Below are 123,509 nucleotides of genomic sequence, written 5' to 3' on the forward strand. Positions count from 1 at the left end.
TAGTCATCTCAAGGTCTAGTAGGGGAGGATCTATTTCCCAGCTCACTCATGTGGTTGTTAGCCTCACGTCTTCCTGGTTGTTGGCCAGAGACATCAACTCATTGCAACGTGGGCCTTTCCATTGAGCCAGAGGTCAAGCAAGAAGCAGGATGGCAGTTTGTCTTTTGTAACCTAATTTTAGCAGTGATGTCCAATCACTTTTTCCATATTCTATTTGTTGTGAAATAAGTCTAGGTTCAGCTCACACTCAAGCGGAGGGGATTATATAAGGGCATGAATACTGGAAAGTGAGGATCATGGGAAACCACTTAGAGGTTTCTACCACAGAGCTACATTCTAGTCAGTGGAGATAGACAATGAACAATAAATAGACACATCATATGTAGGTGACAATAAGTGCTCTGAAGAAAAATAAAGCAGAGTAAGGGAAGGCCTCTTTCATGGAATGACATTTGAGTAGAGTCTGAAGCAGATGAGGTCACAAGGGAGCTGCGGAGGAGGTTTCCAGGTAGAGGGAAGAACCGGTGTGAACTCTCTGAGGCAGGAGCATGCTTGGTTCTCTTGAATGAATCACACAACCGACTTGACTGGAGCAGAGTAAGCAAGGGAGAAGACAGTCAAAAAGGTGGGGTGGGAGACAATAGGTACAGACTTATAGGACATGGTAAAGACTTTATGGAAGGGTGACATGATTTACCTTACTTTTAAAAGGCTTTAGTATGGGGAAGAGATGATACAAGGGCCAAGTGTTAGAGCAGGAAGACCAGGCGGGATTCTACCAGAGCAGCCCAGGTGAGAGATAATGGAGTCTTGGATTGGCAGAAGTGAGAAGTGACTGGATTCCAGATATATTTGATACGATTTGCTGACAGACTGGATTTAGGGTATGACAGAGTGGAATCAGAGATGACTCCAAAGCTTTTAATGTGAGCCTCTGTAAGGCTGAGGTTGCCATTTGCGAGGATAGGGAGGACAAGTCTGAGAGAGTAAATCAAAGATTTGACTTTGGCCTTGTGGTCATGTTAAGTTTGCGATGCCTATTAAATGTCCAAGTGGAGATGTTGCAGAGGAAGTTGGAGTATGGAGTTCAAGGGTGAGGTTCAGGTTGGCAATAGAAATTTGGGAGTCACCAGTATGGAGTTGGCATTTATAGCTACAGGACTAAATCAGATTAATCACCTAAAGAATAAGACTTAATGAACAAGAGAAGATATCTCTCAGAACCTTTGGAAATGGGAGGAGTACGAGGGGGACTGAGAAGGAGCAGTCAGTGAGAAAGGGCAGGTGGTACTGGGGAGGCAATCAACAGGGTCCACCTTGCAGGCCAAGAGGAGAGGCGCTCTCCACCTTCCAGATGCCTCTAGGGGGTCAGGTGGGGCCACAAGATTTAAAAGGTGGTAGAAGGTCATTGGAGACTTTATAGAGAGCAGCTTGTAAGAAGTCCTAGATTCAACAGCTGGATGATGGTGGATTTTGAAGACAGTGGAATTTAGAAAAGCAACCTAGTGGGTACGGGCCTCTCTTTCAAGAATGTCAGTGTTAGAAACAATAGAAGTACAGGAGAAAGTTATAAAAAAGTTATAAAAGATAAGTTATAAAAAAAACTGGAAAATATCTATATCAATAAAGAAACACTATAGCATTAAAACTCAGGCCACAGAAAGAGGGAAATTGTTTTCAGCAAATATGACAAGGTTTAGAATCTTTAAAACGGAAAAAAACTCATGCAAATCAGTAAGAGGAACATGAAGACCCTACTAGGTAAATGGACAAAGGACGCTAACAGACAATTCACAAAGGAGGAAATACAGTTAGTAAACAAAGATAAAGAAAAATGTTTGGCACCATTAGCAAGGAAAGAAATACAGATTAAAACCACAAGATGACGTGTTTTAAACTATCAAATTAGCAAAAGCTGTTTATTCCCTTTAACCCGGCAATTCCAGTTCAGGGAATCCTAAGAAACCAAGCCAAAAATGCAGATGAAAGAGCTGGCCACAGTTTTATTTACAACAGTTAATAAGAGGAAATAATCTAAAGGCTGAACACCAAAAAAAAAAAAAAAAAAAGGCTTAGAAAATTTTGGTACATTCACACAAATATTAATATCACTCACATGCACACAGGGAAAAAATGGGGAAGAATTTGTGGAATACAGTATCTTAGGCTGCTATAAAAAACACCAGAGACTAGGTCTCTTATAAACAACGGAAATTTATTTATCTTGCTAACCCAAGATCAGGGTGCTAGCATGGTCTGTAAGGGTCCTCTTGAGGTCACAGACTTCTCATAGCATCCTCACATGGTGGAAGAGGCAAGCGAGCTCTCCGGGGTTTCTTCTATACAAGCACTAATCCCGTTTTATGAGGGCTCCACCCTCACGGCCTACCGACCTCCTAAAGGCTCTACCTCCTAACATCGTCTCCTTGGGCATTAAGTTTTCAACATATAAATTTGGGGTTGGGGGGCACAATTATTCAGACTATAGCACACAGGAAAATGCCTGTATCATGTTCATTGGAAACAAAAAGTAGGATTGCAAATTGTGTATACCTTATATTCTCACCCATGGGAAAAATATTTATAGAAAAAGGAAACCTATCCAAATGTCCCCTCCAGGTCACACAGGAAGACTGGCTACCTTTCTTCCAAGCAGCATACCTTTGTGGAGTTCCGTACTGGCCTCTCTCTGTCAAGACCTGGGATGACAAAGATAATTCAGATATTTCTGTCCTTCAGGAGTTTGCATCTAATTAAAGCTTTAAAAAACTGTTCTGTGGGAGAGGTGCCTGGGTGGCTTGGTGGCTTAAGCGTCCAGGGTCGGGTTCCCTGCCTCTCCCGCTCCCCCTGCTTGTGCTTTCTCTCTCTCTCTCTCGCTCTCTGTCAAATAAATAAATAAAATCTTAAACAAAACAAAACTGTTCTGTGGGAGTAAATAATGGAAATAAATAATAAAGTCTCAAAAGATACAAACACAGTTGGGATTCCAAAATATCCCAGCAAAGATGAGCCACAAACTGAACATCGGCGACACAGTTGGGCCCTTTGGTGGCCAAAGTGATCGGGTGTTGGGGCAGGAGTGGGGCGGGGGGCAGGCTTAGCTGTCAGTTGAGTTCTTTTTGGAAACACCAGTGCTGGGGTCGAGGCGGTCTTGACCGCGAAGGAATGAAAGTCAAGCAACAGTTACTGGAACTATAGGATAAAGCTGAAGCTTCCGAATAACGTGTGTCACCTACCTTCCTGCTCTAAGAGGTTCGGTGCAGCCTCGGAAGCACTGGGACAATAACATCGGGTCACTGCTCGCCTTTCCTCCCTTCTGGGGCTGCTTCTCCAGCTCATGTGGCAGAGACGGGCTTGGGAGGTTCTTGCGGTGGTGTCAGGCTCAGGCTGGTGGGAATGCTTCTGTGCTCGGGTTTCTCGTGGATGGAGATTACAGACGACCATACCTTCTGTTTCTAGAGTCCTTTATGTATATTTCACACGTGTTTTAAAAAATTCTGACTCACCTGCAAAGGGAGGCATGGTGATGTCAGCTGTAAAACCAACCAGCTATTACTTATTTCCTGGCAGTGTCACCTCAACCTTGCTTCCCCACTTATCAAATTGCAGCTACTTGACAAATGCTACATAAGAAAAATAATGGCTCTGATAGCATCAGGCAGAAAGCTCTCCTGGAAAGCTGTTCTCTGAAAAGATGAAAGAGCTTATTTTTCAAAATGATGAGGTGTTTTAGTCAATGGCACGCAAGACCGATTTAGAGGGCAAAGACATGATCTTTAAATAGCACTGGGTGTTATCCGCAACTGATAAACTGTTGAACTCTACATCTGAACTTAATAATGTACTATATGTTGGCTCATTGAATGTAAATTAAAAAAACAGATCATCAAGGTCAAGCTAAAGGCAAATGAACTCATTACGAAGATGAGTACATTTAAAAAATTCAGTTCTCAAGAGGAACTCTCAGTAATTACCATGGAATTAGGACTGCAAGCTCTAAAGGCAAACTGGGTTCAAATCCTGGCTTTGCCACTATCAGCTGTGCGACCCGAAGGGAGCAATTTCTCTGTGTCGCAGTTTTTTCCTCATCTGTGAAATGGGGACAACGATAGGACCTACTTACCCGATAAAGTTGTTATGAGAACGAAACGAGTTAGTGTTGGTAAACAGCTCTGAGCAGCACCTGGTATGTGACCCTTGCTATGGAAGCGCTTGTTAAGTAAAAATATTAATAAAAGCAACCACTGATTTTTTCTTGCTATCTTATTAATAACACAATTGTCACAAGTAAAAACTAGCACATAAAATAGTTCTGTCACAATATATTTCAGTCTTCATTTATGTTTCTCCCTTCTCTGGGTGTCCTTCTCGCCTCCTTTCAAGCAGGGAGCCATGCTCTCGTGCCTGTGGCTGGAGGGATTCTTGTACCGGGGGAAGCCCAGAGGCGCCTGAAGCCAGCGGCTCTTCCAGTCTCCCAGGAAAGCTGAACCCCGGGACAGGTGATGCTGGGTGTCCCTGGAGAGAGGTGGAGGTGGGTGAGGCCTGCGGGTCCGAGACGGGGGAGGGACAGGAGGAAATTAGTGCCTAGGGGCTAGCGAGCCCGTGCAGGGTTACAACGGTGGCATCCCGTCAGTGGGGGAGCGGCGGTGCTCTAAGGAAGGCGGCGCCCATCAATTCCGTGCCTTGCAGCCCAGATAACCTTTTCAACAAATGGTGCTAGAACAATGAGACGTCATGGGCCAAAAACGAACAAAAAGAAACCCCCAAATCTTGTCCTATGTCTCAGAGCTTATAGAAAAATTAACTCATGGGGCGCCTGGGTAGCGCAGTCGTTAAAGCGTCTGCCTTCGGCTCAGGGTGTGATCCCGGCGTTGCGGGATCGAGTCCCACATCGGGCTCCTCTGCTGGGAGCCTGCTTCTTCCTCTCTCACTCGCCTGCTGTGTTCCCTCTCTCACTGGCTGTCTCTCTGTCACCTAAATAAATAAAAAAAACTTTAAAAAAAAAAAAAGAAAGAAAAATTAACTCATGGACTTCAATGTGAAACTACAAAACTTTCAGAATAGAACATAGGAGAAAAATCTCAGAATCTAGGATTCTCAGACTCAATGCTGAAAGTAAGATCTATAAAGGGAAAAATGGTTAAATCGAACTTCATTAAAATTGCAAACTTGCTCTGAGAAAGGCCCTGTTAAAAGAATAAAAACAGAAGCTACAAAACAGGAGCAAATATTTGCAAACCACACATTCCACAAAGAACCAGTATCTAGAATCTATAAAGAATTCTCAGAACTCAACAATAAAAAAAAAAATCTAATCACAAAACAGGTACAACCCACGAAGAGACATTTCACCAAAGAGGAATACAGATGGCAAATAAGCACACGAAAAGATGTTCCACTTCATTAGCCATTACAGAAATACAGATTAAAATCACAGTGAAATATTGCTAGACACCGATCAGAATGGCTAAACCAAACAACAGTGACAATACCAAAGTCTGGCGAGAACACAGAGCAACTGGCTCACTCAGACATTGTTAGTAGGAACGTAAAATGGCACAACCACCCTGGAAGACAGTTTGGCCATTTCTTTTAAAACTAAACATGTAACTATCCCACGACTCAGCAATTGCACTCCCAAGCATTTATCCCAGAGAAATGAAGACTCATGTTCACGCAAAAATCCATACATGAATGTTTACAGGAGCTTTCTTCGTAACAGCCCAGGCATGTTTCAATGTGTGAATGCTCAAACAAACTGTGGTACAGTCATACCGTGGAATAGTACTCTGCAGTACAAGGGAACAAACTTTTCATATCTATATATTGTATTTATTTATTTTTAAGTAGGCTCCACGCCCAGTGTGGAGCCCAATTCGGGGCTTGAACTCATGACCCTGAGATCAAGACCTGAGCCGATATTAAGAGTCAGATGCTTAACCCCCTGAGCCACCCAGGTGCCCCAGGGAACAAACTATTGATATAAGCAATGACCTGATGCATCTCCAGAGAATTATGCTGAGTGAAAAAAAGTCAACCCCCAAAGTTACATACTGTATCACTCCATTTATACAACATTCTTGAAATGACAAGAATGAAATTATGGATAAGAACACATTAGTGGTGGCCAGGGGTTGAGGAGGGGACAAATGTGGCTGTGGCTATAAAAGGGCAGCAGGAAGGATCCTTGTGGCGATGGAAATGTTCTGTATCCTGACTCTTTCAAAGTCAGTCTCCTGATGCTGATCTTGCACCACAGCTACCATTGGGGGAAACTAGCAAAAGCTACTTGAGATCTCTCTGTAGTATTTCTTACAACTGCATTGGAATCGACAGTTATCTCAAAGTAAAAAGTAAAAAGTAAAAAGACGTTGCAAGGAACGTCTGGCGTACTTCCAAATAGAAGCCTCACCCACATGAATTTGCTATCAGCAAGATCCCAGCCCAAGATCCCTCAGATGCAAGTTTATTGGTGGACAGATCTATTTTTTTTGAGGGTCTTTGTAGACTGAAAGTGCTAATGGTCCCTCCCAAACGAAATTCACTCCCTTTATTGTGGGTAACATTAAATCCAATGTCTAGAAACACATCTGGAGGAAGTTGTATAAATGCAGATGTTTTTACACCCCTAAAAATAGATATCCATGGGGTGTTGTAAATATGTGAAACATATGTGCACAGCAAGAGCACATGCTTATAAAATAGTCTGGAGAATGTTACAGATCTCACCTGTGTGTTTCAGCTCCTAGTTCCTAGAGAGAGAGCAGCTTCCGGTTAGCAACTGAGACTTGGTAGTAGGGGTTCTTTCAGAAGGGTGGACTGACTGACCATCTGTTGAGTACCTGGCCTGTGCGAGGGGAGCTACAGAATCCAGTTTCATCTTTAGCCCTATGCCAGGAGGTGGGCGATATTACCCCCAGAACAGGTACTGAATCTCCGAATGTCTCAGTGAAGACATGTGCCTCAAGCCTTGACCTGAAATTCACACCCAAGGCATTCTAGGTCCCAAGCGAGTAAGTGCAGCCAGGAAGTCAAACCCAGCTTTGTTTCCAAAACGCCAGCTCTTCACTGCTGTCTTTCCACGTGGGGCGTTTGCCGGCCCCACCTGCGTCATCCAAATGCTGGGTTGCCCCTAGGATAAGAGCAAGCCTTTCTCTGCCCTCCCTGAAGCTGCTGGGGCCAGGCAGAGACGGAGGGGGGGGTGCAGGGGATGGAGGGTCCCCTTTCATTCACACTCTGCAGCTGGCTTTCTTGAGTCTATTTTCCCCTTTCAAGCTATGTTAATTGATCATTTTAGCCAGATTTTATCTTCTTAGGAGGGAGGTGTGGGAGGAGAAAAGAGCAGATGAAGGCACAGTGAGATGTCTACTGAACTACTCCTTCCTCCAAGGCTTCCGCTGAAAATTCCAGGTGTGCCTCCCAGGCCCTGAGCTCGAGTCCCACCAAGGCTCAGGCAGAGGGGAGCCAAGGCAGTTAGAGAGAGGACACGCTCATAGAACTCCGGTGACCCGCAGCTGCTGCTCTCCGGGAAGCTCTCTCTATTGCTCTTGTGTGCTAGACTTTTGTACGGTTTTTTGGATATGTTTGCTAGACTTTTGACTGTATTTACAGGGTGTAGGATTGGGGATAGAGAAAGAGAGGGAGGGAGGGCAGGGGGGAGAAAAGGCCTGAATGAGCGCTGGGAAATGGCTCATCTGAAGAGACTGCCTCCAAGGTCATTTCCAGTCAGATATTCAGGTCATTATTAATTTTTTTTCCTGTCAACAATGCTTTGTATTTTATTTTCAGCCTCATTAGCGGACTCTTTCTTAGGATCATATGTTGTTGTTTTATAACCTGTTTTCATTTTCCGAACGGGATTCCCTCCTGAATAGCTGGAATCAACCTTGGCCGCACACTGGCATCACTTGGGAACTTTAAAAATACTGATGCTTGGGGCGCCTGGGTGGCACAGCGGTTAAGCGTCTGCCTTCGGCTCAGGGCGTGATCCCGGCGTTCTGGGATCGAGCCCCACATCAGGCTCCTCCGCTGGGAGCCTGCTTCTTCCTCTCCCACTCCCCTGCTTGTGTTCCCTCTCTCTCTGGCTGTCTCTATCTCTGTCGAATAAATAAATTAAAAAATCTTAAAAAAAAAATACTGATGCTTGTGTCCCAAGAAAGTCTGACCCAACTGGGGGGTCGTGAAGTCCGGGGAGCAGTTAAATGTGGTCTGGGGAGCAGTGGGTACCTGACTCGTAAAAGCTCCCAGGCAACACGGAGGCATGTGTCTCAGCGGATCTGAAATCCCAAATTTTCACGTCCTCATTGTTCTGGTAACTCTGTTTTCTCAGGGGGGCAAGTTCCTCCTTTTGTTGAGATTTTTGTCTCATTTGGATGGTGTTGGCCTTTTTCAGAGGCTGGGTGAGCTCACCTTCTGCTACCTTCTTTTTTAAACAATGGTGGGGAAATGGAGCCACTCATGTTAAAGTTGAGTCCACTGCAGAAGCGCCCGTGGTCAGAAACGGTTTGGAGGAGACACCCAAGCTCAAAGAAGCTGACTGCGGTGTATCCTGAGGAAGGTGTGCCTGGACGGTGGTTACTGTCCGAAGAAAACTAACATTGTCAACTAATACCTTAACTGTATTGGGCGTGGAGTCAGAGGTTAGTAGATTTTTGTCTATTTACAGCTAGTCCCCATTTTTTCAGCAAGCGTGCCTTTGTCTATTTGGGCATCCACCCCTCCATAAGCCAGGAAGCGTCTGGGGCTCCACCTTTGCCTCAGGAGGACGGGACATGACGTAGGCCCATGCCAATCAGCATTTCACATTCCTCTTGCCTCATGATTGGTTCAAAGGTGAGCAACTGATTTAAGCCAGTTAAATTGAAGCCACTAAATTGAAGAGGCTCTTTTTTGTTGTTGTTGTACTTGAACTTGAACCTCGTGGCTGCAGCAGCTGTAGCCATCTTGCTTCCATGAGGAGCCTGAGAATTACACGATATATGGAGAGGAGCAAATGATGTGAACCCTCGTCTGGCCATGGTGAGGTCAGGTCTTCTGCCCTTAGATTTTCAGTTATGTGAGCAAGTACATTTCCTAAGCCAGGCTGAGCTGGGCTTTTAGATATTTATAACCCAAATACTTCTACAAACTGTGCTTATGGAGATTTGCTTTAAAAGGAAAACTAGAGAGTGAGAATTGTTGCCTTTCATTCAGTGCTTTCTTAAGACAGCTGATGAGAACTCCATTTCTTGACCCCCCCACCCCGATTTGCGGGACCGATGCATCCCTCCCCTGCAGAAACAGTCATCTGTTTGGTTAGCCTAGCCTAATGGAAAGGTCTCCCCACGGCATCCAACTCCTATTTCTGCTTCCAGATTTTCCAAACTATCTTCTGACCTGTGATTTGGTCCCTTGACTGGGTTGATGATCAGGGAGGTACCCTCCCACTGCTCATGAACGTACTGGCATTACACGTGCCCAGTCAGCCTCCTGGGGGTTTGGTTATGCGATTAGTTGCTAGAGTTTGCATGAACTGGAAACCTTGAGGTTCTGGCTGCAAAGCTGAGAACTGTCCCAACTCCATGCTGACCCACCCTAATACAGAGGAGCCAACCAACTTAGCTCTTTATGTCTCTAACGGTAACAAGCTCATTCACATAGAGAGAGGAGGAATAAAGGCAGAGTGTGCACAGTCAGCATGTGGCTCTGACCACACCAGTCGGCTCTGGGCCACGGCAGGCCCGGGTTTACTGCCCCTGCTTTCAGTAGAGTCTTGGGCCGGCCAGCATCTCCCTCAGCCTCTGTTTTGATTCTTCTACTCTAAAGTGGAGACAATAATAATTTTCTCAGAGGGTTATTGCAAAAACCAAAGAGAACAATATACACGAAGTCCGAGCACGATAAAAGCTACATAGCAGCGGATTTTACAGAAAGCCAATGAACCTTCAGTGTCCGCAGGCCAGGCAGTCTGCATCCAAGGGGTGTCCGGGGCCCGTGGTTTCTCCATTCCACATGCTTTCCCAAACTCAGTTGGCCAAACAATCACCAGAAGGCCCTTTGTAAAGTGCAAACTCCCTGGCTCAGCTCAGAGCTCCCAAATTAGGATCTCTAGGGGAGGGACTTGGGACTCTATTTTTAATATTCTTCCCAAATGAATTTGATGAGTAGGCGGATAACTGCTCTTCAACCTGTTGCCTCTGGTATAATAAGAGTTCAATATAAGTTGGCTAAGATTATAATAAAAATTGTTTTTATTATAATAGAGACCTCAATCTTGGGTTTCACAGAGGAGGCAGCATTTAAACTAAGCTGTGGAGAACAGACAGAACTTTGCAAAGCGGAAACAAGGGAGGAAGTCTATACGCTGTGTATATCTAGTACAAAAAAAATGTGATAAAATGCAACCTCTGTAGTTCCTTTTATCTGAACTGAAATAGACATTTACTGAGATCACTTGAACAGTCAAGTTGTTATCTCACCTAAAAGAATTTTGGTTACTTTTACCTCTGGTTAATTATTGTTGCCAAAATTTGGTGTTGGTGGAGTCAAAAGTTTTTCTTTTTCTTTTTTTTTTAATGAAAGTTCTCTAGCTTACTTAAGTAAATGTGAAGCCATCACATTTGGAACACACCTGACAAAGACCCAGCAGGGCCACAGAAGTATCTAATCAAAAGGAAATCAGGACATTTCAACAATGAAGCACTTTAACATCACTGAGGAGCTGGTATAGGCCCAATACAGCGTTGGCGCTCTTTTGCCAAAAGTAAATGGAAGGATATTTATTTCTTGTGTATTGAGTTTGAAAAGTTCTTTGTAGATCTGGATACCAGTCTTTTATCTGTAGTGTCATTTGCATATATTCTCCCATTCCGTGGGCTGCCTCTTAGTTTTTCTGACTGTTTCCTTGGCTGTGCGAAGCTTTTTGTCTTGATGAAGTCCCACAAGTTCATTTTTTCTTTTCTTTCTCTTGCCTTTGGAGATGTGTCATGAAAAAGGTTGCTGTGGCCGATGTCAAAGAGGTTGCTGCCTATGTTCTCCTCTAGGATTTTGATGGATTCCTGTCTCACGTCGAGGTCTTTCATCCATTTGGAATTTATCTTTGTGAAGGATAAAGCTTTGTGACTCATTCAGTCTGGGGAAGGAAAGAAGAAAACCCTACCAAAGGGCCTGCAGATTTTGTGTCCGAATTGAGTGAAAACTAATTTCCCATGTGTAATATTTGTCTACTATACTTTCTACTAAATACATAGCCATAGGCTTCAAAGGTTCTGAAAGATGGAGAACCAGTGAATTTTTAATTTACTTATGCAAATTCTAAACATACACACAAGTGGGGCGCTATAAGGAATTCCCACACACCTATCATCTAGCTCCAACAACTCTTAACATGCTGCTAATTTTGAGAAGCAGTTGAAAAATCAATAAAGACCAGTGCTTAGAAGTTACAGAATTTGGAAGGGTTAAAACAGCCATTCCAATAATTTGGGAGAGGAAAACAGCTGCTTTTAGGTAAACTTCCTAAATAATTCGGGCAAGAAATATTCTTATAGTTAAAACACAGTGGAAAAGAGAAAAAGACAATGTTAAACTTTTGGGGTAGCTCTTTTGTACCATATTGCTTCACTCAAATCCCCCCAAATACTATACTATGAAGATAAACTTGTTTTCTGTTACACTTCCTTCTGCAGCTCAGAGGGCGAAACAGTTCAATTCAATTCACCAGACTTGTCAAGACTTTGCAGACCCTGTGCTAGACCTCGTGTGGGGAGTCTCCTAGTGCTATGGGAGACCAGAGGGAAGAGTTGCAAAGTATGATCAATTATTTGCATGGTGTCTGAGTGGCAATTTCAGGAGTGGACTCTATGTTTAAAAGCAGACGTGGAAGGAGACAGAATCCCAGGCTGAGGGAACTGCATGTGCGAAGATGGGAGGCAGAAAGAAAGGTAGGGTGAATTTGAGGGTGGGGTACATTGTAGACTTTGTGATGAAAAGGCCATTTAAGACCTGTAAGAATCTTAAAGGTGACGTCATGGAGCAAAGCATACGTTCTGTCTGCAGACAGACCTGTCTGGTTACCTACTGCCTTGGCTGACAGTGCTGTTGCCAATCCAAGAGACATTCCCATTGTGTTTTCCTTGCTGGTAGAGCTGCCTCCCTCTTAAAGGCTGAAAATACCAGGTACTCATTAACCAGCCTCTCTTGCAGCTGGGGTGTGGCCATGTGACCCAACTTTGGTCAAAGAAACCTGAAAGGAAATTTGCAGGTGGGCTTCTGGAAAGAGTTTTCTCCCTTAAAAAAAAAAAAAAAAAATGATTCTAAAGCAAAAACGTCTTTTTGCCTTTGAACACAATTGTATGACGCTGAGCTTTAAAGCTGTGGCCGCCATCTTGTGACCGGAAGGCACAAGCTGAGGATGAATGCAAGGTGGTAAGGATGGCGAAGGAGGAAGATGAAAAGTGACTCGGTCCTCAAAGACATCATTATGCCACTCTACCTCTGTCACCCTACGTCTGGAGCTTTGTGTTGTATGAAATAATACATTTTCCTTATTGTTCAAGTCATTTTGAGTTGCCTAACCCCTGGGTTGACATCCGCCCAGAAAACAGAAGTTACTCTCCTACTTAAGATTATTTCTCCTTTACAGCCTCTTACTTTTAAAAATTATTTAGAACATACAAGTATATGTAGACAGCAAAAACGATTCTTCTGTATTTTTGAAAAACCTCATATCTAGCCAAATCGTGCACTAAAAATAAAAAAGCAAGAGCTTATGGGAAAAACAGAGTTAAGAACAGGCCACTCAAAAATCTTAAGAAGTTTGTAAGCAGAGTCCTGATAAAACTGATAACCATCCTCATGGCACCCCGGCTGCCTCACTCCTCATTGGCATTTGCAGCCAAACTCATAGGCTTTTTTTTTTTTTTTAAGATTTATTTATTTATTTAAGAGAGAGAATGCGAGAGTGAGCACACGTGCGGCATGGAGGTGGGGGGTAGCAGAGGGAAAGGGAGAGAGACACCCAAGCACACTCCACGCTGAGCACGAACCCAATGTGGGGCTCGATCTCACTACCCTGAGATTGTGACCTGAGCCAAAACAAAGAGCTGGACACTTACCCGACTGAACCATGTAGGCACCCCAACACATGGCCTTTTTTTGGAGTCTAATCTTCCAAAAGAGATGATCAATCTAGCTTTCTTGAATCACTTTATTTAAACATAGGAGGGGGTCTTCATAATTTCTCACCTGCTTCAGGTAGAGGAAATGCAGAAGTTCTTGAAGCCACAAAACCAGCCACTATATTCACTCAAGGAAGGCACTGATGTGGGATTTTCAGCTTTTTTCTTAGGGTCCTCAAAATATGATGAACACTTCCCCTTTGTGAGAAGGTTTGCCCTGATCATGTCAAAATATTAACAGACTGGAAAAACTGCATATGAACCAACTGGGTTTCTGTCTTATGTTGCTACCATTCCCTCTCCACCTGACACATGGGGGCCAGTAGCATGAAAAGAACACCAGTGTGGTTAAAATGGTAAATTTTGTTATGTATATTTTACCAAAATTAAAAAAAAAAAGACTACTCGGGCATATGAAACAGACGAATTGAGGACTGGAAGGAGCTCTCATTTATGTAGTGGTGTCCATCAGTGTTTATTTTTTTAGTCATTAAGACTGAGAAATTTAAAGAAAATGAACTCCATTGTGAACAGATGGTGCTCTGAACGCTCACTAACCCACCACTCAGCTTCAGCAATGAAACTCCTAATATCATGGAGTTCCTTTGTCTTTCCCTGAAAGCACTGCTTCTCTGTCCCTCAAGGGGAACAACTATCCAGGACTTGGTCTTTTGTCATTCCCATGTCTTTCTTTGTGGTTTTTCCAAATTTGGATATATCCCTGGGGACACAGAGTTTTGAAATTTTAAGTCAACATAATCACACTATGTGTAGTATTCTTCAACTTTTATGGTTCTTCTTGGTTCATTCACCTTTACAGATGAAAGGCCCTCCCAGATCAGGGGTGCGCTCTCCCTAATACTGTATTAGTTTGCTTTGATGTTTTGCTTCCAGTCTCTCTCAGAAGTTATGGTGGGACACTGTGAGATAACAACAAGTATATATTTTTCTCTGCTCTTGGTTCCTGACACAGTGCTCTTGAAATCCCTATAATTTCCGGGGTGATTGGAGTGTCTTTTGTTCTAAGAAGGCAACCCTGGGTGGCTCCAGGTTGAGGGCTGGGCACCAAAACACCAAGCCATGATTAGAAGTTTGGAATTTTCCACTCTGCTCCCCTCCCCCATTCTTTTGAGAAGGGAGAAGGGCTGAAAATGGAGTTAATGACCCATTCTGCCTACATAATGAAGCCTCTGTAAAATCCCAATAGTACTGGGGGTGGTGGGCTCAGAGAGGTTCCGGATTGGTGAACACGTCCTACTGGGAGGATGAGGATGCACCCCAACTCCATGGGGACAAAAGCTCCTGTGCTCACAGCCCCCCCCCCCCACCAGATCTTGCCTCTATGTATCTCTGCATCCAGCTGTTCACCTGTATCCTTTACCATATCCCTTAATAAACTGGTAGTTGTGTTTCTCTGAGTTCTGTGAGCTGCTCTAGCAAATTAACCAAACCCAAGGAGCAGGCTGTTGGAGCCTCCCCTCTACAGTTGGTAGGTCAGAAGCACAGGTAATAACCTGGGCTTGCAACTGGACTCTGAAATGAGTTCGTGTATCTCTGGGTAGAGAGTGTCAGACCTGAGTCAAATTGTAAGACACCCAGCTGGTATTGAAGACTTGCTTGCTGTTGTAGGGAAACCACCCCCACTCATACATTTGGTGACCAGAAGTGTCAGAAGTGAAGTGTTTTGTAAAATCTTTTTTAAAAGATTTTCTTTATTTGAGAGAGAGAGAGAGCACGAGCGGGAAAAGGAGCAGAGGAAGAGGGAGAAGCAGACTCCTGGCTGAGCATAGAGCCAGACATATGGCTCAATCTCAGGACCTGGGAGCATGACCTGAGCCAAATGCAGACGCTTAACCGAATGAGCCACCCAGGAGCCCCAGAAGTGAAGTGTTTTATGTGGATAGTAAAAGAAACACTCAGGAGATAGACTGAACTGAGGTTTTTTTCTAAATCCCACAACAGGAGGGAAAGACCAGGTTTTTCATTTTATTTATTTATCTGAGTGAGGGAAAGGAAGTACAGGCAGGTGGAGGGGCAGGGGGAGAGGGAGAAACAGACTTCCTAGCACACAAATATTCAGAAGAGGAGCAGAGGCCAGTACTGACTAGAACAGTCCTACCTGGCAGATCCACCCAGATTTAAGCTGGTTGGTTCACTGAGATCCTAGAATAGGAATCTAGGAAGAGAGGAAAGCTCTCTTCTTGGGAGACAAAGTGGAAGTGAGAAATGAACTGTAAAAAACTCACTGAGGTTGAAACATCAACCTGGTATTGTACATAGTAAGTTCTGACGAGGTTCTCTTGTTTCTATCAGCTTCCTTCTCTTAGTCTAGTTAACTAGGCTGGTATTTAACTTTGATGCTTCTGAGTTCATTTATTCAACTTTATTATCCTTGCTATATGCTATAGACTTGATATTTGTGTCCCCCCAAAATTCATAGGTTGAAATCCAAATTCCTATGTGCTGGTTTTTGGAGGTGGGGCCTTTGGAATGTGATTAGGTCATGAGGGTGAAATCCTCATGAATGGGATCAGTGCTTTTATAAGAGACCCCAGAGAGCTCTCTTGCTCTCTTCTGCCATCTGAGGACACAGTGAGAAGATGGCCATCTATGAACAGAGAGTGAGTCCTCACCAGAAACCGAATCTGTCAGCACCTTGATCTTGGACTCCCCAGACTCCAGAACTGCGAGAAATAAGTTTCTGTTGTTTATAAGCAATCCAGTCTATGGTATTCTCTTATAGCAGCCTGAACCTATCTTCAGTGTGATTAATGCATCCAGACTGTTTTCTAGTATATCCAGGTTTGAACCTGTGGGTTGTGGGGCACCTGGGTAGCTCAGTTGGTCAAGCATCTGAGTTTAGATCTCAGCTCAGGTCTTGATTTCAGGGTCGTGAGTTCAAGCCCTATATGTTGGGCTCCATGCTGGGGATGGACCCTACTGAAAATGAAACAAAACCAAAAAAATACCTGTGGGTTGTTTCATTTGCATATAGATTGGTTTTTATACCATAGAGCATTGCTTGACTGTTTATAGAAGACTCACTACCAGGATGAACATTACTGTATGTTGCACTGAAGCTATCCGGAGAGAATACAAAAATGATGGTTTTGGCATACCATCAGAGAAACTGTAAAACTCAAATGACCATGTATAGTTTGTCAAGAGTCTAGATTAGTTTTGTTTTACACCATATGGGATGAAGAAACGTCCATGGGGCTCATTAAGCGTGCTCTTGCTAGCTGCTGAAAAATAGAAGTTGGCTACTCTTGGAATTTGATTTAAAGCTGGACATATTTGCTTTGTTAGGGTCAAAGTTTTGTCTAAAGTTGTTTTCTTTTTTAAGATTTATTTATTTATTTTAGAGAGAGAGCGTGGGAAATCAAGGGGGAGGGGGAAGGTGGGAAGGGGCAGAGGGAGAGAGAAAATCCCAAGCAGACTCCCCTCCCTTCCCTGCTGAGCGTGGAGCCTGACATGGGCTCCATCTCACAACCCTGAGATCATGACCTGAGCCGAAATCAAGAGTCAGATGCTCAACCGACTGAGCCACCCAGGCGCCCCCAAAGTTGTTTTCTTTTAAAACTGAATAAAATCTCTGTATACAGAAATTATTATATTATAGTAGCCTCCACTATGGTATCTCCCGACCGGGGACTCGTCTAAGTGTATAAAACTAGTGGGTAGACAAGAGTCAGTGGGATGAATTTCGTAACATTTGCATATGTAGCTGTGGATTGTGGAGACAGCCTTGGCACCTGAAGTTGAATGGTGATGGCTGTCGACCTCTGATGTACTTCTTTTTAATCAGAAACTTTTTTTCTCTCTCTCAGCTCTCACAGGCCCGTTCTAATGACCTATGACTTGCTCACAGACAGCAACAGAGAAGAGAGACGTAGAATCGGAGAAAGAGACAGGGGCAACAGAGAGAACTGTGTTCTACAGAGACCCATTTTTTTATTGACTTCTTTTTATTTTTTTCCCTGGAAATAGGGAAAAACCCTTAAATGGCAATAGCAAATAGTGAGGAGGGTGCCTGGACCACTGAGGTGACAGTCCTAGAAGCTACGCTGCATTTCTTAGCTTCATTCCCTATTGCAGAATGTTGTAGATACATGTGTTTTAGAAGTAGAAATGAACATGTACTTTTAAGTTATGGGACCTAGTGGATTTTATGGAATGAGCACTGGTTTGGGAGCCAGGAGACCTGGCTTTGAATGGCCCATTTATTTGCATTAGTTTCTTCACATATAAAATGAAATATACCAAAAAATAAAATAAAATAAAATAGGATACATCATCTACTAATGAATGGATAAATAAATGAAACATCCACATAATGGAATATCATTCAGCCATAAAAGAGAATGAAGTACCGAAACATGCTACGACATGGATGAGCCATAGAAACATTATGCAAGGTGGAGGAAGCCAGTCACAACACATTATGCATTATAGGGTTCCACTTAGGTGACACGTGCAGAATAATTAAATCTATAAGGATAGAAACTATATATAAGATAGCAGTTATGGGGTTTTTTTCTGGAGTGATGAAAATGTTCCTAAAATTGATTATGGTGATAGCTTATTCACAATTTTATGAATGTAGTAAAAGCTACTGAACTGCACACTTTAAATGGTAAGTTGTGTGGTATGAGAATTATATCTCAATGAAGCTGTTATTTATAAAAGGAAGAGAGGCGCCTGGATGGCTCAGTCGGTTAAGCATCTGCCTTTGGCTCAGGTCATGAGCCCAGGGTCCTGGGATCGAGCCCCATGTTGGGCTCCCTGCTCAGCAGGGAGCCTGCTTCTCCCTCTCCCTCTGGTTGGGCTCTCTCTTGCTATCTCTCTCTCAAATAAATAAATAAATAAAATCTTTTAAAAAATAATAAAGGGAAAAAAGAAAGAAAAGAGAATAATTTCTGCCCACTTCAGCTACGTTGTGAAGCTCAAAAGAGTTGTTTTCCAAATAAGAAAGGTATTTCGAACTATATAATGATGATGATTTTTAGACCTCACTACTTCCTTCAGTTGGAAGCTGATATGCTAAGAGTTCTCCGGTGATAACTGGCACTCCTGTAGGTCAGAGAGACAGGGCCGTGGCTCTGAAGCATGGAGACCTGAGAAGAGGGAGCAGTTTGAAGCTGGTGAGTGATGAGGGAGAGAACCACAGCTGCACTGTAAGCTCCTCGAGGGCAGGGATTGCAACTCTGTCGTGCTCTGTTGCAAGCCCGGTGCCTAATACGCCATCTGGCTCAGCAAGTACAAATGAATGAGTAACTGCATAATGAATGAACGTGTGGTGAAGTGAACGAATGGAGGGTCCCCGAGGAAACCATGAGACACCATCCAGCCAATACACCATTTCACCAGATTCTCGCTTTGATGCTGACCGGTGACTGGGGATCTGGGTGTTATATGTATTCCATGACCAAGGGAGTGCTCCTTCTCTTTCAAGCATTGCAGATCACAGGGGTTCTTATTTCTCCTTAAGACTGCAGAGAAGGAAAGTTTTACTCTATATTGACTTTAGCAGTGTCATGGCTAAGATTGCTTCATCTTCTCTTAGTTGTGAAGCCAAGGAGAGGGCTGGTCTCCAGAACAAAAGCACCACAAGGTCTGGTCTGGTCATGCTGGGAGGACCGAGGGCCTGTGGGTCAAGCCCGAGGTCAGCTTTGCTGCAAGACAAAGGCAAAGCGTTCATAAGGTGGTTTGGAACTAGGGCAACCATTTTGTGTGGTCCTTGCATTGTAAGTTCCTGTGATGGGGACAGGAGTCACCTCAGGAAGAAGCAACTGCTCTATTATTCCATCTTTACCAGAGAATGGAAAAGTGGAGAACCCTCCACTTTCTGCTATGGGTTCTGGAGATTCCCCTCTTTTTCACTAAACTTAAAAAAAAAAAAAAATCCTTGCCATCCAAAGAGTCCTAATTAGAACCCCTCCGAAGGACATACATCGCCAGGTCTTACACTTAAGTAACAACCATGAACATGTGACTAACGGACTTTAGGATGAGAACTGCTCAGACCAAGAGCTGCTTGATTCAAGGCCTGGATATTTCCATTTAGAAACTGATTCTGGCTTAAGAGAAATTTCCTCATGACATGGAAAAAAGGACACGATTAGTTAAGAAAAGATCTAGAACACACAGTATAACTTAACTGGGAGCCAAAACTTTCCTGCTGATGGATGAACTCCAGACTTTTCCATTTATGCTCAGATAGTAAGTCCTCCCTACCGAGGAGACTTGCAGCAGTGATGGTAGAAGTCTTAACCAGGAATGGACTTCTCTTCACCTTTTTTTTTTTTTTTAAGATTGATTTATTTATTTGGGAGAGAGAGAACAGATGGGAGGGGCAGGGGGAGAGAATCTTCAAGCAGACTCCCCACCAAGTGCAGAGCCTGAGGAGGGGCTCGATCCCACGACCCATGAGATCATGACCTGAGCCGAAACCAAGAATAGGACGCTCAACCAACTGAGCCACCCAGGCGCCCCTTTTCTTCACCTTTTATTTCCCTTCCTATATTTCCAGTCTTTCTTGGACCACATATCCTGGACCTAAACAGCATAAATGCTAAACTTCAAAAGCCTCAACAAAAAATTACTTGCCTAAGGGAACTGTACGTACCACATAAAGTAGATCATCTTTCCATCCCCTCCTCCACTTACTGCTTCCAAAGCAGACATCTAAAAAGCCAGGAAGTCAACAAAGGAACAAATAAACAAAAGAAACCACCAGTAAAACCAGCCCACCCCACCCCACCAATAAAAAAACATCTCCCAATCTCTAGCCCCTTGTATTTGCATAAACACCTTAAAATATGTTTGGCTATTACTTTTGATTATTCAGCCTTCAATATGATTTATTTTAGATCATAAATCTGAAGACCAGGGGCACATGCTTATTCAGGGAACAGTTTGCATCATGTTAAAGCAAGGACTTTGGAGTTAGGCTGGAATTAGGCTCCATGTTTACCAGCTGTGTAAACTGGTAAACTGGGCAAGTGACTTGGTCTTTCTAATCTCCATCTGTAAAATGGGGGTAACAATACTTGTCGCAGATTTGTTATAAGGCTCTAATGACATTTTATATAAATGGGAAAACAATCTAGAATGACCCTTTGTTCCTATCTACACCCTTCTCTCCAGATAACCAATTCTATTTGCTTCTTATCCCTCCAGAGTTTCTTTATGCAACTATAAGCAAATTAAAAATATATGTTATATGTATACTTATAAATGTATTCTTCTCTTGCCTTCTTGCTTACATAAAAGGAGCATACAGCTGTTCTGTACTCTGTTTTTTTCTTCATCTAATCTATCTTGGAAATCTTTCCATATCAGTACAAGAAGGGCTTCCTCATTCTTTTTTTTTTTTTTTTTTAAATAACAGCATGAGATTCCATTGTGTGTCTGTAGCACAGTTTATTTAACTGTCCCTTCTTGGAAGACACTTGGATTATTTCCAGATTTTTCCTATAACAAACAAAGCTACTCTGAATATCCTTGTACATAGTATCATTTTGCATGTGTGAGTACATCTAAAGGGTTTATGCATTTGTAATATATTTTTTTTTTTTAAAGATTTTATTTATTCGACAGAGAAAGACAGCCAGCGAGAGAGGGAACACAAGCAGGGGGAGTGGGAGAGGAAGAAGCAGGCTCATAGCGGAAGAGCCTGATGTGGGACTCGATCCCGTAATGCCGGGATCACGCCCTGAGCCGAAGGCAGACGATTAACCGCTGTGCCACCCAGGCGCCCCTTGTAATATTTTTTAAACGACTTGATTAAGGTATAATTAACTGCATTTGTAATTTTGATGTTTTTTTTCCCCCAAATTGCCGTCCAAAGGGGTTCTGCATTTTGCTCTCCCCAGCAATGTAGGAGAATGTGCACCAAATTCCTAGAAGCACATATTTTGAAAATATGGAAATACACTAGGGGTAGAGGGCCCAAGAGGATTTGACTTTCTTTCTTTAAAAATGATTATATGTTAAGAAAATTTTTACATGTAGATATATTCTTATGGTAAAATGTAGCAAGCAGTAGAAATATGGTAAAAATGTAAAGTTCTGGCGATCACTCTTTTCTTCCCTGCCACCAACCCCAGCCGCTCTCATGCTGTGAACTGTTTGAATTACCAACTGTCAAATCTGATGGCCATTTCTCAGTCCTCATCCTTCTTGAGATTTCCAGAGAGCTCTTACCAAGATTCTCTTTTCCTTTGGCTTCCATGACACAACCATTCGTCTGGTTCTCTCATATTTCTCTGATCCTTTACCATTTTCTCCGGAATCTCTTTCTTCTCTTGCCTTGAAAAACAGGCCCGATAACAGGCAATATTTATTTAATGCTGATGATGCATAAGAACAATGGAATTCTGGGGCGCCTGGGTGGCACAGCGGTTAAGCGTCTGCCTTCGGCTCAGGGCGTGATCCTGGCGTTATGGGATCGAGCCCCACATCAGGCTCCTCTGCTATGAGCCTGCTTCTTCCTCTCTCACTCCCCCTGCTTGTGTTCCCTCTCTCGCTGGCTGTCTCTATCTCTGTCAAATAAATAAATAAAATCTTTAAAAAAAAAAAAAAGAACAATGGAATTCCAAACTACAAGGAGCTTCTGGTCTTGGGGTGGGGGGGGGGGGTGCGGCAGAATGTCAGAAAAGGTATAGCTGCAACAATTCCTCCTGTCCTTCTAAGTCTACTAGTCTGCTGGGGCTACCATAACAGAATACCACAGACTGGGTAGCTTAAACAGAAATTTATTTTATCACAATTCTGGAGGCCAGAAGTCCAAGATCAAGGTGTCAGCAAGGCTGGCTGGATTTCTTTCTTTTTCTTTTTCTTTCTTTCTTTCTTTCAGAGGGAGGGGGGAGGGGCAGAGTGAGGGAGAGAGACTTTTTTTTTTTTAAGATTTTATTTATTTATTTGACAGAGAGAGACAGCCAGCGAGAGAGGGAACACAAGCAGGGGGAGCAGGAGAGGAAGAAGCAGGCTCCTAGTAGAGAAGCCTGATATGGGGCTCGATCCCAGAACTCCGGGATCATGCCCTGAGCTGAAGGCAGACGCTTAATGACTGCGCCACCCAGGCGCCCCGGGACAGAGACTCTTAAGCAGGCTCCACACCCAGCACAGAGCCCAACACAGGGCTCAATCATATGACCTTGAGATCATGACCTGAGCCAAAATCAAGAGCCTCACTGAGCCACCCAGATGCCCCAGGGTTGGTTTCTTCTGAGGCCCCTCTCCTTGGCTTGTAGATGGCTGTCTTCTTGTTCACATGGTGTTTTCCCTCTCTGTGTGTCTGTGTCCTAAACCCCTCCTCTTACAAGGACAACAGTTATATTGGGTGTTTCTCCCCTCAATGGAAAGGACAGCAAAATCACATTGTAAAGAAGCATGCTTGTTGGTATGAACTGAATTCTGCTCTGCTCTCCCAAATTCATATGTTGAAGTCCTAACCCCCAGTAACCTCGGAATGTAATTGTATTTGGAGACAGGGCCTTTAAAAGGGTAATTAAGCTAAAATGAGGTCTTTAGAGTGGGCCCTGATCTAATATGATTGGAGACTAGAACAGTGGCACCCACAGAGGGAACACAATGTGGAAACACAGGTAGGAGAAGATGGCCACCTTCTAGCCAAAGAGAGTGGCTTCCAAAGAAATCAACCCTGCCGACACCTTGAGCTTGGCCTTCTGGGCTGCAGAACTGTGAGAAAATAAATTTCTGTTGTCTCAGCCACCTAGTCCGGGTACTACGCTACAGCAGCCCTAGCAAACCAATACAAAGGATTATGCCATCTGTTTCGCAATAAGTCAAGAAAGTAACTTATTTCAGAGAAGAATGTGTGTTTGAAAACATGAATCCGAAAGGGCCCATCTCAGGGCCCCCTATTTGGAGTTCATCCTCCATTCTGAGGAGAGGAACGTGGAGATGCAGCAGAAGGGAGCACGTTCCCTGGAGCCTTCACACGTGGCCACAGGGCAGGCCCCAACCCGAGGCCAGGGTCACCCCTGCCAGGATTTCAGCAGGCACTTAAGCAAAACAGAAAGAAGGGGGATGGAGGAGAGGGGGGGTGCGGATTGTAAGAGACAGATATGTAATGTAATGTGATATAAAGGGGAAAATGATCTTTTCTTCCACAACACATCTGCTTGGAACACCTCAATGATACCCCTAAAGGAGACATGAATATATTTTTAACTCCGAATCCTTTCCGTGACTTTACCAGAGAATGTTTTGCTGGGTTTTAAGAAGTCTGCAGAACTCCACAGTTGGTCTTGTTGTGACACGCAGAGTAGCTGGCTCTCAATTAGTTGTCTTATTAAAAGGATTCACAGGGCTACCTATTATTAGTGTATATTATTTTTCTCGATGCTTCAGACACTTTGGCATTTATTTTACTGTTGCCATAGAAACCCAGGTCTGTAATAAGCAGTTCTTTTAATTCTGATAATTAGGCTTATATAAAGGAATATTTTAATGAGGTGAAGAATTTGGAGAGCTCCATCAGAGGACTGCTGGAAGAAGAACCCTATTCTCCAAATGGTTACAAAATTAGCTTAGATTATCCTTTGTTACCACTGCTCTCTTTGACAACTGCTGAGTGTTCATTAGCCAGGCCTTCCTAAGGACCTGTGGTTTCCCATAAAGACGGGAGGTTTGCTTATTTCTGGGAAACTGCAATTCCAACCACCCCAGTCTCCCTCTTACACCCAGGCTGCTCTCCTGGCTAGAAGCAGATGCAACTTCTCCCTTTTTATGGTAAATCAGAAAAAGTCTAGGTTTATCTTTAAGCTTCACAGACCATAAAGGCTTTTTTTTCCCTTTTAAACCAGCTGATAAAAAATAATTATGCCTTTCTACATGTAGGATATTTGGAAGCCAGAAATCTTGTTTTTTTAAAATCTTGTCTTTCTTATATTCACTGCCTATAAAGTCATTTTGGAGGAATATTTATTAATGGATTTTAGTGACAGGCAACCCACGTACACAGCACAAAAATCAAGAGGCAGATAGTGAAATAGTCTCCTTTCTATGCCTGTCCCCAGGTGGCAACCGTTGTTACTAGTTTCCTTTGTATTCTTCCAAACTATTCTCTGCCACCAAATACACACACACATACACACACACACACCGGTAGCATATTATCCATACTGTATGGCATCTTGCTTTTTTCACTTACTGCTGAAAAATGTGGATGCCATTCTATTTCACTACATAAAGAACTGTTCTGTTCTTCATAAAGGCTTTTCCCTGTAATTACTTGACAGTCATGTACCAAGTGCTACAGGCATTGTGTGGGGCCCTGGCATACGAGGGAGGGACCACGAAGTCCCCAATCTCGGAAACCCACCCTAGTGGAAGAGGTGACGGGCTATCTGGTGCCCGGCACTGTGATGAATTGGGGGGAAGGGGAGGTGGAAGCACCCAGAAGGGAGTCTGGCTCTGCTCAGAAGGGTCACAGAGGGTTCACGGGCAAGATACTTGAGCAGGATCTCGAAGGGTAAGCCAGGGGCCCTCAGGCAGTCAAGGAGGCAAGTACATTTCAGACAAAGGGAGCAAGAAGTCCCAGGTCCTCTAGAGTAGAAAGCAGCATGATGTTTTGGTGTGCTGAAAGTGGTTTGTTATGGCTGGGGAGCAGGGTGTGTGTGTAACTTAGACTAGACTAGTGGCTCTCAAACTTTCTGACTGCAGCCCAGAGTGAAGAAATACATTTTACATCACCACACAGTATGTGCAAAACGGAAACAAAATTTCACAAAACAATACCCTCATTAAATGTACTGTTTTTTTTTCTCTACTGAATTCTATTCTATTCTTTTTAAATGCCAGTCCTGACTCGCTACACTGATTTCACAAACCACTAAGAGGCACTATCTGAAAGTTGGGAAACAGGACTATAGTGTCTACAGGCTCTGATCGTCTATTAACTAATCAGCCTTTCCCTGATTTACATGACTGTGACCACTTTTTTATTTATTTTATTTATTTATTTATTTATTTATTTATTTAATTTGTTTATTTTAAGATTTTATTTATTTATTTGACAGAGAGAGAGACAGCCAGCGAGAGAGGGAACACAGGCAGTGGGAGTGGGAGAGGAAGAAGCAGGCTCCCAGCGGAGAAGCCTGATGTGGGGCTCGATCCCAGGACTCTAGGATCACGCCCTGAGCCGAAGGCAGATGCTTAATGACTGAGCCACCCAGGCGCCCCTGTGACTACTTTTTAAATCAGAATAGATTGACAGGCGTCAAGAGGCTTATTTGGATATTCATTCAGCACGCGCAGTGTCTTAGACATGGTGCTATATGCTAAAGGTACAGGGCTGTGGCAAAATGAAACATGGTTTCTACCCTCATAGAACCAAAATTTGGTCTCACAGATGAATTATTTGCTGCCATAATTTAAAAATGTGCATTTTAGTATAAAAGTAAAACTGCCTATTGCAAAAAATATTCAAACTATGTCATAGAGCATAACGTACCAATCCCCTCTTCTTTTTTGAAAAAAGATTTATTTATTTGGTGGGGGGTGGGAGCAGAGGGAGAGGGAGAGAGAGAATCTCAAGCAGACGTGTTGCTGAGAGTAGAGCCTGATGTGTGGCTTGATCTCACGACCCCAAGGTCATGACCTGAGTCAAAATCAAGAGTCAGACACTTAATCGACTGAGGCACCCAGGTGCCCCACCAATCGCCTCTTCTTATAAGAAAAAAAAATCTCGGGTGCCTGGGTGGCTCAGTTGGTTAAGCATCTGCCCTTGGCTCAGGTCATGATCCCGGGGTCCTGGGACCAAGCCCTGCGTCGGGCTCCCTGCTGAGCAGTGAGCCTGCTTCTCTCTCTCCCTCTGTGCTCTCTCTCTCACTCTCAGATAAAGAAATAAGATCTTAAAAAAAGAGAAAAAGAAAAAAAATCCCCTGACCTTTTTGTGCATAAAGTTTCTGTATTTACTTCATTAGGGTTGAAGACTCAATTTCAGGGTGGTTGAATCTCTGACCCATTGGGAAGTGTTTTGGGGGAGTGCAACTCAGTTTCCTAGACTTCAATCACCCTTTTAAGACGGTTAATTTTATCAACTTGATTTGGCTAAGGGGGGCCCAGATAGCTGGTAGAATGTTATTTCTGAGTGTGTCTGTGAGGGTGTCTCTGGAAGAGAGAAGCATTTGAATCAGTAGACTGAGTAAAGAAGGTCACTCTCACCAATGAGGTGGGCATCATTCAATCCACTGAGGGACTGAATAGAATAAAAAGGCAGAGAAAGAATTTGCTCGCTCAACCTGAGCTGAGACATTTATCTTTTCCTGCTCTCAGATAGTGGCGTTCCTGGTTGTTGAGCTTTCTGACACACCCGGGACTTACACCACCATTCTCATCCCTCCACCCCCCTGCAACCCCCTTTCACAGGCCTGTCTGTACCCAGACAGAAGTACATCACGAGCTTCCCTGGTTCTCCAGCTCACAGATCAGCCTCCATAACCACATGAGCCAATTCCTAGAATAAATCTCCTATACATCCTATTATACAAGCCATTCATGGTCTGTTTCTCTGGAGAATGCCGGACTAACACACCTATCTTGAATAGTAGGTCTAGTCAAATTGCTAATCAAATGCAGAAGAACTGAGGCCCTGAGCCTCGATGCTTCACCCTGGTAATGCCACTCTGTGGTGACACCCGACTTCGCAGCCAGCCACCTGGTCGCTCCAGATCTTAACTGCAGCCAGGAAAGCTTTCAGGGGACTGAGGACACTGAGCAATGTTATTACTGCTGAGATGACATAATCACTTCGGGCATATTTACCCAGATGCCTTTTGCCTGATTCCCCTAAGGCTGTCCAGAGATTAGACTAAGATTCCTGGATTCTTGCATAAACTGTTGCTTCCATTTGGCTGTCCAGGGCTGGACTCAGACCTCTGAAGCAGCTGAAGAGGAAACAATGTGAGGAAGCTGGGGAGGAGCACACCCGAGGGAGAAGATTGGATTTGAGTTGCTCACCATTCCTTCAACAGACATTCCCTTCCCAGAGCATGTGCAGACTGAAAGTTTCAGGGGTGGTGGGGCACCGACGATGCAGAGTTGAATGAAATTCTGCCACCATATTTAACATAGAGCTGGAATTCAAACAATTAGGCGTCATCAGTGTTCTCTGGAGAAGCAGGGCATTTTGCAGCCATTGAGTTTACCGAGGGTTAGACGCATACAGAGGATCAGATTAACCTACCCTTATGTAGTTGGAAAGAAATCTGGAGACAATGAAAAGAGGATTTACTGACTCCTACAGTTGCTAATTTATGTGTGTGGAAATGCTGTGTTTGACTTTATTTATGAGTGGTTTTGTATTTCCAGGATATTTGGTTCCTGATCTATTTATGTTTCCAAACTTGTTCTGCATTCTTCTAACACTTCCTGATAAAAATATCTTCTGCTCTCAGTCTAGAGCTTTGTTTCTCCGTAAGGATCTATGCTACTTACTTTCCTCTCTATTCATTTTCTATTCAGGCCAAGGCAATTCACATTATTTGCTGAATGCGTGCCTCCAGAGCCTCAGAGCAGAGACTGTGCTCCGGCCTTCTTGCTCTTCTCCTCTGCACAGCTGGCACACGGGAGTGCAATTAAGAACAGCTACCTTTTACTGAGCACCTACCACAGACTTAAGCCCTGCATCAAAGGTACTTATTATCTGGTAGGGAGACATGGCCAAGAACACAACCAAAATAAGAAGCAAAATCTATAACGTGCCATTGGGAGTCACAGGCAATTGCTTTAGGGTTCTGAGAAGGATCCTACTTGGTCTGGGGGGTCAAAATTTTTTTATAGATGGAAATGAGGTTTGAATTGGACCCGGAATGATTGTTAGGATTTCAACATGTATTTCATACTATTGAGCGCCCTTCATGCTAGATGCTGTGATTCAAGGTCGGTGTCTAGCTGAGCACGTAGAGTCTAGCCCAGGAGACAACAGGTATATTCACTGAGACTGTTTTGGGGGGCAAGTAAACAAAACCGGCTCCTGCTGGCTTAAGCAAAAAAGGCACTTGAATGGCTTGTACAATTGTGAGTTCCAGGAAGGGAGGTGGCATCAGGTGGCACCAGCCAAAGAATATGATCCTGGCTTGGGTTTCCTCTTTTTTCCCCCCTCTATGTGGTAGTGGTTAGAAGTCACGGTGTGGAAATTGGCCACAGACAACTTCTGGATTACATCATCTCAGCTGGTAGATCTAAACAAAGAGAGACCGTTTCACTCTCCACATATATGATCCTGAGAAAAGATGCTGATTGGCCTAGTTTGGGTCACGTGCTCCTAATTATAGCCAGATGGTCCTGGAGCCACATTTGGGAGCCGTGTCAGATCCACATGAGAGAAGGAATGGCAAGTCTCTAACTGCAGGCCGGACCTGTTATCAAAACAAGGGGATGAGCCATGAAGAAGGGATCTTGGGCAGATGAACACAACAGATATCGTCTACAAATGGAAACAAAAAATTAGAATAAAATGTGACAAGGGCTGTAACAGAGATGTGCATTAAATTCTACAGGAACAATGAGAAAGGACTGATTTATGTCATGCAGAGGGCATTCCTAAGGGAGCAAAGTACACAAGCAATGGCACAGAGGTGAGAAAGCAGTGGAGAACTTCTGGTCCAATCTGGTTCACCACTGGGTGGGTATTCCAAGAGGAACAGAAGGGACAGATGATAGAGAAGGTTTTGGAGATATGACTCCAGCGGGGGTCTCTGGGCCCTACTGCGGAAGGCTTTTAACACAAGCTCAGTTTTTACTTAGGTTGGTGGACTCCATCGGAGGGACGTGATTGAAATCGTACTTTAAAAACGCTCCGGTGGTAAGTGTGTGGCGTAGAGCAATGCTCTCTACTTCCTAGCCCCTCACCTCACAGCCACCCCCCTCCACCTCCAGAGCCCTAGGCCCTCTGGAACCTCCCCGTGGCTTTTGCCTCTTCAGCCTTCAACTCTCCTGCACTCTCAGTTTTGTACCATCGGGGAAAAGCCTAACCCGAGGCAGGCCCCTCTTTCTGTGCTCTCTCTATACCTGACTCCACAGCTGAGTGGTGCTGGAGAAAGTCACACTCCAGGGCAAAATGGGGCGAGAGAAATCCCAGACGGCCGACTTACAACCAGCTCTAAGCACTGCCAGACAACCACCCCTGCTCCTGAGAACCTGCTCACATGAACACTTCAGACCTTCTCCACTGTTTTAAGCTTCTACCTTCCCATCTCATACCCCCAGTGGGTGGATCTCCCGCTTCACAAGAGAACTGAATCCCTTGACTTCCCATCGCCCTCCTCTCTCCTTCTCTGCCTCTTGCTTTAGGGGCAATTCCTCTCCGTGACTCAGCCGTGCCACCGCACCCATGCTTTGCACTCTGCGGCTCTGCCTCGAGCACCTCACCCTTACGCGATCCTTCACTCTTCTGTAACCAGTCTTCTTAATCGGTATCTTTCCCATCCACATCAAACATATTCAGTTCTCTCATCCTACCAAACTTTTTGAGGGACTTAGCTACCGCCAGCCGCATTTTCTCCTCTTTCGCTAACTCCTCCACCCACCGGGTCTGACTTCACCACTATTTTTCCATTGATCAGCTCTTGCTAAGTGGATCATTTCAGTTATTCACCCTTCCTAACATTCTTAACTACGTTCTCCTTTAGTAAACTTTCTTTTCCTTGGCTCCATGATGCCACACTCTCTTGCTTTCTTCCAAATTCTCTATTATTTTTTTGTGTGGTAAAACATAAATAATATAAAATTTGTGTTTTTCACCATTTTAAAACACACAATTCAGTGTCATTAACAACAATCATGATGTTGTGCAACCATCCAAAACTTTATCACCTTTAACAGAAACTCTGTACCCATTAATAAATAACTCCCCATCTCTCCCTCATCCAGACCCTGGTAGCTCCTAGTCTACCTTCTGTCTCTACGAGCTTGCCTATTCTAGATACGTCATTTAAGTAGAATCATATAATATTTGTCCTTTTCTGCGTGGCTTATTTCACTTAAAATGTCTTCAAGAATCACCCATATTTTAGCATGTAGGAGAACTTCGTTTCCTTTTATGGCTGAGTAACATTCCACTGTATGGATATACTATATCTGTTGACACACCTTTTGGCTCTTATGAATAATGCAACAATAAACACTGGCATACAAGTATCTGTTTGAGTCCTTGTTTTCAATTAATTTGGATATATACCTAGGACTGAGATTGCTGGGTCCTATGGTAAGTATATGTTTAGCTTTTTGAGGAACCCCCACACTGTATTCCACAGTGCCTGCACCATTTTATCGTCCCACCAGTAATATACGAGGATTCCAATTTCTCTACGTTGTCACCAACACATTATTTTCCATTCCATAGATTACGGTCATTGTATTAGTTTGGTCAGTCTGTCATAACGGAATGCCACAGATGTAGCTTAAACAACGTAAATTTATTTTCTCGCAGTTCTGAAGGCTAGAAGTCCAAGATCAAGATGCCAGTAGGGTTGGTTCCTGGTTAGGCCACTCTCCCTGGCTTGTAGACAGCAACTTTTCACTTGTCTTCACAATCCCTTTTTTCTGTGCATGCAAGGAGAGAGAGAGGGAGCACTCTGGTGTCTCTTCCTTTTCTTATAAGGACATCAGTGCTATTAGATTAGGGTGCTACCCTTATTACTTCATTTAACTTTATTGATCTCACTGGGGGCCAGGGCTCCAACATATGAATTTGGGAGGGGGAACACACAGATTGGTTCCTAACAGCCATCCTAATAGGTATGAGATGGTACTTCATTGAGGTTTTCCATCTCCTTTGATGATTCAACCTACTCTTCCTAGCCATAAATGTTGGAGGTGTCCAGACTTGTCCAGCAGCCCGCTCCTCTTCGCATCCCACACACACTGTCTAGGTACATTGTGTTCTTCCCTATGGTTTCAGTTACATGCCAGTGAATCCCACTTTTAAAATGGAGAACTCCCTTCTGAGTTCTAAATAAACTCTTCTACAGTGCTTACTACGTGCCAGGCACTACTTTAAGTGCTTTACGGTCAGCTCATTTTCTCCTCATGACAACTCTAGGAGAAAGGTAGTGTTATTCCTAGTTACAGACGACGATGGGGCTGTGTCTAACAAATTTACATTAAGCTGAGTGTGCCCCCACAGTTGGTAAACAGCAGACAGAGCCTGGGTCCAAACCCAGGCAGAGGGCTCCAGAGCCCATGCTTTTAGCTACCTTGTTGTTTCTCAAATAGCCCCTTAAACTCAGTTTGTCCAGAGTCAGATTTCTGATTTTCTTTCCTATGTTAGTTTCCTAGGGCTCCTATCACAAAGTACCCCAAGCTGGGTGGCTTACAAAACAGAGATGTGTTGTCTGTTATCTATTCTGGAGGCTAGAAGTCTGGGATCTAGATGCTGGCAGGGTGGGTCCTGCTGAGGGCAATGGGCAATACTCTGTTCCATGCCTCTCTCGCAGCCTCTGGTAGCCTCAGGCATGCCTTTACCTGCAGATGGTGCTCTCCCTGTGTCTCACATGGTCTTCTCTGCGCAGGTCTCTGGGTCCAAATTTCCCTTTTTTACAAAGACACCTGTCATTTTGGAGTAGGACCCACCCTAATGACTTCATTTTAACTTGATTACCTCTATAAAGAAACTATTTCCACATAAGGTCATATTGTGAAGTACTTGGGGTTAGGATTTTAACATACCTTTTTTGAGGGGGCACAATTCAACGCGTAACCATCCCCAAACGTGGCCTACCATGTTTTCCTAGCTCAGTGAATACCTTAATCATTTGTTCAAGTTAGAAACCTAGGAGTCATGCTGGCACTTCATTCTCCCCTGCTCCCATGTCCAGTGCACTGCCAAGTCCTGTTATGGCTCCTGAATCACTCTTCCTATCTTCACTGCCCTCTGTCTCCATGGCCGTCATCACAGGTCATGCTCTCATTCTCTGTCACCTGCAATTCCACAGTAGCCGAGAGGTGGTCTCTACTCACTCTCCAATTCAGTGTCTATGCTGCCGCCAGAGTGATCTTCCAAACCAATTCTGACATCTGACCGTAGCCACCCCGTCCTCATTTCCTTCCTGAATTAAAATTCTCTGCTACTGAGAATCCCACTTGCTGTTAGGATATAAACCAAAATCCTTACCCTGGCCCACAGATCCTCCCATGATCTGCCCTGGCCCCCTCCCAGCTTCACTGAGGCCACCTCCCTTCCTCACTCTTCGTTTTTCTTTGTTTCTTGATGAGCCTTGTTCCCTCCCACCACTGGCACAGCACCCATCTCCTCTGCTTAATGCTCTCTCCAGTCCTTTCTCTCCTCTCTAATCTCCTTCTTGATCTCTCAGCTCCTGTCCTTTTCTCTGGGAAACCTTCCTTTGGCTCTCAAAGTTGGTTCAGTTTCCTTCCGTATACTCTTATTGACCTGCGTTCCTTTTCTTCACAGCTCTTCCTTCTGTTTGATTTAGGCTCATTCTTAGTGGCCTTCAGCAAACTGTGAGCTCTAAGATCTGTTCTGTTCACCACTGTAGGCACTCACCTGTCATGGACCATACATTCAGTCCATGTTTGTTGAGTGAGTGAATAGAGAGAGAGTTGCTTCTTTTCTATTTGCCGGATCCATTCCCCACTTCTCTGTACGGGGCGGATGACCCATGATTGCAAACCTGGTTCCATTGGTGGTCCGGCTTCTGAGTTGGAGCAGGGGGTGGCTCCAATAGATCCGAGGAGAGAGAGGTTTCCTCCTTCCTCCTCCCATGGCTGTAGTTCCTAAGCAGCGGCAGCTCTGCAGTATTTTGGCCCTAGGCACGGTTGTAGTTTCTCACTGTTGCTAGTTTCTGGATGTCTCCCTATTATTTAAAAAAATTCTTTGCCCTGGGGCGCCTGGGTGTCTCAGTAGGTGAAGCGTCTGACTCTTTATTTCAGCTCAGGTCGTGATCTTGGGGTCATGGGATCGAGCCCCACAACAGGCTCCGTCTGCGCTCAGCAGTCAATTGGCCCCCTCTCTCTGCTCCCCCCACCCAAATAAATAAATAAATAAATTCTTTACGCTGCCCACAACTCTGAGTAGATCTCCCATGACCTGGCTAAAAACACAGAAAGTCCACTTTTTTTTTCTTTAAAGATTTTATTTCTTAGAGAGAGAGAGTGAGAACGAGGAGGAGGGAGAAAGAATCCGAAGCAGATTCCACACTGAGCACAGAGCCTAATGTGGGGCTTGATGCCAGGAGAGCTGTGAGATCATGAGCTGAGCTGAAACCAAGAACTGGAGCTTAACCGACTGAGCCATCCAGCCGTCCCCAGAAAGACCACTTGTAAGACTACTGTCCAGGCAGTGAGGGCCTATACCAGAGACTCAGAAGAGGAATATGGGGAGAGATATATGAGAAGTGAATCCTATATGGTTTAGTAACTGATTCCATGTACAAACTGTATTCTCTTTGGGAGTGGGAATTGTATTTCATTCATTCTTTAACCCCAATGCCTAGCTCTTATTAGATGATCTATAAAGAGTGGTGTAATGATTGATTGGAAGGATCAATAAAGACTCCAAGGTTCAAGCCTGTGTACATTCCCTTAAAGAAAGGGGAAATCAAGTCAATTTACAAGCAGTAGTTAAAGTAACAGAATGACACAAAGATACTGTAGAAATAGCATCATTTTTAGAGTGAGATGGATCTAAAGCCCACCTTTCCCACCCAACCTTGGGCAAATGACTTGATAACTCTCTTTGAGGTCAGTTTCCTTCCCTGGACAATAGGAGTAAAAATCTCCAACTCACAGAGATGCTATGAGGAATACCTGAGATTATATATGCGGAGCACATCGGGACCATTCACGAGGTTTCTCTGGAAGTATATTTTAGGTCGCCATGAAACAAACCATGAGTCGTGACTGTTCTGCTCCTTCCTGGAGGACCACTGCAGATTTTAAAATCTTCCTCGACCTGCCCTCGGTAGCATCCTAGAAAGTTTCAGCTTGGGCCAATGTTGCTCATTAGCTTGTATTTTAGCTCTTAGAACTCTGGGCTCTTCGGAGTGGGGCTGACGACATGAGCCTCCCTCCTTCTATTGTGCTTTTCCCTTCGGCACTCGCATTCGGACCAGCAGGAACACATTAACTCCGCAGCAGAGATGGAATTCAGACTCAAACCTTCCTCTCACCTTTGTGCCCTTTGTCTCTTTGTCTCCCCTATTCTTCTCTAAATGCCCTTGGCCAGGCCAATGCCTATTGGTCTCAAAGATAGAATTTCCCAACTCCAACTGGACAGATGCCTTCTTATTTCAGTCTGTTAAATAATGGTTTGTTATGTCTGTTAAAAAATGGTTGTCTCTATGCTCTGTACTGAATTTGCTGAAATAACCATAAATGCTTCCCCAGGAGACAATGCAGTTGTGAGAACTGGGCAAACAAGAGGAAGAAGTTCTTTTTCAGGATATTTATAATTCAGATAATGACCTCTGTTGACCTGTTACCCAGGATTAACCTTCCCTTCTAACTCATGACAGTTGACTTTCTTATTGTTTTAGTTGTCACTCCTTTCTCCTTTAAGACATTGCTGTAAGACTTGTCTTTCAAAGACCCTCTATCCGTCAGGTTTTATTTTAGCATTAGCCTCGGGTGTCCAAGAACACTCGTTCATCATACCATTTACTCTGGTTGAATATTCACAGCTTCACACACGTGCAAGTTCTAGAAGTTTACCAAAGCCAGTTAGTGGACACTGAGAAAGTATGCTTTAAAGGTGCAGACAGTATATATCTTAAATTTGTATTAATATGTTGGAATAGTAAGACTGAAATACTCGCAGTCCATAAAATCCAATATAAAGGTAAAAAAAAAAAAGAGTATGCAATGGGTACTTTCTTATTTGAAACACACAATTTATTCTTTCCTATCATTTCCTATTTTCTGGATTGCTTAGTCTAGTTTCTTAGGCTTATATGAAAACGCTCCTGCTACTTCATGGAAATATTTGCATTCTAACCAAATAATTGCAGAACTTCTCAAAGGCTGAGAGAGATCCAGGCTGCCTCCATTATTTTTGAGGTTCCCAGTGTATTAATTTTTTTTAAATCGCTAAAAGAATTAAAAACTGTGGTGTTAAGGGTGCCTGGGTGGTTTAGTTGGTTGGGCACTGCCTTCGGCTCAGGTTGTGATCCCAGGGTCCTGGGACTGAGTGTCGCATTGGGCTCCCTGCTCAGTGGGGAGTCTGCTTCTTCCTCTGCCCCTCCCCCCAGCTCGTTCTCTCTGTCTCTCTCAAAAATAAATAAAATCTTTTAAAAAATAAACAAAAATTGTAGTGTTTTGAATGTTCACATTTTTAACAATTGACGACTATAACACAAAAAAATTACAACACAAAACAGTTGTGCTAGTCAGAAGATAATTTAAAGATTTAATTTTGGGGGGCGCCTGTGTGGCTCAGTTGGTTAAGCAACTGCCTACAGCTCAGGTCATGATCCCGGAGTCCTGGGATCGAGTCCCGCATTGGTTTGCTCTGTGGGGAGCCTGCTTCTCCCTCTCCCTCTGCCACTCCCCCTGCTTGTGCTCTCCTGCTCTCTCTCTGTCAACTAAAAAGAATCTTTTATAAAGAAAGAAGGCAGGAAGGCAGGAAGGCAGGAAGGCAGGAAGGCAGGAAGGCAGGAAGGCAGGAAGGCAGGAAGGAAAGAAAGAAAGAAAGAAAGAAAGAAAGAAAGAAAGAAAGGGAAGAAAGGAAGATTGATTTAATTTTTTAAATTTATAGTACACTAAAGGTGATACACTTTAGACAGGGATCTCAATTTTAAATTTGGATGAGGGTGTCTCTTTCAATTCCATCAGCATATGTTTGTGTAATCTCCTTTGGAGGTAAAGTCAAAAGCCTAAATTCAAGGCCCTTTATAATGTCAGGACTGGGCCAGATAGCCTTTCAGCTCTGTGCCTGCCCCTCTTCCTCTTCCTCTCCCTTACCATAAGCCAAGAATATTTAATTAATAAGTGAGAAACTACATTATTATTTAGTAATACATAATGCATTAAAGATGATGTTCATCAGGTCTTATCCATTTCTAATTGTGTAAAGAAAAACTTCGAATAATCCTAGCTTGGAGAAGTATAACAAAGGGCAAATTCTAAGACCAGTTTTCCCCCCCAATGCTGAAGCCTAGGCTTTTCTTAGCCAATTTTTATAGGTATTGGTTTGATAAGTCTTGTTTAGATCACAAGCTCCTTACAAAGGAACTGTATTTATCCTGAGCTGTTACTAAAAACAGTAATTAATCTTACTGGGCAGTTTCCATTTATTTTTAAGATTTTTTTTTTTTTTTTTTTTTTATTCAACAGAGACAGAGACAGCCAGCGAGAGAGGGAACACAAGCAGGGGGAGTGGGAGAGGAAGAAGCAGGCTCACAGCAGAGGAGCCCGATGTGGGGCTCGATCCCGCAACGCCGGGATTACGCCCTGAGCCGAAGGCAGACGCTTAACCGCTGTGCCACCCAGGCGCCCCAGGGCAGTTTCCATTTAAACTATTGAAGATTAAAACAGGAAAACAATTTTCCATTTATGATATGGGCTACACTAATACTTACACATACATATTATAGATGTGGACATATCCTGAACTCTGTGCTTAGGAACACACACGTCATCACTGTTAGCCAACATATAATACATAAACATACAAGGACACATAAGTAAATACCGTTCACTCAGATGATTGCCTCTGATTTGGAAACAACCTGTCTCAATTTTAGTGCCACAGAAAAGATACTCAACCAACCGTGTGTAATTTGTAGCTGAAACTACCCTTCCGTCTAGACAAGTTGGTTGTTCCATAGTGTCAACAGAAACCAGGTATAGCTGGACTTAGATCATCAGCCACCTTGCCCTGGGGACTACTGGGTCAGTGGGTCACAGGAGAGAGCTCCTCAAAGCAGCAGCAGAGAAAGGTCTAGGGACCAGGGTCTTCCTAAGAGGCTGAGAAATCTCACTGTAACCTCATCTGCTCCAGGCCAGGGGGTGGAAAGTGGATAACTGAAGGTCAAGCAACCTGGGTCTGAAGTTGAGCTTCTCCTTTTTGTAAAGGAGAAAGAGCCAAGCGCAGATGTAATTTCAGCAGAGATCACAAAAGAGGCCAGAGAACCGAGCATTTAGAGAATGAAAGGAATTGACAAATATATTCCCCTATTAAACACACAGAAAAATAATTTTGAATGTCAGTTTCTCCCTTAACGTATTTAAAAGCTTATTAAACAAGTAATAAGTATTTATTAATGTTATTTTTAAAGTAATTTTAAAGTAACGCATTTTTAAAGTAATTTTTTTCTTCCTCACAAAACAAAGAATGCCCCTCCCCACAAAAATACACTGTATTGAATGAATGATTGTAAATTCCCCAGCACATAGAATAGATCAGAAAGGCCAAGTAGCCTTATGTGTTGCTTTTCTGAAAAAGAAAACGGAGTTGTCTTTCTAAGAAATACAATTGGTAAATTGAAAACAATGAAAAGGAAAATGTAGCCAATAGAAAAAAAAATCCTAAAGATTGAACCTTTTGTTCTTCTTGAATAATTTAAGCGCTAGTTTCTCTAGGTGGATGTTACCACCAAGTATGACCGTAATCCTGAATAATGCAAACATAGTTATAACCATTTGGAATGTTAACTGTTTACTAAGATGGCTGCAAAGTTGTGTTGTTTGTGGTCTGCTTCTGTAACTGGAGATCTAGATGACAGTTTTCAAAGGCTCTGTGGACGAATGCTCCCGCGCAAAGTCAGGGACTTTAGTTGGAAGAAACTTCAAGATCTTTTCTTATTCTAAAACTAGAAGTCCATTGTTCATAAAAGTTAGAAAGTTTTGTCACAATATTTGTTAGGTCTTTCGCCTCCAAAATTTCTTTCATTACTTTTTAACAACAAAAAAATGAAAAGGAATATGTTCCGGAGGGAGTTTGTGATTGTTTGCTCAGACAAAATCGGTCATCAGTCAAGGTCAAACAGTGACTGTGTGGCAGAGAACAGACTGGCAATTATTCGGTTTTAAATTCTGAACTTGAAATTAAAATAAGACAAAGTTCCTTTTGGTATCTTAAAGATCCCCACGGGTGTGAAACAGTTGCAGTTGCAAAGAGGGGTCTTTAGCTGTGCCAGGTGGGCTCTCCGGGGAGCAGGTGCAGAGACAGGGAAGGAGTGGGAAGGGAGTAAAAGCTGTGAAGACAAAGGGGAGGCAAGCCCGCTTGGGCAGCGGCGGGGATGGTGGGGGGGGGGGGGGAAGCCCTCTGACCCAGGCCCTCTTGACAAAGGCTTGGCCGGAATCAGGGACGCTCAAAGAACAGCTTGCACGGTAAAGGAGCCTTCTATCTGGCAGCAATGTTTAGGCCTTGTCCATGGCCTGCCTCAGTCATTGCTGGGGGCTACCCTGAAAAGAGCGGACTCCTCCCCAGCTCCTGGAAGAAAAAAACAAAAAATCCTGGAGCGGCTCCTGACGGAGGTATCAGCTGGAGGCAGTCCGCCAACCCCACGCGCTGGGGCTCCCGGATGCGAACTGGGGAGGGAGTGTCAGAGATGCTCCCAGGCCTTGGTGCCCTGTGCCGGCTGAGCCTCCCCTTCCCTCTCAAACCCCCTCAAACCTCACCCATTTCCTGACCTGCTCTCCTCCCCCACTCTAGGAGAAGTCCAGGTTCTTCTCACTTTGTTACGCAGAGCAGTTAACAGGATAAAAATAACCTTTCTTAGTGAGAGGAGTCTTGTCTTTTCTATTCAAAGAGGCCTCTCACCTGGTCTTTTCCCTGGCTGTACACAGGAAACATAAAGCCGCACTCCCTTAATATGAGAAAATGATCGTGGCAAATTCTCGCTCTAAGTCACACTTGCCCCTTCTCATTACAAACAGAAACAACCAGGGATGGCAAGAGCAGAGAGTAACGTTTGGGAACCAAGGCTGTGAGGTTTACTGCCCTGGGCACACGCCCTGCCCTTCCTTCACCTAAGTTCACCTTTGGGTGAGAGACGGGGTTAGTGAAGGAGTGGTAGGAGCTGAAGAGTTATTTTCTTAAATAGTCACAACGAAATCCCTAGAACAGCATTTCAAGGAATTGGACTACATGCCTTGCCTCTACTTGCCATTTAATAAATGTTGATTGTGCTATTTAATTAATAATTAATTCTGTAGAGAGCAGGAATTTTACTCCATAAATTCAAAAGCACAAGAAATATCATATTCTTGATTTGTTTAGAACCAAATGGGCACCCCTAGGTCTCTCCTATATTGAAATTCTGGAGTCTTATTGATATGTATCATTTTGAGGGCTGACTCTTTTGTAGGACAGATTCCTAAACATGGGATTTTTGGGTCAGAAGGTCAATGTATTTCAAATCTGAACATACAGTTTCACATACTGTCCCACACCCGAAAGTTTCAAAGTGTCTGATTATCCACACCCTCACCAGCCTGGAAGTTATCAATCTTTTCAACTTTTGTCAAGCAGATGGGCAAAAATTTAATTTTGTTATTATTTTAATTTGCATTTCCCTGGCTACTGGCAAGATTGAGCAACTTTTAATGTTTATATGGCACCTGCACTTTCTTTGATCCACGGGGTCATTTGTCTTCTCACTGATCTATAAAAGCCTTACGTAAGTAAGGGCTCTTAACTCTTTTTTGTGTGTGTATGCTGCAAATATTTTCTTCTAATTTACCACTTGTCCTTTGACTGCCTATGGGCTAGCAAAGACAAAGCCTCCTGCCCCTCAGCTCATAGTCCAATAGGGGCATCAGATGAAAGATAATAATAAGACAACTTGATAAAATTATCTACAGATAATACATCCTAATAAATGCCACAGGGGCCACTTCGAATATTTGCAGCAGGCAAAATTTGTTTTCATATTAAAAATGCTTTTTAAAAATATTTATTTAGTTAGTTTTTAAAGATATTATTTATTTATTTTAGAGAGAAAGAGCAAGAGCACGCACACAAGTCGGGGGAGGAGCAGAGGGAGAGGGACAAGCAGCCTCCGCGCTGAGTGCAGAGCCCCACGTGGGGCTCAGTCCCATGACCCTGAGATCAGGACCTGAGCCAAAACCAAGAGTCGGATGCTTAACTGCCTGCACCACCCAGGTGCCCCTAAAAATGCTTTTTAATGTGTAATAAACACAATGTAGCTCCACTGAAGGCCACTGGCATACTTTTATCATGAAGTCAGGCATAAAGACCACTACTTTTCGATTTTGTCATACTTGACCACTTTTAACCTCATTCAACTTCTACCACTGCTCACATGTCCTCCCTCAACCTACCACTCCCAAATTCCATTCTTCCCCAGAGTGTTTCTATTCAGTCTTCTATTTTCAAAGTAATGGTATTTGTTAGTTTGTGATAGAGATTTTGGATAGATGTCTGGTGAGTCTTAGACTCCAAATATGTACATTAAAGAAACTGGAGAAGTCTTAGCTTCTTCAAAGTCTTTTTTTTTTTTTAAGATTTATTGATTTATTTTAGAGAGACAGAGAGAGAAAGTGCGGGGGGAGGGGCAGAGAGAGAGAGTCTTAAGCTGACTCCACACTGAGTGCAGACCCTGAAATCATGACCTGAACCAAAACCAAGGGTCAGACGCCTAACCAACTACACCACCCAGGCACCCCAGTTTCTTCAAATTCTTGACTATGCAAACAGAAGTTTCAGACTTTAATATTTTAAAACTGGAGAATCTATTTTCCTGTTTAGTATTCACTCATTTACCAAATATTTGATTGCATACCTTCGATATACTTAGGCACTGTTTTATTTATTTATTTATTTTTTTAAAAAGATTTTATTTATTTATTTGACAGAGAGAGCACAAACAGAATAAGGGACAGAGGGAGAGGGAGAAGCAGACTACCCACTGAGCAAGGAGCCTGATGTGGGGCTTGATCCCAGGACTCTGGAATCATGACCTGAGCCGAAGGCAGATGCTTAACCAACTGAGCCACCCAGGCGCCCCATAGACACTGTTTTAAATAACATTATATCCACATGTTCATGGAACTTACATCCTAGTTGGGAGAGAGAGAGACATTAAAGGTTATAATATGTCAGACAGTGATATATACTATAAAAGAAAATAAGGCAAGATAAGAAGGGTATTATGGGTTGAACTGTGCCCCCTCCAAAACTGAAGTCCCAGTACTTGTGAATGTGTGACCTCATTTGGAAATAGGATCTTTGCAGATGATCAAGTCATGATGAAGCCATTAGAGTGGGCCCTAATCCAATGACTAGTGTCCTTATAAAAAGGGGAAATTTGACACAGAGACATGCACACAGGAAGAACACCATGTGAAGATGAAGGCAGAGATCTGGCTGATGCTTCTAGAAGCCAAGGAACATTAAAGTTTGCCAGCAAACCGCCAGAAGCTAAGAGTGAAACATGGAATAGATTCTTTCTCATGGCCTCAGAACAAACCAACTCTGTCAACACCTTGACCTCAGACTTCTAGCTTTTAGGACTGTGAGACAATAAATTTCTGTTGTGCAAGCCTCCCACATTGTAATACTTTGTTAGGACTGCCCTAGGAAACTAATAAGGAAGAGGGAAAGTCAGATTTTAGATAGGGTGATGAGGGAAGTTTGCGTATGAAAAGAGAACAGAATATGGTCAGGAAGGTAACTGGGATAAGACCAGGCAGAGGGAAGAGCAAGTACAAATACCTTCTGGTGGGAGCACATGACTGGCAAGGGTAAGGATTGCTAAGGTCAGGGTTCCTGAAGCATAGTGAGCAAAGTGAAGGAAAGTGGGTGGAGATAAGGTCAGACCACAGAGGGACCAACTGGTCACGTGTGGATAGTTGCCTTCTTCCCTGGGTAAGATGAGAAGCCAATGGAGGGCAGAGAAATGACATCATTGTCAAAAGTAGCATATTTAGTTTTCTGTTGAGCAGAAAACAAGTTCCAAGTTCTTGATTTATGGTTTTGCTTATGCCTCTGTTTTAGCCAGGACTCTTGGGGTTGTAAGTGACAGAGATTCAGCTCAAACTCTCCTAAGCAAGGGAGGGAACTTATTAGCTCCCATAACCAAAAAGCCCATGAGTAATTTAGGCAGAGCTGGGGATCAACACACATCATCAATAATCTGTCTCCTTTTCTCCTTTCCGTTCTCCTTTCCTCTGTGTTGACTTTACTTGCAGGTAAGCTTTTATTATGTGGCAAAAGAACCACTCCGTGCTTAGTATTGGATATCCCAGGAGACTTTTTCTCTCCTACCATTTACATAATCCCCCAAAGAATGCTGGTTGGCCGCCTTGGTCATGAGCCTAGTCCTACAATAATCAATGGTGGTTTCTAGAGATAATTCTCTGACTAACTGGCCTAGATCTCGTGTCTACTTCTGTGGCAAGGAAGCAGACCCACAGGCTGGACTATCTAGGTGGGAGAGGAACATTTACCAAAAGAAAAGAGTTATGCCAGGGCCACAAAGCTGTACAGCTTCAGAACTCAGATTCATGTTAACGTCTGCATGAATGGGACCCATTGCAGTGCACAATCCTTAAGAAACCATACATGGTGGTCTGTGGTTTTCTAACCTAGGAAGGGGGAAAAGAAGCTGTGCAGACAAAAACAGCAGGCATCCCCGAGTCCATCTAATAACAAAGCTAGTCATTTATAACTCTAAGAAAGAACTTATTTTTTTAAGACTATTTATGCAAAGTCGGCTGGACTTCTGGGTTCCTAGAACAAAAGATGACTCATAAAATGCAAATCTACAGCAGATATATAAATACATTTATTTATCTAAAGAATGATATCCAGTAGTCCTAATTATGGCACACCCTTGAGCTTAAGGCAAGCAAATAATTCACCTTTGATAAAGGTAGTATAAACGGAGTTATGATTCACAGATGCATGGTTCTTCCTAAGAACTTTGTGCGTTCATTTATTTCACAGCTATAGATTGGCCCCTAATACTGACAGGTACTATGTTAGGAATTACAAATATAGTGGGGGAACCAAACAAACCTGGTTCCTGTCCTCATGGGTGAGATGGACATTGGACAATGAACACACAAATAAATATATACTTATACTGTGATAGTATGTAGACGGAAAAGAACTGGGTTCTATCAGAGAAAATTAACAGGAGGTTGGAGGTTAATTTAGATTGGGATCAGGGATTTATCTGAGGTTGTGCCATTTAGGCAGAATGCTGAGGGAGAAATAGGAATTAGCCAGATGAAGAGTGGGAGAGGAAGGGAGAGTATTCAAGACAGAGGGAATAGAATGTGCAAAGGCCTTAAAGAGTTTCAGATATCACCAGACATCCCTGCCCAGGCCCTGGGACGTTATCCCAGATGCTTACCATTTCTATTGTTCATTGCTTTCTTTTTGTTGTTGTTGTTGTTTAAATATTTTATTTATTTATTTGACAGACAGACAGCGAGAGAGGGAACACAGGCAGGGGGAGTGGGAGAGGAAGAAGCAGGCTCCCAGCAAAGGAGTCTGATGTGGGGCTAGATCCCAGGACTCTGGGATCACGCCCTGAGCCGAAGGCAGACACTTAACGACTGAGCCATCCAGGCACCCCTGTTTGTTGCTTTCCATGATATTTCTAATTAACTAAATAACACACATTCCCTTTCATCATTACATAGTAGATGAAATGTTTAGATTTCCCCCCACTGATTATAATTTTTATGTATTAATGTATTAGTATACAAAGATGGCACAGTGACCAAAACTGATCAAAAATGGAACTGATGAAAGGATGATTGTAATTATTTCATGCTGGCAATATACTTTCAAATGTTTTGTAGTCATTTACCACTTCTGTTTCCATAACTTCATGGTAGGAAAGAAGAGGCAAAACGACTTAGAAAGAGCTGAGGACACCAGCTATGGAGAGGAGGTTAGTATTCACAGGTAATTCTCTAAAGTTCTCGTATGGCATCTACTAAGTGAAGAACAGAAGCATGGGTGCTAACTACTGGGGAGGATGTAAAACTTGGATGTCATAGTCCAGGCCCTTGAAAAATCAGGGTCCAAACAGAAAATAAATGGCACATGCAGAAGGGGCTAATTTGGGGTGTCTTGAATATGAAGGGACTGTTTTCAAAGGTGTGTGTATATGAGCTCTTACTATATAAGTCCACAGGTATGAGAAAAGATGGTTACTGGACCTAAGAGATCTATCTATCTATCTAATCATCTATCTATCTACAGAGAGTCATAGAGTCATGTAGAGTTGCCACTCTGTATCAGAGAGGAGTAATTCCCTTCAGTCAAGAGACACAGCCAGCTGGAGGCAACTCTATAGAAAGGGAACAAGGGGGGGGTGCCCAGATGGCTCAGTTGGCTAAGTGTCTGACTCTTGGTTTCGGCTCAGGTCTCCTTTCGGCTCAGGATCTCAGGGTTGTGAGATCCAGCCCTGTGTCAAGCTCCGTGCGCAGTGAGGAGTCTACTTGAAGATTTTCTCTTTCTGCCCCTCCCCCCCACTCACATGCATGCTCTCTCTCAAATAATCTTAAAAAAAAGAGAACAAAGGGATCAAGCAACCTGACCTCCTTCTCCTTCTTCCTTCTCTTTGACTTCTAACTGAACCCAACTAGAAGGCAGAAATCATGAGCATCCACCAATGTGGTCCATACAGGTCAACCTTCCAGGAAGAGAGTAGGATGGAGAAGAGGAAGAATAGATCAGACCTGAAGGATCAAAAGATATTTTGCCAGAATTTTTTACAGGTAGAAACCAATCCCCAGGTATCTAGCTAGCTAATGTTGCCTAGATGGATCTAGTTCTTCTCGACAATATTTCATAATTCATAGAGGCTGGATATATATTAAAATAGACCAAAGGGCTTATCTGCTGATTCCTAGGTTGCCCTGACAACTGGACAAGTAGTGTCAATTCCTGCTTTTCTAGTTTCAGAGTTATTTGCTGCTTTTTTTTTTCCTGCCCAGTCAACTCCTAAAAATGTACAGCCCAATAGACTTCTGCAATCATGTGTACTTGGAACAATTCCCTAATTAAGTGATGAGATACCTGAAGAAAGGCACTTTTGTCATACTGCTATCACCCTATCACTCATCTTGGTTTTTCAAAATATGATAGGAATTTTTAAATATGAAAAACAGCACAGAGAGTAAGATAACGTGTACTCATATATCCGCCACCCTGATTTAGAAAATGTTAATATTTTGACATTTGTTTCCGAATTTTTAAACAAAATATCACAGATATTACACAGAGTGTAAGGCTTCTTGTTACTTGTCACTACCTCCTATTTATTCGTTCATTAATGCCTTCATTACCTTCATTTTAAAAAGATTTATTGAACAACTACTTAGTATGCTACAAAAGCCACAGGATAAACACAAATAAGATTGAGACTTACTTCCTTTCCTCAAGGTATTCCCAATCTAGTAACGATATCGCCAAAATGTTTGTCTGTTTTCAGAAGGTGGGTGTGAATATACAAAAATGGGGAGAAAAACTAAAGAAATGACAGCTTCTGCATTGAAAAATTGGCAATTTAAGTGGAAACCAAAGAGCGAGATGGATAAAACTCCAATTGCACTAACATAGTGACCACTTTGCCTCTTCTTGTTTCTGATAGAAGGGTACGGTAGATGTCCTTTTAGCAAATGAAAACCTGCCACTAAATAGGTATTTGACATCGGTCAATTTTTATGACAGCTTCTAGTGCTTGGTCCGTACTGAACATATAGACAGTATTAACTGCTCAAACAAACAAACAAAAAATAGATAGGTAGCTTTCAGGTCTAAAACCGTGTAACTGTATACATTTTTTTAAACTGTAATTGAGGATTAACACACTACACTGAAAAGTGTAATGCATTCAAATTCCTCTTATTCATAATTGACGGTAAGTTCTCTAAAATCAGGTAACTGTGAGGCTTGCCTATTAGATGAGTAGTGGAAACTTTTCACAAGGGAAGCTATTCCTTTCAAGCTTGAATTTCTTCACGTTCTGCCATGCTGCTGGGTCTGGTTTGTCTGGGTCTGCAGTCGGGAAGACTGCGAGTCTATGTAGTATCTAGGTACAATTTAGGAGGTACCCCCTCTGGGCTCCTACAGGCCTGCCAGCTTGTGCCTTGTGCCCTCTCCTCAGAGACAGCCCCAGAGCAGCCCACCCCAGCCCCACCCGCCCCCTTGGCCCAGCATGCTTGTGCACTGCACACACCGTACAACCAGGGGCCTTGTTTCCAGTGCCAGAAAACACGGCTTTCAGCAGGCTACACCGAACACCTCCCAGTGCCGGGCACTTGGCCAGGCACTGGAAATAAAAAGAGGAATAAGACGGAGTCTACCTTTGGTGTCTGGGAAGAGGGCCATATAAACAGATTACCACAATAAGACCTAGTAAAGGGATCAAAGAGAAATACAAACAGGATCACTAATGAAGGAACCACTCGTTTTTCTTGGATGGGGCTGTGGTCGAGGAAAATTCAGAAAGGAAGAGGCTTCTGAATTGGGGTTCATAGAATGAGTAGAAGTTCATGAGGCGGGAAAAGGGCATCCGGGCTTTTGATGACAAGGATCGGCTTGGGAGTCTCTTCTTGCGGCCTCGGCCTCGGGAAAGCCGGGGCTGCAGCTTCATCATTTTGATCTAGGTTTTGGGTCCCACCATTTTGGTCGGGTTCGTCTATGTCTCTTTTTGTCTTTGAAGTGATCCAGACAAGCTCAGCAGCGGGGCTCGTATAAACAGTGTAAAAAAACAGTGTTCCCTTGCCAGCGCTGTCCCCCCACATAGCTCTCTTGGGAGTCTACAGAGGCAGGAGGTGGCTGGTCAAAGGCCAGGGAGTTGGGAACGTGGCCAAATGGCCTCCTTGAAGATACAGCACACAAGGACATTCCAGGAAGAGGGAGCAGTATAATACCACACACAGTATTTTGTTTGCCAGATGGAAATATCCTTAGTGACAAACATATTTAATTTGGCTGCAGGTGTGACCTTTGATTATGCAATAGAATCGTGGATCAGCTAGAATGTAATTTTTGAAAGAGACCTAGACTGCTTATTTCCCTGGAAGGATCAGTTAGTTTTGCCCAGAAAAGCTATTCAAAGACTGTGGACTACATTTCTAACTCTAATGAACCTTTCCCTCTGTTGGCATGTTCTACTCGTTGCTAGAAGAATCAGGAGGAAGCATGTGCCCAGAATAGTTCCACAGAAGCCACTGTCACTCTCAGAAAAACAGCTAGGTGTGTGTCCTTCCGGCAGGGAGTTAGAGAGCACTTCTCTGGGTCATTAAGGGAGAGTGGTCAGAGGCATCGGACTGACTGTAGAGGGTAGGGGACCAGCGGCAAGGACCTTTATTTCTGCCCTTACCGTAGGGACTCTGACGTTGCAGTGATGTACTGAAATGACGGTGTCCTCTGAACCTGTTTGTGGAGTTCAAGGAGGACTAGAAGCACTGTTCAGCACAATAAGGACAACAACAACAAACCTGCTGACTGTGTTTTTACGGATTAGTTCCAAACTAGCTATTCCAGGCCACACACTCACAAACTAGGTTCTCCTTTGATGACCCCTATGTTGAAATAAAAGGAGGTGGTGAGTTATGCAGCCCCGGCCCTCAGGAACTGCCTGAGGGCCCTCGTTGCAACAATCTGATAACAGCGGAAAGCACTGAGGAGTACCTCCCCGCCCATGTTTGTGATCCTCCACTGCCCAAAACACTCCTTTCCAGGCTCCCACAGACTAGGCAATGGAAAACCTTGGCCCATATTAGTACCCAGGTAGGAGTCATCAATGAGAACACAAGACAAACTCAAGCACACTTTGTAAACACAAAAGAACATTCCTACAAAGTAGGCAGGCCCATTAAAACATAGGAGGTAAAAAAGAATAATAATAAAAGATAAAATAAAATAAAATAAAATAAAATAAAATAAAATAAAATAAAAAAGACCAAGGGCAGCCACAGAGAGTTGAGGGATACGTCAGCTTGTATTTAAGGACCTGCAAAAGGGGATCACATGTCAATGAATAGCATTGGGAAAGTACCATGCACCAAAATGTCCTCAATCACCCTATAAAGACTTCATATTCTTCAGCTTAGGAATGAAAAAGATACCCCATTCCATCAGGTGCATATGCCAAAAATCCAGGAACCATCATTTATTTCTCTCTTTTCTCCACTGCTTTCCTCCCACCAGTCTGTCAGCAAGCCTACTCTAAATTATCCCAGTCCAAGACACAATAATCTCTTTGCCCAGACAACCTCAATATCCCACCTACTGGTTTCTCTATACTCACTTTGGCTCCCCACCATCTCTGATTTCAGTATGGGAAGGTCTTTCTAAGCATAAACTGATGGAAGAAATTAACATAGGAAGAGTTACATATTTGACAACAAAGAAAGCTTAACATTTTGAATGTCAAAAAAAAATCACCAAACATATCCCTTAGCAGAAGTGAGAGGATTGGGGCAAAGAGAAATTTCACTTTCTACTATACATGTTTCTGTATTATTTAATTTATTCAGTGCATAGATATGTCTTTTAAAATAAAGAAAATTGCATACAACAAAACATGCTACAAACAACTAAAAATAAACAACAAACTGGAAAAGTATTTGACACAAATATGATAAGACTTAATAAATTTGATGGTCTTAATATATAAAAATTCATACAAATCAAAAAGAAAAACATTAAGACCATCAGCATTAAAATGGATAAGGAAAGGGGTACCTGGGTGGCTTAGTGGGTTGAGCAACTGACTCTGGGTTTCAGCTCAGGTCATGATCTCACGGGTCGTGGGATAGGGCACTCAGTGGAGAATCTGCTTGAAGATTCTCTCCCCGCTTGCGCACGTATGTGCATGTGCACGTGTGCTCTCTCTCTCTCAAATGAATAAATAAAGCTTTACAAAAATGGGTAAGAAAAAAATTATACTTTGAAATAAACTGCCAGGTTTTTGACAAAAAAATGAGGAAGGATATTGACAATAAATCACTGAAAATCCAATACAAATATGTAGTAAAGAGAAAATGTCCTACTCACTAGTAATCAAATAAAAGAAAATTAAAAGTGAGATAACACTTTTTACATTTTAGGGTACCAAGACTTTTTAAAAATTTAATAAATCTATCACTTTCACCCACATTTTGTGGGAGTACCTAACGCCTTTGGTAAGAATTTTGGCAATGTCAGATATCTCAAAAGTCACAGCCTTTTTTTTTTTTTTTAAGATTTTATTTATATGAGTGAGCGAAAGAGAGAGAGAAAGAGAGCACGCGGGAGCACGTGCGTGCAAGAGCATGGGAGGAGGGGCAGAGGGACAGGGAGAAGCAGACTCCAGACTGAGCAGGGGCCGGACATGGGGCTAGATCCCAGGGCCCTGAGATATGACCTGAACCAAAGGAAAATGCTTAACCAACTGAGCCACCCAGATGCCCCAAAAGTTCACAGCCTTTGACTAGTGATTTTATTTCTAGGAATTTATCACGAGGTAATAAAATCACAGATATGGACAAAGATTAAACTATAGTGGTTCATCTAAGAATTATTTATAAAATAAAAAATTGGGGAAAACATAAGGATCAAATAACAAGAACACAGTTAAATCAATGGTGTTACATCTAACAGTAAGGTAAGTTATAATAGTGCCATTAAAAATGTTTATGGGGGTACCTGGGTGGCTCAGTTAGTTAAGCGTCTGCCTTCAGCTCAGGTCATGATCTAAGAGTCCTGGGATTGAGCCCCCTGTCGGGCTCTCTGCGCAGCAGGGAGTCTGCTTCTCTCTCTCTCTCTCTCTCCCTCCCTCTCAAATAAATAAATAAAATCGTTAAAAAATGTTTATGAAGGCTCAATATAATAAAAATACCTATTTTCCATAATTTAGCTATAAATTTAATATAATTCCAATAAAAATACCTTCAGAATTTTTTCAATAGAAAAACTGATCCTAAAAGTCAAATGGAAAAATAAACAAGACTGGCCAGGAAAACACTGGTAAGGGAAAAGAGCAATGAGAAAGGACCAATATTACCAGACATATATGATAACATACTTTATGCAATAGTTAAGAGAGTACAGTATTAGAATATTAATAGACAAATGGAACAGTATAGATACAAAAACATACATTAGTCCATTCCTTGGAAAAGTAAGCATCTTAAGTCAAAGGGGAAAGGTGGACCCATGAGTATATGATGTCAAGACAACTAGAAAGATACAAAGAAAACAGCTGGATCCATGCCTTTGCAATATTTATCCCCTCCAAAAAACAAACAAACCCAAGAAAGACAAATATAAAAATTAGAAGTATAGAAGTACTAGAAGAAAACAAAGATTAAAAAATTTTTTTAATTGGGAAGGTCTTTATAATGATGATTCAAAATCCAGAAACCATAAAAGTAAATATTAAGTCTGACTACATAAAAACATATGCAAAAATTTCTACATGGGAAGATTCTACAAGAAAAGTCAAAGCCAAAACAAACTGAGAAAAAAGTTGTGATTTATGTCCCAGACATAGGACTAATCTCCCTCATGTACACAGAGCTCCTATAAATCAATATGGAAGGACTGTAACCTGTAGAAAAGTGGGCAAAGTTTATGAAAAGACAGTTTAGTTCCATACAAATTTTAGGATTGTTTGTTCCAGCTCTGTGAAAAATGCTGATGGTATTTTGATAAGGATTGCACTGAATGTGTAGATTGTTTTGGGTTGCATAGACATTTTAACAATATTTGTTCTTCCAATCCATGAGCATGGAATGTTTTTCCATTTCTTTGTGTCTTCCTCAATGTCTTTCATAAGTGTTTTATAGTTTTCAGAGTACAAACAAAGAGTACCTCTTTGGTTAAGTTTATTCCTAGGTATCTTAATAGCCAATCTGTTGAAAAAGACAACCAAAGCTGGAGGCATCACAATTCCAGATTTCAAGCTCTATTACAAAGCTATAATCATCAAGACAGTATGGTATGGCACAAAAACAGACACATAGATCTATGGTCCAGAACCCAGAACCCAGAACCCAGAAATGGACCCTCAACTCCATAGTCGACTGATCTTCAGCAAAGCAGGAAAGGATATCCAATGGAAAAGACAGTCTCTTTAACAAATGGTGTTGGGAAAATTGGACAGCAACATGCAGAAGAATGAAACTGGACCACTTTCTTACACCATACACAAAAATAAATTCAAAATTGATGAAAGACCTAAACATGAGACAGGAATCTATAAAATCCTGGAAGAGAACACAGGCAGCAACCTCTTTGACCTTGGCTTCAGCAACTTCTTGCTCTACACATCTCCAAAGGCAAGAGAAACAAAAGCAAAAATGAACTGCTGGGACTTCATCAAGATAAAAAGTTTGCACAGCAAAGGAAATAGTCAACAAAACTAAAAGGCAACCTATGGAATGGGAGAAGATATTTGCACATGACTTATCAGGTAAAGGGCTAATACTCAAAATCTATAAAGAACTTATCAAACTCAACACCCAAAACCAAAAAATCCAGTCATGAAATGGGCAGAAGACATGAACAGATATTTCTCCAAATAAGACATCCAAATGGCCAACAGACACATGGAAAAATTCTCAACATCACTGAGCATCAGGGAAATACAAATCAAGACCACAATGAGATACCACCTCACACCAGTCAGAATGGCAAAAATTAAACACTCAGGAAACAACAGACGTTGGTGAGGATGCAGAGAAAGGGGAACCCTCTTACACTGTTGGTGGGAATACAAGCTGGTGCGGACACTGGAAAACAGTATGGAGGTTCCTCAAAATGTTAAAAATAGAATTACCCTACAACCCAGTAATTGCACTACTAGGTATTTATCCAAAGAATACAAATACAGTGATTTGAAGGGGTTCATGCACTGCCCCAATGTTTATAGCAGCAGTGTCCACAATAGCCAAAATATGGAAGGAGCCCAGATGTCCGTCGACAGATGAATGGGTAAAGAAGATGTGGTATACATATACAACAGAATATTACTCAGCCATCTAAAAAAAAAAAAAAGAAATCTTGCCATTTGTAATGATGTGGATGGAACTAGAAGGTATTATGCTAAGCAAAATAAGTCAGAAACAAAACAGATGGACACAGGGGAAGGGAAGGAAAAATAAAATAAGATAAAAACAGAGAGGGAGGCAAACCATAAGAGACTTAACTATAGGAAACAAACTGAGGTTGCTTCGGGGGTGGCTGAGAGATGGGATAACTGGGTGATGGGCATTAAGGAGGGCATATGATGTAATGAGTACTGGTGTTATATGGAACTGATGAATCACTAAATTCTACTCTGAAATTTAAAAAAAAGAAAAGCATATGGAAGAATTCTGTACCGGATGTCCTTTTCAAGACTCTTTAAGATTTCATGCCACTTTAAAGAAGTTGAAATTTGGAATTGTGGATTACACATTATAGATGTGATTTATGCAAAAAAGAGATAGCAAGGATCCCCTGTGAGGGCACCAGGCTCAAAGAAAAGGCTTTGGCCCTATGTTAAAATATTGGCAAATAGGGGTGCCTGGCTGGCTCAGTTGGTAGAGTGTGGGACTCTCGATATTGGGGTTGAGTTCAAGCCCCATGCTGGACATAGCGTTTACTTAAAAAAAAAAATATATATATATATATAATATATATATATATATATTTATATATATACATATATAAAAAATACGTGTATATATATATACACACACACACATATATATATATACACATATATATATACACACACATATATATTCTTTTTAAAATATTGACAAATAAATGACACAGTGTTTTAAGTTAAAATGTTTAAAGTACAAAAAAATGACAGTTTATAGGAAAGGATATAAGAATAATTCTAAAACTATGAAAAGATTCTCATCTTCACTTTTTTTTGGAGAGGGAGAGAGGGAGGGAGGAGAGGGGCAGAGAGTGATAGAGAATTTTTTTAAAAGATTTATTTATTTATTTATTTGAGAGGGAGGGAGGGAGAGTAAGTGGAGGGGGGCTGGAGAGGGAGAGAGAATCCTCAAGCAAACTCCTTGCTGAGCCTGGAGCCCAATGCTGGGGGTGGGAAGGGGGTGATCCCAGGACCCTGAAGTCATGACTTGAGCCAAAATCAAGAGTCAGATGCTTAATTGACTGAGCCACCCAGGTGCCCCTCATCTTCACTCTTAATAAGAGAAATACAAATTAAAACTAATCTGAAATACTACTTTTTTACTTATCCAATTGGTAAAAATGTCCAAACTTTTGGCAAGGCTGCACAGAACTGTGTTCTCTCACAGCTAGTAGGAGTCCAAAATGCCGTAAGTTCAATAAAGGGAACTTAGCAGCATCTATCAAAAACATAATTTTGACCCAGAAATTCTACTTTTGGGAATTTATTTATGCATTTGCATGCAAAAATAATGTACAAAGCTAATAATTTAAGCACTGGTTGTCATAGGAAATGAATAGAGAAAAACAAGTGTCTACCATTAGAAGACTAGTTAAATTAACCAGTATGTACCTATTAAAAAATGGTAAAACTCACTATGAACTTCTATGGAAATATCGGTAAGAGAAATTATGATAATGTGAACAATATACTATCTTTTATGTAAAAAGGAGGGGGAGAGAATAAAATCTATATTCATATCTGCATATATATGCATAAATAAAGGGTACTGTATTAGTTATTTATGGCCATATAACGAATCACCCTAAACCTTAATGGATTAAAACAACCAATATTTAATACCTCATATGGCTTTTGAAGGGCCAGGGATCAGGAAGTAGCTTTGCTGGGTGGCTCTGGGTGGCTGTGGCACAGGGTCTCTCATGACGCTGCAGGGAAGTTGTCAGCTGGGGCTGCAGTCATCTGAAGGGGCTGGAACATCCACTTCTCAGCTCACTCGTGACTGCTGGCAGGAGGCTTCAGTTCTTTGCCATACGGGCCTCTCCATAGGGCTGCTCACATGTGCGGCAGTTTTCTTCCCACAGTGCAAGTGACGGGTGGGGTGGGGGTGGGGATCCCAAGATGGCAAGTGCAGACCTTTTAGCTCCTCATCTCAGAAGTGGAATATCATTTTCCTTGTTAGAAGCAAATATGATAGAATTTGTGGACATGGTTTTTAAATTACCACAGACACATTCTAACTAATGATAGTGGTTACCTAGGGGTTATGGGGGAGTGAGGAGATGGGCAGGTATGGAATGGGTCAGAGAAAAACTTTCACTGGTATCTTCAATTGTGGTAAAATATATATAACAAAATTTATCATCTTAACCGTTTTTAAGTGTACAGCTCTGCATCATTAAGTCCATTCACATTGTTGTGCAACCATCACCACCATCCAGCCCCAGAATTATCACCATTTTGCAAAACTCAAACCCTGTACGAATTAGACAATGACTGCCCCCTCCTTCCCTACAGCTCTGGCAACCACCATTCTTTCAATCTCTGTGAATTTGACTCCTCCGGGTACCTTATATAAGAGGAATCATATAGTGTGTGTCCTTTTGTGACTGACTTACTTCGCTCAGCATAATGTCCTCAAGTTTCATTCACAGTATAGCATGTGTCAGAATTTCCTTCCTTTTTAAGGCTGAATAATATTCCACTGCATGTATAGACCATATTTTTTATCCATTCATCAATCAGTGAACATGCGGTTTGCTTCTACCCCTTGGCTATCATGAATGATGCTATGAATATCTGTGTACAAATATCTCTTTGAGTCCTCACTTGTGTATTTTTATATTTAAAAATTTTTATACCATGGAAATTGTATTAATAACCAGTTGCTACATAAGAACAATGACTTATTATTGCTTCTGGTTCTGTGGGTTGGCTGGGTGGTTCTTCTGCTTGTTTATCTGGCCTCAGTCACGTGGTAGCATTGAGCTGGGAGATGTGGTGGGCCCGAAGGCCCAAGTTGGCCTTGTTCACATGGCTGCCAGTTGGTCTTGGCTCTTGTTTTCCTCCCTAATCCTCTAGTGGGTTAGACCAACTTCCTTACAGGGAGGACTCAGAGAAGTGTTCAAGACAGGAAAAGCAGGGGTGCCTGGGTGGCGCAGTCATTAAGCGGCTGCCTTCGGCTCAGGGTGTGATCCCAGCATTCTGGGATCGAGTCCCACATCAGGCTCCTCCGCTAAGAGCCTGCTTCTTCCTCTCCCACTCCCCCTGCTTGTGTTCCCTCTCTCGCTGGCTGTCTCTCTCTCTCTGTCAAATAAATAAATAAAATCTTAAAAAAAAAAAAAAGACAGGAAAAGCAGAAGCTGCAAGGTTTCTGAGGCATACGCTCTGGGACTTGCACAATGTCACTTCTGTTATCTTCTATTGGTCGAAGCAAATGTCAAAGACAGCTCAGATTTCAGATACAGAAAGACAAATGCCACATGATTTCACTCATATGTGAAATCAAAAGAGCAAAACAAACAAGCAAACAACAACAAAAAACCAAAGAGACTTTTAAATACAGAGAACAAACTGGTGGTTACCAGAGGAGAGGTCGATGGAGGGGGGGATGGGTGAAACAGATGAAGGGGATTAAGAGGTACAAACTTCCGGGTATAAAATAAATGAATCATAGAGATGAAAAGTACAGCACAGGAAATAAAATCAATAATATTGTAATTGTGTAGTATGGTGACAGATGGTGACCACACATACCATGGTGAGAACCAAGTAATGTATAGAATCGTTGAATTATGTTGTTATACAACTGAAACTAATGTAATGCTGGCTATTAATTGTGCTTCAAAAAACCCCAGCTCCACTTCAAGGGATGGGGAACACTCTACCTCTTGATGAGAGTAGCTGCAAGATATCTGTGGCCATATTCAGGGGCACCTGGGTGGCGAAGTCAGTTAAGTGTCCTGCTCTTGGTTTCAAATCAGGTCATGATCTTGGGGTCCTGGGATTGAGCCCCAAGTTGGGCTCTGCGCTCAGTGTGGAGTCTGCCTAAGATTCTCTACCTCTCTCTCCCTCTGCCCCTCCTGCTCGTGCTGTCTCTCTCTCTCTAAAAAAATAAAAAAATAAAAAAAATGTTAAAAAAAAAATCTGGGGCCATTATTTAACCCACCACAAGAACATATTACTTATTCCAAAACATTAAATAAAAATGTCTATAAGTAAATCTTAATGATACGGGAAAATTCATGTTATATTTTAATAAGCAGAGAGCAAAACTGTATACAAAAGATGATTTATACCTCTACCACCATTGTCGCCTGGCTTCCCTGCTGCCTCCCTGACTACTCTGTGTTTAGTCCTTTTCTCTGTCTCCACGAGAGGGAATGGCTCAAGCCAAAATGCTTAAATAGTAAGGGCTATGGATTATTTCACATAACAGAGAGTTGGGAGGAAGGCAGCTCCAGCGGTTGGAAATGCATCTGCTTGCTCATGTCAGCAAGCCCCACAGCCAGGTCAGCCGTTCAGCCAGATGCTCACGCTAGTCTCCCTCATGGCCACACCACCTCCGTGTCAGTTACAGGCGTCGCATTCAGAACTGACAGCCTCCAGCGGGAGAAGAGTATGTGTCTTCCTGGTGTCTTTCTGCCCCCTCATCTCTTCACTTTGAAAAATTTTAAACATACAGAAAAGTTGAGAATAGTAACCACGACCCATATACCCTCCACCTAGATTCAACAATTGATAACATTTTGCCACATGCTACAATTGCTTAATCTCTCTCCTTCACTCTTTTTCCTGGACCATTTGAAAGTAATTTGCAGACATCATACAGTACCCCTACACAATTCAGCCTATATTTCCTTTTTTATAAAGATTTTATTTATTTATTTGAGAGAGAGAGTGAGCACAAGTGGGGGAGGGGGCAGAGGGAGAGGGACAAGAAGACTCTCCACTGAGAGCGATGCCCGACATCAAGCTTGATCAAAGGACCCCCGAGATCATGACCTGAGCTGAAGTCAGACGCTTAACCGACTGAGCCACCCAGATGCCCCATCTGCCTATATTTCCTAAGAATACAATGTCTCGGGGGGACTGGGTGGCTCAGTCAGTTAAGCGTCTGCCTTTGGCTCAGGTCATGATCCCAGGGTCTTGGCATCCCTGTGTCGGGCTCCCTGTTCCACAGGTAGTCTGTTTCTCCCTCTTGCTCTGCCTCTTCCCCTGCTCGTGCTCTCTCTCTCTCTCCCCCCCTCACTCTCTCACTCAAATACATAAAATCTTTTAAAAAAGAATAAATATGTCTACTACAGATCCACAATAACAGCACACTTAAGAAAAATTAACAGTAATTCCCTAGAATCACTTAATATTCAGTCCAAGTTCAAATCTCCTCAGTAGTCCCTAAAATGTATTTTATAGCTTATCTTTTTTTGTACCAGAATCCAATCAAGTTTCATACACTGCATTTGGTTTTATGTTTTTTGGTCCCCTTTCATTTAGAACATTCCCTCAATTTGATTCTCATTGCATTGTGTTTTTCTTTTGAATCATTCTGATATATTTCCTCATGATGCCATTTATTTTGTTCCTCTTGTCTTTGTATTTCTTGTGAACTTCAAAATTAGATTTAGACGCTTAACTAGATTTATGTTAAACCTTTGGCAAGAATATTTCATAAGTGGTTTATTGTATCTTTATCAGTGAGGCGAATTTCTCAGAAGCCCCATAGTAGACTTTTTCATAAGTGCCACTGGCCACAGCAGGGACACATGCACTGGCCTGGACCAATCACTGGTGACAGAAGTGGAAATACCATGCTTAGGTTGAGCCCACGGAGGTCTCGGGGTGGTGCCTGGCTCCCCGAAGGGAGGAAGGTGGATACACGTAGAAAAAGGGTTCTGCCAGGTGGAGGAAGCTAGGACACACCCTTTCCTTGACCCCTCCCATGCATCAGCAAGTTCTGCTGGTGCGACCTTCACCCACATGATATCTACCCACTTTTCTCCATCTCCACTACTCCACTTGTCCAAGTCACCAACAATGTTGGCCCGGGCTCCAGCCACAAGCTCCTAACCAGTGTCCCTGCTTCCAGTCTATTCTCCAGACAGACACCAGAGCTGTCTTTTAAAATCTAAGTTGGATTATCCCAAACCCCTGCTTTAATCCCTCCACGGGCTTCCTTGTGCACTTAAGCTAAAATCCTCAAATCTCAACTTGGCCTACAACACACCACATCCCTGGTTCCTGCTTACCTCTCCACTTTCCCTTGGCCCACCCTCCTGCACATTCAATAAATGCCAGCTACGCAGGTTTTCGCTCTTTGAATGCACTACTGGAATCAGTAGTGACTGATTCAGGGTTTGTGCACACGCCGTTCCCTCTCGTGGAACACTACCCCCCATCCCCACACACAGTCTTAGCCTGGTAGCAGAATGTACTAGTTGTTATGGGCTCGAACTGTGTTCCCCCCAAATTCATATCTTGAGGCCAACTTCCAGGACCTCAGATTGTAACTATTATTTAGAGATAGCATTTTCAAAGATGTAATTAAGGTAAAATGAGGTCATTAGGGTGGGTCCTAATCCAATGACTGATGTCCTTATAAAAGATAATATTAGGCTGCAGACACAGAGGACAGAGCATGTAAAGACACAGGGAGAATGGCGCCGTTTACCAGTCAAGAGAAGCCTCTGAATAAATCAACCCTGCTGACACTTTGATCTTGGACATCGAGCTTCTAGAAGTGCAAGAAAATAAATTTCTGTTGTTGAAGCCACCCAGTCCGTGGCACTTTATTATGGCTGCCCCGCCAGTAGTGAAGCAGGCAGGTTCCGGAGCGGCCTTCCTGGACGCAAACTCTGCCAGTTACTAGCTGAGTAATTTGGGGCAACTTTCTTAACCTTTTCATGCCTTGGTTTCCTTTTCTGTAAAATGGGGATGGTGACAACAGTACCGCCACAGTGACAACCATCCAGTTTGCCCCAGACTGAGGGGTGTCCCAGGGTGCAGGACTTTCAGCCCTAAAACCTCAACAGTCACCCTAAGTGAGAGACTGAATTAATACTGGGAGCAAACTCGAAGAAGGCCCGGCACTTGGGAAGCACTCAATAAGTAACGAGCGTCGTCACTACTATTATTACTAATTACATTTCAGATCTCAGTTTAACTGTCACTTTCTCAGAGATATTTTCCTGACTCCATAATCTGAATTAGGACTCCCTGTTAAATCCTTTCATAGTGTAAGGTTCTTTTTTTGTTAGTGGTACCCCAATATCCGTTCTCCTCATTTTCAATAATAATAGGACCCCTGATTTCTAACTGGGTACATGGCTGACTAGAATAAAAACAATCTCCCAGCTTCCCTTGTAGAAAACTAAATTCTGACCAATGGGATATGGGCAGATGTGATATGTGGGAATTCTGGGGTGTTCCCTTAAAGCAGAAGGTTTTCTGTGTTTTTTTTTTTTTTAAGATTTATTTATTTATTTGAGAGACAGAGAGAGAGTGCACAGTGCAGAGGGGCAGAGGGAGAGGGAGAGAGAAACTCTAAGTAGACTCTACACTTGGTGTGAAGCCCCACACAGGGCTTGATCTCATGACCCTGAGATCATGACCTGAGCCAAGACCACAGGTCAAAAGCTCAACCAACTGCACCACCCAGGCACCCCAAGCAGGAGGTTCTTAACCTAAAAAAGTTGTGGATAGAATTCTCGGAGCCTGTGAACTAGAATGGGGGAAAAAAATTACATCTGTAGTTTTGTGAACTGCTAACTGAAATTCAGCATTTGCTTCAATTATGAATACAGGCAACGAAGCACAAAAATATTGGCACTAACTGTGATCCTGTCACCGAACGAAATCACAGACTTTTTCATATCACATAATTGTTTTGCATATATCTAATATATTGTTTATGTTCATCGCCACTATGAAATTTGAAATTAGACTCACTGCAAGTTTATTAGTTAATGCTTAAAGGAGCACATACTTGGTTATATGCCATGGCACAAAAATGACTTCATTCTTAAAGAGAAGGGCGTCTTGCCCCTATCCTTTCACTCATGCTACTGGCTGCCATATGGAACTGCTAGAGAGCCATGCTAGACATACCGGAGAGGGCTACACTCCTCAGATGGTAGAATGACCAGACTGAAAGAGCCTAAGTCTCTGGGATCTCCGTACAATCTGAGACTGCATTCACCCAAACTGCCACGTGACCGAGGGATAAATGTTTACCTTGTTGATAGCACTGTTATTTTGTGACTTTATTTGAGTGGCTGAATTTATATCCTTAATAACACACTAGCAGTTATCACATTTTATGATTCTATATTTATTTGTGATGATTTTTGGATAAATGTCTTTATCTACTACTAAAGAATAAACTCTTTGAGGACATGGAGCATGTCTATTGGCTTGCTCTGGAATCTGGGCAACTAGTATCGTGTAGGAACAGAGTACACGTCCAATAAATGTTTTAGAATGAATGAAATAATAGCATAATAAAAGTTTATAACCATGTTTAGCTATTCAAATAATATCGTACAGGCAATATTTAAAAACAAGCAAAAAGCCTATGCATAGAAAAAAGGTTAGAGCTAATACCAAAATGTAAACAGTAACTGTTTGAATTATTGGTTTTAGCATGATTTTTCCCCTACATATATATCTATATCTATATCTATACTTTATATACTTCAATTGTATATATATATATATTTATGCTTTAATGATTATATATATATACACACACACACACACACACACATATATCATTGAAGGAAATCTGGAAACTATAGGCAACTCTGTGTGTGTGTGTGTGTGTGTGTGTGTGTGTGTGTGTAAAATGAAAAACATGTAACAAAACAAAATGGACTAAGAAGTCAGTTGATCCCTGAGGGCCTTGGAGAAGGAGGAGAAAGTATGTGGAGTAGTCTTATCCTGGGACATTTAACCAGCTGTGATCTGGTGTAGACCCTCTCAGACCGTTTAGATGCTCAAGATGTCATGTAAAAGCCAAAATGCCAGACTGACTCTTAACATAAGGAACAAAACTCACTTCTTGACAGAGGGCCTGGAAAAAATAAGAGGGGGAGCAATATTATGGAACAAGAAGGCATAACTCTATAAAATATAGCAATCAGGGGTGCCTGGGTAGCTCAGTCGGTTAAGCGGCTGCCTTCGGCTCAGGTCATGATCCCAGGGTCCTGCGATCGAGCCCCGCATAGAGCTCCTTCCTCAGCGGGGAGCCTGCTTCTCCCTCTCCCTCTGCCTGCCGCTCCACCTGCTTGTGCTCTCTATGTCAAATAAATAAATAAATAAATAATCTTAAAAAAATACTAACTCCTCTAGTCCTTATAGCAAAAAATACTATTAAAAATAAAATAAAATATACCAACCAACCATAGGACAATCCTTATTGGGCTAAAGCTTGGAAAGAAATGTTATTATATTTCATCCATTATTACACAGATGGAACAGTTATAATCACCATCGACTCAGAAAGGATATAGTGAGCAAATGCCATAGCTAAAGGCCACGTTAATGAATTGTTCTCTGTGGTCATTTATTTGTAAATGTTAGTCCTGGTGTTAAGCACTGAGTTTCTGCCTTGATTGTAACCTGGACTGAATAAAAGTTGATGCATATTTCAAATATATTGGTTTTGATACCAAGTAATTAATTAGACTAAGGAAATCTTTTATGTGCTCATAATTCTAAAAAAATTAATTCCAAGATTAGCAAATAATAGACGTTCTTATAAATGTTAGTTGGTGGCAGTGTGTTATCCATAGCATAATTTTAAAAGTCCTTAATTTTTCCTCCATTGCCATTAATTGGAATTCGGCCTTAGGGTTTATAGATCTATGGACTCATACTGTGCGTTTCTTAGATTTGCATTAATCTGTGATTACTAGAAATGATATTCTTCAATACAGACTGATTGACCTGGAGATAAGGAAACAAATGAAATATGTCCATCAGAAAGATGTGAAACTAGGTACTGGAAGTAAAAGGGAAGAGAAGTTAATAATACCTAATGGTAGTTGTTAAAGAATAATTTTTAACAAGATTGTATAACCACGACTCTCATACAGATATAAAATGAACACATGTCAAAAATTTCATTTAAAGGGCACCTGGCTGGCTCAGTCAGTAAAGCATGAGACTCTTGATCTTGGGGTTGTGAGTTCAAGCTCCATGTTGGGAGCAGAGATTACTTAAAAATCTTTTTTAAAAAGATTTATTTATTTATTTATTTATTTGAGAGCGGGAGAGAGGGAGAGAGAGAGATAGCCCGAGTGGGAGGGGCAGGGGGAGAGGGAGAGAGAATCTCAAGCAGATGCCATGCTCAGGGTGGAGCCTGATGCCCAGCTCGATCTCACCACCCTGAGATCACGACCTGAGCCGAAACCAAAAGTTGGATGCTTAATCGACTGTGCCATCCAGGAGCCCCAAAATAAAATCTTAAAAAAAATTTTTTTTTCATTTAACTCATTAATTAATGTGGGAACCAGTAAGATGTTGCAACCAATTCAAAGAAGTAATCGAAGTACCAGACTATATACGCAGTTAGGAACACTTAAGTAAATCTGCTTAACAGACACAAAGCTGGCAAAACTGGTCAATATCCATAGAACAGTAATCAACAGAATCTCCTACAAACATAATTTGCATATTTATGGACAAGAATTATTTGCATTGTTGTCAATATCCTGCAACTTGCGGAATTGTAAAATAGCTCAAAGATGATGAAAGGCACAAAGACCCCATCAAATCAAATAACCTGAACAATGTCTAGCATCCCACTGGGATACCCAGCAATCTTTTTGCTTCTTTTATTTATTTAAAGAGAGGGAGAAAGAGTGCATGGGGGGGCCAAGAGTTAGAAGGAGAGGGAGAGAGAGACTCTGAAGCAGGCTCCACACTCAGCACAGAGCCCATGCAGGGCTCTATCTCACAAGATCATGTGAGCTGAGATCATGACCTGAGCTGAAATCAAGAGTTGGACACCTAATGGATTGAGCCACCCAAGCACCCCTTTTTGCTCCTTTTAAACAGTCTTTCTTAATTTTTCCCCTACATAGCTGACTTGTGTTAAGTGCTGTTTATGGGCCAGACACTGCCTAGGTGCCTTTAATGTATTATCTTATTTAATTCTCATTAGAACCTTATGAGGTAGGTTTTATTATTATTTCCATTTTGTAGGGGAGGAATCTGAGGCACAAGAAAAGGTAAATCTGTCACCCAAGGTCACAGAGATAGGAAGTGGAGCCAGGATCGGAGTCCAGGTTTCTCATCAGCTATGAAGCCATGGATGAGAGTATGTGAAGGAAAAAAAACTGATGGACCTGACCAACTATATTACATTATATAGAGAAGAGGGAAAAGGGAAGGATGACTCCAAAGTGTTTCCTCTGGTTGTGAGAGGGGGAATACTGTCCAGAGAAATAAAGAGACTGAGAAGGGCAGTTAGTTTGATTTGGTTTTTAGACAGATGGACTTTGAAGTAATGGCAAGATGTCTAGATGGAAAAGTCCTGCTGGGCAGGAGATCAGAATTGGAGATGTGGATGAGTGATTTTTCTTTTATGGATCAGGTTTAAACTGTGGTATTGAAAACACTAGTGTGTGTCTGTTTGAGCTAAAGGACAAAAGGCCACCGGGAAAAGAGAGCATTAGGCAGGAGGGACTGAGGTCCTGCACGGGCTGCAGGGAGGCGGTCTCAGGGAGTAAAACTAAAGCAGGGTGAATCCGCTAGATTTCGTAGGTCCAGGCAACAGGGTACACACTCCTTTGGGTTTAAGGAGAGGGAGTCACAAATGCAAATAGTTAGGGTTGAGGCTGAAAAGTAAACAGAGGCCATATCATGGAGGGGCGTTATCCAATGCACAGTAAAGACTGTCAAGCAAGCAAGGATCATGATCAGATATACACATTAGAAAGAACCAGTTTGGCTACCGCATGAACAGTCCGGGCAAATCTGCAGGCAGGTGTCACTGGGATCCAGATGTAGGCAGGGATGGCCTGGACCAGGGCAGGTCTTGGCAACTAGACCCAGCTCTAACATTTGAAAGGCCACGGGTAAGAGTACCAAAGAAGGCTCACATACCATGTGATAAGTACTTAAAAGTTGTAAGTTAAGCTAGTAAACTATCAAATAACATATTCTCTATCCTCCTACCTCGATAAATATTTTCAGAAGGACCTGGAAGGAAGGAGGAGAGCCGAGGCGAGGTCCCACGGATTTAGGCGGGGTTTTTCTGGAACCCACAAGGCAGAAGAGCGCGGCGACCCACATGCAGAGGACCACAGCGACACCTGGCTCCCCTCCGAGCTGCGTCCTCGGGCCGCCTGCCCGCCACTGAGAGGTGGGCGGGTGAACCTGCGGAGGCGTGGCGGGGTCGGAGGGCACGTGGCGTCGGTGTCATGGCGGCCTCTGTGCTGGGCTCCGCCTGCGGCCCGCTGCGGCTCGCTGTTGCCGGCATGGGCCGCCGCCGGCCGCCCCGGGGACTGTGGGCGCGCGCGCGGCGGCTCCCGGGGCTCGCGGGATCCGGGCGGAGCGTGGCCGCGGCCAGCGGATCGGGCGCCTGGGGCACCGACCGCTACTGCTTGGAGCTGCTGCGGTGAGCGAGCCCGGCCTGCCCCGGCAGGCGGTCGGGGAGCGGCCCGAGGGGACCGGGTGGGCGCGGCGGGACTCGGGGCCGACCCGGGCGAGCGGACGACTGCCTTCCTGCGCTCGTGTTGGCGGGGAGTGAGGCCGTGGGAACTTTCACGCGGGTCACAGAATGGTGGCAAAACTCCGTCTGTCACCTTGACTGAAACTTTATTTTTACCTAGTTAAACGTACTGTCCGTACACCTTTTAAAAAATGGACAGACGACTAGTAATTTTTAGCCCAGTTCATATGTGTCAGGCACTACGCAAAGTACAAGTATTTTACTTAATCTTCGTTACAAATTGTGATACACGCGTGTAGACCTACCATTTAGGGTTAGGAGGGTTAAAGCGTTTAGAACAATGTCGGGCACAAAGCAAGGGCACAGTGAGTACAATAAAAGCCGTTATTATCATATTTAAATGGATGAGGATACGAAGGTTTTGAGAGATTAGGGAATTTACCTGAGATTCAGTAGAATAGTCTCATGAAGTCAGGGCCTGATGACAATAACACCGGAAAGGCTTGGCACATGGCAGTCGCTGTTAATCACGTGTGGTCGAGTTAGATGAATCAGGTCAACCAGGTGACCCAGTTCATTAGGCCTGACTGCAAAGACCAGTGGCTGAGGCCCTACTGCCCTTCTGCTGCCTTTGATTTATAACAGTGGTGAAATGCTCAAAGTACCTGGTGTTAAGAACTTCTGAGAAGTGCTAGAATAATTAAGCTACCTTGGATTTGATTGGGCGAATACATCCAATTTTTTTGAATTTTATTTTAGCAAAATGTAGCATAACACAACAGAATTCCCATGCATTTCAGAATTTTGTTTTTAATCACTTTTAAAAATAATGTTCCTGCCCCACTCTATTCGTTGATTACTTGTAACTGAAACAAGATAACAATAGTGGAAATCAGAGCGATAAGAACTTGTAAAAGCCAAAACTGCTAAAAGTTATATTCATTTTTATATATTTTAAAGTTACCATTTTTTGATAATAAAAAGACACAAGTTACCAAAATGTATACCACCCATATCCACTGGTCCAGTACAATTTTTGACACTGGTAGTGTCCTAACTTCCCTGTCCAGAGGTGAATAATCACTCTTCCTTTTTTTTTTTTTTTAAGATTTTATTTATTTTATTTGAGAGAGTGAGTGAGAGAGAGCATGAGGGGGTAAGGAGCAGAGGGAGAGGGAGAAGCAGACTCCCTGCTGAGCTGGGAGCCTGATGGGGGGCTCCATCCCGGGACTCCGGAATCATGACCTGAGCCGAAGGCAGACGTTTAACCGACTGAGCCACCCAGGTACCCTCACTCTTCCTAATTTCTTATGTACTACTATGTATAAGTAATAGTATGATCACTATATAACCTATATAATATATATATTACTACATGTATATAGTGTATATGGTACATATAGTGTATATGGTACATATATAGTGTGTGTGTGTATATTTATATAGTGATCATACTATACTTCCAGTAATAGTCTGTGGGTGTCACATGACAGTTTTCTCAAATATATATTTACAAATGGGCAGATACTTAATCTGTCCATATAGGTATTTGAGTGGAATGGATGCTTTTGACTGTAGTGATTTATTAAAACCCTGGATTTTGCAGACAGACATGATCTGAGTTTATTAATCCTAGGTCCATCACTTGGGAAAGTTACTCATATTAAGATATTTCCTCATTTGTGGGGCGCATGGGTGGCACAGAGGTTGGGCGTCTGCCTTCGGCTCAGGGCGTGATCCCGGCGTTCTGGGATCGAGCCACACATCAGGCTCCTCTGCTATGAGCCTGCTTCTTCCTCTCCCACTGCCCCTGCTTGTGTTCCCTCTCTCGCTGGCTGTCTCTATCTCTGTCGAATAAATAAATAAAAATCTTTAAAAAAAAAAAGATATTTCCTCATTTGTAAATTTCTACTCCTACTTTATAGCCTGGTTATGAGGGTTAAATGCAATGATGTATATAAAAATGCTGGCGTATAACATGCACCACAGTAGTTCTTAAATAAAAACAAAAACTTGAAAGAAAGATTGCAATGTCTGTCTTCTGATTGTCCATTAATCTTTTTGGCCTCTGAAATTATCTGGGCAGAGTTGTTTTGGACATGTATCTTTTGTAAGGCTTCCAAATATTGAAAAAGATACCAGGCCAGAAGTGCAGGTTAGCCAACCAGAGCTCTGCTAGGAGTCTAGGTTCCTGGGAGTATCTCAAACCTAATTTACATAGGTTTCTTGGGGTATGGTTTTGAGGAACCCCCAGGCTGCCTAAGGCCTTGGGATTAGCACTATAAGGAGGTAAGGAGGTGCTAGTGGTGATGTGTGAAAGTGTACCTGTTCTCCATTCTCCCCCAGCCACACTGGGGAACCGCTTTTTGTACCTTGATGGCACAGGTCCATGAACTAGAACTAGCACAGTGGTCCTAACATCAGATACGCTTATTTTTCATGTCTGCCTCTCCCTGCCAGACTGAAGTCTGAAACTATCTTCAGTGTCTAGCACAGTGCTGGTGCATAGTGGGCACTGGATAAATGTTACAATGAATGAATGAATGAAAGGTTCTTGGCCCTGTTGCTGTATAAAACCATCATAGTATGGAATGTCTCACTATCTGGAACAGTTCTCCAATAACTGGACCTTGTTCGGCTACTTAAGATACCCTGTCTACCAATGGTCGGTATTTATAACAATGATCCTAAGTGATGAAGAAATGGTTAAATATTCAGTATATCTTACTCAGTGTAAAGAAGTTGGTAATATTGTTTAGAAAAATTTCCAACCAAAATTTAATTTAATTTAATTTAATTAAAAAATTTTAAAAATTTTAAATTAAAAAAATTAAAAAAAAAAAACTTTACAGGGAAACCCTTCTCTGCAGAATATCTTATTTCCCAAAGCTTGTTACCATACTAGTATGTCTTCATTTTTCATTTCCCTGTAAGAAACCTGAAGTACTTCACATATTGATTATTTTTAGGAGATATGAGACAGGTTATCAAGCCTCATTTTGCAAATTAGGAAATAGATGTGGCAGGTATCATTTCTGCTAGCCACTTGAATGGAAGTTAAGATTGTAATTTTGATTCCTACCCACTATTTTCTCACTGTTTCATAATAACATCCTAATGTTTTTAAGCAGTTTTGATGTTCAGAGACTTATACTAAAATTAAATTTTAAAATTTGTCTGTATTTATTATAGATATATATTTATATTATTAAATTTATTAAATATCTATATATTATAGATATATTAAAATATATCTATATGTATTTGAAAGTAGAAATTATAGAGCTGTTTTGCCCACACTGTGCATTTTGTAGCTGTAACCACTTACAGTGAAATTTTTTCATAGAGCTGTTTTGTGTTAGCAGGATTACTTGTCATTATTGCTTCCCTTTGTTTATGTGGAAGTTGGAGGAAATTGTGAAGGGTGTGGCTAGAAGAAGTTTAAGTTCTCTGTTAGGCAGACAACAAAATGTAACCAATTGAGGGGCGCCTGGGTGGCTCAGTCAGTTGAGCATCCAAGTCTTGATTTTGGCTCAGGTGGTGATCTCAGGGTGGTGAGATCAAGTCCCGAGTCAGGCTCTGCACTGAGCATGGAGCCTGCTTGGGATTCTCTCTCTCTCCCCCTGCCCCTCCCTCCTGCTCACATTCTTTCTCTCTCTCTCTCTCTCTCTCTCTCTCTCAAGAAAGAAAATTAAATTAAATTGAAAAAAAAGTGAACCAATTGAAATGTGGGAGTAGTCTGAATTTCAGTACCTAAACTCCATGGAAGGATGTTGGACCCCCTTTATTTAGGTTACTGTTTTAAAGGAAATAATGTTACAATAAAGTTCCAATATATTGTAGTGAAAGCCTTGTTGATAGGCAGTCATCCTGTGCTGTATATAATAAGGATTATATTGTTTTAAACTTTTTATTTTGAAGTAATTTCAAATTGATATAGAAATTATAGAAATAATACACAGAGCTCCAGTATACTCTTCATCCAGATTCCCTCATTGTTAACATTTTGAGCCACTTGAGAATAAGATGTAGACATGATGCCCCTTTACCTCCCCTTAATATGTTGGTGTGTATTTTTTAAAGATTGATTGATTTTAGAGCGCGCGCGCGCGAGAGAGAGCATGGGTGCGTGTGAGTGGGGGAGAGGGAGAGAGAGATAATCTCAAGCAGACTTCCTGCCAAGCGTAGAGCCTGATGTCAGGCTTGATTCCACAACCCCAAGATCAAGACCTGAGCCAAAAGCAAGAGTTGGTCACTCAACTGATTGAGCCACCAGGTGTCCCTTGGTTTGTATTTTTTAATGCACACGGGGTCCTCTTCCATATAACTATGGTAAAACCATCAAAATCAGGATATTAAAATCAATCCAATATTACGATTGAATGCACAGACTCCATTCAAATTTTGCTGATTATTTGATTATGACTTTCATACATCCAGGATCATATGCTACATTTTTTTGTGAAATCTCTAGTCTTTTCCAGCCTTGAACAACTTCTCAGTCTTTCCTTATCTTTCATGAGTTTGACAGTTTTTGAAGAGAACAGGCCAGTTACTATGTAGAATTTTTCTCAGTTGGGTTTATTTAATGTTTCCTTGTGATTTATACATTTTTGGCAGGAATATTACAGAAGCGATGCTGTGTTTTTCTCAGTATGGTTTCAGGAAGCACATGATGTTGATTTTCCTATTTCTGTGGTGTGAACCTTTTATTGCTTTGTTGAAAAGGTAGTTTTGGGGTTTCTCCCCTGTAAATTTAGTTAATAAGAATATTAATTAGTAACATGTATTTTGTGAAGAGATACTTCACAGGTATGTCAACATTCTGTTTCTATCACACTTTCATCCATTTAACATTTTAAGATATTTATTGAAGATTTTTGACTGAATTGTCACTTTGATAGTTATCAAATAATTATTTAAAAATTTTTCAGCATGTCTTCTAGATTTATCAGTTGGCATTGTACTGTTGTCAGATTTTTCCTTCTCTTCCTATTCATCCATTCTTTTATATTGGTATGGACTTACGGCATTCTGTTACAGTCTGTTAGTATCATTATTTTTTTTTTATGCTCAGATTGTCCCAGACTTAGTGAGAACTTCGTCAGGCCAGTTTCTTTGTCATTTTGACAAGTCCCTCAAACATTTCATTACTTTCTGTCCAAGAAGATGTTTCTGGCTTATCTTGTATTTTCCCTGCCCCAGCCCTGGACTTAGTCCCTCCTCCAATGAGCCCTAGTTTCTTCCAGTGGAGAATGGTATTTAGAAACCAAGGATCTAGGTGTTAGGTGTGTTCACTGATACTGGGGGCTTGGGGGATATCATTGCTTCTAGGCTTTCTTAGCACATGCTGCTAGGAAACTAAGTGTGCACCCAGGTACACACACCCACACGCTCCATATTATTTTCTGTTTCTATGTCTTATCTGTGTCTATCTGTGCACTGAAGACTGTGAGTTCGTACCAGTACTTGCTGGTATTACTTTCTTGATTTCTACCTTAGTAGGTTATTTGAATTCTTATTAAAATGAAAGTGATTCTGAAACAATAAAAACTGTAAGTACTATATAAGTCCAAATAAATTAATAGAGATTATTTCTTTTTAACTGGTCTGGGATTGGGGGCAGATACATTTTTTGTAATTTTAAAGAAATAAGTATAAAATATAAGAAATTTCAGGCCTATTTTGAATTGAAGTCTTGTTTTTTCCAGTTAATTCTAGTCAGCATTTTTGTGTGTGTACAGTTTAGAAAGTGAAAAGTGACTGTCTTTTATTGCCTATTTGTTATAGGAAACGAGATTATGAAGGCTATTTATGCTCCCTACTGCTCCCTGCCGAATCCAGAAGCTCTGCTTTTGCACTGAGGGCCTTCAATGTGGAGCTGGCTCAGGCTGGTATTAAAATACCTTAAAAAATTACTTGCAAAAATGGTGATATAATGTGTTTAATGCTGAACCATAAAGAAATACAGTTATAACTTATGTTAGATGTGCATAAGGTCTCTGCTGGTGATTTGTTTGTCCTGCTATTTAGGCTTATCAATTCAATTCCAGAAATAAACTAGCTAACAAACTTCATGTTTGTCATGATATCAGGGCTGTGGGATCGAGCCCCTGGGTAGGGCTTTTCGCTGAGTGCGGAACCTGCTTAAGATTCTCTCTCTCCCTGTGGATTTGTGGTGAGGGCTGTGATCAGATAATCCCTGGGACGGAACCTAGCAAAGGGCCTGACACTCCTGGTCATTTGATACATGTTACTTCCTTCCCTGCTTCCTCTGGAAAGCCCCTGGTTCTGTTTCCTAGGTTTATCTCCACACTTAAACATAATTTTACCATCACTAATCCAATGAGGATTGTTTTTCTTCTCTTCTACTTATTTTTAAAAACCTTTTTATTATGGAAAACTTGGAACATACATAGAATTAGAGAGCGTAGTATAATAAATTCCCATAAACCCATCACCCAGCTCCATCAGTTACTAATTTATGGCCAATCTGGATTTTTCATCTCTATCCCCACCTACCCTATCCTCACCTCTGTTATTTTGAAAGAAGTCTCAGATAAATTTTTTCATCTGTAAATATTTAGGTATGTATCTCTAAAAGATAACTCATTAAAAAATAACTATAATACCATTGTCATACATTAAAAATGTAATACCTCTTTAATATCTTAAACATCCAGTGTTCAGATTTTTCCCAGTTGTCTCTCTTCAAATCAGGATACAGATAAACTCCACATAGTGCAGTTGGTTCCTCTATCAAATTTCTTTTAATCTAAATGTTCCCACCCCACTATTTTTTTCCTTGCAATTTATAACTAGAAGAATATCTCCTATTTTGGAATGCAAATCTTGAAAATATTGGAAGTAATTTGTAGGTTACTTAGGAAACTCTTAATGACAACAATTTAATTGACATCTAGCTTCAAGGAAAAATTAAAACAAATGTAAAGAATTAAATAGTTTTGGGCTGAATTATGTGATTATGCAGTCAACAGATTCTGATTTTGAGACTGTGAAGAGTGCATTTATTAAGGTTTTTGAACGCTGTTTATAGGTAAAGGACTCCGTCTCTGAGAAAACAATTGGACTGATGAGAATGGAGTTTTGGAAAAAAACAGTGGACGACATATACTGTGACAGCCCACCCCAGCAGCCTGTGGCCCTCGAGCTATGGAAGGTAAAAACAAAAGGCTACTTTCAATTTTTAAGTGTTATTTGAGCATACTTTTTGATGCATATAATTTGGCTAGTGGTGATAGGGAGTCTATCCTGAAAATAATGTTAGGCTCATGTAATGTTCAGAGCTCTGTTTTGACAGGAATTTAAAATCATCTGCTAATAATTTGCACAGATCTTTAGTGAATTTCTTTATGAAAGGAAAAAAAGAGGAATCTGGTCTCTTTGTGTTATAAATTATGTATTTATTTTCCACATGTTTGCTGTAGAAATTAAACCCCACAAATTTTGAAGCAGTGGCAGGTTAATTGTCTGTTTTGTCTGCCCAGCAGCTCCTTATTCCAGTGCTCTGATCCGTACTGTGGGCTGTAGAAAAACACAGACTGATCTTTTGTGAAGGGAGACTTGCCCTCACCATTGTCCAGACACAAATATAAAACTGTCTTGTTGAGTTTGATAGAGTTGCATATTCATTGATGAATTTGAAGTATTAGAGAATGGAAACCTGTGCGCTAGAGAATTCTTTGGATAGCTAGATGTATCTAGTGAATGGTTTCACAGTAGAGCAGTTATATGGATCCTTCGTTCATGAACAGCTCTGCGGAGTTTGGAAATGTGCTACACCATGATTGGAGGAAGGGAATTAGGTGCCTTTTGTCACTGATCTGTGTCCCCACTATAGCGTCAGGAGTGCCAAAAGACAGGTTCTGTGACGGAGCCACTGAACGGACCTGACAGGGGTGCACCTCTCCTCAGGTCTGCGTACCAGCAGAGGCAGGCCCCATTCCTGGGCCCCCGATTGACTTCACAGAGCCCCAGTAAGGATGGAAAGCCAGGCAACCCCCCAACTGGGGACTAAGAAGAAAAAGTGGATGGGAAGCTGTGAGTATTAGATTAGTTGTTTACCTCTGTTCATCTCCCTTTAAGAACCTCAACCTTGCTGACTGCGTTTAAAGAAGAGTTTCTCTAAAGCCCAGAAAAACGGTGATTTTACACGCAAACATCACTGCAGTGGGACTTTATGCTAAGACTTGCATTGAAGGTCCTGGCCTTTGCCAGGAAACATCATGGAAGATTAGAGATTCCTTCATCACAAATTTATCTTGTTCTTGGCCCCTCTTAAAAAAAAAAAAACAGAGGAGGTATCTGAATTGTAGAATGTTTACACGTGTGCCAATTTGTCCAGTTTTCATAGGTGGTTAAATTTAGATGATTGCTGTTGGCCAGCTTTCTGATATGACCAGTGTTGAGTTTAATATGAATATTTGAAATAAGCGGGTGGTGTGCAGAGCAGTTGTCCCCATTGCATGTTCTCTTCCCTTCCCCATCCTGCTGGACCATATGCTTACTGGACTGCTGTCCAGTAAAACGTTCCATTGGTTCTTTGGAGAGGGTCAGGTTCTTTTAGAAGATTAAATAGGGAAGGAGTGACAGGGTATTGTTCAGAGGACACTTTTCTGCCACAGTGATTCATTAGTGCTTTTAGGGTACAAAATCATTGCATTTCTATAATTACATATGTGTTTCATATGGGCTTCTTCATTTCTCTGTATATTAATGTTAGTTGCAGTTTGAATTTATGTTTATAGCCAAGGTTTTTATTTTATTTGTCTTTGTTTCCGAAATTGATACTATTCAGCAGATTTTCAGCTTCTTATTAACTACTTGTTTTTTACCTTGATCTCTGATTTCCTCCAGAATCAGACAGAAGAATTGTATTTTGTGGTCAAGGAACTGCAGCTGGTATGGGTTCAGCCTTGAGTAAACAGGAATCTGACTTTCAGGGGTTAAATATTTCTTGAGTACTTTACGTACCAGGAATGGTGCTTGATGGTGTTGCAAAGATCAAACATGCCTCACTCCACTTAGACACGTACAAAATAAAGCAATATCAGGATTCTGTAATGACTGAGGAATCCCAGGCTGATTCCTGGGAGTGGGGAGAGGCCTGTAGGTAGTCCTACCATGTAATAGTGGCTGTACTGAGAGCACTTTGCAGCCAATGCCATGCAGCACTTGGAGCTTCTGTTAGGTTCCCGCCAGGCAAAATGGGCTCTGTGCTCCCTGCTTCCACCTCTGTCACAGAAATGTGTATCGATGAGCATGCTTTTACATTTTAGTATCGGTGACATCTTAGAGTCTTAGGTGGTGTATAGGATAGTCCTAAGATTTTGTTTCACTACCATCTTTATTTATTATGAAAATATATCTTGTTGTTGACTTGGTAAGGAAACGATGTTTTAAAAACTTACTTGGAAATAATTTCAAACTTTCAGAAAGGTTGCAAAATTTAAAAGAGTACAAAGAACACTTCTATAAGCTATATCCATATTCACCTGTGGTTAACATTGTATCCTATTCGTTAATGATTTCTGAGTACTCACTTACATGTGCATGTGCACTCTGTGCGTGTGTGTGCTCGTGTGTGTGCATTTACACACTCATAATTTTTATCTGAATCACCTGAGTGGAAGTTATATACATCATGGCCCTTTATCCCTAAATACTTCAATGAGTATTTCCTAAGAATAGCGATATTCTCTTCTGTAACCAGAACAGTTACTGACTTTCGTAAATTTAACTTTGATATAATACTTTTATCTAATTTTCCATTTATATTCCACATTTGTCAGTTTCTCCGCTAATGTCCAGGATAGTATTTTTCCCCTCCGGTATAGGATCCAGTCTAGGATCAGGTATTAGTCATCATGTTTCTTTAGTCTGCTTAATCAGGAACATTTCTAGAGCTTCTCTTTGTCTTCTAAGACATTGACTTTTTTTTTTAAGCGTATAGCCCCTTCCCCCCTGCCATTTTAAAGCATTCCTCATTTTGTAATTGTCTGATGTTTTCTCATGAGTAATTCGGTTTATGGGTGTTTGGGCAGAATACTGCGAAGGTGACATGTTCTTCTCAGGATGTCATGTCTAGAGGCACATTTTGTCCATCTGTCCTTTATTGGCGTTGTTAATTTTCATCACCTGGTCAAGGTGTTGCCTGGTTTTCCCAGTCTATAATTATAATTCTTCTTACAAAGTAGTTGACTTTAAGACGATGCGTGTATCCTGCTCCTCATCAGTTTCTTCCTAAACTTAGCATTCATTGATGGTTCTTGTCTGATTCAGTCTTTACTTGTGATGATTGCAAAATGATAATTTCCAGAGTCTAGCACTCTGCCAACATTACTAGCTGGCACTTGGCATTCTGCCATAAGGAAGAGCTCTCAATCTCCTGTGTTTATTTATTTGTTTATTAATTACTGCTATGAACTCATGAATTCCTATTTTTTCCAGTAGTTTATAATTCATTACTATATTTAATTATTTTGGTGTTCAAGCTGGCCCAGATTTGGACAGTGGGAGCCCTTTCAAACTGGCTCCTTTTGTCATGCACCCCATCACTTTTGGGGGCACTTTCTATTTTCTGGCACAGTAAAATATTCTGGGATTACCTTGACTCTCCCCTGCCCTAGTTCTGGAATCACCCATTTTTCCAGAGCCTTGTTTCCTTTGGGAGGAATGGGACTGAAGACCATGATCTGGGCACTAGGTCTGCTTTTTCCTACTGGAGTGTCTTTGTTTGCTAAGATAACACTGTGCCCTGCCGATTATTTTCTTTGGATCTTTAGTTATTCTTTTCATGTTTGGAGAAGTGGTTATTTTCACTAAGTAGAATTTTTATCCTATGGAAAAAAGTTTATGTGGGATAAAGAAGCATAGAACTTAAGACGCATCATATAACAGAAGCTGGTATTTAATTCTTATTTTGTTTTTGTTTTGAGAGTGGAATTGTTAAATTACTAATAGCATAAGAAAAAAAGTCTAGTGGAAATGTTTTGGATGTATCATCTGTACTTTGAAATGTTTTGAAATATTTTCTAGGGACATTTTCTTTTCCCCTGATATTTCTTTAACATGGCTGTTTATCTGGTGATGAGTTATTACAAATGTTTCCTTACCTAGTTTTGTATTTGGTTTGTTTATTTTATTCAGGTCTGCTGAAGTAATTTCTAGTACTTTCTAAAAATTTACAACACTGTTTGTTGTTTTTTTAGGCTGTCAAAAGACATAATCTGACCAAAAGATGGCTTATGAAAATCATTGATGAAAGAGTAAGTTGAAATTGCTCAAGTTTTCAGTGTTTTCTTCCTTTTTAATCCGTAAGCTAATTCCTCAGGGAGGAAATGTCTTAATATGTGTATTATATTTTGGAGGAAGGAACCTCTTAGAGGACTGTGCCATTCTGTCTGTTGTCCCTCACGTCATGCCACCCACCTCAGCCCCTGCCCTGCATCGAGTCAGACAGGCAACCACAAGCACCCAGGCAAAGGCACGTGCATGAACACCCACATACTGATGTTTTGTGGGTTTTGTTGTTGTTTTTTAATGGAAATTTTCGGGCTTATACAAAAGTAGAGAGAATAGTGTGATATACTTTCACGTATCTGTAACCCAACTTTAGCTATGAACACATGTCCACTCTTGTTTCATTTATACTCTACCAGCTCCTCTCATTAAACCTTATGGGATTATTTTAAAGTCAACCCCAGATATCATATTAGTTGATCTGCAAATATATATGAATCTTGAAAAGATTTTAAAAATGCTTTTAGAAAACATACCCACAATAAATGATCATACCTTTAAAATTGACAGTTCCTTAATATCATCAAAACTTGAGTAGTCGTGCACATACCTTTATGTACACCCAGTGTTTGGATCTCTGTCTAGATAGTAGAGGGAATAGGGAAGGTCTGATGATTCTATTCTAGTGAATGGAGTACTATACTATGTTCTAAGAACTGAGTTCTAGGTCCAACCAAGCATGCAAATTGCTCTCTGTCCTGGGCTAACTTATGTAATCTTTCTGACACATTGTTGGCTCAGTGTCCTCATCAGCCTGACATTTATCACATACTGTTATCATGAAAATGTAAGTTTAGTTTATTTGGATACAACCCATTAATACCATAGGCTGTGGGGCAGCTGGCTAGCTTAGTCGATTAAGCGTCTGCCTTCGGCTCAGGGCTCGATCCTGCCCTGGGATCGAGCCCTGCATCAGGTGCCCTGCTCAGCGGGGAGCCTGCTTCTCCCTCTGCCTGTCGCTCCCCCTGCTTGTGCTCTCTCTCTCATTATCAGATAAATAAATATCTTTAAAAAATAATAATCATAATCATAAGCTACAGTAATTATAATATAAACCAAAATGGGAGATAATGATTTAGCATTTTAAAAAAATTGCGCAGTTGGCCTACAGAGTTAATTGGCACTAGAAAGATCTATTTTTCAGGTGTTTTCTGTTTTGTTTTTTTAAATATTTATTTTAGAGGGAGAGACCACGTGCTTGCATGTGTGTATGTGTGTGAGCTGGGGGTGGGGGGTGGGCAGAGGGAGAGGGAGAGAATCTCAAGCAGACTTCCTGCTTCGTGTGGAGCTTGGGAGGGCGGGGCTGGATCTTATGACCCTGAGATCATGAGATCATGACCTGAGCCAAAACAGTCAGAGGCCTAACCAACTGAGCCAACGAGACACCAAAGGTGTTTTCTGTTTTTATGAGGTAAAGACAGAGAATTCAAGACAGAGCTTTTTGGTTTAATGGAAAATAACATTTGGCATTTGTAGGGAGGGATATTTAAGAGTAAAAGACGGGGATCAATCTCGCACATTGATCTTTAGATTCAGTGCAATTCCTATAGAAATTCCAGCTGCCTTTTTGCAGAAATTGACTAGCTGGTCCTGAAATCCATGTGGAAATGCAAGAGACCCAGAATCACTAAAGCAATCTTGAAAAAGAAGAAAGCTCCAAAGTTACAATAGTCAGACATGGAGTATTAGCATGCCATGGACATACAGATCAATGGAATAGAATTGAGAGTCCAGAAATAAACCTATATATTTATAGTTAATCGATTTTTTTTGACAGGGATGTGAAGATAATGAAATGGGGAAAGAATAGCCTTTTCAACAAATAATGCCAGGACAACTGGATATCCACATGCAAAGGAATGAATGTGGATGCCTGTTTAATACCATGTACAGAAGCTGACTCCAAATAGGTCAGACACCAAAATCTAACAGTTGGAACTGTGAAACACTTAGGAAAACGCTTTGGCATAAATCTTTGGGACTTCGGGTTAGGCAGTGATTTCTTAGATATGATAGTAAAAGCCTAAGCAATAAAAGAAAGAAACAGGTAATTGGACTTCAACAAAATTAAAAATTTCAAGAAAGTGAAAAGGCAGCCCATGGAATGGGAGAAAATATTTGCAAGTTATATATTTGATAAGGAAGAAGTATCTAGAATATGTAAAGAACTCTTACAACTTAACAGTAAAAAAGACAAATAACCCAACTTAAAATGGGGCAAAGGATTTGAGTAAACAGTTCTGCAAGGAAGATCTACAAATGAGCAGTAAGCACCTAAAAGATGCTCAGGATCTTTTCATTAGGGGAATGCAAATCAGAACCAGACTACATGACTCCTTTCCACGCATTAGGACGGCTGTGATAAAAGAGATGAGCAGTAATGAGTGTTGGTGAGGACGGAGAGAAATTAGAGACCTCCGTACACTACTGATGGGAATGGGAAATGGGGCAACCACTTTGGAAAAACAGTTCGGCAGTTCTTCAGAAAGTTAGACATAGAGTTACCGTTGACCCAGCGATTCACTCCTATATTTATAGCCAAGAGAAATGAAAACGTGTCCACACAAAACTTGCACACAGCTGTTCATAGCAGTGTTATTCATAACAGTCCAAAAGTGGGAACAACTCAGTCTATCAATGAGTGAATAAAAATATAATGTGGTATATCCATACAATGGAATATTATTAATAATTTCTTCAGTTAAAAAGCATCAGGTACCGATACATGCTCCAACACAGATGAACCTTGAAAACCTGCTAACTGAAAGAAGCCAGATACAAAAAACTACATATCATATTTCTGCATTTGTTTTTAAAGATTTATTAGAGAGAGAGAGAGTGTACAAGCAGGGGGGAGGGGCAGAGGGAGAAGCAGACTCCCCGCAGAGCAGGGAGCCCAATGTGGGGCTCCATCCCAGGACCATGAGATCATGACTTCAGCGGAAGGCAGATGCTTAACCAACTGAGCCACCCAGGTGCCCCATGTATCACTGCATTTTTATAAAATGTCCAGAACAAACAAATCCATGGAGATAGAAAGTCGATGTGTGGTTTGCTGGGGGATGAGGGAAGGGGGAAATGGTTTGTAACTGCTTAATGGATACAGGGTTTCCTTTTTGAGGTGGAGAAAACATTCTGGGATTAGATCATGGTGATAGTTGTACAACTTTGTGAATACACTAAAAACCACTGAATTGTACATTTGAAGAGGGTATATTTTATGGTATGTGAATTAAGTCTCAATTTTTAAAAAATGTAAAAGATCGGACATAATTTTTTCCCCCTGGGATCATTGCTGGTGCCATTTTCTTCTGATTAAAAAAAAAAAAAGGAGGAGGAAGCAGTGTATTTCCTTAGCAATAGAGTCTTTTAAATGTATTATTATAAAAGTAGCTAGATGTTCTTGCTCTGAGATTTACATTTTCCTGTTTGTGGGATATAGTTGTCATCAGGTAACATAATCATCAAAGAAACATGGTTTCTTTGGGGTGGGGGCTAGTTATGATCTCCTTTCCTTTTCTAGGCACCTTTTCTTTATTAAGAACATGGACTTAACAGTTAAAATATATGGGTTTGAATCCTATCCCCACCATTTACTAGCTCTGTGACCTTGGGAATATTACTTAATGTATCCGTGACTCAGTTTCTTCATCTGCAACATGGAAAAAGCATTAATTCTTATCTTTTGGTAAGAGGTTTTTAGGATTAAGAAGTAATGTCTAAAGTATGTGAGAACTCAGTTAAGTCTGTTTCTCATGATTCCTTGGGCTTTTGAAGGAATTAAAAATTAAGCTAACCACATGTCTGTGCATTGATGTTATTCCCAAGGTATTATTTTGAGGGGTGATTTGTAAGTATTGAATGTGTAGGACTTTAATATTTTAATTTTATTGTGTACTAAACAATATATACTAATTTTAAAAAATTATTAGTTCTTTAGGGCAAAAAAATGGTGCCTTTTCTTTATAAAATATTGACAATTCATCAAACTGTAATTGAATTTTGTTTGACTATAGGAAAAAAATTTGGATGACAAAGCATATCGTAATATTCAGGAATTGGAAAATTATGCTGAAAACACACAGAGCTCTCTTCTCTACTTAACACTAGAAATATTGGGTAAGTCTTTTTTCTGTTTTATAATTCTCTTTTTCAAAGAAAATACCCTTCAGACTTGATTCATAATTTGACAGTCTGATCAGTTTAACACTGAAGTTTTTCTTTGCATCACCGATAAAAGAACAGTTTTTAGTTTTGTTTTTTAAACAAGAAGGGGAATATGTAGCTTTCTTTGGAGTACAGACTAATCAAATACTCAGGCTCTCATAAAAGTACTTTAGCTACCTCATGGGAATGCTGTAATTAATACTCTGGTAATTGCAGATGGTGTTTCTTTTTTAAGTGTCTCCTACAGTTTGGAAGGCCTGGGGCCTAACTCTTCCTTCCCTGTCAATAATACTTCCCCACATTAAAAAAAAAAAAAAAAAAAAAAAAAAGAGTAGAAAATATAAAACTGCATTTCTCAAAGTTTTTATGAGATTTTTCTTTCTCTTCTTAAAAATAAATAAAACAAATGAATTGAGATGATACTTTTCCTCATCTGACTTTTAAGTTGGTGAAGTCTTATTATAATGAGGAAATTATTTGGACCAAAGACAATACCCTCTCTTTGAAGAAGGTAATATATCTTTATGTCATCCTAAAGGAATAGCACAAGTCCCTGTTGAGATTCCCAGGCCTCTTCTGCCTGTACACCCGGTGACACGTTTGCCAACACAATGAAAGGAGGGAGCAAAGAGCAGAATGTTTGTCAAGCGTATACTTGAAATGAGGTCACATGGAAATTGCATTGAGGAGAAGAAATGGAAGACTTGTAATGTTTTTCCAAGACAGCTGATTAAAATTCCAAATGTGTTCTCAGTGGGCCGTAGTCCGAGGAGAACTCTTTTCTTTAAAAGTTGAGGTTCGGAAACCTGTTCAGTGGTAAACAGCTTGATCTTGTGCCCAGTTTTGCTCAAATAAGTCCTGTTTTTCAGCTTTACAACATAGGATGAACACCTGCTTTTCCACGTGTAGGTGGTTTCTGCAAGCTGCTTCTGTTGAGTTGTTGTGCACGTAAGGAGTAAAGAGCAGCCCTGTTGCTTAATTTCTGAAATCATAGGTGTAAGGGATCTTCATGCAGATCATGCCGCAAGTCACATTGGAAAAGCCCAGGGCATTGTCACGTGCTTGAGAGCGACGCCCTATCATGGTAGCAGAAGAAGGGTGTTCCTTCCCATGGATATTTGTATGCTGGTAAGACTGACTTGTTTCCTCTAATGAGTTACCTCAGGAACTCGGGGAGGGCCGTGATCTCTTGGTTCTTTTGCTTCATCTATTCAAGTAACTGCTTTGAAATGAATGCTGATTGCTTTTTGGCTCCATTTAGCAAGTCAGATTTTTATCAGTCAGGCACCTAGGTCTATGAGGGATCCATATGTGTGTTTTCTTGTTTGTATAATTTTGTTCTACCTGCAACTGTGGTTAATTAACATCTTGTTGTATATTCTTCTAGGAGTGTGTGTGTATGTGTGTCTATATACACACACGTGCATAAACATGTATTTTCAAAACAAAATAGGCATTATACTGTACATACTGTTCTATCACCCGTTTTTCTGGAGCTAAAAGTGTGCCTTTAGATTCCTAATGTAATATGTATTTTCCCACACAGCATGGTGTTTCACAAGAGGATTTTCTACGGAAGAACCAAGATAAAAATGTGAGAGATGTGATATATGACATTGCCAGTCAGGCACACTTGCACCTGAAGCACGTAAGTAGCCTCTCTGCCAAACCATGTAGGAAACTACTATTTCTAGATGTGGCTGTTCCTAGCGTGTGGTGATGGTTCCCAGCCTTTATTCTGTTTCTCATTGAAATCCCAGCAGATTTATCTCAGGGACTATTGTGAACTCTCTCCAGTTTTTTACAGTCCCCCTTTCTCCCTGTCAGCGGATGAACACATCCTTCCTCAGCTTCCTCGCTGAGCTCCTGTCTGTTCTGTGCGCCCGCCAGCTCTTGCTCTCGGGGGACAGGGTGTGTCTCTGCCTTGCCAGGGCTGGTGGCTCCTTTCCCGGGAGCTCATGTCCTCAGTGTCAGCAGCTGGCCTGATAATTCGCCCCTTTTCTGGGCAGCTTGTGGACCCTCCTGTGGCTCATTTGCCCCTCCCAGGTAAACTTCTGTAAGTGGTCTGCATTCATTCCCTCAAGGCCAGCATCACCCTAGCACCATTCATCGTGCTATCATTCCGCTTCCTTCCCGCCTACTCTGATAATAAGCAATCTCCTTATTGCCGCATTTAACGGGCACTTAAAACTCTCGTTCATGTTAACTCTGCTTTTGACACCACAGACATTTTTTTCTCCTTGAAACTTTCTGATATCTTTTTCCCTTGGTTCTCTGACTTGGCTTCTAAACTGGATCCTGATTTCTCCTGCATACTACTTTCAGTGCTTCCTCAGAGTTAGGCCTTCATGTTTTCTCAAACTGTAACTTGTCTTCTCTTGACTCCCCCCACCCCTGCTTTCTTTTTTTTTTTTAAGGCTTTATCTTTAAGTAATCTCTATACCCAATGTGGGGCTTGACCTCACACCCCCCAGATCAAGAGTCATGTGCTCCATGGACTGAGCCAGCCAGGCACGTCCTGCCCCCACTTTCTTGAAACTGTGTCCTTCATTCCAATAATTTATTCCTTCCCAGTTCTCCTGGAACTATTCCTTCATTTTAGTGGCTCCTGAGAACTAGGTGGAAACTTTCTATTTCCTTGACTCCCATGATGCTGTTTCTTCCTGGTTCTTCTTGTGAAACCGCCCCCCCCCAGCTTTTTTTTTTGAGCTTCAGTGGATCCTAAAGACTTGTCATTTACCTGCAAATCTCAGGGCCTTTGTACTTGCTGTTTATCTGCCTGGAAGGTGTTCTCCACCCCCCAACTCCTCCACCCCTAACCCCACAGACAGTATTAAATATCACCTTATCAGAACGATCTTTCCTGGCCACCATATCTAAAATAACATCCTCCCTTTCCATCACCCTCAGTCCCTTTACCTGGCTGAGTACTTTTCACTACCTGACATACTAAAACTTTGTTTAATGCTTCCCCATCTCATAGAATATAAGTGACTTTGGTTCTGTGCTGTATTTCTTCAGCATCTAAAGTGCCTAGTACATTATAGGCACTCAGTAAATATTTGTGTAATATTAAGTAGGTAATCTGATTGTAAGCTTTTTGAAGGCAAAGAGTCTTTCTTAATCTTTTTTTTAATTTCCTGAAGCACGGTTCTCTGCTATAACAGAGGTATAGATAAAATACATGGGACTTTAGATGAGAAATAAACTAGCAGAGTTTTAGGTAAGGTCTGAGAACACAACAAAATCATAGAAGCAGGAAAGCCTTATGCTGGAAGCTGAATAGTTCCAGTTGATGGACACTTAAGGCACCTGAAAAATACAGATTCCCAGGCCTCACCCCCTGGAGATACAGTAAATCTAGGATGAGGCCAGGACTTAAAATTTCCAAATGATTTTAAACAGCCACGTTTGAAAACTACTGGTGTGTAGGTTATGTGAACCAGGACCCTGATAAACAGGTTTGGAAGGGTGGATTGAAGAAAGAGTACGGCGTGTGGGAAGCTTACGAGAGGCGCTGGAGCATGGGAGATCAGAGTGCAGACTCTGGAACCGGAACTTGACTTTCAGTCCTAGCTCCGCAATTTACTAATCACATGATCTTAATCTCTGTGCCTCAGTTTCCTCCTCCTGGAAAGAGGGTCAGATTAGTACCTAGCTCAAAGGGCTGTGATTTGGATAAATGGGGTTAGCGTGTATAAAGACTTCATAACTGTGCCTGGCATACCGTAAGTGACATGTTTCCCCATTGTCACCATGAAGTGGAGCAGGGACAGTCGTGTTGCACATGAGAGAACCTGGCCAGCAGTGTTGGAGACGAATCTGGGGAGTGGGAGATCTGTTATGAGGCTTGTTCAGGAGAGAGAGAAAGAGGATCTGACTTAGAGACAGTAGGTGTTTATGTAGATTTACACACACGTACACACAGCAGAGGTGGAGTCAGCTAGACTCGATGATGGATTGGGTCGTGGCAGGATCGGGGAGAGGGAAGGCTGCAGAGTTCAGGTTCAGGTAGTGATGGTGCCATTCAGAGACTACAGTGAAAAGCAGTGGCCTACTGGTGCTGATCGGTAGCCTCTGGACCAACTGTTGGACATCATGGAATTTAAGGGGATTCAACGGGCTGTTGAAGACTGCAGGATTGTGAGTTTGCCGGGAGGTTAGAACTGGAGATGGAGATTTGGGAGTCATGCACAGAGAACGCCTATGGTTAAAGCTCTAAGTGTGGATGGGGTTGTCTGAGGAGAATGTACATCTAGACATGAGGACCAGGGGCAGAACCCGAGGCCCACCTCTGCCTCTCAGGTTGGAGGAGAAGGAACTAGTGATCAAAGAAGTAGGTGCACTAAGAATCAGTCTCTTGGAAACCAGGGGAGGAGAAAATTCTCGAAAGGGGAATATTAAAGTTGTGCATGCTGTAGAGAGGTTGAAAAGATGGGTATGGTGATTAAGTAAACCATGGATGATCTTGAAAAGAGCAATTTTAGTGGACAGGTGAGGGTAAAGCCAGAGTGCCGGGGGTGAAGACGTCAGGAAGTAGAGGCCCTGTCTGACAGTGTAAACGAAGAGTGGCTTGCTGAGTGCAGGGTGATAGGCATCTGCGTGAGTGGATCCGGGCTTCGTAGTCCAGGGCAATAGTGAGATACGGAGGCCTTGGAACCCCAAAATGAAGCCAACACTTGTGTATCAGGGAGTTAAGTTAAAGAAAGTAAAAACAAAACAGAGACTAAGGACATTCATTTGGCTGCCTGTATGAACTGGACGAAAGGTGGAGAACGCAGGCAGGAGATCAGTCAGGACGCTCTGAAGTTCAGGTAACCGGGAGCTGCCCACGATCGAAGCTAGGCTGCTGCCGGGACTTGGGAATTCCACTATTTCTTCCTTCCCCCTCCCTGCAGAGCTAGAGGGCCAAAGCTGTGAGATGTTGGAAGACAGCTGGCAAAGGCCAAAGTCGATCTGCAAGAACGAATGGGATTCTTATTAGAGTACTTTTTCCTGAGTCCTTTAGGCTTAAGAAATTAATTTTCATTGGCAAGAGAGCTATTTTCTTGTCTTTGAGAGAGGCCCTAGCCGTGTTGTTGAACTTCTAGTGTTGCTTTGTGATCACTTTCAGAGGCAGAGTGTTTATTTCCAGAAATATTTATGTTTGAAACCAGTTTCCTTTTGTCTTCCTTTGTAGGCTAGGTCCTTCCACAAAAGTGTTCCTGTGAAAGCATTTCCTGCTTTTCTTCAGACGGTAAGTGGATTAACAGAGAAGGCTGTTTAATTAATGAAACAGATGTGTATGATCTCTTTTTCTGTTTTGTAAGGTTCCCAATGCAGTTCTTTAGCGTGGGATCTTTGTGTTTGCTTCCCTCCCTTCTGGTGTGTTTGTTCGTTACGTTCTGCTTTTGGTGACGGCCGTGCCTGTGTTTCTGGGGCAGGGAGTGCAGTCACCAGACTGCATAGGTCTATATAGGCGCGCGCGCGTGCGTGCGTGTGTGTGTAGCCAGACTTTCCTTTGGATCCAATCCTAATTTGTGAATGTCCAGTTGAGCTCTGATTTTGAGGTCACATTTCATCTATATTTGAATGGAATTTTCTCCTAGTTGTAAAAACTACATTCTCAGTTGTAAAAACTACATTCTCAGAACAGAGATTTGGACAGTATAAAAAAAACGAGAAGGAGGGGCGCCTGGGTGGCACAGCGGTTAAGCGTCTGCCTTCGGCTCAGGGTGTAATCCCGGCGTTATGGGATCGAGCCCCACATCAGGCTCCTCTGCTATGAGCCTGCTTCTTCCTCTCCCACTCCCCCTGCTTGTGTTCCCTCTCTCGCTGGCTGTCTCTTTCTCTGTCGAATAAATAAATAAAATCTTTAAAAAAAAAAAAATGAGAAGGAGAGAGCAACCACCTATAATGCCGGGACCCAGACATAACCACTGCTTATTCTGTTTTGTTTTTTTTTAATGAATTTTTGTGTACAGTTGAAATCCCACTTTATAGGTCATTGTCCTACTTATCAAGCATCTAGCTACATCATTAAAAATATTTAGAAGTACAATATTTAATGGCTATATAATATTCTGTCATGTGCTGGCACCTTAATTTCATTAACTATTCCTTATAATTAAATATTATAAACTACTAAAATGAATATAGTAGAATTCTTAGAGATGGAAAGTTGATCACAAAATATTTTTCTTTCCTTCTCTTTAAAATTTTTAATATTTGATATCTACAAATGAATGTGGTCTATCTACATATGTGTGCACGTGTTATAAAGCATAACGTCATGGACACCCATGAGCTCACCACTCAATCCAGGAGCGAGAACGTCACCATCAAACTGCCCTCGTGTGCTTTCCCCCATCTCACCCCCCTGCCTCTGCCTGCCTCCTTCAAATAGCTCTCCCGAATTCTAATTTATTATTCTGTTGCTTTTATTCCAAAGGGCTCTTCCCCATTTTACATATTCCTAAGCAACAGATTGTTTAGTTTTGGTTTTGAGCTTTATAAAAATGGATCATACTGTTTATGTCTCTTAGGTCACACGTTTCACTGCAGTGTATTTCATTGTGTGAATAGTGCTTTCTTTTTTTTTGGGGGGGGGGGGGTCAAAGGCCTGGATTGTTTGCAGGTATTTTGCTAATACAACACACAGCAGCTGTGCACATTCATGCGTATCTCCTGTTGTACACATCTATAAGTTTAGGGTTTAAAATGTAGATGCTGAATTTGTATGTACATTTGTCTGTGTGTAGGAAAAGAGTCTGGGAGAAAATACAGTCCTTTTTGTTGTCTTTTGGCTCCTCCATATATTCTAGCGAATCCGCAGCAGGGCCTCTGCGGGGTCACACAGCTTGTCCTGCAGACACTAGGCGGAGCTGTGCACGTGGACTGAGAAGGCGAGAGGTGCCTCAGGATGGTGCAGTGCAAAACTAAGCGCTTCTGTTTAATCAAGTTATTGCGATAACATTAAAATGTACAAATTAATAAAAATAACTGAAAACCATAAAATAAAGAGGACGGCCCATCGCAACTGTTTTCCGTCCTGCTTCCCAGTCCGCATGAAAGTTTAATCAAGTTTTGCATGATGGGCGAAGCATGGGGTGATATTTATTAGGGACCTGTGGTGGTTCTCCCAGGTTGCTAATTGTTTTCTAACAAGAACATGGAGACCCATTAAACTTTTCCACAAAATAATGTTTTCAACAAACAACTTAAGCTCATCTTCACAGAACAATGCATTTGTGCGGGGGGGGGGGGGGGGCTCAGTGTCCTTGATTGACACACCCCTTCTGTTTACTACAGAATCTAGTAATAATACCTGACAAACAATAATTTCTCTAATTTTTTACACATTTTGTGTAAAACACAAATTCGAATACATATATGTTCTATTAAGTTATGATCAGAATTGACTTGATAATTTCTAGTACTAGCTCTTTGATCCTGTTTTACTGGTCTACTAGAAACTTCTTAGATGTCTTTATTTTCTCTCTCCCTTTTAAAATTCTCATTTAGAATTAGTACATAGTACATACGTCCTAGCACATAGAAGACCATCTCAGGGAAACTAAAATAACCTTAATGCTTAGAATTTTTCTTTAGTTTCTTTAAAAACCTTAATCATTCTGTGACCTCATGACCATTATTCTCCTTTTCCAGGTTGCTCTGGAGGACTACTTAAAGAAAATTCAACAGGTGGACTTTGACATATTCCACCCATCTTTACAGCAGAAGAATACGTTACTTCCATTATCATTGTATATTCAGTCATGGAGAAAAAGATATTAAAATAATTTTATGGCACTGCTCTTTACTTTTGTTAGTTTCATAAAAGTATACTGGTTAGGGTTCTTGTTTACAAACAACAGGAGCTGACTGTTTACTTGAGGAGAAAGCGGATTTTTAGGATGGGTGTGTGTGGCTCACAGAATCAATGAGACGTTGCTGGGGGGCGGAGGCACCCCAGCGCCGCTCGGATTCTGCCACAGGCACCACTGCTGTCGCCAGCTGTCACCAGCAGCCCAGAGAAGTGTGCTGTGCTATCCCTGTCAAGTCGGAGCCCCGGGAGGGACTGCGGTTTTAGTGGCACTGAGAGTGCAGGCTGTGCGTCAGCCACCAGGGGGCAGGGAGAAGGACCGTCTCCTCCCTTCTTCACTCTTGGAGCCAGGCAAGGAGCTCAGGTGACACCCCCCCCCCCCCCCCCCGTCCGTTTGCATGTGGAGCAGCCACACTCGGGGCCCGTACAGCTAGGAAATGCTTTTCCTTAGGGGTCACGAAGAGTGAAGTTACTACTGGGGAGTGTCAGTCACTATGGCGAGGGCTTTATATCCCAAACATTTCATCTTTACAACTCTGTAGACTTTCCCATGATGAGAAAATAAAAGGTAAGCTGGCTGGCTGTCCAGAGCTAGAACCCTAATTTGACTCGAGGTCTGGCTGACTTGTCCTGTGCTTGTATAAGTTAGTATACTCTTAGTTGATGCTGATGCCGAAAGAATATCCTCTTGTTTAACTTTGTGGCTTTAGAGGGCCTTTTAGCTTATCTAAAAGAGGCAAGTACAAGGAAATGGCACACATTTCCTCTTGGGATTCTGAGTGGAGTTCAGTAGAGACATTCTTTGTTAGTAAGCATTGTCTGTGTGTCTTCCCAGGTTAAATCGGGTAGCAATCAGCTGCTAAGCATCTTGGTTCCTATCTAAGGGTCTTAAAAAGAAGGGTTTAAACATGAAGTGGATTACTGGATTCTTTACTGGCTCAGTAGCTAACTTACTATTAAGTAAATAATTTCAAAATACTCTCTAAGCCGTTTTAAATTTGGTGCTTAGAAATTTGGACGAACTGATGTTTCCAGTATGCTAGAGATTAAAATGGCATCTTATTCAGTGACATTTACTGTACTCCTAACTTCATGGCAGAAAAGACACTCCTTTAGGTAGTGGTGCCAACATTCTTTTTCATTTTTCACATTTCTTTTTTTTTATTGGAGCATTTTAAAGGAGTCCGATGCATTTTTAAACCATTTAAGATGTATTTTGGTATTGAATAGGTGGAGAGCAACAGGTAACATGTTAAATATAAATTACAGATTAATCTCAATGTAGGTAAAGTTGCATATCATTATAAAATACACCTTGAGGGGCGCCTGGGTGGCACAGCGGTTGGGCGTCTGCCTTCGGCTCAGGGCGTGATCCCGGCGTTGTGGGATCGAGCCCCACATCAGGCTCCTCTGCTAGGAGCCTGCTTCTTCCTCTCCCACTCCCCCTGCTTGTGTTCCCTCTCTCGCTGGCTGTCTCTATGTCTGTCGAATAAATAAATAAAATCTTTAAAAAAAATTAAAAAAAATAAAAAAATAAAATACACCTTGAGTAATTCCTACTCAACTCGCAGTATCCTTCCTCTCTTTTTGATTAAATGTCTCCTTTTCACAAAACTAAATTCCTCTTGAGAAATACCATAGCAGCTAACACTCAGCTGAGCATGAATTTGGACAGGTGATAGCTCTGCACCCTTTGCATTAATCTTCACAGAGAAGGAAGTCTTTATTTTCCAAAGGATAAAACTGCCTCAGAGTTGTTAAGTTCAAGGTCACATAGCCATTAGAACTGGAGTTGGATGCCAAACCCACATTCGTTCAACGCCGAAGCCCACAACCCATGTATTTTTACCATTCTTGAGATTGTAAAATAAACTGCCAAGTTTAAAAGCTCAAGGGCACAGCTAAAAAGTAAGTATGACTATATGTATTTTAGGTACAAATTAGGTTAAGAAGTATAGTTCCAACTACAAATTAGGTGAGAGATAAATAGGCAACTGAAATAGATACTAAGTGCTGGGCACGGGGTATATACAGGGGAGACACCACCACTTTGGAGGTTAGGGGATGTGGCATGCGAGGAGTGTCAGGGAGGTTGGGTAGGAGCCAGAGTCTGGGGAGGGGGTGTAGATGTAGGGCGGGCCTGGCTGAGGGAGCAGTAGAAACAAAGGCCAGGAGGCAAAACAGATAGCATATCACAAGACTCCTAATATTTTGGCTTTCATGAGAGTAAAAACAGAATGTGATGTCCAGAGTTCTTAGAAAAGTCTGTGAATAAAATGTGGCTACATCCCCTCGTCCAGTGAAACATTTTGAATGAAGATCAAAGAGTTGGGAGTTTATATTTTGCCCATTTCACCAAATCCCTAAGTGCCCCTGGATTTGTTTTAGCACACATAAATAGGATTTCTCTGAAGACACTGGCCTAATAACCGATTGCCTTGTCCAGAAAGATCCACAGAGTTGTAAACATTACGCAGTTATTGAAAAGAAAGCATTATCCCGTTTGTACCTGTAAAGAGGACTGGGCAACAAACCACGAAGCCCCAGAACTGGGAAGGGTATCGCAGCGGGTCGGAAGGAGGGGGGGAGGAGCTGGAGAGTGAGGGAATCCGTGAAGCACCAGACCCTTCCCTGGGCCTGCTTTCTGGAACACAGGATTAGGACCCTTCAGATCAGAAAGATGGTGATAAGCAGGGAATGTGATTAGGTTCATGAAACAATGGATAGATGGACATGAATTTTTCCATCAAAACTGTATACACCAGATAAAAGAGTTTGTTCAACAAAATGGAGTAAGATTTGGCATGCTAAATCATTAACCGTGTAACTCATTCGTATGATAAGCTGAATAAAGAAATGTTAAAAGTTCGGGTACAGAGCAACAGAGTGCTTTCAAGCACTTCTTTTAAAGGTGTAGACTCTGGAGATGGCTAGTGCCAGACCCCAGCTCCCCCCACCCTAGCCGCTGTGCCACCTCAGCAAGGGACACGAACTCTCCAGGGCCTCAGTCGGTCCACTTAGCAAATGCGCAAAATCATAGTGTCAGTCTCAATGGTTGTGAGGAGTACGTGAAAACACGTGAAGTGCCTAGAACAAGGACTTACACGTACTAAACGTGAGATGACGCGTCAGTATTATACAGAAGCCACCCACTGGCAGCCTGCACCCCGTGAGGCCTGCCGGCAGATTTCATTTTGCAGGCATGGCACCTGAAAAAGACGGAGACCTTGAGTGACGTCGGACAGAATGTGTGCGCTCCATCCGGCCTCAGCCCCAGCAGGCGCGCCCACAGCCAGCCGGACGCCTGCGTCCGTGTTACTCGCTTACGCTCCAAGCGCTCGTGTCTGCTCGAGAATTTGTGGATGGTGGATTCATAACAAGTGGTCACCACAAGCATGGCCCCCCCTTTCTCCACCAAAGCCAGCCAGCTTGTAACTATTGTTGATACGTCTGTCCCGCACTCGCCAAAGTTCTTTGAGTGCATGACCACGTTGTAGTCATGTCTCTCTTCGTCCCCCGACCCTCCCCTAGGCCCTGATGCCGCTGTGTGCATCTCTCTATCTGAATGAACGTGCTGTAGTATGAGGCGGGGCGCTGGGCTCTGAGGAAACGTGAACACGTTGGGGCTCAGACGTGCAGGCCGAAACTGGAAATGCGTGTGGAAGGTGTGCGGCGAGGCAGTGCCCGGGCGTTCGAGAAACGAGGTTGTTGGGTACCCCGGCAAAGGAGGGTGTGAGGAAGGAAAGAGAAATCACAGACACATTCAAGTGTTTGGCTTTTAAGAATGGGCATGAAATTTGAAAATGGTCCATAATACATGTATTTTGTGTATAGGCTCACGGAGAGTATTTGCATTCATTCCAATGTAATCATTTCTTTGGGTAAGCAGTACCTTTTGAGTCGCATGAGATACAATGTCTTTATTCTTATTTGATAAGTCTGTGGCTTGACTTTTCATTACCCTGTACAAATATTGTTTCCCTTCAAGTTACCCTTTTCTCATAAAACAGTCCTGCCCTGGTGTACTGTGTGTTTTCCCTTTTTATTTTTAATCACGATTAATCTTCCCAGCTGCTCAGTTATATAATAATATCCTGCGTGTATTTAAACACAGGCCTACAGATTAAATTTCTCAGAGAGCAAGTTCAAGAGCTGTTCAAAACCACAGGATCCCTTTTACGGGTGCTCCAAAGATTTTTTAGGAAGTCAACATTAATGATTTGAGAAGCTATTTCACTACGTCTTATATTAATCTCTTGTTGCAGTGATTCTATCCTATATTAATCTCCTAAATTGACAAACAAGTTGAGAAAGTTCTCACCTAAATCAACATAAAGACACTTCTTCCATTCTTTGTAAGTTATCCCATGTGGTTGTTAGAAATCTGAGTCTTGGCTTGGAGGAATGTATCATGCACTCTTTCCTGGGAGAGATTTTTTTTTTTAATTAATGCGCTTATTTTTTTATACAAGTAATGTACATGTGCTCATTGTAGAAATATTGAGAAAAAGAAATACAAAAGTATAAAGAAAAAGTATTTTAAAATTCAACTATAATTTTACTAGGTAAGAGATAACCATCATTAACATTTTGGTCTATGTTCTTCCAATTTTTTCCTTGACATACAAAATATACAATATTGGGATATTCTATATGCTGTTTTTTAGTCTGCATTTTAGCTTAGTAATACAATGTAAAAAGATACTAGAAAAATATTCTTAATTTTTATTCTATAGAATGTTAATTTAGTAGGAATATGTTCTCTTATTTTGCAATTGTAATCTAAATTGTACCTAAGGCCCTCAGCCTTCTGAAGTCAACCTTTCCTTGAATAACCAAATAAAGTGGTGTAGGCCACATCCCATGGAATGTTCTATGAAAAGCCAGCATAATAACATTTGCCAATAGTTACAAGATTTCCAGGGTAGAATGGAACACAGGATTTATTGATTTCTATCACTTCTCCATACAGTTTCATTTGTCTTTCTCTTATTATGGATGAATTTGAACATCTTTTCATGTATTTAAAAGTCCTTTGTTTATCCTTTAATTCTGTATATTCTTTGCCCACTGGAAGATTATAAAAAAACATTTCTCTCACAATTTTAGTATTTGTGTGTGTGTATTTTTTTCCGTGTAAACCCACATGAAATGAATGTGAGGCAAGATGTGGAGTATGGGGCCACAGATGGTCGCCCAACTGAACCAATGCCATCAGCCTTGTTGAGCGTACACTCAATTTCCAATTTGAATCTGAAGGGTATTTTAAATCAATTAGAGGAGGTCACTTTTTAAAGAAATGTTCCAACTCCTCTTTGTTAAAAATAAAAGACTCTTTGAGAATTGGGCAGTGATTCTCAACATATTACACAATTATAAATCATCTCGACCTTTTTCTTTTTTCTTAGTTTTGGACAGCTACAAAAGAAAACAGGATTTTCCTTTTGTTGCCTGAAGTGCTAGCTCAGACATGAGCCATCATAAGAGAAATGGCATGTTGGGTCTCGGCTTGACCCAGGAATATGAAGCAGACTAATAATTTAGCTCTATCCAAACTAATATTCATTTAAATAAAATTTCATGGTTCATTTAGTGTGGATGGAGCCGGTGCCCACGGGGACCATTTTCCCCACTCAAGGCACTGTCTTCTTCTGTGGGAGCGCGACCAGTTTCCATATACTGGTTATGTGAGGAGATGCTTGTGGGACCTGTTATTCCTGTGATGTTTACTGGTTCATACGGACTGAACACGCCCCACACAGCTGTTCAGCTCACCTCTTAAACTAGTTCTGGGGGGGCAAGCTCTTACTCTCTCTGACCTTTTCATGAGCGTGCCTGTGTGTGTGTGTGTGTGTGTGTGTGTGTGTGTGAGAGAGAGAGAGAGAGAGAGAGAGGATGAACAGTAGATGAAATTTATCTTGTGTTGCCTGAATGTCACAGGCAAAATTATGTCAGTGTGTGCCTCAGGCTGAATGGGCTCTGAAGGATCCACCCAGCTGGGTCCTGGTGAGAACTGGAGGTCGAAGACACTTATTTTGCTCCTGTCAGAGGAAGAGTTACTACTGCAGCTGATTGCCAGGGCAGCTGCACTGGTCCTGGCTCATGGAATGTTCCTAGAAAATACACTTAGGGGGATGGAGAAGCAGGAGAGAAGAGGAAATTGGGGCAGACACAGATATGAGGAATGACTGCTTTGTGGAAAGGCTACTCTCCCATCTTGACCACAGAGCAGTCCACCGAGAGGCCTGGGCCTGGTTCTGCAGTTGCCCAGAATGCCCAGTGCATGGACACATTGTTTTCTGGGGCAAAGGGCATTTTCTTGTCACTGGTAAATTTTCTCCCATAATTAAATGGGAAAAAAAAAAAAGAGTCATTTGGCTCTTCATTTTTTCTCTTTGTTCAAAGGGAGAAAGGAGAAGTGTCCTTGTGTGTGTCTTGATTTTAAAATTTTTCAATCTTGATGCAAACTCCCCAGATAGGAATTTTTTTTTTCTAATGGCATTTCTGGGATATAACTCATTTGATGTGTAATTGTAATGTAAATCACTATTTAGATTGACATGATACTTCCTGTTTGGAGTCTTATCTTGCCTGAACCAAGGAAACCACACTAGGGAGTAGAGAATGCGGTTAAATGTTAAGTGCGAACCTATCCTAGGGATAGGCCTCTTCATTCTCCCTGGTGAACATCAGGACTTTCTTGTGCTAGGCCAGTCACTACTTCACACACATCACTGAGTCCATTGGTGGTTCCAACTCCTCATTGTCTACACCTGAAATCAGTTGCCCAGGGAGTTTTGTTACCCCCCCCCCCAAAAAAAAAGATATATTAGTCAGTCATTCAGCAAACTGGATGCTCTGTTGCAAGCTGGGTAAGCAAAGATATCTATGACGCCACAGCACGCCTTGTCCTGCCAACAGTTTGGCTTTATGAGCCTTCCAGTAAATTCCTCCTTTTGCTTATGCAAGTTTGAGTTCAATTTCTGTCATTCATAACCACAACGGTCTGGTCAAGAGAGGGGCTGAGAGCCTGAGGGGATGAGACGTGTGTGCCACATCCTTCGCTGAGGAAAAGGCCCAACCATCATCTTGCCGCTGTGTGACCACGCTAATCAAGTGTGCGCTTATGCGTTTGTTCGCATGTCCCGAGAAGGTAAATGACAAACTTTTGTCATAGCCACTGTACATGTGCTTTTGTTAATGTAAGAAATTTTCTATACAAGTAGAATGTACAGGGGCACTTGGGTGGCTCAGTCAGTTGGGTGTTGAACTCTTGATTTTGGCTCAGGTCATGAGCTTAGGGTTTGTGGGATCGAGCCCTGCCTTGGGCTCCACACAGCCTGGAGCCTGCTTGAGATAGTCTCTCTCCCTCTCCCTCTGCCTCTCTCCCCTTTTACACTCTCTTGTGTACATATGCTGAAAGAAAGAAAGAAAGAAAGAAAGAAAGAAAGAAAGAAAGAAAGAAAGAAAGAAAGAAAGAAAGAAAGAAAGAGAGAGAGGGAAAGAAAGAAAGAAAGGGAAAGAAAAAGAAAGAAAGAAAGAAAGAAAGAAGTAGAAAGTACTTCTTGGTTAGGAAAGAGAATTTAGGCTTAAATAGGGGAGCTTCCAGTAGAGCAATATTTTGGCCAATCTTTTATGAAACCATCTGTGAATGTGAAAACATCTTTGTAAATACAGATTTTCGTAATTTGGGTTTGCTTAACGTGAGTGCTTCCCCTGCCCCCTATTTGGGAAGGGAAGAGAGGAGTTATCTGTTGTGGCAGATAAAATGCAGTCAACATCAATTTGTAATGAAAGTGAAATACAATTTAAATCTTCGCCTTTGATAAACTAACTCCAATATAAACCCAATGGTTATTTCTAAATATTTCAAGGGACAATAGGTGTGATTAATAGAGTTTTCTAAATTGTGAAATTTGGTTATAATCCTATCTTGGCATATGTTCCATGGGCAGTTGAAAAGACTGTGCATTCTGCTATTTTTGGGTGAGGTGTTCTGTAAATGTCAGTTGAATCCTGTTACTTGATGATGTTCTATATCCTCGCTGATTCTATGTCTAGGTGTCTATCAATTGCAGAGAGAAGGATACTGGATTCTCCAACCATAACTGTGGATTTCTCTCCTCCTTTTCAGTCTAGCACCTGTTGCTTCCTGTATTTCGTAGCTCACTGTTTGGTACCTCCACCATATTTAAGATTGCTATGTCTCCTTGCTGGATTAATCCTTTCATCATTACATAATATGCCTATTGCGGGTAAATTTCTTCACTCTAAAGTGTACTTTATTGATATTATTATAGCCACTTCTGCTTTCTTTCAATTAATGTTTGCATGATATGTCTTTCTCTATCTTTTTACTTTCAACCTACCTATACAGTTATATCTAAGTGAGTTTCTTGTAGACGGCATTCAGTTGGGTCATATTTTCTATTCCATCCTGCCAATCTTTGTCTTTCAATTGATGGATTTCGATCACTTACATTTTTGAATTATTTTTATTTATTTATTGAAGTACAGTTGAGACACAATGTTCTTTTAGTTTCGGGTGTACAACATCATGATTTGACAATTCTGTATATTATGATATGCTCCCCATGGTAACTATAATTACCATCTGTCACCATACAATGTTATTACAATATTATTGACTATATTCTATGCTGTACTTGAAGTTTGTAACTCTTAATCCCCTTCACTTATTTCCCGAACCTTGCTCCAACTCCTCCTCTGGAAACCACTAGTTTGTTCCCTGTGTTTATGATTCTGTTTCTGTTTTTATTTTGTTTTTGAGATTCCATATATATACGTGAAATTATATGGTATTTGTCTTTGTCTTATTTCACTTAGCATAATACCTCGTTTTGCATATGGCAAGATCTCATTCGTTTTTAATGGTTAATATTCCTCTGTGTGTGTGTGTGTGTGTGTGTGTACCACATCTTCTTATCCATTCATCTATTGATAAATATTTGGGTTGTTTTCATATCTTGGCTATTGTAAATATGCTACAATAAACATTGGGGCGCATGTATCTTTTTGAGTTAGTGTTTTGTGTTCCTCAGGTAAATACCCAATAGGAGAATTACTAGATCATATCGTATGATATTTTTATTTTTTTGAGGAATCTCCATACTGTTTTCCAAAGTGGCTGCACTAATTTATATTCCCACCAACACTGCACTAGGGCCCCCTTTTCTCCACATCTTACCAATGCTTGATCCTAGCTCATTCTGACAAATAGAAGGTGGTGTCTCCTGCTTTTGATTAGATCATTTACATTTAATATAATTATTGATATTAGGACTTAAATCTGCCATTCTATTTTTTGTTTTCTATTTGTTCTATTTATTTTTCTATTTATTTATTTTTGGGTTTTTTTGTGGATTACTTGTACAATTTTTGGAATTCTATTTTTATCTATAGAGGGTTTTTTTTAACTTTAATTTTTATTTTAAAATTATTCTATACATTCTCTTAGGACTATGGTGTTTGTTTGGGGTGTATCTCTTTGTAGCTTTTTTAATGGTTGCTCCAGCTATTACTTTATAGATGCATAATTTATTATAGTCTAATGGTGTCAATATTTTATTGTTTAAGTCAAGTATAGAAAACTTAAATCTGGGATGCTTGGGTGGCTCAGTCAGTTAAGCACTGGCTCAGGCCATGATCCCAGGGTCCTGGGATTGAGCCCTGCATCAGGCTGCCTGCTGAGCGGGGAGCCTGCTTCTCCCTCTCCCTCTGCCTGCCACTCCCTCTGCTTGTGCTCTCTCTCTTGCTCTGTCAAATAAATAAAATCTTAAAAAAAAAAAAACTTAAATCCCTTTACATCCTTTTGCCTTCCCCTGCTTATAAATTCTTTAAAGTATTTTGTTCACATACATACATTTTTTTTTAAGTAGGCTCCAAACCCAGTGTGGAACCCAGTGTGGAGCTTGAACTCATGACCCTGAGATCAAAATTCAGATGCTTAATCAACTGAGCCACCCAGGCGCCCCTCCTCTACATACATTTACAAGCACAACAGACAGTGTTATAATTTTTGGTTCAACCATCAAACATAATTCAGAAGCTTAAGAGAAGAAGGAAATGTATTTACTTTTAACTTCTACTCTTTCTATTGTTCTTTCTTTCTTCCTGATATTTTAGGATTCTTTTCTTTTTCATTTCTTTTCTGTTTCTCTAACAGAACTTCTTTTAGTCATTCTCTTAAGATAAGTCTGCTGATGACAAATTCATTTAGTTTTTCTTCAGCTGATAATGTCTTGGTTTTCCCTTCATTTTTGAAAGATATGTTCACTGGACATAGAATTCTGGGTTGTCAGTTTTTTCATTTCATCACTTGTAAAATGCGCCATTTTCTTCTGGCCTCCATGGTTTCTGATGGGAAATCTGCTATCCTTCAAGCTGTTTTTGTTCTACATGTAAGGTATTACTTCTCTCTGCTTTCAAGATTTTTTTGTCTTAGTTTAAAAAAAAAAAAAAGCTCTAAATTTTATTATTATACTCAGCAGGCATAAAATTACATTGAAGTAAATATAAGAACAAATTCTATATTCAGTTTTGAGAGGTGCCTGGGTGGCTCAGTCTTTAAGCGTCTGCCTTTGGCTCAGGTCACGATCCCAGGGTGCTGGGATGTAGCCCTGCATCAGACTCCCTGCTCAGCAGGAAGCCTGCTTCTCCTTCTCCCACTGCCCCTGCTGGTGTTCCCTCTTTCACTGTGATTCCCTGTCAAATAAATAAATAAAATCTTTTTAAAAAATTCTATATTCAATTTTGAGAAGTTTGAGTTGGTATGGATTTCTTTGGTTTATCCTGTTTGTGATTCACTCACACCTTGAATCTGTAGGTTTATGTCTTTTGTCAAATTTGGAAAGTTTTCAGCCATTATTTCTATAAGTATTTTTTCAGCTTTGCTCACTTTCTCCTCACATACTGTGATTTGGCTGACAGAAATGTTAGATTTTTTGTTGTGGGCCCACAGGTCCTTGAGCCTCTGCTGGCTTTCTTTCTCTTTTTTCTTTTCTTTCCTTTCCTTTTCTTTCTTCCTTTCTTTCTTTTTTTTCTTTCTCCTTCCTTCCTTCCTCCCTCCTTCCCTTCCATTCATTCTTTCTTTCTTTTCCTTCCTTCCTTTCTTCTTTCCCCCCATCCCTTCCTTTCCTTTCTTCCTTTCCTTCCCTCCCTCCCCCTCTCTCTGTCTTCTTCTTCTCCTTCTTCTTCCTAGTCTATTTTCTCTTTATTTTTCAGATTGGGCAATTTCTGTTGCTGTATATTCTAGCTCACAGATTTCATTTTTCTCTGGCCCCTGCACCCTTCTATGGAGCACATCCACCAAGTTAACTTCTGTTATTGTATTTTTAAGTTCTGAAGTTTCCATTTGGTTCTTTTTACCTTCTATTTCTGTACTGAGACTACATTTCTTTACTTGGACTTTTGATTTTTTTCACGTTTCAAACATGTCTGTAATTGCTTTTTGAAGCATTCTCAGATGGCTCCTTTAGTACCTTTGTCAGATAATTCTAACATCTCTGCCACTTTAGTGTTGGCATCTATTGATGATCTTTTGTCTTGAGATTTTTCTAATATTTGGCAGATGAGTGGTTTTCAATCAAAAACTGGACATTTTGGATATTGTGTTATGAGACTCCGATCTTACTTAAACTTCCTGTTTTCACTGGCTGTTCTGATGCCAATCTGGCAGAGGAAGGGAGGAGCACTGCCTTGTTACTGCCAGGGTGGGGGAGTGTGGGGCTGAGGGGGTAGGAGGCCACATTCATCACTTGACCTCTGTTCACGCTGGAGAGGGAAGGGGCTCCTAGTTGCTGCTGAGCAGGGGTGGGAGCTCTAGATCCCACGAGGCATCCACTACTATTACACCAGCCTGCCTGGGAGGGGCAGAGGTGCTTTGTTATGGCTGATGCTACAGGAAGGGGGTTTCCTTACGTCTGGGCAGTGGTGAAAGTCCTGACGGCTCCTTTGACACCACTCGAGCAGGGAGAGGGAGAGGGAGGGGTACTTTATTACTGCAGTCTGTGGGTAGAGTTCAGATTCCCCATGTGGTCTCTACTGATCCTGTGGTGGCAGGGGCCTTGCTACAGTCATATGGGAATAAAAGTCCCAGCTCTCTATGGCCTGCTCTGATAGCACCCCAGCATGTATGAGTGTGTGTGTGTGTATGTGGTGCGCAGTTGGAGTTCTTTGCTAAAGCCTGGTGAAGCAGGAAGTCTAGGCTCCTGCTCCCTGCTTTACTGCTGTGGGTGGGAGCGGGGCCACCATTTCTCCTGTGTTTTTGTTTTGTTGGGTGGGGGGGAGGCAGAGGGAGAGGGAGAGGGAAAATCTTAAGCAGGTTCCATGCCCAGCATGGAGCCCAGTGCAGGGCTTGATCTCACCACCCTGAGATCATGACCTGCTCTGAAATCAAGAGTCAGACACTTCACCGACTGCGCCACCCAGTCGCCCCTCTCCTGTGGTTTTTAGCTGGAGTAAGTGATTACTGTCTAAAAGTTTTTAGTCTTGGTAGGCCGCCCTTTTCCTGGACTTTGAGAGAACAGGCTTTTGTTGGGGATTTTTTTTTATTTGTTTGCTCCCGTTGGCATTTCTAGGTTGCCAGCTTCTTCAGCTCTAAGTCTGGTATACATGAAACTAAGAGAAAACCCAGACAACTCATCACCAGGGTGTGCTTTGGATCCCACAGTCCCTAGTCTGTCCCTTCTCTCCACCTTTCAGGATCGTCTCATGTCTTATATACTATGTCCAGGGTTTTTAGCTGTACTTAGTGGGACCAATAGGAAAAAGTGCATCTAACTCCATTTTCCTAGAAGTGGAAGCCAAGGTATAATTTTAAAATACTAGTTGGCTTCATGTCTTTGGAATTGTACAGAGATCTATTTCCCATGGTATGCTAACCTCCCCACCAGAACAGTGTCTGGCACATGGTAAAACTTAATATTCAGTGACTAATGTTCAGTGACTGAATCCCCACTTTACTGATGAGAAAACTTAGGGAATTAAGCCATCTCCCTCAGGTCTCACAGCTGGTAATAGGAAGAACTGGGATTTGAACTAGGGCATTCTGATTCCAAAGCCTGAGCTCTCAGAAGCATCACTGGGGCACTTGTGAAATTCAAGGCCCCTTTTGTTCTCTTAGGACAAAGGACAAGTGAGAGGGAGCCTCCACTTGAGACAGTAACAAAGTAACAACAGGACACTTCTCTATTGAATTAACAATGTCATTGCATTTGCAAGAAAATGTCCAATGCTGTCATCTCTCTTTCCTTCCATTCACTGCCAAACTTCCTGTCTAGCATCTCAATTACTCCTTAAGTCCCTTGCAAATGGGGTCCCACTGCAGTTTCTCTCCTGCTGTTGCCCCTCTTTTCAGCCCCAAGACCAAATGCAACAGTGTTTTCCCAATTCTCACTCTTCTAAATCTTTCTGTAGCGCTTCCTAATGCTGCTCACCACTTCCCGAACTGCACCCCTACTCTTGGCTTCCACTTTCTGTGGTTGCCCTTATCCTGCTGCGTTCTGCCTCCTCTTTCGGTCCCATCCTTAAAATGCCAGTCTCATCCTCAAATCACTTCCCCAAGCCCACGGCCTCAACAAGGCTAGCAATACACTCACTCGCTTGCTCATTCATTTGTTCAGTGTTCATTTATTGGACACCTGCTGTGTACCAGGCACTGTACTACAGCAGGAAACAAGGTAAACAAGGTAACTATTCTCGTGGACCTTATATTCTAGGTAGAAGATACAGAGAGTAAGAAACAGCAACAAGTCAGTTAGTTATGGAGCCATATGACATTTCCACAATATGAATCACACTTGTAAACTTTCGCGTGCATAGTCTCAATGATCCATTAGATTCTAAAAATACTGAGGGTAAGAACTGTGTTATTTCCATAAAACTAATGCTACCGCCTTATATTTATTTGTATTATGGTTTGCTTGAAAGATGGGCTTTCACGTAGTCGGTGATTTTAAAAATCCTTTGAATTATTAAATATTAGTTTTTTTCTAAAACCTTTATTTACAAATGCCTCAAAGCAGTTTCATGTGTTCTTGATGTGACACAATGACTTCGAAACCTGTCCAGCCACACAGTCTGAGGCAGACTAACCTCTCTGAACAAGAACATTATTCTTGTATTCTTGTCACTAGGAGCACCTTAACTTGTGAACCTCATCCCCACACAAGGACTCAACTCAAGGCAGGTGTCTTGAGGGTCCTTTGTCTCCTAAGGAGAGGAGGACCTCCTCCTCCTCCCCCTCTTCTTCTTCTTCTTTTTTTCTTTTCTTTTTTTTTTTTTTTTTTTTTTTTTGAGAAACACTGCATATAGAGCAGAATGTGGCTCTGGGACCAGGCAGCTTGGATTTTTGTGCTAGCTCCTTCACTTCCTAGTGTTTGACCCTTAGCAAGTTATTTAACCTCTCAGTGCCTCTATTTTTTCATCCATAAAATGGGGGTCATGATAATGCCTACTCCCTAGAACTGTCATGAAGATTAAATGAGTCAATACCTGTAAGTGTCTACATAGTACCTGGCACTGAGTAAGTGTTGCATGTGTGTTTGCTCCTTTAATCCATACACAGTGTCTATTTCCCGTTCAGAGAAAACTGCGTCACTCTATTTTATCTATTGTAATCTTATGACGTTAAGGTTTGAATCTCAGACTTTTACATCTTGGATGCTTTACTGATTTCAGGTTATCAAACAACTTTAAGAGAGGAAATACATTTTTATCTCTTTCAACTTCAGCGAATGAGCTTCTAAAAATAAGTGTTGCGTTTCTCCCCACTTTAGATTATGGAAAAAAGAAGATGTATGTGTGTGTATATATATACACACACATATACATATATAAACAAAAGAAAAAGCACATAAAAATCCATTAATTCAGAAGCTATATTTAAAATAAATGGGCCAGATGGCAGGTAATTAATATACACTAAAATTGTTAATATCACACATAAGGATTAAAATGTATCAACAACCAGAAGCCAGGCAGAGAATTTTTGGTGTCATAATTCGTTTCTATAGCACTTTGCTGTGTAATTCATCCACAGTGAAAAACAGAAAAAACCTCTCACACGCGTCTCTTTTTCTCAGGTTTGTAATTTGAAAGTGTATCGCCCATGATTTTCCCCCACCCTGATCACTTTCCCTATATTATTTGTCTAAGTCAGAGGAAGAAAATGATCTTAGAAGAGCAACAAGCAATAAAAAAAAAAAAAAAAAAAAATTCTATTCCAGGGAAACAAGATCCTGACTCATCTCCAGATCACTTAGCGGCGGAATTTCCAAGCCCAGTAAAACCAGCTCCTTTGCTTCTGTTAGTACCGTAGGGTTCTGCGCAAGCCTGAGGCCGACTTCACCAGCACAGCACCTCCTTGTGCAGCCAGCGTCACCGCCTCGCGCGCCCCCGCGGGCTGTCCTGGGGGCCCCGGGGCCTGCAGAGGGGTTGAAGAGGTTGGCCATTCACCAGGGCTGACTCAGCGGCCTCTGCAGCTTCCCCGTGAGGGTTTCAGGGTCCTGCATCCTGTTCAGAGGGCAAGGGAAAGGGCTCATGGGCTGAATATAGCTAGCCTGGCTCCATGCGGCTCAAAGTAGTTCCTGGCAGAATTCCTGCAGGAATGAGTTTGGATGGTGCTAGAGTCGCGTCCCTCCTCCTTTCGGAGGTGGTGGCTGGAGGGGCCTGTGGGAATCTCGAGGGCAGCCATCTGAAGCCATTCCTGGCCCGGGCTCAGCTCCAGCCATGCCCAGGGCACCTTGGAACCAGCTGTGCCTCAGAGCAGAGACCCTTTCATGGGCTTTTGGTGAGAAAGGAGCTACACTGGCATAGAAATCAGTACCAGGCACGGGGGTTTTCTTGCTTCTCATACCCACTTCTTTCAAGTCTTCTTTCATTCTGCACACACTGGTTTTATCTTCAAGGGAAAGGAGGAACAAAAGATGCGGGTTTCCACCTCAACAACGTTTAACCCCTCTTGCCCAGAACTTAATCTGTTTCTCTGCAGCAGCACAATGGCCATCTCGATGTGCAGGAAGATGACAGTTTCCTTGCCCGGCGTATCTCCTGCCTTCCCCATCCAGGCTACTCACTAAGACCCAGGGCCTTCGTGTTGGGCTGCCCACTTTGCAGCCCCATCTGGACCTGTCCAGGGCTGCTCCCCCTGCTAGAGCCCGCTCAACCCCCATCAGAACCAAGCTATCCATTGTTCCTTTCCCCACACATCTTCATTTTCATCATTGAAGCCACCATATCCTTTATACTAATCTACATCTTATAGTACATTTTGAGAGGCATTGGGTATCTGCTGGTACTGAGTTAACCTTGTGCCAGAGGCCTCAGGTGCCGAAGCAAAGCTGTGATGGACGCTGAGATTTGGGGGTGTCTGGGTAGTTGGAGAAAGGGAGTTGAACTGACTCTGCTTCTCAGCTCACAGGTTTCCTATTACGGCTCAGAAGCCCTGCCCAGCATTTCCTTCTGAAGAGAGACCTTTGTGATGAGCCCAGCCTCTTTCCAGAACTTTCCAAGGCAAAGAAGGACTTACTGCTCCTGGCTCTGCTGCAAGGCAGAGTGAAGCAGCCACCTGGGCATTCCTGGGACACAGGTGACCAAGTTGGCTTGATCCACCAATCTGAGACCAGGTGTGTTTGCACGATGGTGCAACCTGCTGCTTCCTCAGGCCTGTGTGCAGGACAGGAGTGTCCTTCATTGAAGGCACAGAACAAGGGTGACTCCAAATACCTCCACAGGCAGCAAGAAAGTGGGGCACAGCTGTGAGGACAATGGGTGGTGGGCACTTGGAGGAAGAGCGAGGCCCCGGGGTGGGGGGTAGAGAGAGAATCCACAGGGTAAAAGAGACTTAAAAGCTTATCAGCCAATCCCAATCTGTGGCCTAATTTGAATTCTGATTCAAATAAACTAGTTGTGTGTTTTTTTAATGGAAATGTGAACCTGACTTGACATGAATAATATATCACTCAATTTTTAAGGCATAATAATGGTATTGTGCTTTTGTGTTTAAAAAAGAGTCCTTATCTTTTGAAATTCATACTGAAATATTTATAATGAAAGATGTGATGTCTGGAATTTGCTTCAAAATCACAATCACAGGGAGAAGTGGGTGCAGGCGGAAGAAGACAAGATGGACCATGATTTGATCGTTGCTGAGGCTGCGTGATGGGAACATGGGTGTCCATTATGTTCTTTCTACCCTAGCTTATTTTTTAAGTTCTCTATAATAAGAAGTTTAAAAAAAAAAGAAAAGAGGAAAGAAAACGATATATTCCAGCTGACTGGTCTCAACGCTGCCAGGGCTAGATATGAGTATATGGAGAACTGGAGAAGACTTGGGGTTGCTGAGCTGTGTGGCTCCTCTGGTGCCCTCTGACCCCTGACTGGGGTGACCTTTGACCTGGGGCTGGGGTTTCTAACCCTCTGCACTTCCCTTCCTGAACATTCACGAAAAGTGGCCCTGGGTTTCCAATGACCTGAAAGGCAGGTTTCTAGTTCTTCCAGCCTCAGTATGTCTGAAACCACGCAGCTTCGTGCTCTCGCTCCAAACTCCCCATTTCTATGAATAGTTGAGTAGGTCCCCTGCTGCTGTCACAGACTAGAGCCACCCTGCTGAGCCGTCGTCAACCACCCGCTCCTTTTCTCTCCGTATATCCATGTATTTGGCAGGTTCTATGGATTCTTCTTTCACAGCGGTTCTCAGACTCACCTCTTCCTTTCCGCCCTTGCAGCTATCCTCCAATCCCAGATGTGGATTCTGTCCTGTGTGCCTTTCCGTCCCCACAAGTTCCCTGCCCTTCCTGCCATCCTTCCAGCCATCCCCCTGCCCCTGACCATTAGAGAGTGCCAGGAGCTCAACAGCCTCATGTGTAGTCTGAAGCCAAAAGAGGGGGAGTCATGACGTAGGCGTTGCAAATCCCGAATTCTACCCTGACAGTCTTGAAAGAGTCTCATTCAAAGGAACTTGGAACGATGTTTATCAGGCAGCCAATAAAAAGGGCAGCACAGCTCCACCAGAGCCTAACGTGTAAAACGTTACTTCTCACCAATGGTTGGTAGGTCCACAACACCCCAGACCTGGGTGATCAACAAGCAGGATCCAAGGTCACAAGGGTCGCATTCAAGTGGGTCAACAGACAAATGAAAACTCCAATGACAGAAGAAGGCAGATCCAGAGATGCCTGCTAATGTCTCTAATATGTCCTACAATACATCAGGCCTCCTAAACCAAGGACAGAAGATTTGACAAATCACTTTCAGATTTGTTCATTCATATGAAGTTGTACAAAGGTGTACCAAAAAATCACACTTAGTTATACACTTAAAAATCTTTACTAAGGAAAAATTATATTAAATGAAACTGGAACTATTTAGGAAAATTCAGGCTATGAGGTCACCAGGAACAGCCAGCCTCAAAATGCTTGAAAATAAAAATGATTTATTTGAGGCCCCAAAACAGACATTTATTATTTTATCAGCCTAGATTAGCACCCCCTTTTTTGAGAAGGGATTTTCTGCTTCCCAGGCCAATCATAAGCTTCTCTTGGGGCAAGGGTGGATAGATGAACTAATCAGTATTTCCCTATAATTTTCTAGTTGGTTCTGGTAAGGAAGGCTCCTCTTTCCTCTTTGGAGGAAATGAAGGATGTAGCCATTCAGGATGTGAGTCTTGTGTAACCAGCCAGCCAGCCAGCAAGAGTGAAGCCAACATAAGACAGATTTGAGGGACTGGAATTCCTGGTTCCAGGCATGACTAAGGCCAGCTGCACCCCCACTCCTCTAGTTGCTTGGGCTTAGAAAACTTTTGCTTAACTAGCTCTAGGGGGTTTTTTCAATTACCACAAGAGAATCCTCGACAAACACAGATCAGTGGTCGTGTGAGCAGGGCAAGGTAACCCCAATGAAATCGAAACAATAAAAGAAGAGAGCCACTTGCTGGGTCTCCCAGAAGGCCAGTGGAATTACCCCAACTCTTTAAAACCTTTAAACAAGGATAGTGACTCGCCCCTCCTAGAAAATGACCTGGTTGTGTCATAAAAGGAGTCGATTTTAATACGAGGACTCAAAGATCCCGTTACCTAATGTTACATCACGAGAAAAACCAAACTTTGACCAGAAAGAGGTAGTCCCGGCCCCCCTTCACAATTTTCTCAAATTCTTAATAAAAACTGCATATCTCAGGCAGAAGTTCTCTGAGGCCAGATTTTCCACTAACATTCAAATGCTGGTTCTCTCAAGTTCTTCCTCTGCTCATGATCTCTAGGGCAGCTGTGTCACTTGCAGGGTAATTTCCAAATGCCTCAGCTGGGCAGTCGGGACTTCTAGAATTGGGCTTGATCAGAGCAAGGAAGAATGTATGTATATTAAGCCATGTATATATACTATATATGTATATGTAAATATTTCTACATGTCACCTTCTGTATCTATATTAAAAAACATGAGTTTTTAAGTTAAACATGAGTTCATACTATGTCTCCCAATCTAATCATAATATGTCTGTAACCTCCCACTCGAACAGAGGGAAATCTGGCTCCTCCTATCTGCCATCATTTACTTAATTGCTGAATTCCAACATACATGAACAGTGGTTTCTGAATTAACTTGTAGCCCCTTGGGAAACAACTATACCAACTAGAGCACGGCACTTATGTGTAGTTACTTTTGCCTTTAGCTTTACAGACTCTAATCATTTCCAAAATTAATTAGGTCAGCACTTTTTCTCCTACCCCCTCCAGTGAGGTTGTTTCATACATTTATAAAGCAGTCAGATGCTTTGCTCACATTCCACATTCCATCCTGGGATTCCCCCAACCTCCTAAATGATGTGTTAAAAAATTTGCATACATTAAGGTTCGTTCGTTGCGCTGAAAAGCCCTACAGGTTTTGACAAATGCATAGTAGCATGCATTCACCATTATAGTATCACACAGAATAGATTACTTTGAGTAAAATTTCAGACATCCTGTCATTTCAGCAGTAAATATTTAGTATATACCTCTAAAAGATAAAGACACTTTTAAAAAGTACCACTACTACATCTTTAAAAAAAAAAATCTAACATCCAGTCTGTGTTTAAATCTTTTCGATTATCTCATAATTTAAAAAAAAGTACCAGTTTGTTTAAATTAGGATACAGAGAAATCCCAATATCACCCTTCATATTGCTCTTGATGTCCTTAGTCTCTCCTTGATTTGAGTCCAACACCTGGCTACAGCTGGGGTGCGACCTGGCTAGAACATCTACTCACACTAGTGGATTTGTACGCATATCCCATTGGGAGCCATTCATCTTCATTTGGTACCACTACCTTGGCTTGACACCAATTCAGCTGGCTTTCTACTTAATTGGACTCAAACACCAAGACTTTAGATGGCAAACTCCACAGTAGGTGAGACCATTAGAAATCTAAAACCCCCTCTCACATCAGGCTCAGAAAGGGAGGTTCCTTTTTGCACCAAACAACACTTGGGTGCCTACCATGAGAGTGAGCTTTTGTAACTGAACTTTCACAGAAATAGAACTTGAGAAAGTACTAGGGAGTAAAGGGAATATATTTAGAGGCTGCCTTACTTTCATAGATCTTAAGTATAGTATAGAGGCTCAGGTCCAAGTAATTTTGGTTTCGAACTCCTTGATGATCTCTATACTAAAAACTTCATTGCTTGGTCTAGAACCACACTTGGTAAATGTGCAACGACATTACAATACCGACAACTCCTTCATGGTGCTTTGGTCAAAGACAGATTTCTAATGGCCTCTAATACCTGGGATCAGATTTGTAGCACAAAAGCCTATTGGCTGTCACCTGTAAATTGGACAGAGATCTGCCATCTTGGTAAACTAATGCTTGCCTTCAGGATCATCCAGGGTCCCCTTGACCCATAAAATTCCCTTAGATTATGTGATTCTAAGAATGAGAAAAACTGGATTTTGATCTGAGTTCAAAAACTTTCACCGCTCAAAAGGAATTTGGGGCTATCTTTTCCAATGTCTCTTCATTCCATTCTTTACAAAAGGCCTGAAGAATGAGAAAAATCCCCTGAACTTTGGCTCAGAGAATAGCAGGAGAGCTAGACACCGTCACTAAGGTGATGGAAAACTTCAGGAGGTTCATAAAATCAGATGGGTGATGGTATAGAACACTCTAGATACCATAGAGGCCTCCCAAGGTGGAACATAGGTCATCTCAGAGGAGTGTTGCACCTGCATGCCTATAGACCTCTTCAGAATCTTAAACATTATTAAAAAGACCTGAGAAATAAATGTGGAAATCAGGAGAATAGGTAATTTAACTAATACCCCTGTCTCTGGTTCCACAGGCTCTGCAGATTGGGGATGGAACTGGTTCTCTGGCATAATTTTGAGTAAATTGGCTCTTGGTTTAGAAATGGACTTGAGGCGCCTGGATGGCACAGCGGTTAAGCGTCTGCCTTCGGCTCAGGGCGTGATCCCGGAGATCTGGGATCAAGCCCCACATCAGGCTCTTCTGCTATGAGCCTGCTTCTTCCTCCCCCACTCCCCCTGCTTATGTTCCCTCTCTCGCTGGCTGTCTCTATCGCTGTCGAATAAATAAATAAAAAATCTTAAAAAAAAAAAAAAGAAATGGACAACACACACTGATCATGATCTATTCTGCTAATATTTGTCTGTGTTGTAGTTATCAAATGGGTGACCTCCAGAGTCCATGCTAATGCATAGCCATTGTCCTATCAGATGAGCCGCAGTTTATCTCACAACAGAAGGAATGAGAACCTTCCTTTCATCTGACTATGGGCTATGTTCTCTGAACTGCTTTCAGATCAACCCAGATTATGGTGAAGATCTGGGTTTCACAGATGAATGTCCTACGGGCTGACACTGTCTGCTCGTGGCCAGAATGGGACTGAAAGAGAAAAACCTGACTGATACTTAAGAGTAAAAACCAGCTCAAATTGAGACAGAAAAAAGCAGTCCTACCTTTAACTGCGGCGGGAGGACAGACAGATTGGGCCAGCTGCAAAATAAACAGAAAACATTTTTTTCTCTCAAGACTGCAAAATGTCATAATACTCCTCTCTTTGAGCGATTATTGATTTGTACCAATGACACCCCCAGGCCTACCTTGCTACTTACATAGATGACTGTGGACAGCCCATTCCTCAGCCACAAACAGCTCTCAATTCTTAGGTAATCCTGCTTCTAATGTTGCCCGAGAAACAGCAATCAATCCAGAAACGGCCCTTTCCTGTACACCCTCCTCAGAATCCTGACAGAAGATGCTTCCTTCCTTTCTCTCGTCCTCTGGGAGTGCCCTCCCTCGCCGCCATCCGGTCCGCACAACCTCGTGTCCCCACACCAAGTCCCCTACACCAAGTAAGGTGTGGCCGCCATTACCCCAGGCAGGTGTTCGCTATCCTCGCGGTGCGCCTGCGCCCTCCGCAGTTTGTGGGTTACCAGGGGCCAAATAAAACAGTTCATGCTGGGCACCTGGGTGGCTCAGTGGGTTCAGCGTCCGCCATTGGCTCAGGTCATGATCCCGGGGTTTTAGGATCCCGGGCTCCCTGCTCAGCGGGGAGTCTGCTTCTCCCTTTACCGCTCCCGCCTTTTCTCTCTCTCTCTCTCTCTCTCAAATAAATAAAATCTGAAAAAACAAAACAAACACCAACCCATGCTTACACCTTGCCCTGTCTCCTTTCTATAATGTTTTTTTCTGGTTCTGGCTGCTTCTTACACATTTGTGGGCGCCCCCATTTCTGCTCTCCAGAGTCTTCAACCCCATAGCGGGCGCCTGGTACTTCTTTTCTTTCTTGGAGTAAGGCACTCTGTTCCCTTTCCCATTTCCCCTAAAGTCCCCCCTCCCATTCCTCATTCTCTGATTTGGGCTATGACAACTGCTCCTCGCACTTTTCTGGCCGCTGTGTCATTCTCTACCTTTCTCTCCTTGACCTATACGCTTCATCTAAACCGCGGGGCCGCCACAAACCTGCTTCCGGTTAAAACCTTGCTGTGCCTTGCTCCTTTCCTGACATGCTTTTAACTCACAACATTTTAAAAGCATTTCTCGCCATTCTGTGCTTCCTTGAAAAGAGATCCAAATACCCTTCCGTTGTGCTTTTATTTTACTTTGCATTTCTCTGTACGGCCCAGTCGCCGAGGGCTTGGTGCCGCGGACCCACCGCCCGGCCTCGGAAGTCTGGTTTCCACTCTTACCACAAGGTCCGCAGCGAGGCGGCGTCTTCCGACTTGGGTTTCACAACCTGCAGTCTTGCTTGCACGTTCGGTTCAGGGCCGGGGAGGGGCACGCACCCGATTACAACAAAACGCGGTTTCTCAAGACTCCCCTCCCCCAGCTAGCTAACTGGAAAACCCGGCCTCGCCCGGGCCGTGGGGAGAGGAAGGCAGCCGTCCCCGCGTGGGTGGGTGTATCTTCCCGCAGGTGCCCGCCCTTGCCGCCTGCAGCGCCCTCTGCAGCCCTCCCCGCCGCAGGGGCCGCGGAGTCCAGGGCGCCCACCTGGCTTGACAGCCTCTAATGGCTGTGCCGGCTCTCTCACCTCTGTGGCAGACTCGCCCATCATGGACCCCTAGGCCCCTGGCAGGACTGGAGGGAGACAGGCATGCCCATTAGATGGCGTCCCAAAGTGAGGCACCCCCACCCTTGCCCATTCTCGGTCTTTCTAGATTCCTTCCAGAAACTGGAAGTGGAAGGATCGAAGTCGTTACCGGTCCCAGACTGTGCAACAGTTGGCTATTCTTCCATTGTACACTGTCTGGTTGGATTCTGCTCCTTTCTACCCCGACTTCACTGAATTCCCCGCCCGCACACCCACCCGGCAGTCTCCCGCGCGTTGCAAGCCCACCAGGATGGGTCTGCGGGGGCAGCTCCCCGCGGCAGGCTCCCCGTGTTCATAGCGCGCCGCAGATGCATACTCTGTTACGCACACAGTGACCTAGGGCTTTGGCTTCAGAAATCGGCCGTAGGTTATTTTCAGCTGCATCGCTTTCCTAAAGATTCCTCTGAAATTCCCTTCCAGTGTCACTTGATATAGAAGTGTATCTACGTTATAAACTACTTAGAAAAAGGAAGGGGGAGTTGTCAATATTCTTACTCCTCACATTTCATAACAGAATTTTCCCCCTACAATTTATTTCTCCAAACATCCTCTTAAACCTCAGAGCTCCTGTGCATGTAGTGTGGGTGGAAGCAGTCATTCTGGGGAAGAGGAAGTGACAGCATGGCTGTGGCCGGCTCACTCCCTTCAAACCCAGCAGTCCCCTCCATAGCAGGCGTGACATGTGCCACCCCCGATAATGGGCACGTCCTTTCCAGGCTGGCCAAGGTCCTCAGGATCATTTGTGCTTGCGCAGTTCAGTGTGGCGTCTGTGGGGCTCAGAATCAGCTCTTCTATCATGTGTGTTTTCTGTGAAAATATTTTGAAAAATATTATTCTTAACGCCACCATAGTGGGGCCTGTGTTTTGTGTTTAAATACTGCCCCCCCCCCTTATGACACGATTGTGCAGTTTTACTGGACTTCCCTTCCTGCTGGTTGGGTAAATATCTGACACCTGAGAGTCCCCCTACCTTGGGCTCTTCTCAGCCCTTCCTCTGAGGTATCTTCCCCCACCTCCTGTGTCCCCCACAGTGGGAGGGCTCCAGACCTTGTGCCTCAGCAGAGGTCACCTCCTGACTGGTGTGGGAAGTTCTCCTTATTCTATATTTTCGATCACATTGGAGTCTACCCAATGGGCCCCCCTCCCCAAATATCCCATGGTGCTGGGGAGAACCCCCTCTGCCGTTTCTGTGCACAGGAAGTGGCCCTCTCTGTATCACATTAGAAGTTCCCTTGTAGGGGCGCCTGGGTGGCAGAGCGGTTAAGCGTCTGCCTTAGGCTCAGGGTGTGATCCCGGTGTTATGGGATCAAGCCCCACATCAGGCTCCTCTGCTATGAGCCTGCTTCTTCCTCTCCCACTCCCCCCGCTTGTGTTCCCTCTCTCGCTGGCTGTCTCTATCTCTGTCGAGTAAATAAATTAAAAAAAAAAAAGTTTCCTTGTAGAGTTCCCATCTCTAGAATTTTCCATTCCCAGGTCACTTAAGTAGCATGGTCCCACCTGCTACTCAAGCGTCATAATGTTAATATCCTTCTCCTGTTCTGCTTTATTTCATGTTCTACTGGTGTCTCCAGCTCTACGCTCCAACATCTCTTTTCTTGGAGACTTGAGATTCCGACAATGAACCTCATAATCCTTCCTCTCCTTTCCCTTATTAATTCTCCTGGGTGGTCTCCCTGCCCTCCTTTTCCTCCTCTGCAGGCTTAAGACAGAATTGAGTCATGGTCCTCTCATTTCCTCTCAGCAGCTCTCTTCTCCCACTCTTTCTTGTTGCTGCTCTCGTTTATTGCTTACAGTTATGAAAGTCACCAGTCCCATTCTCCAAACACCTGCCCCAAGCTGAGTTCTATCTTCTTTATCTTCTCCTGGAAGCTTTTCCAGAAATACTCCATCCTTTTACATATCTCCCCACCCCAATTCTTCCCTTCATTCTTTCAGACAAATGAAAATAACTCATTCGTTCCTCTTCCCTTTTCTTTCGTATGCCCTTCAAGCAAGCCCAGCTCTGCCCACCTCCTTCTAATTTTGTCACGCTCTTGGGCAATTGGCCCCACTGCATGCTAACCGTAAACAACTGCTGTTGTTCATCTTCCACATTTACACTGTCTCCCTTACAGCTGGACCAATGTTCCCAGCGTCACCTTGCGCTCAAGAGCTTTCAATCACACCTGTGTGACTTCCACTGTCTCTAAATGCAATTATCTAGCATGTGGTTAACCTCAAGTTCCCCTCTGATATACTTTGATTCCATACTAATCATCTCCAAGCTCGGCACCCAAACTCGGTCAGCACCTTTAATTAGGCTCACGAAGCCTCTTAAAGCAAATCATAAACTCTCCTATATCCATCCTTACCTGTAGAAATAGTATCCAAAATACAACCGACCCTTGAACAATACAGATTTGAATTGCATGGGTCTACTTATATGCAGATTTTTTTTTCAGTAAATATATTGGAAAAATTTTTGGAGATTTGTGATAATTTGAAAAAAGTTACAAATGGCATAGCCTAGAAACATTTAAAAAATTAAGTGTGTCATGAATGTATACATATATGTAGATTCTAGACTATTTTATTATTTACTACCATAAAATATACATGAATCTATTGTAAAAAGTTAAAATTTATCAAAATTTATCCACACGAGCACTTACAGACTGTACACGGTACTATTTGCTTGGAGAAAAAGGTAAACAAGTGGGAAGATGCAGTATTAAATTGTAACTGCACAAAATTATTGTAGTACTTAATGATTTCATGGCCATCTCCTGTTGCTATTACATTGAGCTCAAGTGTTGTATCTGCTTAAAACATCATGTGATGATAATTATCTCCGTGAAGAGTTTGTCTCTCCAGCAAATCGTGTATCACTGTAAAAACTGATCTCGCTGTTCCCACGTATTTTTCACTGTGGTTAGTACCGTACCTTAAACCTTGAATAACATCATGAGACCCATAGGAAGTGCCACTAGTGATGTTGCAAATGCTCCCAAGAAGCAGAGAAAAATTGTGACATTACAAGAAAAAGTTGAGTTGCTTGATACGTCCACAGATTGAGGTCTGCACCTGCAGTGGCCCACCATTTCAAGATAAATTAATCCAGTGTAAGGATCGTTGTAAAAAAAGAAAAGAAAAGAAAATCTGTGACGTTATGCTGCATCTATGCCAGCAGGTTGCAAAAACCTTGTACTCTTTGCAAAATACCTTTTTATCTCATACTGAAAATGCAGCCTTTATGTGGGTGTAGTATTGTATAAGAAAGGCATACCCGTGTACTCTAATATGATTCGAGAAAAAGTGAAGTCATTATATGACAACTTAAAGCAAAAGGAAGGTGAAAGATCTCAAGCTGGAGAATTTAATGCCAGCAAAGGATGGTCTGATAATTTTAGAAAGAGGTTTGTCTTAAAACATGTCAAGATAAGAGGAGAAGCAGCTTCTGCTGACTGAGAGGCAACTGACGAGATCCCAGACGCCACTAAGAAAATCACTGAAGACCCTGGAAAGATGCTCAACATCATTAATCATCAGGGAAATGTAAATTAAAACCACAATGAGATACCACTTTACACCTGTCAGAATGTATCAAAAAGAAGAGAAATAACAAATGTTGGTGAAAATGTGGAGAAGGAACCCTTATGTACTGTTGATGGGAATGCAAACTGGTGCAGTCACTGTGGAAAACAGTATGGAGGTTCCTCAAAAAGTTAAAAATAGAACGACCATATGATTCAATAATTCCACTACTGGCTATTTACCCAAAGAAAATGGAAACACCAGCTCAAAAAGATACATGCACCCTATGTTTATTGCAGCATTATTTGCAATAGCAAAGATATGGAAGTAACCCAAGTGTTTACTGATAGATGAGAGGATACAGAGATGTGCCATATATGTATCCATCCAGGTTGCTGAAATGGCAAGACCTCATTCTTTTTTTATGACCAAGTTATTCTCTATTGTATTGGTCATAAAAAGAATGAGATCTTGCCATTTCAACAACATGGATGGACCTAGAGGGTATTATGCTAAGTGAAATAAGTCAAAGACAAATACCATATAATTTCACTTACATGTATAATATAAAAACCAAACCAAACAAACATTTAAAAAAAGCAGAAACAGACCCATAAATACGAGAACAAACTGATGGATGCCAGAGGGGAAGAGTGTGAGGGGATGGGCAAAATGGGTGAAGGGGAATGGGGATACAGGCTTCCAGTTATAGAATGAATAAGTCACAGGGATGAAAGGTACAGCATAGGGAATGTAGTCAATAATGTAATGGCATTGTATGGTGACAGATGGTAGCTACACTTGTGGTGTCCATAGCATAACGTAAGAGTTGTTGAATTACTATGTTGTGCACTGAAACTAATGTAACATTGTGTGTCAACTATAGTTCAATTGAAAAGGAAAAGAAAATCACTGAGGAGACAGGATATGTACCCCAAAACTTTTTCTTTCTTCTTCTTTTTTTTTAAAGTGAGCTCTACTCCCAATGTGGGGCTCAAACTCAGGACCCCAAAATCAAAAGTGCCATGCCTGCCAGATGCCCCTGCCTGGAAATTTTTTAATGCAGATGGTAAGTGTCCTGTTCTGGAAAAAAAATGCCACAAAGGACATTTCTTAGTAAAGAAGATAAGTGAGCATCAGGGTTTAAGGCAGGAAGTCTGTTTAGCGCAAATGCAGTTGGGTTTATGATCAGGCCTGCCCTTATTATAAAGTTGCTAACCCCCAGCTTTGAAGGGAAGAGATAAACACCAGCTATCAGGCTTTTGGTTGTAGAACAAGAAGGCCTGGACAATGAGAAACCCTTTTCTGGATTTGTTCTATCAATGCTTTGTCCCTGAAGTCAGGAGTATCTTGCCAGTAAGGGACTGCCTTTTAAAGTTCTTTTATAGGACAAATGTCCCAGGCCACCCAGAACCCCATGAGTTCAAAAGTGAAGGTGTCAAAATAATCTACTTGTCCTCAAATATAACGTTTCTAGTTCAGCCTCTAGATCAGGGAGTCCTAAGGACTTTTATTTATTTATTTAAAGATTCTATTTATTTGACAGAGAGAAAGAGTACAAGGAGGTGGAACGGCTGGGAGAGGGAGAAGCAGGCTCCCGCTGAGCAGAGCCTGACATGGGGCTCGGATCCCAGGACCCTGGGATCATGACCAGAGCAGATGCTTAACCAACTGAGCCACCCAGATGCCCCCATAGGGACCTTTAAAGCTCATTACACACGGTACTCTATGGAGAAGACTGTCAACACTATGGAGGAGAACCCCAACAGAGAGAAAAACATTAAAGTCTGGAAGGGTTACGCCACTGAAGATACCGTTGTTACAGAAAAAGCCATGAAAGCTATCAAGCCTGAAATAATAAATTCCTGCTGGAGAAAACCGTGTCTAAATGTGCATGACTTCACAGGATTTACAATAGATCCAACAAGGAAATCATGAAAGAGATTATGCATATAACCAAAAAGGGGTGGGGTTGGGGTGAGGTGAAAGGTCTCAAGATATGGGTCTTGGAGAAATTCAAGAGCTAAGAGACACCACGCCAGAGAAATTAACAGAAGATGACCTAACGGAGACGAGTGATTCCAAACCAGTGCCAGATGACGAGAAAGGAGACATAGAAGAAGCGGGGCTAAAAAACAAATTTACATGAGACAATCTGGCAGAAGGGTTCTAGTTATTCAAGACTGCTTTTGACTTCTCTTATGACATGGACCCTTCCATGATATGGACATTGAAACTAAAGCAAATGGCGGAAGAAGGATTGGTACCCTATAGAAATATTTTAGAGAAATAAAAAGCAAGAAAGTCACACAGAAATTATGACGTATTTCCATGAAGTTCCACTAAGTGTGTCTACCTGTCCTGCCTCCTCCTCCCCCCGCACCTCCTGTGTCTCTGCACCCCTGAGAGAGCAAGACCAACCCCTCTTCTCCTGAGCCCTGTGAGGAGGGGAAGGATGAAGACCTTTATGATGATGCACTTTCACTTAATGAATAGTAAATAATTGTCATGCTGTTAGGTTAAAAAACTTCTCTGTGGTGTACGTGTGTGAGTGTCTTCGTGTGAGAACCTAAGAACTATGCAGCAAGAACTGCAGGAGACATTTTTGTGTCATCATCATCATCACTGCCCAAGTATTCATCGTGTAGACCATCATGGGCAAGACTCATACGAAGTAGAAGCCATCCTTACAGGCATAAAGTGAGTGATTTTCTTTTTTCTTTTTCCTTCTTTCTTTCTTTCTTTCTCTTTTTCTTTCTTTCTTTCTTTCTTTCTTTCTTTCTTTCTTTCTTTCTTTCTTTCTTTCCTTTTTCTTTCTTTCTTGAGAGAGAGAGAGTGCACATGAGTGGGGAGGGGCAGGGAGGGACAGAGGGAGAGAGAAAGAGAGAATCCCAAGCAGATTCTACGCCCAGTGCGAGCCTGACGCAGGGCCCGATCTCACGATCCTGAGATCACGACCTGAACCAAAATCAAGAGTTGGATGCTTAATAGACTGAGTCACCCAGGTGCTCCAAGTGAGTGATATTTAATATAAAATTCATAATGTGTTACTTACCTTACTGTTTTATAACCTTGCTTTCAAAGAATTACATTACCATAGAGTATGCCTCTCTCATAATTGGAGAAACTACACATCAGCCTATCATTATAGGCAAGTGGTTTTTAAAAATGTAACAATGTTTCTGGTACTGTATTATAAATATGACTGTAATATGGTATGCCATAAAAATTTTATAACCATTCATTAGTGTATAGGCTAGGCTACTGGGAAGCAATCCTACCGATTACAGTAGGCTACCATAAAGCAATCGTACTGCTGCTTCTTCACATCGACCCATGCATTGTTGCATTTGTAAATGAGAATTTCTTGTTCACATTATCTTTTCATTTTTGATGTCTAGTGTGAATAATATATAATGGCTACGGTGTTTGCATCTTGTAAGACAATATTGATGTAGCTAATGACAGATGATTCATCTTTACAAGATTTACACATTCATCTTTACACACTTACAATGTGATGTAAGCCTACGGTATCTATAAATACAGTATAGTACTGTACATGGATTTTCTCTTCCTTATGCTTTGCTTAATAATTTGCTTTTCTCCAGCTTACTTTGTTTTAAGAAAACAGTATATAATACTTGTACAAAATGTTTGTTGATTGACTTTATGTCTTCTGCTCTATCAGTAAATTTTGTGGGGAGTCAAAAGTTATAGTGGATGTTCCAATGTATGGGGGTCAGCACCCCATCCTCTGTGTTGTTCAAGGGTCAACTGTGTATTAATTTACAGTCAGACTCTACAACTTGCTTTGGCTGAAATTAAGATAATTTGGCATCTTAGCAACTGGCCAAGTGAAAGCTGCTTTTAATATTTTGTCATTGATTCTTTCTGCTTTTAATACCCTAAAAGCTACTACGAAATAGTCTAAGTCACAAAAGCTATTTCTAAAGCACAAGATGTAAAATGTCAAACTATCACCGGACACTTGATGTTATCATTGGTACTTCCCTATTATGGAATATAGGGAAATGATTAACAACTTCATAAGTCATTTATGTTTCTACATCAGACATGCTTTTCATTCTTTTATTCAGGCAAGGAAAGCAACAGGGGAAAACCTGACTTTCATTGTAACACAGGTTTTAGCGTCCATACTGACAGACTTAGATAAAATAGCCCAGAGAAATGCTTTTAAAAGATAGAAGCCTATAAAATTGGGAGTCATTACGCTCCCAAATATGCTTTGTTATACCAAGTTAAAAGTAAACTGGTTTCAAAAAAAGCTGGGTATTCAAAAATATAATCTCTCTTAACCTCATTGTCCTTGCTCTAGCAGTTTGCTCTGCTTTTTCTATTTCTTGACACATTACTCTGTATAATTATTGTCATTTAATTAGCAACATTCCCTTTGTACATGTGAATACCAATGTTATGTTTCTGTTTACAGATTTTATTTTCCTGAAATATGCCATGATGTGTCATACTGGCTCAAAGACAGATGTAGAATTGTATATAATAGTGGCCACTTATTTTTCCTATGGCAGAAATATGTTTTCAAGTAATTTCTAGAGAACTGTTTGCTTTAAACCCACTTCAAGGCTTTTCACTAAAACCCTCTCAAAATTTAATAAATTTCATTCATGAACTCCTCATCCAAATTGAGGTCCTAAGTCTTCTCCCTCAAGCTTATTCTCTGTCAGGGTCACACCACTGTTACAGTAAGTTGATGTGTGATTTACTTAGAAGTTGAACTGAAGCTCTGAAAATAACTTTACGCCTTTACTTTCTAATCATCATCATGAAATAAGAACTGGAAACCACCTGGCTTGTCTTGGGAAAGCTAGCCCTCGGGTGCTGTGACCAATGTCCACTGACTTGGTGGAAAGCAGGGGGTTTCAAGCCCCTGAGGTCTTAGCAGGGGTGGAGTCAGAACAAGTGAGGGGTGGGCCTGGTTGCTGTTCTCCAACCCTCCCTTCAGCCAGAGTAGCTCACACCTCTCGTTTTATCAGTCTGATTTGTACATGCTGCCATTGAGTTTGTTGTGCTCGCTTGCTTGCTCTTTTTTCTCTCCGCCACCTCCTGCCTTTCTTTTTCTAGGAGGTATGGAATGTGCAGCCCTTCCCTTCTTCTGCACGATTCTGTCCTAATGCCATTTGGTGGGCCAGAGCAAGGCAGGGGTCTGTGCAAAGGGGCAGCTAGTGTAGGGTGTCAGAGACTAGAGGAGAGTATGCAGAGGGGGTGTGAAGTGTGGGAGAGGGTAGATAGCCTGGTGCAAGGAGTCAGAGCCCAAAGAGGGCAAGGTGTCTACATGGGGGGAGCGGCTTGGCATGGTGGTTGGAGCCTGAGCGGAGTGAGGAGAGAGGGTATCTTTCCATGGGGGCAGCTTGGCGTGTAGTTCTATATCCCAAGCATGGCAAAAAGGGCAGTTGTGCAGGGGGAAGACTGGGGGCCTGGTGTCAAAGCTCAAGCAGGATGAAGAAGGGGCTCAGGCAGGTGAATGAGGGGAGTCAGAGACCCAGCAGGGTAGAGTGTCTCTGTGTGTGGGTGACTCAGAGCTAGGCAGGGTGAGGAGTGTCCCCACAGAGAGGGCGTCCACTGATGAGGACTGGAACCCAAGTGTGGAGAGTATCCATAGGTGAGGGCAGCCCAGAAGGAGGTTTTAGACAACAGAGGGTGAAGATGTTTACAGGGGGTGGGCGTGGGGGAGGCCCAGCATGGGGTGTTGGAGCCTAAGTGGGATAAGGGGGGCATCCATGATGAGAACAGCCTGGTATGAAGCATCAGAGCCCGAGGGGGTTAGAGGTATCCATGTGAGAGAGAGGTAGCAGTGGTGATGAGAGACAGGTTACAAACAGGGAGACTGATCTAATAATTTACATATAGTAAAGCTAAGGCGACCCAGTCTTCCACAGTCAGAGAAGAGAGAAACCCTATAGTGTTGTTACGTTTGGAGATACCAGTATGAACTCATGGATTTCAATACAGAGACAGAAATCTAGATCTAAATGTATGTCTATATGCACATACATATGTTCCCTAGATTTGTCTCCTAAAAGAGCTCGGGAGAGGCACTCTCTCCAAAGCAACAAGCACACAAAATGCCCAGACCTCGGCTTTTAAGTACTCTCCACTAAAAGACACAAGGGCTCCTGGGAAAAGGGCTGATTCCTGGGTGGGGGCAGGGAAAATTCAAGATGAATCTAGAACATCCTATTGTAGCAAAAATGTAAGGGACTGAAATAATGATTTGTCATTAGGGCACAGAAACCAGCCTGCCACTGGCCAAATAGGGATAATAGGAGCATCAAAAGAAATTATGATAATAAAGGGTAGTAAAGTATGGTCCCTGGGCCAGCAGCAACAGCAGCACTGGGAACTTCTTGGAAATGCAAACTTTTTGGGTCTCCAGACCTACAGGATCTCTGGAGATGGGGCCTAGCAGTTTGTGTTTTTACAAGCCCTCCAAGGCATTCTCAGACACTCAAGTTTGAGAACCACTGAACTAGGAAAACAGGAGTCCGTTAAGGAAGGAAATGAATAAAATGAAAGTTTGTTGAGGAATGTAACTTCCACATAGTCTCCAAAGTACCACTTCACAAAATACTATAAAAAGAGTAACCTTACAATGAAAAAGTCTGGGCTACAGCACTTGGTGAAGTGGTCAAAGTGAACACAGTAAGTAATGGGACAAAGTGAGTGAGCACCGCCTGATAAGATGTGACGAGAAAACATACTTCTGTGATATTCCTGCTACACAGATGCGTAACTTAATAACGAAACGTTGGACAGACCCCTGTTGAGGGTCATTCTACAAAATCACTCCTGCCTCATATTTTAAAAATACCAAGGTCATGAAAATCACGAGAATCACGCGTTGGAACAGCAACTCATTCTTTTCAACAGTAGTAGACACATTAGAAGTGCTCAAAAAATATTTATGAAGTAAAAAGTTTGCCTTAAGTAGCTCTGGAATTTTGGTTTCTTCAAGTCATGATTCCTATAAAATATATAAAAAATCAAAACTTTACAATTTTACCCTATTACTTTTGTAATAGTTTATCTTAAGTCAGAATAGTTGACCTTGAGGGGTTCTTTCTGACAGTAACTGGACTACAAAGAGAAATTATACTGAGGCAGCTCCAAATAACAATAAACCATGTCATCAGTATATGGAATAATGTGTGTTTTCTGAGTCTGCCTGCAGTACATCCAAAAGTATATTTCTACCCTAGGAAAAGGCTGATGTGAACACACTGCTGTTTCACTTGCCTGGAAATTCCCTAATGAATGATCTAATTCACTAGGAAATAGTTTCCAACTCTAATTTTGGAGGTATATTAAGACTACATTCTGTGTATCAATAACCAAGAGTCTTCATCAGACTCAGAGTTGGAAGAAAACACAGGAGTAAATCTTCATGATCTTGAGTTAGGCAATGACACCAAAAGCATAATAGACAAAAGAAGAAATTGATAAATTGGACTTCATTAAAATTGAACTTTTGTGCTTCAAACAATACCATCAAGAAAGCGAAAAGACAGTTCACAGACTGGGAGAAAACATTTGCAAATCCTGTATTGGTTAGGGTCTTATATTCAGATTATATGAATAACACTCCTACAACTCAATGATAAAAACAACCTAGAGCAAAGGATCAAAATAGACACTTCTCCTAAGAAGATATGCAAATGACCAATAATCACACGAAAAGATCCTTAACAGCATTAGCCATTAGGAAAATGCAAATGAAAAGCAGAGACAGTTCACATGCTACAATCAGAGACAGCAGGTGTTGGGGAAGATGGGGAGAAACTGGAACCCTCCTATATTGCTGATGGGAAAGTAAAATGGAGCAGTAAAGTGGTGCAGACTTTGGAAAAGTTTGGCAATTCCTCAAAAGGTTAAACGTAGAGGAACAACGTAACCCAGCAGGTCCACTTTGAGGTACATACCCAAGAGGAAGAAAAACATGTCTACGCAAAAGCCTGAACACAAATATTCACAGCAACATTATTATTCATAATAGCCCCAAAGTGGAAACAGCCCAAATGTCAACTGATGAAAAATATGGGACATACATATCACAGAATATTTGGCAACAAACAGGAATAAGTACGTACTCTTGCTTGATACAACACGAATGCTACTTAAAAACATACTAAGTGAACGAAACCAGTCACCAAAGACCACAGAAGACATGATTTCATTTGTGAAATGTCCAGATAAGGCACATCCATAGAGAGAGAGGATTAGTGGCTGCTTGGGCTAGGGGACTGGGGAATGAAACGGGAGAGACTGCTAACAGCGCATTTCTCTCTGCAGTGATGAAAATGTTCTGGGAAGTGACATGGTTTTAGCGAATATACCAAAAACCCCTGGATTTTACACCTTGAATTAAATTGTGTGGTATGTGAA

At 42.1% G+C, this 123,509-nt stretch overlaps 1 protein-coding gene and 2 long non-coding RNA genes across 6 annotated transcripts; 2 read left to right on the forward strand and 1 right to left on the reverse strand.

Moving 5' to 3' along the window:
• Positions 1–2,153: 2,153 nt before the first annotated feature.
• LOC125281055 (uncharacterized) lies at positions 2,154–65,459 on the reverse strand. The gene is made up of 4 exons (XR_008957767.1): positions 65,116–65,459; positions 53,840–54,171; positions 3,237–3,506; positions 2,154–2,699 (listed from the first exon to the last, which is right to left on the reverse strand). It is a non-coding gene; the product is annotated as an uncharacterized LOC125281055 (long non-coding RNA).
• NDUFAF6 (NADH:ubiquinone oxidoreductase complex assembly factor 6) lies at positions 64,405–87,953 on the forward strand. Of its 4 annotated transcripts, XM_044382690.3 has the most exons (10): positions 64,405–64,619; positions 70,464–70,563; positions 71,731–71,853; positions 75,905–75,961; positions 80,012–80,114; positions 81,157–81,290; positions 81,709–81,810; positions 85,342–85,398; positions 86,966–87,053; positions 87,810–87,953. In XM_044382690.3, the coding sequence occupies exons 1-9, from the start codon at positions 64,423–64,425 to the stop codon at positions 87,017–87,019; spliced, it is 927 nt and encodes a 308-aa protein (XP_044238625.3). In that variant the 5' UTR covers positions 64,405–64,422; the 3' UTR covers positions 87,020–87,053; positions 87,810–87,953. The 4 variants fall into 4 exon arrangements, with proteins under 4 accessions (XP_044238625.3, XP_026351481.3, XP_026351482.3 ...); XM_026495696.4 differs by lacking the exon at positions 86,966–87,053; XM_026495697.4 differs by lacking the exon at positions 86,966–87,053 and having other exon boundaries at positions 64,516–64,619; positions 70,464–70,567.
• Positions 87,954–94,384: 6,431 nt separating this feature from the next.
• Positions 94,385–109,540, forward strand: LOC130542894 (uncharacterized). The gene is made up of 3 exons (XR_008957766.1): positions 94,385–95,119; positions 104,401–104,612; positions 109,305–109,540. It is a non-coding gene; the product is annotated as an uncharacterized LOC130542894 (long non-coding RNA).
• The last annotated feature ends 13,969 nt before the right edge of the window (positions 109,541–123,509 follow it).

Source organism: Ursus arctos, unplaced genomic scaffold (assembly GCF_023065955.2).
Source record: "Ursus arctos isolate Adak ecotype North America unplaced genomic scaffold, UrsArc2.0 scaffold_6, whole genome shotgun sequence".
Lineage (NCBI taxonomy): Eukaryota > Metazoa > Chordata > Mammalia > Carnivora > Ursidae > Ursus > Ursus arctos.

What these genes read in the sequence shown, in the direction of transcription:
- NDUFAF6 (XM_026495696.4), top strand. Translation starts at nt 64,423, where the DNA reads ATGGCGGCCTCTGTGCTGGGCTCCGCCTGCGGCCCGCTGCGGCTCGCT. An exon ending in TACTGCTTGGAGCTGCTGCG is followed by an intron (nt 64,620 to 70,463) that starts GTGAGCGAGCCC and finishes TATTTGTTATAG; the next exon opens with GAAACGAGATTATGAAGGCT. An exon ending in TGGCCCTCGAGCTATGGAAG is followed by an intron (nt 71,854 to 75,904) that starts GTAAAAACAAAA and finishes TTGTTTTTTTAG; the next exon opens with GCTGTCAAAAGACATAATCT.